Source organism: Anomaloglossus baeobatrachus, chromosome 4, assembly GCF_048569485.1.
Source record: "Anomaloglossus baeobatrachus isolate aAnoBae1 chromosome 4, aAnoBae1.hap1, whole genome shotgun sequence".
In the NCBI taxonomy this organism is placed as follows: Eukaryota; Metazoa; Chordata; class Amphibia; order Anura; family Aromobatidae; genus Anomaloglossus; species Anomaloglossus baeobatrachus.
Window position 1 is genome coordinate 16,183,261 of NC_134356.1, and position 144,179 is coordinate 16,327,439.

Consider the following 144,179-nt stretch of genomic DNA (forward strand, 5'->3'; position numbering starts at 1 on the left):
ATCGCGGGGACTAAGGAGATAACACTGAGCGCCTGAGGGCGGAGCCAGAGACCTGCTGAGTGCTGATTGGCTGAGCTGTGAATGTGAAATTCCCGCACAATGGCTAAGGGTTTCCCGCTCTGTGTGATCCGCGGGGTCAGGCGGAGGTCTCTGCTGTGCGGGAAGATCTGATCGTACATTACACCGCCACCTACAGTATACTCAGCGCTGTGCAGGGGTATACAGCGCTATATGGAGGGTGAGCGGCGCTCTGGGGTAATACAGCCATGAGGAGTATACAGAATATTATATTCACAAGGATCGGACCCGAAATCCCGGGAGCAACAGGATAAATACGAGACATTCCCGCAATTCCCGGCTCCTCTGATCTCACTCAGGTCCAAGGATCACCCGAGAACAGAAATGCTGAACCCTGTGGATACGGCCGGGAGCGACTGTCTGCAGCGCCAACAGCGGCAGGGAGCGACTGTCTGCAGCGGCCGATGGCGAATACAGGCGAGAAACATGTCACACAAGTGCTGTATACGGACAGGTCAGGGGTATATAGCGCTATATGGGAGGCGGGGATCGGATATAAGCGGAGCAGTGAGAGCGAGTGCAACTAATTATACCCACTGAGCCAACCTAATACACAGCACTAAATCCACTGCCGGGTGCGGCTCATCCTCATCCCCCCTATTATAGAGACTCCACCAAGTAACATCTGCAGAGATCACAGCAGAGATGAGCGGCGCCAGCTCCTGTGAGGACGGGGTCAGCTCCTGTGAGGACGGGGCCAGCTCCTGTGAGGACGGGGCCAGCTCCTGTGAGGACGGGGCCAGCTCCTGTGAGGACGGGGCCAGCTCCTGTGAGGACGGGGCCAGCTCCTGTGAGGACGGGGCCAGCTCCTGTGAGGACGGGGCCAGCTCCTGTGAGGACGGGGCCAGCTCCTGTGAGGACGGGGCCAGCTCCTGTGAGGACGGGGCCAGCTCCTGTGAGGACGGGGTGGTGGCTCTTAGAAGAGCCTTTGTGTTGTGGAGGATGCGGGGTCAGCGGCGTCACTTGCCCTTCTTGCTGCTCTCCGTCTTCTTGGGCAGCAGCACGGCCTGGATGTTGGGCAGGACGCCTCCCTGGGCGATGGTCACCCCACCCAGCAGCCTGTTCAGCTCCTCGTCATTGCGCACGGCCAGCTGCAGGTGCCGGGGGATGATGCGGGTCTTCTTGTTGTCCCGGGCGGCATTGCCGGCCAATTCCAGGATCTCAGCGGTCAGATACTCCAGCACAGCGGCCAGATAGACCGGAGCGCCGGCGCCCACCCTCTCGGCGTAGTTGCCCTTGCGGAGAAGCCTGTGCACTAGTGATGGGTAGTTCGTGAGTGAGTAGTTCAAAATGAACTAATCTTCAGAGTGAACTAGTTCATCTAGTTCACCATCCTGACAGAGATTAGTTCATTATGAACTAGAGTGGGAGGAGACAGAGAGTGATCCTCATACAGCTCCAGGAGGCTCCTGCTCTCACACTTGAAGGTAGTAAAACACTAGCACACATCAAATACAAATATAATAGTAATAATAATATTAATAAAAACTGAAATTGCACAGTAGACAGACACAGCTCATATGTGTGTATGAGAGAGTTTTTCTGTGTGTGGTTTATGCCCCTCACCTGTCTGTGTGATAGGATCAGCCTCCTGTAGTCTAGAAGATCAGTCTTGCTAAAAACTTTACCACTGTCTCCTGTTCTGTTCTCAAAATGGTGAATGCTGAACTGCTCCTCAGCTCCCTCATCCAATTCATTATGAGTCAGTACTCTACACTACCACATGGGGCGCTGCTGGGCTCAGTGAGATGCATCAGATTGAACTAGACTGTCCTGAGTCATTCTCAGTAGAACATTTAGTTCAGCAGCTCATCTAGTTCATCTAGTTCACAGGTCACATGATGCATTTCCTGTCAGCTCATAGGACAGGGTGGAGAGAAATACTGAACTAAACAGCAGTGTGAGGAGACAGAGAGTGATTCCTCTACAGCTCCAGGAGGCTCCTGCCCTCACACTTGCTCTTTATAGCTCCTGATGCTGGAAAAGAAGGGAGTAACACACTATACCACACATCAAATACAAATATAATAGTAATAATAATATTAATAAATACTGAAATTGCACAGTAGACAGACACAGCTCATATGTGTGTATGAGAGAGTTTTTCTGTGTGTGGTTCATGCCCCTCACCTGTCTGTGTGATAGGATCAGCCTCCTGTAGAGGATCACCCTCCTGTAGTCTAGATCAGTCTTGCTAAAATCTTTACCATTGGCTCCTGTTCTGTTCTCAAAATGGTGGCTGCTGACCTGCTTCTCAGCTCCCTCATACACATTCATTATGGGTCAGTACTCTACACTCTACACAGGGGGCGCTGCTGAGCTCAGTGAGATGCATCAGACTGAACTAGACTGTCCTGATTCATTCTCAGTAGAACATTCAGTTCAGCAGCTCATATAGTTCATTTAGTTCACAGGTCACATGATGCATTTCCTGTCAGCTCCTCAGGATAGAGTGGAGAGAAATACTGAACTAGATGAACTAAATGAGCTAATCTTTTGAACTAATCTTTTCAGTGAACTAGTTCATGGTGAACTAATCACCAAAATGAACTAGATTTCCCATCACTACTGTGCACGAAGCCTGTGCACACGACCGACCGGGAACTGCAGTCCTGCCCGGGATGAGCGGGTCTTGGCCTTAGCTCGGGTCTTCCCTCCTTGTTTGCCGCGTCCAGACATGTTTCCTGAGCGTTCAAATATCAGCAGCAGATAGTAAAATCAAATGTGAGGATTGTGCCGGCTCCGGAGGGTTTTATAAGCTGCTGCTCCGCCCTCCTCTTCTGTCATTGGCTGAATCTTAAGTCAGAAATGGAAATGAGACTCGTGGATCCACCAATGAGCTGCAGGGAGCGGTGATCTTGACGTTTTCCCTTGGTCACATGCCTTTGTCACTCAATAGAACAGCGAGGTGCCAGCAGTGCTCATTTGCATGGCCGGGCTATAAATACGGCCGCTCTGGGAGGAGCAGGATCATTATTCTCTCTCTAGTGAAGAGATCTTTCTGCTCTCATCATGCCTGTTCCCGCCAAGTCCGCCCCAGTGCCCAAGAAGGGCTCCAAGAAAGCCGTGACCAAGACTCAGAAGAAGGACGGCAAGAAGCGGAGGAAGAGCCGGAAGGAGAGCTATGCCATCTACGTGTACAAGGTGCTGAAGCAGGTGCACCCCGACACCGGCATCTCCTCCAAGGCCATGGGCATCATGAACTGCTTCGTCGGTGACATTTTCGAGCGCATCGCAGGGGAAGCCTCCCGCCTGGCGCACTACAACAAGCGCCACACCATCACCTCCCGGGAGATCCAGACCGCCGTGCGCCTGCTGCTGCCCGGAGAGCTGGCCAAGCACGCCGTGTCCGAGGGCACCAAGGCCGTCACCAAGTACACCAGCGCCAAGTGATCACCACCGCTGCTCCGCACCACAAAGGCTCTTCTAAGAGCCACCACATTGTCTAATCTGAGCTTTATACTGGATGGTCTCAGTTTCTGGCTGTGGCAGTGATTGGAGCAGATCCTCTGCGCTGCGATGGTCGCTACACATGAGGTTTGTGGCTGGAGGATTTCGGTGAGGATCGTGTATATGAGGGGGATGGAGCTGCCCGGGGACTTGTTACCTCCAGCGGCCCCCACTTTGTAGTGACCAGGAAAGGATATGGACGTATATACTGCACTGTGGGGATATATAGCGCTATATGGAGCTATGCGGTATCTGCCCGCAAAAGAGATATGTACATATCTGTAATGTAGCACATGGGGAGTGCGGGGGGATGGGGCTGCTCCGTGCAGTGACATAATCTCCTATTACTGGTTTATCTGGGGCTGTGATTTGCAGTCACTGATCTGATATCGGCTCCTACAAGGTAATATGGAAATATAAAGCGCTATATGGAGGTAGAAGGTACAATATCAGCACTATATGGGGAGGTACAGCCCTAAATGGCGGAATACAACAGACTAATGAGGGGACATGGCACAATGTTATCAGGCGGTGAGGAACCAAAGCCCAGCTCCCAGTAATGCCTGAGTGCAGCCATGTGCGGAGCACGGATAGTTACTGCCGAGACTAACTGCAAAGAGGAGAAATCAGCTCCATGGGCACAAATATATAAATCCATCCATATCGGCAATGTCTACACTGCTGCGTTTCTGGTGCATCAATCACATTTGTTCATGATATTTAAAATGGCGTCAGAGGTCAATATAAATAGTCACTAACTGAGCTCCAGTGATCTCCTGTAGATCACCACAAAGAGGAGTATATGGCGGTATACAGCACACACGTCACTATATAAAGGTATATAGTAAAATGTGTATGGGGAATATACAGCACGATATGATCGTATATATCAGTATGTGGAGACAATACAGCGCTATATGCGAATATACAGCAGTGTGTGGTGTTTGCTAATGAAGATCAGAGTTCAGTATAAATAATGACTAACAGCTCCAGGGATCTTATTCATATGGACTGCCTCAAACAGAGGTATATGGCGGTATACAGGACTGTATTTGGGGTATGCAGATCTATATGGCGGTATACAGATCTATATCGAGATTACTGTATTATATTGGGTACACAGCACTTTATAGGGCAGCACAATATAGGAAGTATAGTGCACTATATGGATGACGATTATACAGCACAATATGGTGATATCCAGCATTATACGGGACTATACAATACTATATGGCAGTGTACAGCACTAATATGGGGCTTTATGGCTCTATATGGTGGTTTTATCGTAGTATATGGAGATATTCACAATAGTATTAGAATATACAGAGCTATAGAGAGTTTACTGGAATAAAGGTTGTGTCTATATTTAACATTAACACTATAGAAGCGGGAAAATAACAGGACAATGAGCGGGAAATTCAAAAGCTCCAACAGTTCTGTGCTCAGCCAATCAGCAGAGGAGGGGCGGAGCAAAACAAGTAACATTTTCCGCCCCGTAGTCGCGTCATCTCTCCTGTTCTCTTTCTGGTCCTCCCTCGCTCTATATAAAGGAGGACTGTGCGCTCGTCAGTTATAGTCTCTGCTGACTACATAGAAGATGTCTGGACGCGGCAAAGGAGGGAAAGGTCTGGGGAAGGGCGGCGCCAAGCGGCACAGGAAGGTTCTCCGGGACAACATCCAGGGCATCACCAAGCCCGCCATCCGCCGTCTCGCCCGCAGAGGAGGCGTCAAGCGCATCTCCGGCCTCATCTATGAGGAGACTCGCGGCGTCCTGAAAGTCTTCCTGGAGAACGTGATCCGTGACGCCGTCACCTACACCGAGCACGCCAAGAGGAAGACCGTCACCGCCATGGACGTGGTGTACGCGCTCAAGCGCCAGGGCCGCACTCTCTACGGCTTCGGGGGTTAATACTTTTGCCCCCCCCACAACAAAAACACAAAGGCTCTCTTAAGAGCCACCCACAGTCTCTGAGAAAAAGCTACAGCTCCTGCTGCGGAGAGGGGCGGGAGGTCGGCGCTGCACTCGATCATTACATCTGTTATTTGGGCGTCTGGGAACACCGCCATCACTGATCACTAAAGGGTTAAAAAAGCAGCTGGGAATAAACCAGTGGATGGAGCCAGAGCCGTGCTGAGGACTGAATATGAATAGCACAATGGCTGCTAATTTATCCTTTGTTCTGTGTAACCCGCGGTGCATGGCGGGAGATCGCGTGTGGCTGGGGGTGAATGTCTGATGTATATAGAGTATATTCAGCACTATGTGGCGGTATAATGTATTTTTTATGGGTATCCAGTGTTGTGTGGTAGGTGAACATTGTATTGTTTGGATGTTTACTGCATTTTATGTGGGATACGCATACAAGTATTACACAGCACTATATGAAGGGTATACAAGACTAGAAAGCACATGGTGCATATAAAGCTCTATATGGCAGTAAGGATGAAAGATATTCAGCGCCATGTGGTGACATACATCATTATGGGCGTTTATAGCAGTGTGTGTTGGTATACTGCTCGAGTAAGGGCGCTATATGAGGGTTATATGGAGCATGGTGCCACAGTGGTTAGCACTGCAGTCTTGTGGTGGCTCAGTGGTTAGCACTGCAATCTTGTAGTGCCTCAGTGGTTAGCACTGCAGTCTTGTGGCTCGGTGGTTAGTACTGTAGTCTTGTGGCTCAGTGGTTAGCACTGCAGTGTTTTGGTGGCTCGGTGGTTAGTACTGTAGTCTTGTGGTGGCTCAGTGGTTAGCACTGCAGTGTTTTGGTGGCTCGGTGGTTAGCACTGCAGTCTTGTGGTGCCTCAGTGCTTAGCACTGCAGTGTTGTGGTGGCTCGGTGGTTAGCACTGCAGTCTTGTAATGCCTCAGTGGTTAGCACTGCAGTGTTGTGGTGGCTCGGTGGTTAGCACCGTAGTCTTGCAGCTCTGAGATCCTGTTTTCAAATCCCACAAAGGACAACATCTGCATGGAGTGTGTAATTTTTCCCCGTGTTTCTGTGCGTTTTCCCGGTTCTTCCTACACTATAATAACCGATGGGGAATTTAGATTGAGCCCCACTAGTGGCAGTGATGGTCACATCTCTAAATCTTTGACACTAAAAGCGCTATATAAGGCCTCCGACACACATCCATGCCGTCGGTACGTGTTTGGTACGTTTTTGCACGTATCGGTGGCATGGAGACACGTACACCAATGTTACCCTATGGTAACAGCCGCACACACACGTAAAAACCACACAGAACGTGTGTCCGTGTTGTTTGTATGTGTGTGCATTTTTACACACTCTCAACATGTCCGTTTTTCTTAGGCATCACGCAGGCACGGACCCGCTAAAGTGAATGGGTCCGTGTCTGCACGTATGTGACACGTAGCATGTCCGTGTTCTACCCGTCCGTGTGCTGTTTTTTTTGGTGAATTCTGGATGCGATGTCGGTCAATCTCCCTCTGTCGGTCGGTTTCTTTCGCTGTCAGATGGTCACTCTGTCTGTCCCTCTCTCTGTCCGTCGGTCGTTCTCTCCCCCTCTCGCATACTCAGGGATCCCCGATCAGGGGCGCGGCGCTGCACAGCTGTGAAAAACCTCCAGTGGCTTTTTCTTTTTTGAAAATGCCAGCTGCTCATTATTCAATCTCGTATTCACTGCTTCCTCAGCCCAGGCGCCTATGATTGATTGTAGTCGGACACGCCCCCAAGCTGAGTGACCGCTGTCTCACTGCAACCAATCACAGTCGCCGGCGGATCCATATTATGCAGTAAAATAAATACGTAAATGAACAAAATTGACGTGCGGTCCCCCCCAAATTTGATCCGTCAGGGTAAAGCCACACGGCGTAAGGCTGGTATTCTCAGGATGGGGGGGGACCACGTTATGGGCACCACGTTATGGGGAGCCAGCCAAACAAGAACAGCCAGCAGCCGCCCAGAATTGCCGCATCCATTAGATGCGACATTTCCGGGACTCTACCCAGCTCATCCAGAATTGGCCTGGTGCGGTGGCAATCGAGGTAATAATGGGTTAATCATGGCAGGCGTCTCCCCGAGATACCTTCCATGATTAACCTGTAAGTTAAAGAAAATAAACACTCACACATCAAAAAAATCCTTTATTTGGAATAATACACAAAAACAAACACCCTCTTTCACCACTTTATTAAGCCACAAATACCCATCCAGGTCCGGCGTAATCCACGGAGGTCCCACGACGCTCTTAGCTCTGCTACATGAAGGCGACAGGAGCGGGCCACATAACATGACCGCTCTCAGTCAGCTCCAGCAGCAACTGAGGGTGAGCAGCGCGATCAGGGATGACATCACTCAGGTCACTTGCGGCCACCACTGGATCCTCCAACTGTGAGAGCAAATCGCCATAGTGACAGAAGTGAGCTGAGCGATCTGCAAAAAAAGCCACAGGTGAGTTGCGTCTCAGGTGGAGCACTCCAGCTAGCTGCAAGTAACCTGAGTGACGGCAGCGATAATCACACCGCTAACTTCAGTCACTCAGGGGTTTATCGGTCACCGGTGAGTCCTTCACAGGTGACCACTAATCAGGACGCCACACACAGACAGAGCCATGGTATGACAATGAAGTCAGGTGAAGTTCATCCGAGTTCATTCTCATCGCATGTCTCTGTCTGTGTCGGCTGTCAGCGGGTATGTAGCAAAGACATTTTGCCACACACACGGATCATTTCAAACGGACACCACACGGACATTACATTGTACGTATCTCACACATACATGGACATTCCACACGCACACACGGCGAGCATACGCCGTCACACGCACTGGAGAAACGCCCATAAAAAACGGAACACGCACCGAAAAACGGAACTTAAGACACTTTTTTATGCGGAAATGTGGCAGAGGCCTAAGTGACTAAAATATGCTGCATAATGGATTTACAGCACTTTGTAGAAATACAGCAGAGTACGGCGGCTACACAGGGAGCCGGGAATACATGAGTGTATACAGCACAGAATATAAGGAGCACCAGAGAGTAATCTGCGCCATCTGGAGAGTATATTGTGCTGTATACCTGTATATTGTATTCCTCAGCATTGAGCGGGGACATGCGCAGACATCACTAAGTGACACCATCAGGTACAGGAGGAGCGAGGATCCTATAAGGAGATGGGGTCACAATAGACAGATCGTGCTGTATAATGAGGGTCCGGCCATCATTGTCATAAACATCCTCCTTCCACCCAGTAGCTCCTGATAAGAGCAATTAAATCCTGGCTGATGACGGCTCCTGCAGCTTTATAAGATAATTCCTATAAAATAGGAGAACGTGGAGACATGAAAAGAAGACAGCAGAATGTGAGGAAAGATTAGAGGGAACAGAGAAGAGTGTCAGTAAAGTGATGAGATAGGCCGAATCATATGGGGGGCTAGATATTGAACTGATCGTCCAGCATAGTGCATTCCAGAAAACTGGCTCATCACAAGAGAAGTCCTGAAGACAGAGGTTCACATTATGGAGGATGGGAGTCTCACATCAGACGTCTGTGTCTGGCAATCTGGCAGGCAGGTCACCGGAGCTCACGCTCAGGGCTCCCCACTGCCCTCAAAGCTGAAACCTCTGCCGGATTTCCGTGCGGCCGTGTCACGTAATCCGGCAGTCTGGCAGCGGGTGTCAATACATGGAGGACTTTATGCCATTTTTTCAATTATTTATTTGCTTTTACTCTCCAGTTCGGGGACCCAGACATCTAGTGTTAGGGCAGCAACCATAGAAGCCGGCACAGAGGGAGATCTAATGCGCGGACCTGGAAGTAGTGAGACAGCCACTGGAGTCTCAGTAAGGCCAGAGCCACACGTGATAATGACTCGGGGACTCGGCATCACCCGGCACGGCCACACACTCTCCGTACAGGAGCGGTCGGCTTTATGTGTTTCTATGTTGCTCAGATGCTCCTGTCCAGAGAGTGTGTGGCCGTGCCGGGTGATGCCGATGCGAGACTCGCCGTTATTAATGCCATCTGTGAATGTATTGCTGTAAAGAAAATATATGTAATAATTGTAATATAATCCTATACATGGCTATTATGCTCTGCTGCATAATCCCTGCGAGTCTGAGCATTGCATTTGCTGAGTAGAGCTGTTCTGTGTCTGATGTTGGAATAATCGGGATTGCTGCGATGGCGGCTGCAGTGTAGATACAATAATGCCGTTATATATCAGCCCCGTGTTTAGCTCCTCATTGTCATCTGCTTTGCTTGTATTGCAGGTAATTCATCTGATCTAATGCTAATGTTACAGCTAATAATAAACACATCATTATCCCCGCGGCTGATATATTGCCGTGCACCTATAGAAGTGAATGGGCTTTGTGTTATACAGATTTAGGCCGGTCTCTTCTTAATATATAGTAAATGCTGATGTTAGTGACTGCTGGTGATAAATATAATGTGATTATTATCGTCACTTACTGCTGCAGATTCTTACATTGCACTGCATGGGGTCTGTGTCCGCATAAGTAATGACTGGGAGCGACATCCATTGCCTATTGGTCGCTGGTGCTGCTTTGTGCAGCGCTATTGGCTGTGTTCGGCCGTGGTTACTGTTTGCCCGTTGCTCCGCTTTGATAGGCCGCAGTGTCCGTCATGTCATGGATCGCAGGCTAATTGCAGGACTGAAGGGAGGAAGCAGGAGCCGCTCCCCGCTGTAGCGATCATGTCGCCTACTATTGTTACATGCATCATATGTAACATCATGTAACTAGACAAGCTGCCACATACCCCTGATGAATCTGTGCAGGAATCAGAAATTCAGATAAAACGCGTAGGGCGCGTACACGATAGAGAGCACAGGCACTGGAGATAAAATGATCTACCGCTCAGTTTTATTAATCTACTCAGTCACTGACTTTAATTTTGTAATGGTCACTTGAGAATTTAATACATAATATAATTGACTATCTCTGATAGGGTTGCCATTAGTGAAAAATTATAATAATAATTTGTCCCCTCTCAGACCTTTTGATCTATCAGCATTATATGATCTGTTCAGTGACTTGTCTCCTATAATAGAGGAATCAACGCCATATGCATTCAGTCTGCTCTGTAAATAATGGCAGAATGAAATCTTGCTAAAAAGCCCATGTAATATGTATTGTGGATGGGTAGATCATATTTAGGCAGCAGTTTGCACCTTACTTTTTTCATATTCGTGATTTCCATAATTGAACATTATAGGAATGGATTTTAAATGATCAAATAAAGGTCAATTTTTATCTCCAAATTAAGGAAAACTGTGAAATATGTTTTTTTTAAGACATCTATTACACGTTTAGTAAAAGGGACGTACAGAGGGGTTAAATGCTAAATACACAAATAATTACAGGCTAGTGGAGATTGCTCATTCATCATCTTCTTCCTCTTATTCTTCATCATCCTCCTCTCTTGAACTTTTCAGGCTCAGCAGGGACCTTTTTTTGGCTCTAAGGCTAAGTTGACACATCCTGTGTTTTGCATCAGTCACAATCCGTAGCCTTGAGGAATTACGGAATCCTGCAAAATATTTTGCAGGAATCCTGTATTTCCCCATAGACTTCTATTAGTGACGGATTGCGACTGATGACCCTGCGTTGCATCCGCTGCGTCGCGGTCCGTCGTTTTTGACTGACCGCCGAGCGGGGAGCAACGCAGAATGTAACGTTTTTCGGGCCGTTGAAAACAACGTACCGCGCAGGAATCCGTCGCGATCCGCCAAGCTTGTAATGCATGTCTATGGTGCAGGATTCCGTCGTAATCAGTCTTACGACGGAATCCAGCGCTGGATTCCGTCATGCTCTACTGAGCATGCCCAGCATGTTTGGCACGCCCACTGGGCTGTCCCAAACACAGACGGATCATGACTGATCCGTCAAAAAACGGACGCACAGCGGATGTAACGGACGCAACTGATCCGTTTTTTCACAGGATTCCTGTGAAAGGAATCCTGTGAAAAACACATCAGTTGCATCAGTTGACATCTTAGGGTACTTTCACACTTGCGTTATTTTCCTTCCGTTACAATCCGCCCTTTTGGGAAACAGCGGAATCCGTTAACGGATTCCGCTGTTTCCCATAGACTTGTATGGTTGACGGATTGTACCAAAAGGAGCTGCGTTGCTTCCGCTGGGCGACGCTCCGTTGCTTCCGCCCAGCGGGAGGAACGCAGCATGTAACGTTATTTTGAGCAGCGGAATCCTCTGGATTTCACTGCGCATGCTCTTTTTTTTTTTTTTTTTTTTAAATCAAACTTTATTTTGGCTCGCGGTGGCCGAACGTTCAGCTGAGCGCCCGGCCGTCGGCAAGCGACAGCGCTCAGCTGAATGACCGGCCACCAGCATGCCCGGCTGCCGGCAAGTCACAGCGCTCAGCTGAGCGCCCGCCCGCCGGCATGCCCGGGCGCCGGCAAGTGACAGCGATCAGCTGATCACCCGGCGGCCGGCTGCAGGGAGCGATCAGCTGATCACCCGGCGGCCGGGAGCGATCAGCTGATCACCCGGCAGCCGGCTGCAGGGAGCGATCAGCTGATCACCCGGCAGCCGGGAGCGATCAGCTGATCACCCGGCGGGCGGGAGCGATCAGCTGATCACCCGGCGGCCGGCTACTGGGAGCAATCAGCTGATCACCCAGCGGCCGGCTGCAGGGAACGATCAGCTGATCGTTCACTATAGTCTGCCGCTGGTAAAACCGGGAAAAAAAAAAAAAAAAAAATCAAAACGAATTGCGTTGTTTTGCAGCATCCGTTGCATCCGTTGTGTCACTATATGCAACACATCCGTTGCATCCGTTACACAACGCAATGCAACGGATACCGTTCAACGCAAGTGTGAAAGTACCCTAAAAAACAACTGATCCGTTGCTGACGGACCTGACGGATTGAAAACAACTGAAGTGTGAACTTAGCCTAATTCGCCTTTGTACAGATACAGCGCCATGTCCTTGCACGTCTTCAGTTTGGATGTTTCTTCTCGTAATTGTTTCCTGATGAAATGCAATTCCACATCTCTCCTAATTTCTTTGCAGCGTCCCCAATGGTCAGACCTGGCTGCTGCCCCCTGATTTCAGGATGGAACTTTTCCTTCTCTGTAGCAGACATTGTCTTCCCCTGTTCCCAGCACTTACTGGAGAATAATGCAAAGTTCACAGACGCATTAGGATGATTTTCCTTCTGCTCTTCTCTGCAAGTCTGTACAAAGTAGACATAGGAGGACACTATATTGTATACACTGCTGTATATATTGTACACACTGCTAAATATACTGTACATACTTCTGTATACACTATATACTGTACTCTGTGCTCTATTATTATGGATACTTATAAAAGCCTGTTGTGCTGTGCAGTATATACAACGAAGCTCTGTGTGTGGATTCTGTATATTGTGTCTCCGCTTTTTCCTCCGTATTTCACCTTTTGCACAATAGTTGGTGTCAGATGCGTGAATTAATATTTCTGTGATCACACGGATTTTTTTCTGCTTTCTGATGGGGAGTGAGTCGCATTGTGAAGCCATCGCCCGATCACAGCTCTTCCCTCCATTACAGGCCTCAGAGATAAAAGCTTCACAGAGGATAAGACACAATCTTGTGCCGGAGATCGCACTCATCCTCCTCCGGGTGTGATCCACTAATGTGGGACGTGTCCCCCCCCAATACTCTGCACACACGGGATAGATTTATATTCCAGCTCCGGGAGGTGCAGACAGCGGAGGCCATCGCCTGTGTTACCCTTCTGGGCTGTCAGCAGCTCCAGGTCGCCCCCACATCGTACGATCCGCTTCCTGCACGATGGATATTGCAGTGAAGATCCCAGTGGTGGTGACAAGAGCCGGGAATAGGAGGACGAGCTCCCGCAGCAGGTTTATCTTCCCGGACACTCAGTGATGAGCAGATCGGGAGGACGGCGGCGCTGATCCCGGGATCCTCTCCGCTCTTTCCCGGCATCTCTGGCAGTGACGGCCACACACGCTCCGCGGAGATGATGGCGGAGGAGAAGTGATGGCGGAAGCTCCTCACCCGTCCGGCTGTAGCCGATAATATAGAGCTTTTATCCCGGGCAGGGAAGCACAAGGAGAGAGCGGAGCTTCACTGGGCTCAGCCGGGGGAAGGCGGGGCCTGTGCTCAGTGGCAGCCAATAGAAGCTCAGGAGGGTTCAGCTCAGCAGCCAATCAGTGCGCAGTAAGACGGTATATATAACAGGCGCCTCAAGCTCCGGCCTCAGTGATTTCCTCTCAGGATATTTTGGTGCTTATTTCCCGCTCACACGATGGCAGAGACCGCACCGGCCGCCGCTCCTCCTCCCGCCGAACCGGCCGCCAAAGCGAAGAAGGCGCCGAAGAAATCCGGGGCCGCCAAGCAAAGCAGCAAATCCTCCGGTCCCAGCGCCTCCGACCTGATCATGAAAGCCGTGTCCGCCTCCAAGGAGCGCAGTGGGGTGTCTCTGGCCGCCCTGAAGAAGCTTCTGTCTGCCGGAGGATACGATGTGGAGAAGAATAACAGCCGCCTGAAGCTGGCCATCAAGGCTCTGGTCAACAAGGGCTCCCTGCTCCAGGTGAAGGGCAGCGGCGCCTCCGGGTCCTTCAAGCTGAACAAGAAGCAGGAGACGAAGGACAAAGCGGCCAAGAAGAAGCCAGCAGCTGCGGCCAAGCCTAAGAAGCCGGCAGCCAAGAAAGCGGCCAAATCTCCAAAGAAGCCCAAGAAGGCTCCGGCCGCGGCCAAGAAAAGCCCGAAAAAGGCCAAGAAGCCCGCAGCAGCCGCCAAGAAAGCGGCAAAGAGCCCCAAGAAGCCGAAGGCCGCTCCAAAGCCCAAGAAGGTGACGAAGAGTCCGGCTAAGAAGGCGGCAAAACCCAAAGCTGCCAAGAGTCCGGCTAAGAAGGCGACTAAAGCCAAGAAGCCCGCGGCCAAGAAATAAGCGGGAGCCGCTCTGTCCTCCTACCACAAAGGCTCTTCTCAGAGCCACCACCTTGTCCTGCAGAGCTGTATGATCAGTGCCACCACCTTGTCCTGCAGAGCTGTATGATCAGTGTCACCACCTTGTCCTGCAGAGCTGTATGATCAGTGCCACCACCTTGTCCTGCAGAGCTGTATGATCAGTGTCACCACCTTGTCCTGCAGAGCTGTATGATCAGTGCCACCACCTTGTCCTGCAGAGCTGTATGATCAGTGTCACCACCTTGTCCTGCAGAGCTGTATGATCAGTGTCACCAGCTTGTCCTGCAGAGCTGTATGATCAGTGTCACCACCTTGTCCTGCTGAGCTGTATGATCAGTGTCACCACCTTGTCCTGCAGAGCTGTATGATCAGTGTCACCACCTTGTCCCGCAGAGCTGTATTATCAGTGCCACCACCTTGTCCTGCAGAGCTGTATGATCAGTGTCACCACCTTGTCCTGCAGAGCTGTATGATCAGTGCCACCACCTTGTCCTGCAGAGCTGTATGATCAGTGCCACCACCTTGTCCTGCAGAGCTGTATGATCAGTGCCACAACCTTGTTCTGCAGAGCTGTATGATCAGTGTCACCACCTTGTCCTACAGAGCTGTATGATCAGTGCCACCACCTTGTCCTGCAGAGCTGTTTCTGTGCCACCACCTTGTCCCCTGTGCATACACTTTGTCGCTTCCCTTTGGTCAGTGCTTGTCTATTGATTCGCGCGGTGATGTCATATACAAGGGGCGGTAGATGCCGGGAGCAGTTCTCGGGAATGTAGTGATAATGCGGGAGCTGCACTGTTCAGCGCTGTGTGCGGGGAGATGGAGCTGCAGTTACATCGGTGTCGTATGCTCCAAATCTGCGTGTAGCCTGGAGGGGATAAGAGCGGGGTTAGTGGGGGGTGGAGCTTCTAAAAATGATTGGTCACAGACATTGGATGATTTTTGGCTACATGATTTTCTTTTGTGGTAGTAGTCAATAGCGTGCAGGGGGCGTGTTTCTCACAGACCAATGAGGACGCGCACAGGAGGATAAATACTCTGCTCCGCCGCTCTTCTCATCACTTCTGTTTTCTTATATACAGAGCTATGGCCAGAACTAAGCAGACCGCCCGTAAATCCACCGGAGGGAAAGCTCCCCGCAAGCAGCTGGCCACTAAGGCCGCCAGGAAGAGCGCTCCTGCCACCGGCGGAGTGAAGAAGCCGCATCGCTACCGGCCGGGGACAGTCGCTCTCCGGGAGATCCGCCGCTACCAGAAATCCACCGAGCTGCTGATGTGTCGCCCTGGGCAAGCCAGGGGACACAGGTCACACACCACCACACCCCACACTCCAGGTAGGCACATCTGCGAACCAGAAATCCTTGTTGCCTTCCTCCAGGAGTCTGTTGATGCACACCAGGGGGTGGGCCAGGCGGTTGGCTCCGCCCACCTAGGAGCTCACAACTCTGGAGGCAGGAAGTTACCAGGCAGATTAGCCCAGGCAGGGCTTGAGTAAACATCGAGAAAGCTCAGGAAGGAGCAGGAGGCTAGAGTAAACAACAAGAAGTGAAAGTGAAGAAAAGAGAAAGAGGAGTAAAGGAGGAAAGCAAGTGAGGTGACAAGAAGAAAGGAAAGCCTGAGAGCCCAGCTTTGTGTAGGGCCAGAACAGCAAGGTCAGCGACGGCGGTGACTGTCCGGAGGGGGACCGTTTGGAAGTTCCTGGAAGGACCCCGTTGGCTGTGTGCCCGATGGTCTGGAGCAGTGTTCCGAAAGACAGTCAGCACCAGGGCAGGGGCCTCTCGGACCCCGGCAAGGCTAGGAGTCGCCAAATTTGCCGAATCCGTCAGTGACGGGGACGCAGATTCCCCCAACAACCAAGTCCCGATTGAAGGCAACAGTCCAACCTGTACAACAGAGGCACCGCCACCGCCAGGGCACCAGTCTCTGAGGGCCAGCGCCTGCGGGCAAAGTGTAGTGCTCCTCCGGCCCAGCTTGAAGCCGGGGAGCGGGTTACCGGTGGGGACCCATCGCAACCATCCGTACATACAGGTGCAAGGAAGAGGGACATCACCGTCACCTACCGGGGAAGCAAAGCAGCTGTCTGTGGGACCGTCCTACCAGCCGTTTGGTTTACCGTACAAACTGTGTCCAAGTCTCAGGCTGAGTGAGTACCATAGTGCCGCAAGGCACAGCGCTGCCCCCGCGTCACTGCGCCCACCAGGCCCTGCACCTCCCAAGCCATCACCGGGCCCCGGGATCACCAACCCCTACCCACGGAGGGGCAACACAACACCTGGCTGCTCCCCATCACCATTCCCGGGATCCCCGCATTGAGCAGCGGTGGTGCTACACATCACCACAACCGTGGGTGGCGTCACGGACATTATCCCAACACCCCAAACAACCCCCCTTTCACTCACGGGCGAGGAGTGCCGCTCGAGGAGACCCCCGGGATCCGGCCTACGGCTCGAGCCACCACTGAGCAGCCGGACCCGAGCAGAAGGGGGTGAGCGCGGTGTGCTGACACCCTCCTCCCCGCCCGTGACAACTTGGCGTCACGAACAGGATCTTACCGCTCTGCCGTCTGGTAGAGGTGCGCCTTGTGACCGCCGAAGGTATCCGGCAGAAAAATTTCAGAAGCCGCCATCTTTGGCGCGAAAAGTTCCCGCTCGAGCGTCTTCTCGAGCAGTAGAGGCGCGAAGGCCAGAACCCCGCCCCGAGAGAGGAGGGGCCGAAAAGAGCTAAGGGGGACGCGATGGCGGCTGGCCGCATGTAGCTGCGGCTATAAAAGCAGGGACGCCAGGACCCTGCAAACAGCCCGTTCCTGGAAACAAACGAACCAGCCGTCATGTGGATGCCGTCCCGCGACACCGTGCCCCCCGCGCCTGGAACCGCGGCGTGGGTAGAGATCCGGACCGCGCAGCTCTACCAACGGCTGCAGGTGAAGATGCAGCTCCTCATGGAGGAGTGGGAGGCCGACATGGCGGATGTTGTAGCCACCGTGCGGAGACGCGAGGAGGAAGCGGAGAAAGGGAGGGTGAGTGACCCACGTCCCGACGCCCTTGAGGGGCCGGTCATTGCGGCTGTGGGGCCCGGTCCAAGCCCTCTCCCTTCGCTGCCTCCCTCGCCACCCGTCCCGGAGGCCGTGACCCCGCCACTAGGCCTGCTACCACCGCAACCGGTAGCAGTACCCAGCGTCCCCGCCCAAGCGGGCCAACCTGTAGCCGGAGCCCGCAGCAAGTCCGCAGTGTTGCCGTGGAAGACTCCGAAGACCGAACCGGAGGCATCCCCTGAGAAACTCCCCGAGCCGGAGCTGATGACCCGCTCCGGGCCGAAGGCCCAGCAGCGGAAAGCCCCTAGGCCCATCCCCCACACCTCGGCTGAGGTAGCGCCGGGTTGTTGCTGCAGGGCAGCGCCCAAGGCCATGACACCGCGGGATACGCCACCCACCTTCCTGACAGTGGGTAACGTTCAGGATGTCCCGCGGGGCCCGACCCGTGCGCCGGCGCTGGCAGCAGCGCCGTACTGGGATAGGGAGCCGGTACCGCTGGGCCTGGAGATCGCCGAGAGGGAGAGGAAGAAGGCCGAGCTGGTGGCCAGAGCGATCCGGGAGAAGGAGAATCTCCGGCAAGCGACGTTCCGTGACCGGGGACCGCTGTACGAGGGACAGGTGAGGCGGTTTGATGTCCGCCGGGGCTACGGGTTCATCTATGAGCCGGGCCTGGAGGCCGAGGTGTTTGTAGCCCGGCGGGACGTGCATGCTCACCTGCCCGAAGAACATCCCGGCCGTAATCTGATGCCGGGAGATATTGTGCAGTATACCCGGCACTTTGGGGAGCGAGGCTGGTTTGCGCTGGACGTTAACCTCAGGAGGGGCCCGGAGGCCCGAGCGAGCGCAGACCTCTACCCCTTGCCAGCAACCCCAGCGCTTGAAAGACCGGAGTAGGGCAATGGAGGCCCGCAGCACCGTCCCCGTTGGGACCATCTGCTTGTTTGAAAAGTTTAAAAGTTGAAAGATGATGAAAAAAAAATGATTATCCGAGTTTTCACCTGATTGTCTGCTGTGATTGCAACCGGCTGGAGCCGGCACCGTTGTCCCCGTGGGGACCGTTTAAAGTTTAAAAATGCATGGGAACTATCCATGGACAAGCCCGTGAACTTTGCAGGGCAACCACAAACGTTAGTGGCTTGTAAATATGTTGGGTACCGTTACCGTTTTCCGCAGGCCGCCTCCGGAGAGGCAGGTTGGAGGGAGGGCCCTGAGCAGAGCAGGCCAGGGCCCAGCCACCAAAGGAACCGGTGGCTACCCTCTGGAGGGCAAGGACAGATCCCGCTCGGGTACCGTGTGCTGGACTGTGGGTCAAGGGGTGCTGCCTGGGCTTTAGGGGCAGCATCAGGGCCAGGTTACTTGGGTGGGAGAGAGCGGAAACCGTGACCGTACACCGTTGAAACGTTAAAAGTAAAATGTGCCTCCCGTCTTGGGAAGAGTTATTGAAATGTATATATGTTTAACCCTTGTTATCCCCTTTTTACAGAAAAATAAAACCGGTGTAGGACGGCAGCCCGCGGACGGTCTGCGTTTTGCTAAGGGGGAATGTGTCGCCCTGGGCAAGCCAGGGGACACAGGTCACACACCACCACACCCCACACTCCAGGTAGGCACATCTGCGAACCAGAAATCCTTGTTGCCTTCCTCCAGGAGTCTGTTGATGCACACCAGGGGGTGGGTCAGGCGGTTGGCTCCGCCCACCTAGGAGCTCACAACTCTGGAGGCAGGAAGTTACCAGGCAGATTAGCCCAGGCAGGGCTTGAGTAAACATCGAGAAAGCTCAGGGAGGAGCAGGAGGCTAGAGTAAACAACAAGAAGTGAAAGTGAAGGAAAGAGAAAGAGGAGTAAAGGAGGAAAGCAAGTGAGGTGACAAGAAGAAAGGAAAGCCTGAGAGCCCAGCTTTGTGTAGGGCCAGAACAGCAAGGTCAGCGACGGCGGTGACTGTCCGGAGGGGGACCGTTTGGAAGTTCCTGGAAGGACCCCGTTGGCTGTGTGCCCGGTGGTCTGGAGCAGTGTTCCGAAAGACAGTCAGCACCAGGGCAGGGGCCTCTCGGACCCCGGCAAGGCTAGGAGTCGCCAAATTTGCCGAATCCGTCAGTGACGGGGACGCAGATTCCCCCAACAACCAAGTCCCGATTGAAGGCAACAGTCCAACCTGTACAACAGAGGCACCGCCACCGCCAGGGCACCAGTCTCTGAGGGCCAGCGCCTGCGGGCAAAGTGTAGTGCTCTTCCGGCCCAGCTTGAAGCCGGGGAGCGGGTTACCGGTGGGGACCCATCGCAACCATCCGTACATACAGGTGCAAGGAAGAGGGACATCACCGTCACCTACCGGGGAAGCAAAGCAGCCGTCTGTGGGACCGTCCTACCAGCCGTTTGGTTTACCGTACAAACTGTGTCCAAGTCTCAGGCTGAGTGAGTACCATAGTGCCGCAAGGCACAGCGCTGCCCCCGCGTCCCTGCGCCCACCAGGCCCTGCACCTCCCAAGCCATCACCGGGCCCCGGGATCACCAACCCCTACCCACGGAGGGGCAACACAACACCTGGCTGCTCCCCATCACCATTCCCGGGATCCCCGCATTGAGCAGCGGTGGTGCTACACATCACCACAACCGTGGGTGGCGTCACGGACATTATCCCAACACCCCAAACAACCCCCCTTTCACTCACGGGCGAGGAGTGCCGCTCGAGGAGACCCCCGGGATCCGGCCTACGGCTCGAGCCACCACTGAGCAGCCGGACCCGAGCAGAAGGGGGTGAGCGCGGTGTGCTGACACCCTCCTCCCCGCCCGCGACACTGATCCGGAAGCTTCCCTTCCAGCGCCTGGTGAGAGAGATCGCCCAGGACTTCAAGACCGATCTGCGCTTCCAGAGTTCGGCCGTCATGGCCCTGCAGGAGGCCAGCGAGGCTTATCTGGTGGGGCTGTTCGAGGACACCAACCTGTGCGCCATCCACGCCAAGAGGGTCACCATCATGCCCAAAGACATCCAGCTGGCCCGCCGCATCCGCGGGGAGAGGGCGTAGATCTGTCCCGCACCCCCGAGCACAACACAAAGGCTCTTTTCAGAGCCACCACATCCTCCCTCAGACGAGCTGATTCCTTGTCTCTGATTCTCCTCATTCCCCGCAGTGTCCGGGGCGCGGTCTCTACATGTGACGGGCGGCGCTGCGGAGTCTCCTGTTCTTACTTTCCGCAGCTCTGCCTGTATCTGTAGTATCGCGCCCGCGGTTTATTTCAGTTTCTCCCCGTATTGAGAGCGGCTCATTGTGCGGTGTCTCCGGAGTCTGATGGCGACTCCTCATCTCATTCACTCAGGAGTAATCTCGGGCTTTCTGAATGGAGCTTTCTGCACTAAACTGACCCCCTCGAACCCCCCCAAACTTTATTATCCCTCTTGTCCTCCAGATGTCAGAAGCTGTGGGATCTGGAGATCTCGCAGGGGGATCCTCTCACTCCAGGTCGCTATTCTGTCTGGAGAATATCTGCAGATTGTATCGGGCTGTGATGTCGCTCTGCACATTCTTATAGTGACGCGTTTGTTATTAGTTCAGATTCTTAGACTCGTTTTTAATGAGGAGATGAAAAAAAAACAACTTCAGCGTCTGCAGATCTGTGTCGGATTGTAGAGATCTCAGCAGAACGTCCGCCCTGAGGCCGCGTGTTACACGACGGAGACAAAGCGGGAGGAGCTATCGGCCACTGAGCGGGAAGTTCAAATTAGGGATTCAGCCAATCAGCACTCTGCATAAAAACTATGGCCCCGCCCAGAAGCTCCTCACGTTACAGGCACCACGTGGTTTCTGTGCTGGAGCTTCCCCGCAGTCATCGGGGCGGACCGCACAGAGGACTGCGGCTGATGACGCTTCAGCTCCGCCTCTTCCTCTAATTCTCGTTTTCCAATCTCCGTTGTTGTTTTTGCAGCTTCTAATGTGAAATATCTGATTATGGAAGTAAAAGCCGCTGTCAGGAGAGTGAGCAGCGGCCGCTCAGCACCGAGACTCCGCTCCTGCAGTCACTGCTTCCTCCATGTTATACGGGGCATTACCGGCTACTGCAGAGCGGGGGCAGAGTGATGGGGCCCCGGGTGCACAGCGCCGTGTAGACTGCGGGGTTTATAGCGCTGTATGGAGATCTGTAGTATGGGGGAGATACAGAGGAGAGAAGTAGTGATGTGTCGTTCGTGAACGAGCCGATTCTTTGAGCCGGCTCTTTGAAGTGAACGATATGAGCCGAATCATCAAAGTGAACGAGCCATAAAGAGCCGCTTTTTTTTTTTTTTCTCTGCTTCAGGGGGAAGCAGGAGATAAGAAGAGTAAAGTAAACAAACTCTGGGCAGGAGCTGACACTTAAAGCTATACACACATAGTGGTTCTTCCTTAGTTCAGTGGGCACAATTGAGTATCAGGGAATGATGTGCTAGGGTTAAGTTTTCTGACCTCGACTGGCACATATGGTAATGTGTAGGAGGAGAGGGGCTCAGCTTGTTTGCTGATAACAATGGACCCCTGACATGTTCATTTAACCCTGTAAGGTTTTCTTTCTGGCATAAAAGAGAGAAAATTATTGATAATAAGCCATGTCTCCATTCCTTCAATGTTTAGTGGAAGCTGCTGTGTGTGTGTGTGTTTGTGTGTGTGTGTGTATTTTTTTTTGTGACCACAATTGATATTTTTTTACTAGTTTGGTGACTACATACAACATATTCATTAGCCTCTATGTGCATGTGTCTGTGGCGTTGTGGTGTCACAATTCTCGCAGTTAAGACTTTTTTTCTATTTCTGTTACAAATCCTGGCATTTTTAGATGTAAATAGATCTGACATCTGCACACATCTATAAAACACTTTTTTTGTATCGCTTCCTAATTATCAGTGGCGTAACTAGAGTCTGGTGAGCCACAGTGTGAAATGTAGACCTGGGCACTCCCCCACCTGTCACACTCCGTGCGCACACATGTTGGTGAGATCATATGTATGGGCCCCGTGTATATATGTCCCTTATCCTGGTATATATGGTGTTCCCCTCCCACCACCATAGTCATACAATTATTATAACGCATCCCCATATTCCTCCATATATCACAATGCACCCTCATAGTCATTTATATATTATAATGCATCCCATAGTCCCCCATAGTCATCCAATTATAATAATGCACCCCCATTATCCTCCATATAGTATAATACTGCCTCACAGCCCTCCATATAGTATAATGCAGCCTCACAGCCTTCCACATAGCATAATGCAGCCTCACAACTCGCCATAGACTATAATGCACCCCCCTCCTCCCCCATAATCCTCTGGCGAGCGTGTACTCATTAAAAAATAAATCTGTACTTACCTCTCCTGGTTTCCCCGCAGCCTAATGTGACTCACGATATCGCCACAGCGATGTCACTGTGGCGATATCGTGAGTGCATCGCCACGTGTGACCCGGCAAAATCGCCCCACAATTTATCGCTGGTCACAGTCGCGAAGTTTTCGGTCCGGACCGAAAACCACGCAACTGCAATCTAGCGACATCGCTGCATGTGACACCTTCACACCAGCGACGTCAGGAGCTGCACTATAGCTCCTGGAGACACTGGTGTGATGCTATGGCATCACACAGCGACATTGCAGGAGAAGTCGCAGGTGAGATCGTCACATATGACATCTCACCCGTGACGTTGATGCGGTGGGCGGGGTCACACGGTCATCAGCGACGTTGCCCACCACATTGACATGTGTGACAGGGCCCTTACTTTAATTCAGAGATGGGAAACTTCAGGTCTTGAGTGCCACACACAGTGTAGATGATTCAATTATCAACTGTGCAATACTAAAGACCCCGTCAGACAGGGAGGTATCACTGGCGATGTTGCTGCAACTTAGTAGGCATGGTCAAGTTACAATGACATCGCCAGTGTGTCGCCTCGTGTGACAGGGCAATTTCCCGCTGCCACCGCTCATCTCCTGAATTCGGAGGTTGCCTAGCACTGCTGGGAAACCTGGCGATGAGGAGCAGGCGATCTGAACACATTGCCGCGTGTGACGCAGCAATAGTGTTCTGACACATGACGGGAGCCATACAAAGTATAGCCCCCTGCCTCGCCTGGACTACAGGCATGTTCAGAGGCGATCCTCCACCAGTGTGACAGTACCATAAGGAAATCCTGGACACATGACCTGCAACCCTCCAGACCTGGAGGTCCTCACCTCTGCTTTAGTTGATCAATGTGTGATTGCTGTAGGGCAGCACCCGACACCTCGGATGATCAGCTGTTCTTAATGTTGGCCAGATTTGCTGTTATGAAGGTGCTCCATCTTGTATGTAGTGACAGCGGCTAGATACCGCACATCCGCCCTCCAGCCATCACACATTCATTACCTATAGTAAGGCCAGACCATCAATGTTAGTCAGGACAACCTCTATACATTTGTTTTATGTGCAATACTACCTCAATGACATTTATTGTCACTTAACTGTTAAAAAAGTTGGTATGTAACTAGTGTTGCATTGCCATATTGTGTTCCACTTGCTGGGATTTGTAGTGCTGTGCACCACCAGCAGAAGTTGGACCCATGCTATGTTAGCATTTAAACATTTCTGTTCCAGGTTGTGTTGTAATAAACTGATTTTGCTATTCAGTATCCTATGCTTCCATATGTTGGTGTGCGTACAGTATGTGTGTACAATGTGTGTATGTATGTGTGTCCTTTGTGTTCAGTATGTACAGTATGTGTGTACAATGTGTGTATGTATGTGTGTCCTTTGTGTTCAGTATGTACAGTATGTGTGTACAATGTGTGTATGTATGTGTGTCCTTTGTGTTCAGTATGTACAGTGTGTGTGTACAATGTGTGTATGTATGTGTGTCCTTTGTGTTCAGTATGTACAGTATGTGTGTACAATGTGTGTGTATGTGTGTCCTTTGTGTTCAGTATGTACAGTGTGTGTGTACAATGTGTGTCCTTTGTGTTCAGTATGTACAGTGTGTGTGTACAATGTGTGTATGTATGTGTGTCCTTTGTGTTCAGTATGTACAGTATGTGTGTACAATGTGTGTATGTATGTGTGTCCTTTGTGTTCAGTATGTACAGTGTGTGTGTACAATGTGTGTATGTATGTGTGTCCTTTGTGTTCAGTATGTACAGTGTGTGTGTATGTGTGTCCTTTGTGTTCAGTATGTACAGTGTGTGTGTGTTGCACATATAGTGACAGGCAGCACAGTAATTGCAACTCGCCTTTATTTTCAGGAATTATAATCTTTTGTAGGAGCGACACATATCAGAGCACTGACTAATGTAGAAAGGACATGTACAAAAAACACCACATAAAAGAGGAGCGAGGGCCCTGTCCAGAAGAGCTGACAATCTGAGGAAACGGAAACAATAATGCTAAAAACTGTTTTTACTGCTTCACTAGATACATACAAGGGTGTAGAATGAGGTTCCCAATGTACAGGTGAGGTTCTGTATCATCACAAGGTGGAGCAGAGGGGTTTTTTTTTAAAAAAGAGCCGTTTTTTGAGCCGAAAGAGCCGATTCTTTTTGGTGAGCCGAGCCGAATGAGCCGGCTCATCAAAAAGAGCCGGACTGCCCATCACTAGAGAGAAGCTGCTGATGTGACGGCAGAGAGGAGGCAACCAATGAGCTGCAGGGGGCGGAGCTGGTTCAGTTTCCCTTTGTCACCCAATAGAACAGCGATGTGACAGCAGTGCTCATTTGCATGGCCGGGCTATAAATACGGCCGCTCTGGGAGGAGCAGATCATTATTCTCTCTCCAGTGAAGAGATCTTTCTGCTCTCATCATGCCTGATCCCGCCAAGTCCGCTCCAGCGCCCAAGAAAGGCTCCAAGAAAGCCGTGACCAAGACTCAGAAGAAGGACGGCAAGAAGCGGAGGAAGAGCCGGAAGGAGAGCTATGCCATCTACGTGTACAAGGTGCTGAAGCAGGTGCACCCCGACACCGGCATCTCCTCCAAGGCCATGGGCATCATGAACTGCTTCGTCGGTGACATCTTCGAGCGCATCGCAGGGGAAGCCTCCCGCCTGGCGCACTACAACAAGCGCCACACCATCACCTCCCGGGAGATCCAGACCGCCGTGCGCCTGCTGCTGCCCGGAGAGCTGGCCAAGCACGCCGTGTCCGAGGGCACCAAGGCCGTCACCAAGTACACCAGCGCCAAGTGATCACCACCGCTGCTCCACACCACAAAGGCTCTTCTAAGAGCCACCACATTGTCTGATCTGAGCTTTATACTGGACGGTCTCAGTTTCTGGCTGTGGCAGTGATTGGAGCAGATCCTCTGCGCTGCGATGGTCGCTACAGATGAGGTTTGTGGCTGGAGGATTTCGGTGAGGATCGTGTATATAGAGTAATGGAGCTGCCCGGGGACTTGTTACCTCCAGCGACCTCCGCTCTGTAGTGACCGGTAAAGTATATGGAGGTATATACTGCACTGGGGAATATATAGCAATGTACGGGAGGATACAGCGCTATATGAAGCTATGCGGTATCTGCCCGCAAAAAAGATATGTACAGATCTGTAATGCAGCACATGGGGAGTGCGGGGGGATGAGGCTGCTCCGTGCAGTGACATAATCTTACTGGTTTATCTGGGGCTGTGATTTGCAGTCACTGATCTGATATCGGCTCCTATACGGTAATATGGAAATATAAAGCGCTATATGGAGGTAGAAGGTACAATATCAGCATTATAGAGCACTATATGGGGAGATACAGCCCTACACGTCACGGAGTAATATTAATGAGGGGACATGGCACAATGTTATCAGGCGGTGAGGAGACAAAGCCCAGCTCCCCAGTAATGCCTGAGTGCAGTCATGTGCGGAGCACGGATAGTTACTGCCGAGACTAACTGCAAAGAGGAAAAATCCGCTCCATGGACACAAAAATATTTATTGATGCATAAAAAAACCCCTCCATCCATATCGGCAATGTCTACACTGCTGCGTTTCTGGTGCATCAATCAGTTTTAGTCATGATATTTAAAATGGCGTCAGAGGTCAATATAAATAGTCACTAACTCAGCTCAAGTGATCTCCTGTAGATCAACCAAAGAGGAGTATATGGCGGTATACAGCACACATCACTAGATGAGGGTATATACGGTAGTAGTAAAGTGTGTATGGGGAATATACAGCACCATATGATCGTATACATCACTATGTGGAGACAATACAGCGCTATATGCGAATATACAGCAGTGTATGGGGTTTGCTGGATTGAAGGTCAGTATAAATAATGACTAACAGCTCCAGGGATCATATTCATATAGATTGCCTCAAACAGAAGTATATGGCGGTATACAGGACTGCATTTGGGGTATGCAGCGATATATGGCGGTATACAGATCTATATCGAGATTACTGTACTATATTGGGTATACAGCTCTGTATGGGGCAGCACAATATAGGAAGTAGAGTGCACTATATGGATGACGATTATACAGCACAATATGGTGACAGCCAGCATTATACGGGACTTTACAATACTATATAGGAGTGTACAGCACTAATATGGGGCTTTATGGCTCTATATGGTGGATTTATCGCAGTATATGGAGATATTCACAATAATATTAGAATATACAGAGCTATAGAGAGTTTATTGGAATAAAGGTTATGTCTATATTTAAAATTAACACTGTAGATGCGGGAAAATAAACGGACAATAAGCGGGAAATTCAAAATCTCCAACAGTTTTGCGCTCAGTCAATCAGCAGAGGAGGGGCGGAGTCGATAATACAAATTCTCCGCCCCTGAACGCGTCATCATTCTTGTTCTCTTCCTGGTCCTCCCTCGCTCTATATAAAGGAGGACTGTGCGCTCGTCAGTTATAGTCTTTGCTGAGTACGTGGAAGATGTCTGGACGCGGCAAAGGAGGGAAAGGTCTGGGGAAGGGCGGCGCCAAGCGGCACAGGAAGGTTCTCCGGGACAACATCCAGGGCATCACCAAGCCCGCCATCCGCCGTCTCGCCCGCAGAGGAGGCGTCAAGCGCATCTCCGGCCTCATCTATGAGGAGACTCGCGGCGTCCTGAAAGTCTTCCTGGAGAACGTGATCCGTGACGCCGTCACCTACACCGAGCACGCCAAGAGGAAGACCGTCACCGCCATGGACGTGGTGTACGCGCTCAAGCGCCAGGGCCGCACTCTCTACGGCTTCGGGGGTTAATGCTTTTGCCTCCCACAACGAAAACACAAAGGCTCTTTTAAGAGCCACCCACAGTCTCTGAGAAAAAGCTATAGATCCTGCTGCGGAGAGGGGCGGGAGATCAGCGCTGCGCTCGATCACTAGTCTGCGCTGCTTTACGGGCGGCTGGAAACATCGCGGGCACTAAGGAGTTTACGTAGACAGGCCTGCTTAGCGCTGATTGGCTGCGCATCGAATAATTCCCTGACTGGCTGCTTTTCTCTCGCTCTTTGTTCTGTGAGATCCTCGGTGTCAGGCGGGAGGGCTGCGGCTCAGAGTGAAGATTAAATATATAGGTTGTACTCAGCACTATATGGTGATTTATATTGTTAGGGGGCATCCAGCATTATATGGAGGTGCAGAGCACTTTTATGAGTAGAAAGCCCTGTATGGACGTTATACAGCGCTCTATGGCGGTGCAGAGCTCTATTGCAGCCCCGAAAAAAAAATGCGTTAAAATGCGACAGCCTAATCTCCCCGCTGTACTGTATACTCCATAATGTGCTGTAGATCTATAAATTGTTGGATCCTTCCATATAGTGGTGTATACGTCCACACAGTACAGTATAACCCGTGCAGTGCCTATACACCGTCCATAGTGCTGTATACTTCCATATACTGCTGTAAACTGTCATTCTGTTTATCATCTATAAAAAGCTTTAGATCTCTTTATAGTGCTGTGTTCTCCTTCCATACACCACTGTATACTCCATGTGGAGCCGCTTATACTTTCTCCATAGTGGTGTAAACCCTCCAGTCTTAAATTTCTATTCTGCTCTAAAGGCGGCTGGATTCATTACGGGTACTTAGGTGTTAACACTGAGCATCTGTGGAAGGAATTGTGTGGGCGGAGCCAGGATCGTACTATGCGTTGATTGGCTGAGCTCTGAATTTGAAATCCCCGCACAATGGCTGAGTTTCCCCGCTCTCTGTCCTCTGCGCCCCGCGGTGTCAGGGGGGGTCTGGGGCTGAGTGACTGTCTCTTCTGTAGGTTTATATTCAGCGTTATATGGAGGCTTATAATGGGGTCTGTGCAGCATAAAGAGAACTGAGCAGCGACTCCGCATACAGCAAATGTGAACACGTCCAATCCCCGCAGAATCCACAGAAGAATCCAGCGCCTCTGGAAGAGCCAAGATGTCTGCAAACCCCGAGTGTATGAAGTGTGAGCGGCGCCGCTGCTGTATGGAGAGAGGAGGTCAGGGCAGCGCAGGAGGCGGCTTGTCGCGGCTGATGGGAGCTCAGGAATCCACAAGCGTCTCCATTATTATCCCGTATATTCCATACAGCAGTGACGCCGCTCACATCTCATGTGCTCAGTGTTTAGATGCAGTAATGGGATTTCCTATCACACATTGTCTGCAGTGATTGTATATAGATCCAGTGTGAGCGGCAGTGTCCGTGCGCCACACTGCACATGGGTAATGAGGTCATCAGGAGCCGCTGGCAGAGGAGCAGCATCTGCCCACATTATACCCATCTAATGCCCGACACCCATCACCGGCCCCAACTCCCCGGAGAAAGGCCAGAACAGCGACTGACTCAGCGCCTCCCACTACAGATATGAAGGGTGGGGGAGGGGATCGTGTATAAAGGACCGGAGCAGAGAAACCCATATTATAAACATTAGTGCCACCTATACCCACTGTTCCACCCTTCTCATACACAGTACACCGCCTGTTACTATATTCCTGCCTAAACTCCAGCATTATCCAGACACAATAGATGAGCGGCGCCAGCTCCTGTGAGGACGGGGCCAGCTCCTGTGAGGACGGGGTCAGCTCCTGTGAGGACGGGGTCAGCTCCTGTGAGGACGGGGGTCAGCTCCTGTGAGGACGGGGCCAGCTCCTGTGAGGACGGGGCCAGCTCCTGTGAGGACGGGGTCAGCTCCTGTGAGGACGGGGCCAGCTCCTGTGAGGACGGGGCCAGCTCCTGTGAGGACGGGGTGGTGGCTCTTAGAAGAGCCTTTGTGTTGTGGAGGATGCGGGGTCAGCGGCGTCACTTGCCCTTCTTGCTGCTCTCCGTCTTCTTGGGCAGCAGCACGGCCTGGATGTTGGGCAGGACGCCTCCCTGGGCGATGGTCACCCCACCCAGCAGCCTGTTCAGCTCCTCGTCATTGCGCACGGCCAGCTGCAGGTGCCGGGGGATGATGCGGGTCTTCTTGTTGTCCCGGGCGGCATTGCCGGCCAATTCCAGGATCTCAGCGGTCAGATACTCCAGCACAGCGGCCAGATAGACCGGAGCGCCGGCGCCCACCCTCTCGGCGTAGTTGCCCTTGCGGAGAAGCCTGTGCACACGACCGACCGGGAACTGCAGGCCTGCCCGGGATGAGCGGGTCTTGGCCTTAGCTCGGGTCTTCCCTCCTTGTTTGCCGCGTCCAGACATAATTGTTCCAGATAAGAAAGCAACTAATGACGAGAACAGCTACTACTGACATATATAGGCTGATGCTCCGCCCTCCTCTCCTGTCATTGCACAGATCTGAAGCGGGCAATGGAAATCAGACTTGTGGAAACACCAATGAGCTGCAGGGGGCGGAGCTTATTACGGCTCTATTGGTTACATGACTTTCTCAACTAAATAGAACGATGTCTGTTTGAATCACTTATAACCTCATATAACGCTGTATCCTCGCCATATAGTGCTGCATACGCCATATAGTGCTGCATACGCCATATAGTGCTGCATACGCCATATAGTGCTGCATACGCCATATAGTGCTGCATGTTGTGTAATTTTCTGCTATAAATAGGTTGGCAAAGAGGCAATAAAAAACAGTGCTATATACCGCCATGTAGTGCTGTATATTCACATATAATGCTATAGACCTTTAGGCTAGTGCTGTATATTCACATATAGTGCTATTAACCCAATATAGGGAAGAATCCCTCCCTATAGTCCTGTGCACCCTATACAGTACAGAATCCCTCCATATAGTGCTGTACATTCTTTATAGTGCAGAATCCCTTCCTATAGCGCTGTGCATCCTATGCAGTATAGAATCCCTCCATATAGTGCTGTGCATCCTATGCAGTATAGAATCCCTCCATATATTGCTGTGCACGCTATATAGTGCAAAATACTAATGATGGTGCATCACAGCGCCCATGCTGCAAGGCGAAGCCCCCAAGGCTCCAGGCATCACCACCCCTCTGACACAACACCACCACAACAGCGACCAGCGCACAGTGAGAGGAGCTGCACTCACCTCCCACTGGCTCCCATATGTGAACTGGGAGCAAAAAAAAGGCTGACCCCTCTTGCAGTCTCCTGCTGATTAAAATCACCTGTGCCAAATGGCTGGAGTGCAGATCCAAGAAAAAAGCAGAGGGGGATAGAATATTGTATAACAAACTATGACATACTATGCTGTTGCTGCAGCAGTGGTTAGTGCACAGTGCCGCACTAACGTGTGTTATACAGCATTTTATCCCCCTTTGTTTTTTGCTTGGATCTGCAGTCCCCCCATTTGGCACAGGTGTTTTTAATCAGCAGGAGACTGCAAGAGGGGTCAGCCTTTTTTTTTGCTCCCAGTTCACATATGGGAGCCAGTGGGAGGTGAGTGCGCAGCTTCTCTCACTGTCTGTTGGTACTGTGTATTGGCCGCTGTGGTTGTGGTGTCGTGTCAGTGGGGCGGTGCGGCCTGGAGTCTTGGGGGCTTCGCCTTGCAGCTTAGGTGCTGTGAGGCACCAGGTCGCCTGCCCTGCTGGCGCTTTGTTGCTGCAGCGGTGGTCAGTGCACAGTGCCGCACTACAAATTTTAGAATAGGGACCCACTCAAGAGGTTCACCGTGACGTGGCAGTGGGCTTAATACAATCTGAGCAGAATGGTAACAAAGAACCTCATGTTCTCTTTAATTTTTTGCCTAGCGGCTTTAGATCATTGTATTTTTTGGGATGTGCGATCCATGTCTTCTTCTTCATAGTGTGTTAATGGCAAGATTCAAGACAGCTTCAAAGGCAGTTTGCAGTAAGTCTTATTCAAGAGAAGAACTTACAATAGTGAGGAGCACATCGCTGCTACTGAAAGGGCCGGCATACTTCCAGCTTCAGGATGGGGAGACACACCTCACACATATATCTTATTAATAAGGCGATGTGCGTATCAGCCCCAAATAAATAATTCGCTGAGGGAAGCACACAGACCCATGAGGGTTCAAAGCTATAGATAGATCAAATCATAATTGGGAATATGATGGTCTTATCTTCTGCGTGGGACATTCAGAGGCGGAGATATAGGGAATACTGACAATTCATAACTTTCTGGAAACTGAAGGCACAGCCAATGTCCAGACAAGTCATAAGTCACAAATGGAGCGGTAAATGGGAGGTACAAGTCCGCCCCAGCGCCTAAGAAGGGCTCCAAGAAAGCCGTGACCAAGACTCAGAAGAAGGACGGCAAGAAGCGGAGGAAGAGCCGGAAGGAGAGCTATGCCATCTCTGTGTACAAGGTGCTGAAGCAGGTGCACCCCGACACCGGCATCTCCTCCAAGGCCATGGGCATCATGAACTGCTTCGTCGGTGACATCTTCGAGCGCATCGCAGGGGAAGCCTCCCGCCTGGCGCACTACAACAAGCGCCACACCATCACCTCCCGGGAGATCCAGACCGCCGTGCGCCTGCTGCTGCCCGGAGAGCTGGCCAAGCACGCCGTGTCCGAGGGCACCAAGGCCGTCACCAAGTACACCAGCTCCAAGTGATCACCACCGCTGCTCCACACCACAAAGGCTCTTCTAAAGGGGGCTTTACACGGTAGCGATATCGCTAGCAATTTCTAGCGATAGCGTCTGTGTAAGTACCCGCCCCCGTCGCGCATGCGATTGTTTGTGATCGCTGCCGTAGCGAACATTATCACTACGCAGCGTCACACATACTTACCTGGTCGGCGTTGTCGCTGTGACTGCCGAACAATCCCTCCTTCAAGGGGGAGGGACGTTCGGCATCACAGCGACGTCCCCGCAACGTCACAAAGCGGCCGGTTAATCAAAGCACAGGGGCGGAGATGAGCAGGACGTAACATCCCGCCCACCTCCTTCCTTCGTCATTGGGGCCGGCGGCAGTTAAGGAGACGTTCCTCGCTCCTGCGGTGTCACACACAGCGATGTATGCTGCCGCATGAGCGATGAACCACAACGCTAAACAACCCTTACCGATTTTTGACTTTGGGACGACCTCTCCATGGTGAACGATTTTCACCATTTTTGAGGTCGCCTAAGGTCGCTGGTCAGTGTCACACGCTGCGATATCGTTAATGACGCCGGATATGCGTCACTAACAACTTGACCCCGACGACCAAACATTAACGATATCGTAGCGTGTAAAGCCCCCTTAAGTGCCGCCACATTGTCTACAGCAGGGCTTTATACTGGAGTAACTGGGTATACAGCACAATAGCGCGGTATTTAGTGTTAGTTAGAATATACACTTTTTATATAGATGTGTAGCACAATATTGCGGTATACAGTATTGGATTAGGAATATACTGCACTATACAGAGCTATGGCGTTATATGGCTGTCAGTATACAGAACTATTTGGAGATATATGGCGGTATATGCAGCAGCATATGGAGACTACAGTACTATATGGGGATATATAGCAGTATATGGACGTATACAGTATTATGAGGCTATAAAGCAGTCTACAGTACTATATGGAAGTATTATATATCCGTATATTGGGGTTTACTAGAAAATAACCGGACAATGAGCTGGAGATTTAAAATCATTAACAGTTCTGCGCTCAGCCAATCAGCAGAGGAGGGGCGGAGCTGATAATGTAAATTTCTTTACATCCCTTAAACCCGGAGTCGCTTCATCTCTGTTGTTCTCTTTCCACAATTGCTCTGTGTAATAACACTGCAGTCGTCATACAGACAGAGGCGCTCGGTCACTGCAGTCTGTGCTGCTCTAGAGGCGGCTGGGAACATCGCGGGCACTAAGGGGTTAACACAGCGTCTGTGGGAGGAGCCAGAGCAATACTGAGTGCTGATTGGATGAAAATGAATTCCCCGCCCTATGGCTGAGAGTTTCCGCTCTTTGTTGTCGGTAACACGCGGTGATTCGGGGTGATCTGCTCTTCTCAGGCCGGGAGTGATTGATATAATAATAATTAATAATAATTTATTCATTTATATAGCACTATTAATTCCACAGCGCTTTACATACATTGGCAACACTGTCCCCATTGGGGCTCACAATCTATTGTCCCTATCTGTATGTTTTTGCAGTGTGGGAGGAAACCGGAGTACCCGGAGGAAACCCACGAAAACACTGGGAGAACATACAAACTCCTTGCAGATGGTGTCCTTGGTAGGATTTGAACCCAGGACCCCAGTGCTGCAAGAGTGCAGTGCTAACCACTGATCCACCGTGCCGCCCTGTATTCACACTATATTGCTGTATACAGCGCTGTATGGACTCTTCATATTATACTAATACTGGGCTGTTTGGAGTAACACTGAATATTACTGTGCCACTCCATTCACAACATTAACATCAGCCAACTGCTCACCCGCACGACACCGTACACACAGTCCGCCATCTGCCCTGTACAGGGAAAGCCGGGATTCAGCCGTGACGAGAAAACTCCAATCTGATAGACGCCATCTAATGTGAATATATGTCCATTCACTTCGGTTATAACGATGATCTGCAGTCAGGTGGAGGGAGGAGACTCTGATGAGGACGATGATCTGCAGTCAGGTGGAGGGAGGAGACCCTGATGAGGACGATGATCTGCAGTCAAGTGGAGGGAGGAGACCCTGATGAGGGCGATGATCTGCAGTCAGGTGGAGGGAGGAGACCCTGATGAGGGCGATGATCTGCAGTCAGGTGGAGGGAGGAGACCCTGATGAGGACGATGATCTGCAGTCAGGTGGAGGGAGGAGACCCTGATGAGGGCGATGATCTGCAGTCAGGTGGAGGGAGGAGACCTTGATGAGGAGGATAATCTACAGTCAGGTGGAGGCAGGAGACCCTGATGAGGACGATGATCTGCAGTCAGGTGGAGAGAGGAGACCCTGATGAGGACGATGATCTGCAGTCAGGTGGAGGGAGGAGACCCTGATGAGGACGATGATCTGCAGTCAGGTGGAGGGAGGAGACCATGATGAGGACGATGATCTGCAGTCAGGTGGAGGGAGGAGACCCTGATGAGGACGATGATCTGCAGTCAGGTGGAGGGAGGAGACCCTGATGAGGACGATGATCTGCAGTCAGGTGGAGGGAGGAGACCCTGATGAGGACGATGATCTGCAGTCAGGTGGAGGGAGGAGACCCTGATGAGGACGATGATCTGCAGTCAGGTGGAGGGAGGAGACCCTGATGAGGACGATGATCTGCAGTCAGGTGGAGGGAGGAGGCCCTGATGAGGACGATGATCTGCAGTCAGGTGGAGGGAGGAGGCCCTGATGAGGACGATGATCTGCAGTCAGGTGGAGGGAGGAGACCCTGATGAGGACGATGATCTGCAGTCAGGTGGAGGGAGGAGACCCTGATGAGGACGATGATCTGCAGTCAGGTGGAGGGAGGAGGCCCTGATGAGGACGATGATCTGCAGTCAGGTGGAGGGAGGAGGCCCTGATGAAGACGATGATCTGCAGTCAGGTGGAGGGAGGAGACCCTGATGAGGACGATGATCTGCAGTCAGGTGAAGGGAGGAGACCCTGATGAGGACGATGATCTGCAGTCAGGTGGAGGGAGGAGACCCTGATGAGGACAATGATCTGCAGTCAGGTGGAGGGAGGAGACCCTGATGAGGACGATGATCTGCAGTCAGGTGGAGGGAGGAGGCCCTGATGAGGGCGATGATCTGCAGTCAGGTGGAGGGAGGAGACCCTGATGAGGACGATGATCTGCAGTCAGGTGGAGGGAGGAGACCCTGATGAGGACGATGATCTGCAGATGAGCTTCTCTGAGAGGGTTTCCAACAGATTGTGCAGAAATCCTTTCTTTATGCAGCGATTGTTGTTGCTGGTGATGGGAGAACCACTATTCAAACTTGTTCAAATATCCTTGGAGCGCGGGCGCCATGTTATGGTTCTGCTCCGAGATCCCCAGATATTTCCTATCCTGGTCCCCATATCTGTTCCATCCTTGTATTCCTATGTCTTGTCTTCTGTTCCCCATATGTTTTCCATACTGGTCCTGATATGTTTTACTGGTGACCATTTGTCTCCCATCCAATTCCCCATATGTGTTCCATCTTTGTACTCATAATTCATCCTGGTCCTCCTATGTTTCCTATTCTGGTCACCCTATGCCTTACTTCCTGGTCCCCATTTGTCTGCCATTAAAGTCCCTATATACATTCCTTCCTGGTCACCATACCTGCTGGATTCTGGTTCACACATTTCTTTCATTCCGTTCCACATGGGTGTTTAATCCTGGTCCCCAACTGTCATCCTTGTTCCATACTGGTCCCCATTTGTCTTAGATCCTTTTCCACATATGTGTTCCATTCAGATGTTCATGTGTCTACCTTCCAGGTCCTTATATGTCATTCTGATTTAATCCTGGTCCTATATGTGTTAGATTCTGGTCACCATGAGGCATTCTCATCCCCCCGTCATCCAAATTCCCAATATATGTTCCATCCTGGTCCCCATGTGTCTTACTGGTTTCATCCTGGTTTCCATATGTGTAAATACTGGTCCCCATGTGAGGAATTTTGTGAGGACTATGGCATTCATACATGCCAGTCACCTGCCACTTCTCATACTTACACATGTCCTGCAGCAAGAAGAAATCACCCAGATCTGGGGAAAAATGGCAGGTGACAAAAGCCAATTTAAAATGTGTATGTTCTCCCCGTGTTTGTGGATTTCCTCCGGGTTCTCCTGTTTCCTCCCACACTCCAGAGACATACAGTTGTAGGGAATTTGGATTGTGAGCCCCAATAGGGACAATGATGGTCAGTGGCGTAACTAGAGTTTGATGGGCCCCGGTGCAAAGTTCAGACCTGCCCCCCCCTCCACGTACACTGACACTTGGGGTATGGGAAAACGACACTGACACGACATGGGAAAGCTGGGTGACGAGAAAAGATGTATAGCATAACATGGAAAAGCTGGATGCTGATGGAAAGAGCCTTTTTCACTCAGCACAAAACATTGCCACCCCTGCTTGTATCTTTGTTCCCCCCTTGCACCCTTGCATATAGTTCTCCAAATACTATAATGGCCCCCACATAGTCTTTCATATAGTATAAAGGCTCCAACATAACCCTTCATATATTATAATGCACCCCCATAGTCCTCCATATATTATAATGCATTTCCCATAGTCCTCCATGTATTATACGGCACCACATAGTCCTCCATATATTATAATGCACCCCCATAGTCCTCCATATATTATAATGCATCCCCATAGTCCTCCATGTATAAAGTAGCCCTCATAGCCCTTCAATTATTATAATGCATTTCTCATACTTCTTCATATATTATTCTTCACCACATAGGCCTCAATGTTTTATAATGCACCCCCATAGTCCATGTATAAGGTTAGCTCCATAGTCCTCCATACATTATAATGTAGCCCCATAGTCCTATATGTATTATAACTAGGGATGATCGAATACCTGAAATATTCTGCTACGCCCACCCATATTCGGCGAATAGGTTGCCGCTATTTGAAAAAAATCGATGTGCAATGTAAGTCTGTGGGAAACCCGAATAGTTGTCGAATGGCAACTATTCAGACTTCCCATAGACTTACATTGTGCATCTAATATTCACATAGCGGCGACCTATTCGGTGAATATTCGCAAAGCCAAATATTTGTGATATTCGATCATCCCTAATTATAACGCAACCCCATAAAACTTCATTTTGTATTAGGCATCCCCATTCTCCTCCATGTATAATGCACCCCTATATTCCATGTATAAGGTGTCTTTCATGTTTAAGGCCTAAAACACACTTCCGCAAAAAAAAGTATGTGTCTCACGGTCCGTTTTTCAGGTCCGTGTTCCGTTTTTTAGGGGCGTTTCTCCGTTACGTATGGCATCCGTGTGATGGCGTATGCGAGCCGTGTGTGCGTGTGGAATGTCCGTATTGACATAAAATCCGTCCGTGTGCTGCCCGTTTTTAAAGGTCCGCATTCTTACCCAATTAACGTTGTTAATCATTCATCATGAGATCCTGGTGTTGTTGTTTGCTTTCAATTGACCTGATAGATTGGAAACAAGTGATGCAGATTTTGTGATAAAAAACGGACACGGGACGATACGTACTGAACACAGACATACTCCGTGTGCAGTCCATGCAGGCACGGACCCATAGACTAAAGCGGGTCCGTGCCTGCCGGCCAAAAACGGACATGTCGTCTGTGTAGAAAAGCGCACAGACGTACTTACCACACGGACACACGTTCCGTGTGATTTTACGTCTGTGCCATCTACCATTGAATAACATGGGTCTCTGTGTCTCTGTGTCTCCGGTACGTGCAATTATGTACCGCACACGTACAAAAAAAACGGATGTGTGTTGCGGGTCTAATATGCAGCCCCATAGATCTCCATGTATAATAATGCAGCCAGCCTCCCCAGGCCTCCATGTGTAATGCAGCCAGCCTCCCCAGGCCTCCATGTTTAATAATGCAACCAACCTCCCCAGGCCTCCATGTATAATACACCCCTATAGTCCATGTATAAAGTGTCTTTCATGTTTATTATGTAGCCCCATAGATCTCCGTATATAATGGAGCCCCCCAGACCTCCATGTATAATAATGTAGCCAGCCTCCTTAGGCCTCCATGTATAATAATTCAACCAGCCTCCCCAGGCCTCCATGTATAATGCAGCCAGTTTCTCCAGGCCTCCATGTATAATGCAGCCAGCCTCTCCAGGCCTCCATGTATAATGCAGCCAGCCTCCCCAGGCCTCTAGTCACCTTGCACTCACTATTTTATATAAAAAAACAACAAGTACTCACCTCTATCCTCGTTCCTTCACTGCTCCGTCCTCACCTCTATTCTCCTTCTACCTCTGCTCCATCCTCACCTCTCCTTGTTCCCCCGCTGTTCCGGTCGGCGTCCTCCTGTCCTGCGCTCTTGTGCTCTCAGCACAGCAGTCACTCAGGAGTGACGTCACCGCGCAGGCACAGGGGGAAAATGATTGTTACGAACCGGCGCCGCCATAGCCGCAAGCAGCCTGCTGCGGTTCCTGTTGCGCCCAGGCGCCGGCTGCCGTTCTTGGCCGTGCCTCGGGTGGTCCAGTTGGCTGTTCCTTCCACCACGTCTAAGTGTGGAGAGGTGGCTAGTGCGCATGCGTGCGCCGATTTACCCCAGCAAGAGTTTAAGCCCGGTGTTTTGCCTAGTGAGCATGCTCAGCCTGTTTGTGTTATGTCTGAGACTAAGTCCTCAGTTCAGGCTACTGAGCATGCTCAAACTGATAGTCTGCTTTCTAAGCCTGTGGCTCAGGCTACTGAGCATGCTCAGGCACTTAGTGCATCAGAGGCTAGGTCCGGTAAGGACCTCACTGAGCATGTCCGTGAGGTGGCAGGTCCTGATAGGGCAGAGGGTGTCAGGTGTCCTGATGACGTGGCAACTCCGGACTGGCTCACAGAGGCCCGCCCCTATGATCTGGCACCTCAGACAACATGGAGGTGCGCAGTCTTCACATTTGCTCAGTCAGAGCACACCTCCATGTTAGAGCCTCATTGCGGCATAAGCCTATGTTGGGAAGCGGTAGGTAGGGTTAGGCGAACGGTGCCTGTCACGCCAAGATTCGTGGCTCGGCACATCAGGGTCAGGCACCGTGCTTCCCGCCTGCCGTTCCAGTCTTGCTATAGCAGCCCAGTGGCGTTAACTGGGCTACGGCTGCTGTGCTTCCTGTCCGATTGTGCCCCCTACGCACACGGACAACGCACCTGCTGCGCCACCTGTCTGATTGTGCCCCCTACGCACACGGACAACGCACCTGCTGCGCCACCTGTCCGATTGTGCCCCCTACGCACACGGACAATGCACCTGCTGCGCCACCTGTCCGGTTGTGCCCCCTACGCGCACGGACAGCGTACTCCAGGAAACCTGTGGAGTTAACAGGGTGTTCCTTATTTTCCTCGGCTTCCCGGTCAACGCTACTGGTGTACCCATCTTGCCTGACGTGTCCTACACACACGTGGCCAGTCGAGAGGTGGCCAGAAACGCTAATCGGAGGACCGCTCGGCCTGACGTGTCCTACACACGTGGCCGACAGGGCGCTTTCGTGGCGGTCTTCCGGTCAACACTACCTGGTTACCACCCGGCCTGACGTGTTTCCTGCACACGTGGTTGGTGTAGCGCTAGGTGCACCAAAACGCTAATCGGGTTGTCGTCCGGTCTGACGTGTCCCAACACACGTGACCGGTTCCCAAAGTTCCTGGGTTATCTCAGAGCCATCCAGCTCTATAGTCTCCGCCTAACCCTCAGGTGCCAGCAGCTCCATTGTCATCTGGAGCACGGTGGGCCCTGACGTGCGATTAGGATATATACCCCCTGGTCCTAATCTGCCGGTCCCCCCGTAACAATGATGATGCATAGAGCGGTGCCGGCCACTCTATGCTTCATCATTGCTGTGCGCGATGATGGGGAACGGGGGCCCTGTGCTGCCACCGCTGACACTTGGGGTGAGGTCGGTGGCGGCATCGGGTCATATAGCAGCCGCGTGGTCTGCAACAGATCGTTGCAGCTCCTCTCTCACTGAAAGAGCTGGCTGCTGATCTGCCGGGCGGCCGCGGGCCCCAAACCTACCGGGCCAGGTCGCAATGGCGACCACTGCGACTGTGGTAGTTACGCCCCTGATGATGATGTATCTAAAGCGCTTCGAAATATGTTAGTGCTATATATAAGTAGAGTGAGGTGCTGAGCCGGTGAGGTGCTGAGCCGGAGGTTGCACTGCCTGCTCGGTCTCCCTCCCCGTGACACCTTTGTGTCTGCATGGACAGGGTTGTTAGTGTTACTCTGCGCCAAGCAGACCTAACATAGTCCTTGGGGGCATGGAACATCGCGTGTTGCTGGAAGTGACGAGGTTGCGTGGCTCCGACGTATTAGAGACGTCAGGGTGGGGCTGTGAGGTGCGGTGTTATCACAAATTGACAGGTCAACCAATAAACGGTGGGCTGTCTTCATGACTCCCTGGCTTGTTCATGATACCCCATATGTTTTACATCAAGGTCCCTATTAGTGATGAGCGAGTACTAAAAAGCTCGGGTGCTCGAAGCTCGGGCCGAGCATCCCAAGATACTCGTGTACTCGGGCCGAGCAACGAGCCCAATGTTATCCTATGGGAGACCCGAGTATTTTTGTGAAATGACCCCCCGGCAGCATGGAGAAACCCTAAAAATGTCACAAAAGTCTCAGAAGAGTGCTCAAATGACATGGCAACAGCATGGGGAAGACCCCTTGAAGCATTTATCACTCAAAAGTCACAGCTGTGAACAATTTTGTCCGCGTTTCACGCCATTTTTACGGACTCACCAGAAAACCTTCCAAAATGACCCCAAAATGATTTTTCATGGCAGAAATGTTAAGGGCACATACCCAATAGTGAGATAGAGCTGGTGTATGTTACTTTTTGAGATTAATACATGAAAGATTTTACGTGAAAACATTGTGTGGCACTCCGATGTCCCTGAGAAGAGACGTACATGAAGGCCTCTTGAGTCTAATGTGCCCATTTTGAGGAAGTGAGTCTTTGTAGTATTTTCCTTTGCCAGGGCAGTCCAAAATTGTGAGGTTCACCAATGCCGCTGCATACAGACGTGCATGAGGGCCTGTAAACCTGAAGTGCCCATTGTAAGGAAGTGGGTCTATTGTAGTATAGCCCTTTGGCAGGGCAGCCAAAAATTGAGAGGCTCCACATTGTCCCTGGATAGAGACGTGCATGAGGGCCTGTAAACTTGAAGTGCCCATTGTAAGGAAGTGGGTGTATTATAGTATAGCCCTTTGGCAGGGCAGCCAAAAATTGAGAGGCTCCACATTGTCCCTGGATAGAGACGTGCATGAGGGCCTGTAAACTTGAAGTGCCCATTGTAAGGAAGTGGGTGTATTATAGTATAGCCCTTTGGCAGGGCAGCCAAAAATTGGGAGGCTCCACGTTGTCCCTGGGTAGAGACGTGCATGAGGGCCTCAAAACATTAAGTGTCCATTGTCAGGAAGTGGGTGTATTATAGTATAGCCCTTAGGCAGGGCAGCCAAAAATTGGGAGGCTCCACGTTGTCCCTGGGTAGAGACGTGCATGAGGGCCTCAAAACATTAAGTGTCCATTGTCAGGAAGTGGGTGTATTATAGTATAGCCCTTAGGCAGGGCAGCCAAAAATTGGGAGGCTCCACGTTGTCCCTGGGTAGAGACGTGCATGAGGGCCTCAAAACATTAAGTGTCCATTGTCAGGAAGTGGGTGTATTATAGTATAGCCCTTAGGCAGGGCAGCCAAAAATTGGGAGGCTCCACGTTGTCCCTGGATAGAGACGTGCATGAGGGCCTCAAAACATTAAGTGTCCATTGTCAGGAAGTGGGTGTATTATAGTATAGCCCTTAGGCAGGGCAGCCAAAAATTGGGAGGCTCCACGTTGTCCCTGGGTAGAGACGTGCATGAGGGCCTCAAAACATTGTTCCCATTGCAAAGGAGCGGGTCTCCTGTCGTTGTAATGTCCATTCTGCAAAGAATGGGCGAAAAAATTTACCACTGGGGGTATACCTGAAACAAAGGCCTTAGTATTGCAATTTGTAACGGTCATCATGGTGGCGCATGAGGAGAAGGAGGAGCAGTCCAGCGATTATCCAAAGTCCAGAAGTGTGTACCCATGGGTGAGTGGAGGTACATGGCAAACTTTAAATTCCGCTCTCATTTGCTGGTGGTGTGGTGAAGTCTGGCCCAATCCAACCCTTGTTCATCTTGATCAGAGTCAGCCTGTCAGCATTTTCAGTTGACAGGCGGGTGCGTTTATCTGTAATGATTCCACCTGCGGCACTAAAAACACGCTCTGACAAAACGCTAGCGGCAGGGCAGGCCAGGACTTCCAAGGCGTAGAGAGCCAATTCATGCCACGTGTCCAGCTTGGATACCCAATAATTGTAAGGCACAGAGGAATGTCGGAGTACAGTTGTTCGATCTGCAAGGTACTCCTTCAGCATCTGGGCAAACTTAGGATTTCTTGTGGCACTACCCCGCACCTCAGGGGCTGTGGTACGTGAGGGGCTGAGAAAATTGTCCCACATCTTAAAGACTGTTCCCCTACCTCTGGCGGATTGGACAAGTGCCTCTCTCGGCTGTACGCCTCGGTTGTCCACTGATTCCTGACCTATGCCGCTAGCGTTTTGTGAGGGGAATGCTTTGCCTACTTCCGTGACTATGGCCTTCCGGAACTGCTGCATTTTGGTTGACCTCTCCTCCACGGGAATAAGAGACAAAAAGTTCTCCTTGTAGCGTGGGTCTAACAGTGTTACCAACCAGTAATGATTGTCGGCCAAGATGTTCTTAACGCGAGGGTCACGAGACAGGCAGCTTACCATAAAGTCAGCCATGTGCGCCAGACTCTTAACAGCCAGGACTTCAGTAGCCTGACCAACAAGATGACTGAACATGCTGTCCTCCTCCTCCTCCTCCTCCTCCTCCTCATCTACCCTGTCCTCTGGCCAGCCACGCTGAACCGAGGATATGACTGGTGTGCATGTCATATCCTCAATTTGGCCGGAGAGTTGCTCCATGTCTTCATCCTCCTCCTCGTCATAGTCCTCCACTGCACGTTGTGATGAGACGAGGCTGGGCTGTGTGTTATCACCCACACCCACTACTGTTTCTTGCTGCAACTCATCGCGCTCCGCCTGCAATGCATCATGTTTGTTTTTCAGCAGAGACCGTTTTAGAAGGCGGAGTAGCGTTATTGTTACGGGGGGACCGGCAGATTAGGACCAGGTGGTATATATCCTAATCGCCAGTCGGGGCCCACCGTGCTCCAGATGACAATGGAGCTGCTGGCTCCTGAGGGTTAGGCGGAGACTATAGAGCTGGATGGCTCTGAGATAACCCAGGAACTCTGGGAACTGGTCACGTGTGTTGGGACACGTCAGACCGGACGACAACCCGATTAGCGTTTTGGTGCACCTAGCGCTACACCAACCACGTGTGCAGGAAACACGTCAGGCTGGGTGGTAACCAGGTAGCGTTGACCGGAAGACCGCCACGAAATCGCCCTGTCGGCCACGTGTGTAGGACACGTCAGGCCGAGCGGTCCTCCGATTAGCGTTTCTGGCCACCTCTCGACTGGCCACGTGTGTGTAGGACACGTCAGGCCAGATGGGTACACCAGTAGCGTTGACCGGGAAGCCGAGGAAAATAAGGAACACCCTGTTAACTCCACAGGGGTCCTGGAGTACGCTGTCCGTGCGCGTAGGGGGCACAACCGGACAGGTGGCGCAGCAGGTGCGTTGTCCGTGTGCGTAGGGGACACAATCGGACAGGTGGCGCAGCAGGTGCGTTGTCCGTGTGCGTAGGGGGCACAATCGGACAGGTGGCGCAGCAGGTGCGTAGTCCGTGTGCGTAGGGGGCACAATCAGACAGGAAGCAAAGCAGCCGCAGCCCAGTTAACGCCACTGGGCTGCTATAGCAAGACTGGAACGGCAGGAGGGAAGCACGGCGCCTGACCCTGATGTGCCGAGCCACGAATCTTGGCGTGACAGGCACCGTTCGCCTAACCCTACCTACCGCTTCCCAACATAGGCTTATGCCGCAATGAGGCTCTAACATGGAGGTGTGCTCTGACTGAGCAAAAGTGAAGACTGCGCCCCTCCATGTTGTCTCCAGCCCCTTTTATAACCTGGGTCCGCCTCAAACCCAGGGTGGAACCACCAAGGTCCAATAGCAGAGTGCCATGTCATCAGTGACGTCACATGCGACCTATCCGGAACCGCCACATCATTGATGACCTTATGGCAACCACGCCCCAAACACTTCACCAGTCATCGTCTGACGACCAATACTGAGGTGCCAGATCATAGGAGCGGGCCTCTGCGAGCCAGTCCGGAGTTGCCACGTCATCAGGACACCTGACACCCTCTGCCCTATCAGGGCCTGCCACCTCACGGACATGCTCAATGAGGTCCTTACCGGACCTAGCCTCTGGTGCACTAAGTGGCTGAGCATGCCCAGTAGCCTGAGCAACAGGCTTACAAAGCAGACTATCAGTTTGAGCATGCTCAGTAGGCACATCCCAGAACTTAGACACAGCACGAAGTCCAAGTACCTGTGCAAAGAGGCTGTTGGGGTTAATGGTGGGAGCATGCTCAGTAGCCTGAACTGAGGACTTAGTCTCAGACATAACACAATCAGGCTGAGCATGCTCACTAGGCAAAACACCGGGCTTAAACTCTGGCTGGGGTAAATCGGCGCACGCATGCGCACTAGCCGCCTCTCCACACTTAGACGTGGTGGAAGGAACAGCCAACTGGACGACCCGAGGCACGGCCAAGAACGGCAGCCGGCGCCTGGGCGCAACAGGAACCGCAGCAGGCTGCTTGCGGCTATGGCGGCGCCGGTTCGTAACAGGTATGGTGACGCTAATAATGGCGTCATCACCAGTCACCATCTTGGTGGAGTCCTCAAAGTTTTGGAGGATGGTACATAGGTCTGACATCCATCTCCACTCCTCAGGTGTTATGTGTGGAGTTTGACCCATTTCCCGACGGCTTAGGTGATGCAGGTACTCAACAACTGCCCTCTTCTGCTCACATATCCTGACCAACATGTGCAGAGTTGAATTCCAACGCGTGGGGACATCACACACCAGTCTGTGAGCCGGAAGATGCAAACGGCGCTGAAAGCCGGCAAGGCCGGCTGAAGCAGTAGGTGACTTTCGAAAATGTGCAGACAGGCGGCGAACTTTTACCAGCAGATCAGACAGCTCTGGGTATGACTTTATAAACCGCTGAACCACGAGGTTGAGCACATGGGCCACGCATGGAACATGTGTCAGCTGGCCTCGCCTCAAAGCCGCCACCAGGTTCCGGCCATTGTCACACACGACCTTTCCTGGCTTTAGGTTCAGAGGTGTGAGCCAGTGATCTGCCTGCTGTTTCAGAGCTGTCCACACCTCTTCTGCATTGTGGGGTTTGTCACCGATGCAGATTAGCTTCAGCACAGCCTGTTGCCGCTTCGCCGAGGCAGTGCTGCAGTGCTTCCAGCTTGGGACTGGTGTGGAGGGTACAGTGGATGAGGATGCGCAGGAGGAAGAGGAGGCTGAAGAGCATGACATTCCGGAGCTGTAGAGTGTGGGTGAAACACTGACTGAGGTAGGGCCTGCAAACCTTGGTGTGGGAAGGACGTGTTCCGTCCCTCGCTCAGACTGGGTCCCAGCTTCCACAATAATAACCCAGTGTGCCGTCAACGAGATGTAGCGGCCTTGCCCACAAGCACTTGTCCACGTGTCTGTGGTTAGGTGGACCTTGGGTGAAACAGCGTTGTTCAGGGCACGTGTGATGTTTTGTGACACGTGGTTATGCAACGCGGGGACGGCACACCGGGAGAAATAGTGGCGGCTGGGGACCGAGTAACGTGGGACAGCTGCCGCCATCAGGTCGCGGAATGCTTCTGTCTCCACCAGCCTAAAAGGCAACATTTCCAGCGCAAGCAGTCGCGAAATGTTAGCATTTAGAACTGTGGCATGTGGGGTGTTGGCAGTGTATTTGCACCTGCGTTCAAAGGTTTGCTGAATGGATAACTGAACGCTGCGCTGGGACAAGGACGTGCTTGATGATGGTGTTCTTTCTGCGTAGGCAACTGCAGGTGCAGGAGTGGAGGAGGCTTGTTCGCAGGCAGCATGGACAGGGGATTGGCTCGCATGCACAACCAGCGAAGACGTAGCAGTGACATCAGCAAGCACTGCTCCTCGACTCTGTTGTACTTCCCACAAAGTCGGGTGCTTGGCTGACATGTGCCTGATCATGCTGGTGGTGGTCAGGCTGCTAGTTTTGGTACCCCTGCTGATGCTGGCACGGCAGGTGTTGCAAATGGCCTTTTTAGAATCATCTGGAGCCAACTTAAAAAACTGCCAGACTCGGGAAGACCTAACATTTGTACAGGCACCTTGTGTCGTCGTGTTGTTCCGGGGAACGGTTGCCTGACTTCTGCCTGGGGCCACCACCCTGCTTCTTACTGCCTGTTGTGATGCTACGCCTCCCTCCCCTTGTGCACTGCTGTCCTCGCTCTGCATATCCTCCTGCCAGGTTGGGTCAGTTACTGGATCATCCACCACGTCGTCTTCGTCTTCCGCACCCTGCTCCTCCTCCTGACTTCCTGACAATTGTGTCTCATCATCGTCCACCCCTTGTTGAGACACGTTGCCAACTTCGTGAGAACGTGGCTGCTCAAATATTTGGCCATCTGTACAGACGATCTCCTCATGACCCACTTCAATATGAGCTGGCGAGAGGCCAGAATGTGTGAATGGAAACGTGAACAGCTCTTCCGAGTGTCCAAGTGTGGGATCATTAATGTCCGAGGAGGACGTGTACTCAGCCTGGTGGTAGGAAGGAGGATCAGGTTCAGAAATGTGCGGTGCAGTATCACGGCTACTGACACTTGACCGTGTGGAAGACAGAGTGTTTGTGGTGGTGCCAATCTGACTGGAAGCATTATCCGCTATCCAACTAACAACCTGTTGACACTGGTCTTGGTTCAAGAGCGGTGTACTGCTGCGGTCCCCAAGAATTTGGGACAGGACGTGCGAGCGACTAGATGTGGCCCTTTGTTGTGGCGAAATTAGAGCTTGCCCACGACCTCGGCCTCTGCCTGCACCACCATCACGTCCACTTCCTTGTTCCTTGCCAATGCCCTTGCGCATTTTGCAATGCTGTGCTGACGTGTATTCACTACTTGTGCGTTATATCAAAGTTTGTGGAAATTGCACACAAGTGCACCTGTACGCTGCCACCGACAGGCACACACGTGCGGTTTTAAAAACCAAGCACGGACGCACTAAGAACCTAACAGGTTTTTTTGGGGAGCGACAATTACAGACAAGTCAGACACTATCTGGACTGTTTTAGACTGTGTACACCAGCCCCAGATATGATGAAGGCTGGTATACGGTCACCACTAGGAATGGCTATATATACCCTGCCTGCCTGCCTGCCTGTATACTGGTACAATAGTCCTGACAAGGACTCTTCTGGTCACTAGCCTGTATTCAGACCTGGCTATACCCTGCCTGTATATAGCAACAATAGTCCTGAGAAGGACTCTGCTACTGTACTCCGACCTGGCTATACCCTGCCTGCCTGTATACAACTAGAATAGTCCTGAGAAGGACTTTTGGTCACACTGTTTGCAGCCCTGCAACTGAAAAAGCTATAAAGGGCCGCAAAGCTTTCCCTGAATCAGCGACACTCTCCCTGCACTGACTGTCTGGATAGCTGTGAGCAGAGCACAGCGCGCCCGCCGTTATAAAGGCTCGGTCACGCTGTGCAGGCCGGCCAATCACTGCAATTCCACAACTAACAGGGCTGTGGCATTGCAGTGGTCTGCCAGCCAATCCCTGCATGAGGGCTGGCTCTCAAAAGAGCGCCAACATGCAGAAATGAAGACCACGAGTACAGCACGAGTATCGCGAGATTACTCGGTCCCCGCCGAGCAGCCCGAGTACAGCGATACTCGTGCGAGTACCGAGTAGTGACAAGCATGCTCGCTCATCACTAGTCCCTATATGTCTCCCTTCCTGGTCCTCATACTGTCTTTCCTCATCCTCATATGACTCCCATGATGGTCTAAATATGTGTTCCATTCTCATCCGTATATGTAATCCTAAACCTCGTTTGTCTTAGAAACCTTGTCCCAATATGTCTCCTGTCCTTGTTCCCTTATGTATCCCATCCTGGTCCCCATATATCACCCTGATCCCATCTCAGTAACCATGTGTTTCCCTTTCTGGCCCCCGTATGACTTACATCCTTTTCACCATATGTGAAGCATTCTTGTCCCCATGTGTCTCCCATATATGTAACATCCTCATCATTATGTCATCCTGCTCCTATTCTGGTCCTCATGTTTCATGTAATGGTCCCTGTCTTGAATAGCCGGGGGAGTCACTCAGATATCCCGCAGCTGTTCGCTGATTTGTCACAAACACGGCTACTCTCTAGCGCCCCTCTTGGCGGCTGGCCATTTTTGGTACTGCAGGACAATGAACAGAATGAGGCTGCTGAGCTAATAAAGCCAAATATTGGAGGTCTCACAGCAAGGGTAAATGTATAAATCACCTATTCCCGCTAATGGAATATATATCTCTCTAATATATAAAGCTGAATATGTGTGTATGTCCGTGATTGGCATCTGCACCGTCGCAGCTACAGCCACAAAATTTTGCACACTCACACGTCTGGACCCCGAGAGCGTCAAAGGCTATGTTTTGAGAGGAAATTTTAACGCCACACTTTACAGTTATTCGCCAAAAAACCTGCCTCCATTAAAGCGAATGGAGCTAGGAGCCACAATTCAGCCAGAACTTTAGAAGAATGCGCAGCCACGCCCCTATATGAAATGTTGGTGTGTCACAATGCAGCCAGGGAAAGAGACAGACACAGACAGGGAAAGAAACAGACATAGACAGGGTAAGAGACAGACACAGACAAAGAGACAGACTGACAGGGAAAAAGACAGACACAGACAAAGAGACAGAGACAGACACAGGGAAAAAGACAGACAGGGAAAGAGACAGACAAAGACAGGTAAAGAAACAGACAATGAGACAGACACAGGGAAAGAGACAGAGGGAAAGAGACAGACAGGGAACGCGAGTGAAAGAGACAGACAGGGTAAGAGACAGACAAAGACAGATAAAGAGACAGACAAAGAGACAAACATAGGGAAAGAGACAGAGGGAAAGAGACAGACAGGGAAAGAGACAGAGATAGATAGACAGAGAGGGAAAGAGATAGATAGACAGACAGTGAAAGAGATTGAGACAGACGGAGAAAGACAGAGACAGTCAGAGACAGACAGGGAAAGAGACAGACAGACAAAGAGATAGAGAGACAGAGAGATATATACAGAGGGGGAGACAAACAAAGAATGGGAGAGAAACAGAGAGACAGCTACTATCCCGAGAATGTTAATACATTCTATTTTGTTAACAACAGTTATTAACCCGGGTAGTACAGCTAGTATATTTACCGTATTTTTCACTTTATAAGTTGCACTTTTCCTCCCAAAAATTTGGGAGGAAAATGGGGGGTGCGTCTTATAAAGCGGTACCTGGGGTGGGGGGGGTCCTGTCTGAGGCGATCGGGCGGCCGGGTGCCTGTGGCTGCATGCAAGCGGCCGGGTACCTGTGCTTGCGTGCGGTGGCAGCCGGGTACCCGTGGCTGTGTGCGGGCGGCAGCCGGGTGTTGTGTGCGAGCGGCAGTCGGGTGCCCGTGCGGGCGGCAGCCGGCTGCCGCCCTCACACAGGCACCCAGGTGCCGCCCGCACACAGCACCCGGCTGCCACCCGCACACAGCCATGGGTACCCGGCTGCCACCAAACGCAAGCACAGGTACCCGGCGGCTTGCACGCAGGGTGGGCGGGCAGCCTGCTGGCTGCCATTCTGTGCATGCGGGGCGGGCGGCTGTGCAGCATGTTACCAGTTGTCCGCGGTCCCACTTTCAAATAATGGCGCCGGTGGAGCTCTTGAATGAGAGCTCCATCTGCGCACGCGCTGCTCCGGGAGTCAGCGCGTGCGCAGATGGAGCCCTTGGATGAGAGCTCCATCTGCGCATGCGTCACTCCGGGCGCCATTACTTGAATCGGGACCGCAGACACACTGGGAAAACACCGCATCCGTCTGCTCCACCACTGAGCAGCCCCTGCCACCACTGAGCAGTCCCCGTCGCTGCCACCACTGAGCAGTCCCCGCCACTGCCACCACTGAGCAGTTCCCGCCGCTGCCACCACTGAGCAGTCGCCGCCGTCGCTGCCACCACTGAGCAGTTGCCGCCGTTGCCACAAATGAGCAGCCGCCGCCGCTCCCACCACTGAGCCGTCGCCGCCGCTGCCACCACTGAGCCGGGACCGCGGACACTCACTGCACCGGCCTGCTGCACAGCTCACCCGCCACGGCTGCTGCCGCCACCACGGACCCCACGGCTCCTGCCACTGCGGACGCCACCGCACCTGCAACCACGGACGCCACTGCACCTGCAACCACGGACCCCGCTGCCACTTACCCGCCGCGCCTGCCAGCACAACCTGTGCCTCCTGTGACCCCGCTTCACCACCACTGCTGCCCCCCTCCGGTAAGAGAACACCGGAGTATAAGACGGACCCCATTTTTCTTTTTTTAATTTTTTTTTATGTCTAAGTTTGGGGTGCGTCTTATATTCCAGTGCATCTTATAAAGCGAAAAATACGGTGTATATATATATATCGATACCCTTAATGATAGCACCCCAATATTTCTATGCAATAATAATTATGCTGCCACCACCGGACGTTTCACAGGCAGTCCGGGCACCCGTTACAGATAGCATATTCTTATATAAAGCATGAGGAAAGAATCTATTAAATTTTATATATTTTATCCAAAATAGAACGAAGCGTTTATAATAATATATAAGAATTTACAAAAGCGAACAATACAAATACAGTATAGACAGTTACATAAAAATAAAAGGTATAACCGTGAGACTTACTAAACTCGTGCCATAGATGTGATGTCCGAATTTAGGGAGTGAAGGTCTCCAAGAGAAGAAGATGGTAGAACAACGGCCAGCATCACTACTTACTGATGCCCTCCAGTACTGACTCCCCCCATCAAGGAGCTAATTGCTCTTATACCCTCACGTAACCCCCCTCTCTGTGACCTCATTTTACGGTCTGTTGTGGGCTGTGCCAAGAGTGTCACAAAGTTCTTTAATTCTAGCTTTTCACATATCTTTACCCCTGGGCCACACAGGTGAAAGTTATTAGCGTCATATTTTATATCTCGATTTTACATTTACATAGATACCAAACTCAACGCATCTAGCATGATTTTACTGGCCAATACTAATTTGTTGTGACACCAGCGATCTCCCAGTCAAGCTAAAGGGTGCGCTGAGTTCAGCGCTCCACAGGGATTCTGGCAATATGTTTTCATTTTTGTAGCATTAAAGGACCACATAAAAAACTGTATTAGGAGTTTTCCCTCCAACAGAACAAATGATTGTCTTTTCTGTACATCTATTGGCTGTAGCTCTACCATCACCCAAAGTCATAAATACCTAAACTTTCAGGCCGATCAGATATTCGTCATGACGATCTGTGGCGGATGGTGGGAAGGGGAGTAAGGACCCTTCAAGAGTTTTACATGACAGTCCCCATTTGTGTTATATCCTGATCCCCATAAATGTGCTCTCCATGTACCCATTTGTGAACGATTAAGGTCCCTACTTGTGCTCCATCCTCGTCCACATATGTCATTCTGGTCTCCATATGTCTCCCAACCTGATCCCCATAAGCTTTCTACTCTTGTCTCTATACATACTGCATCCTTGTCCCCATATGTTATCCTGTTTCCCATATGAGCTCCATCTGTGTCCCCATATGTGTTCCATTTTGATAGTCATATTTCTACCATCCGACTCCCTGTATGTCATCCTGTTTCCATCATGGTAGTACCTATATATTTCACATCCTGGTACCATGTGTCTCCAATTGCGTTCACCCTATACCTTCAATGCTGGTCCTCATATGTGCTTTATCCTTGGCCACATATGTCACTGTGCTCTCCATATGTCATCCATTCTTATCCCGATAATCTCTAAAGCCTGGCTTTTATACACACTCATTCCTTGACCCCATATGTCATCTGGTTTCCCATATATGCTCCCTCCTTGTCCCGATCTGTTTCCCATCCTGCATATGTATTCCAGGCTGGGTCTGTTGTGTCATCCTGGTCACATCCTTGTGCCCATAAGTTTCCCATCCTAGTCCCTATATCTCTTCCATCCTAGTCCCTATAGGTCATCCTGTTTCCATCCCGGTCCCTTTATGTTTCCTACATATCTTCCTTTGTTTTCCCCATATATCTCCTGGTCACCATATGTGCATCTTACTGGGCCACATATGTCATCCTGGTACCTATATGTCTCCCATCCTGATTAAAATATGTGCTCCATTCTTCTCTTTATATGTCTCCCATTCTGGTCCACCTATTTGTCCCATCCTAGTTCCAATTTGTCTCTGATCCTGATATCTCTTCCTGATAGCCATATGTCTCCATTCAAGGATCACATATATCATCCTGGTCTCCATATGTGTTCCATTCATGTACCCATCTGTCTCCCATACTCGCCCCATAATTTTGCAAGCCTGGTCCCCATATGTCACCATCTTGGTCCCAACATATCTTCCATCCTTGTCACCATATTTTCACCTTCCCGGTCCACAGAAGTCTCCTATTCTGGTCAGGATATGATATTAGCTCCATCTTGGTCCCCATATGTCTCCCATCCTGGAGTCTATATGTGTTATATGCCAGTCCCCATATGTTAATCTCGTCTCCATATGTCAGCTCTTTTTTACAAAAAGCAAAATAACGATTAGAGTTGCGTGATGTTTGAGTTTCGAGGTTCGCCAATTTCATATTCGAGTGATTTTGGGGGGTGTTCGAGTCGTTCAACAAACTCATACAATTTGCTAAAAGCTCGGAAGTTCGAGTTACGTTCGAGAACGGTTCGATCAACAAAAAGCCTATCTAGTTACTAGCTGGCTTTTCACTGGTAATAGTTTGAGTCACTGTGAATCACGCTATTATCAAAATTTAGCGTATAGTGTGCGGGGGGACGGGGTTTAGATCACTGCTGCTGCTGCTGCTTTGTGCACACCTCCATGCACTGGGTTCATTTGTGGCCATAACGACTAGTTCTGGAAGCGGTAGGTAAGGTTAGGCGAACGGTGCCTGTCATGCCAAAATTCGTGGCTAAGCACATCAGGGTCAGGCACCATGCTTTCCTCCTGCCATTCCAGTCTTGCTGCAGCAGCACAGTGGCGTTAACTGGGCTGCGATTGCTGCCCAACCTGGCCGGTTGTGCCTCCTGCGCGCACAGACAGCATACCCCAGGAGTACTGTGGCGTTAACAGGGAGTTCCTGGGCTGGGTGTGTTGACCCTGTTATCCTCTTCGGCTTCCCAGTCAATGCTACCGGTGTGACCACCTGGTCTGACGTGTCCTTCACACGCATGACCAGTCGAGAGAGGACCATAAACGCTAATCGGAGGACCTCTCAGCCTGACGTGTCCTACACACGTGGCCGACAGGGCGTTTAGTGGCGGTCTTCTGGTCAACTCTACCTGGTCACCACCCGGCCTGATGTGTTCCCTGCACATGTGGTCGGTGTAGCGCCAGGTACACCAAAACGTTAACTGGTTTGTCGTCCAGTCTGACGTGTCCCTACACATGTGACCGGTTCCCAGGTCTCCACTGAGCCACCCAGCTCTGTATTCTCTGCCTAACCTTCGGATTGCCAGCAGCTCCTTTGTCATCTGGAGCACGGTGGGCCCCGACAGGCGATTGGGATATTTACCACCTTATCCTGATCTGCCAGTCTTCCCGTAACACAAGTGTACTGTTGGAACGTGTGTTTAGCACAACATGGGATGTGATGACAGACAGACGCATCCATCTGTCCATAGCCAACATGGACAAGCTCACATTCATTAAAATGAACCAGGTGTTAGTCCCACAGGACTTGTCCATATCTCTTGAGTGAGTTTATACACACGGCCCCTCCGGCAGTGGTGCTCAAGTAGGATCCAAAACCATAAAACCATCTTATGTAGAAACTTGGCACTCAAGATAAATGTGAATCAGTGTGCGTGCAGAGGGTCCTCAGAATGTATAACAACTTGGCAAACAGCATAGCCGAGTATGATGCGGTGTCCACCGCTGTCAATGAGGACCTTCTGCACGCACACTGATGAAGGTTTTTGACCGAAACGTCTGTACTTGTGCTGGTCCTACAAATTCTCAATAAAAGACCACTATTCACATTTATCTTGAGTGCCATCTACTTGTCCATATCTCTGGCTGATTAGAGAAGTATACCATCCACACCCAGCCATTGTTATACTTCACCCCAATTCATTCATTCATTCATTCATTCATTCATTCATTCATTCTATTTACCATTACCAATATTTTGGGGCCTCCTCAAATATAAAAAACAAACAAAAAAGCAGTGTTGGCTACCTCCTCCTCTTCCACCTAACCGCCAAGTCCACCTCCACCGTCTTCACTTGGACCTCGCCTCCTGGTTCAAGATTACTATTTTTATTTTATGGTATTTTTTTTCTCTATGTGTTGTTTTGTCATTTCCCTATTCACATTTGTTTGCTGGGCAATTGCCCTGCTCTTACCACCATTTTCCTTCCTTTTGTAGCCTCCTAGCCCTTACTACGCCCATATTACAGCACTAGAGTTCGGGTCTTCATTGAGTTTTATGGGGTTTGGCTACGGAACCGAATTTTTGACTATAGTTTGGCTGAACTTGGCGAACTCGAACATCCACTAGTCCGCTCATCCATACTCCTATTTATAATGGGGCAACACATCACCATACTCCACCTCCACATACCAGTAATGTTGCCATAATGTGAATCTGTTGTTGCTCATCACTTGATAACAATCCTGTAAACCAGCAGTTGCTGGTTGTATTCTACATCAACCTCTGTTGGGGGTGACTCTGCTTTTACTTCTTCTTTCTGAACCTATTTTTTAAAATATAAATACATTTTGTGACATTTGTGAGAGATATTACAGCACCCTTTCTTTCTTCAGATTATTTACATGTTGTGCACGCCTGGTGTAAAACCATGCCTATCCAATAGTCATCCCTATACTTGATGGTAACATTACGCCAGCAATCCCACAACATACCTCACCATGCTTTCCAGCACAACCAAGGTCCCCAATGCTGGTTAATTTTCATGACCCAACTGTGACAGCTTGTTGTAATAACCAGCATTATTGTCATCTTGAATTGTAGTTTGTCAGTCTCATTACCTGATCCAACTTTCACTTCTACCTGCTGCTGATCCTCAATTGCTTGCTCCAAATCCTGCAGCATGTAACATGAATCTTGAGGGTCCCCAACAGAAAGAGTATAATGAACATATGCAAGTAGCTGTTCTTTCTCCACCCCACTTGCATTCTGATGAATGTTTTTTCCAGGAAAAATAAGGAGATAATATAATTAGTTCTACAGTTATTTCTACTAATAATTGTAGTAGTCTTGAAAGGCCTTGACAAACTTATGCACGGTCCAAGATTTACAGTGTTGAATTCCCGTGGGTTGTGATGTCACAAATCTGGCTGCACCCTGGCAAACTGTTGTGTTTTTGCAAACACAGGTCTTTTGTCTTCAATGCTTTCAAGCCGTAAAACTCTTTGGCAGCACTTACCTTGCTTAAATAAAAAGAGTAAGGGCAGTGTGTGGAATCAATGCTATGCACTGTGCCCGTTGGAGATGAGGTCAAGCCTGTCGAGCAGAATCTGGAGGTGATAGACATGTGACACCTGAATTGGGAGCGATTTATAGAGTTCCACCCACATTCACCTCTACAGATGCTGTTGTGCCGCCCCTGACCTAGTCAGGCGCCACTGAGTACTGCACCCAGGCTGAGTGAGTGCAAACAGGTAATCCAAAAGGCTGAATAGTGTGTGTACGCACAGACACATAGCTACTAGGTCTCCCGCACACTAAAGGGGACCCTTGGGCAGACCCTAGAGGGGGCGTTCCTCCACATCTCAGCTAGTGGTGTTAGGGAGGAGCTGGAAGCTAAGGTTATAGTGGCAGTCAGGAAAAGGAGCTGGAGGTAGCCGAGTCTGAAGTGGAGACGCAAGAGAGCGGACACGCTAGTCACGTGTACTGGCCGTTGGCGGGAGAGAGCGGTTGCCACACAGTCAGCCTGAAAGACTCTTGCAGAAGAGAAAGGACAGGCAGTTGAGAACGGGGACTACTGGTAATCCGGCACGCACGGGGTACAGGTCCCTAGAGCCAGACATACATTTTGTGGTCTGCTAAACCTGCAGGTGGAGGGGACTAGAGGTCCCTCACCAACCAAACAGAGTCCGAGCATCAGCAGCAACGAGGGGGCCCATAAGGAGGATCGAGCCTGGAGCCAACTTCCTTGGTCCACGCTGCCAGCAAACGGGCCAGAAAGGGGAAAAAAGGCAGTTGCGACTTCCCTGGATGAATCCCACAGTACTTTAAGTCAGGGGTTTTCAAAACAAGAAGTGCTAGGAAGGCAAGTTAACCATCACCCTGATTTCAGCCTGAAGGATACCTGGTTCCACCTGGTCCATCTCAGTATTGCCCGGGTTGCCTCGCTCTACCACCAGAAAGTGAGTAAATCCAGAAAGTGAGTAAATAAACTGAAAGACATTTCTGCCTGAGACTTAGTTATTTTGCGACCTGTGGTTCCACACACACACCCGAGGCCCTTGGCCAGCCTCACTCTCGAGAGGCCACACCACCCGACTGCAGACTCCATCAGCCCCAGATGCTCGTTAAAACTGCAGTGGCGGTCACCCATAACCCTGACCGCGAACCGAGAGTGGCGTCACGACTCAGAAGTAAATAAGCTGCCATACCTGTCGCCTGAAGAGATCCAGCAAAGACCCTGCGGTGTCCCTGATGGTGGAGCGGCGTCCCTGGGCCGGCTGCTGCTGGCGGGAGGCATACTGTTACTTTGGTTGAACTGCAGGAAACTACAATACCCAAGGTACGTTGATTCAAGAACTAACAATGGCAGAAACACTGGGCACTACAGTCCATCGCTTTTGTTTCAGCCGCTTACCTGCGGCAAAATATAGAGCTTGTTAGCACTATATGGCAGTAGATTTTAGAGCCCCGTATGTGGTGCTCATGTCAAACAGTCCAGATCCATAGCCATTTTAAACTAGAAGAAAATGAAAGGCACTCACTGGTCTTGCATTGAAAAAGGAATTTATTCCGACATAAAAATGCGGGTGCAGGTAGTGAGGGAGGGTGTTACGGTTGCTGCGAGCGCTGGAGACTATGTCCAGATTTCTTGCTACTGCACATGTGCGAGCGCTGGAGACTAAGTCCAGATTTCTTGCTACTGCACATGTGCGAGCGCCGGAGACTAAGTCCTATCTTGGAGCCATTGCACATGTGCGGGTGACATCATCGCTGACACGAGGTCACATGTCTCTGACACCTTCTATGCCGATTGGTCGCTGGTCATGTGCTTGTGACGCCTTGCTCGGTGATAGGCCAGCATGACGTCACTCCTGTCGTTCTGGCAGCGGATTGGCTCTGGTCTCCTCCATCTTGGATGAGGCACAGAGTCTATATAAGACCCTGACACACGCCGCATGGCGCTCAGTCCTCTTGGTTCATACATAAGAGTAGACGCTCTGTGCGCGTTCCTCTAGGCATTCCTCTGTCTATGCTAAGTGAGCGCTACCGGCAGGGTAGCGTTCTTATACCTTACAGCTTCGGCTGCAGTCCGTATCCTTACCTCTTAGAGGAGCGGACATAGGCAGGTGCCTGAGGCACATGGTCTGGCTGGGCCTTGTGATTCGACTCGTAGGTGGACGTTGCCGCTAGGGTAACGTTCCTTATACTGCGTCTGGCAGTTGTTCGTATCCTCGCACACTAGGGAAGCGAACAGAGGTAGGAGCTTTGTGCGGCTTACGCTGCTGTTCGTCTCTTTTGCACCACTAGAAGAGCGGACCTAGGTAGGTGCCATTTCGCACACATTGCCTTTGTCTCTGTGATTATTAACAGAGATCATTCCACACACCCTCCAAGTAAGGGAGGAATTGCTTTACTTACTTATTATATCCTTCTGTGAGTTAACAGAGGTATTGCACTCTGCCATAGTCTGCAGCAGAGTCTTTGCACGGTGGACCCTGACTGTCTGATACTCCTTTAGGTTATTATCAGACAGCCCCCCGTAACAGAGGGGGAGCATACAACACGCTGGACGACAGCTGGACTCATAGAAGCGTCTGTGTGGGACGCGAAACAGCTGTCGTCCAGCGTGTTGTGTGCTCCCCCTCCCTCACTACCTGCACCCACATTTTTATGTTGGAATAAATTCCTTTTTCAATGCAAGACTGGTGAGTGCCATTCATTTTCTTCAAGTTTAAAATACAATTCCCAAAGTACCTTGCAAATCTAGCGGAGGTGGGAACAGGACTGGGGGGTGGAGGGAGGTTCAGCCATCTTGGCAAGCTGAAGCTACCACTCCTTGTGAGAGGAGACTGAGTTCTACATCTCCAGGACATACTACAAATAGGAACTGCCGTCCTCCGGGACTCTCACTCACACGAAGGCTTTTGCCTGACTTTCCCACTCGTTCCAAACAGTTGGACTCTGAAGCTCCAGTGTGGAATAGTCTAAGAGAAGAAACCGGCTACAGTCAGAAGTGAGTAGGACATTGCTGGGACTTGTAGTTCTACAGTCTGAGAAGAGTGCTGGAGCAAATTACAAGGGCATTGCTGGGGCTTGTAGTTGTACTGGAGAAGTGTACTGGAGCTTTTCATAAGGGAGTGTACCTGGGACATGTAGTTCTACAGTCTGAGAAGTGTGCTGAAGCTAATTACAAAGCCGTGCTAAAGGGGACTTTTGATTGCACTAATTGGGAGTTTGTATAGGACCAGCTGTGGGAGAATATTGCCTTCATTATTTTAAGTGCACCAACGTACAGCAAGCGCGCCAACCATCCGCGGCAACTGCGCCAACGTCCTCGGCAACTGGGGCCCCAATTTGGGACTGTGTCATTTGTGAGGCTGCAGCGGTTAGTTGGTAAATTGTAATTAATCAGCAGAGCGTGTGGTGTAGGTTAAAGAGGAAGCTTTACCCCGAACCTTCAGGTCTAGTACAAACAGCCCCTCCTGTATTTTTGTAGAATTGTAGAATACTGCATAACATTTCCTGTTGTTCACTGTTATTTGCTTTCCCCCTGCAATTGCCGGTTTTCATCCTCCTGCTAATAAACCTGTTAAGATTTCTAACCTCAGTTATTGTGAGTGTGTATGGAGCGTGGGCAGGAGTTTCCCGAGTCGACCCCTAGCAGAAGACAAAGACCCTTCTACATTCCCCTAGAGCTCCTAGCAAGATTTGGGTGGAGGCACTGCGTCATATCAAGGTGAGAACTACTGAGCACCCTGCCCCAGCTGCAGATTAAAGGGGTGTTACAACTGAATACCCAATGCAAGGTCTGTGCAATTTGTCTGGCTTCTTCCGAAGCGCGTTTCGTTGCCTGACTTCCTCAGGGAGAGATAGTGTAATGGTACTTTCACACTTGCGTTGTGCGGCATCCGTTGCATTCAGCCTTGAAGAATTACGGTAACCGTTGCAGGAAGCCATTTATTCCTCATAGGTATCTATTAAGGGGCGGATTGCAACGGATTGTGTTGCGTTGCATCTTCCCCGTGGCACATCAGCTGTTTTGTCAGTGACTGTCGGGCGGAAGGAACGCTAAATGTAGCGTTTTTTGTTGCTGTAAAAAAAACGCACTCCGCAGGATTCCGTCGGGATCCGGTAATGGATGTCTATGGTACTGGATTCCGTCGCCATGCATTTTGCGACGGATTCCAGTGCAGGATTCCATCAAGTTCTACTGAGCATGCTCAGCATGTCCAGCAGAACGTTCTAAATCGTTTAAAATCACTCCTGGTCTCTCTCTCTGTTGGTCTGTTAGTCGGTCTCTCACTCGGTCTCTATCTGTCTCTGTCGTTCACACCCTCTCTCATACTCACCGATTACTGGCGCGGCGCTGCACGGCTGTCACACTGCTCCGGCGGCCTTTCCTCTCTTGAATGTGCCGGCCGCTCATTACTCCATCTCATATTCACTGCTTTCCCCGCCTACCGGCGACTATGATTGGTTGCAGTCAGACACGCCCACACGCTGTGTAACAGCTGTCTCACTAAAACCAATAACAGCCGCCGGTGGGCGGGTGTTTATCGTGCAGTAAAATAAATAAATAATTAGCAAAAAACAATGTGCGGTCCCCCCCAATTTTGATACCAGCCAAGGTAAAGCTACACGGCTGAAGGCTGCTATTCTCAGGATGGGGTGCTCCACGTTATGGGGAGCCCTCCAGCCTAACAATATCAGCCAGCAGCAGCCCGGAATTGCCACATCCATTAATAGGAGCCCATAGCTGCCACTATGTCCTAGGTTAATCATGGCAGGCGACTATGAGACACTCACAATGATTAACCTGTAAGTGAAACTAAAACACATACACCCGAAAAAATACATTATTTGAAATAAAAGACAAGAAAACACCCTCTTTCACCACTTTATTAATCCCCAAATACCCCTCCAGGTCCGACGTAATCCACATGAGGTTCCATGACGCTTTAGCTCTGCTACATGAAGCTGACAGGAGCGGCAGTAGAACACCGCCGCTCTCTGTCAGCTCCACGCAGCAACTGAAGTGAATCACGCTGTCAGCGGGGACGTAACTGAGGTAGTGCCGGGGTGTGTGTGGTGATGATGGGGGCGGTAGTGTCGGGGTGTGTGAGGTGATGATGGGGGCTCTCTCTCGGCTAAAGAAAACTGCAACATGTTATTTCACAGGAATCCGTTGCCTTTATTATCACACTATTTACAATGCATTGTGACGGATGCCAAACGACGAAAGTGTGAAAGTAGCCTTAAGAATGATATATACGTTATATGTGGAGACTATACAACGTTATATGTGGAGACTATACAGCGCTATATGGGAATACACAGGAGTGTATGGTGTTTACTGGAATGAAGGTTGTGACTATTTAACATCATCGCTGTATTCTGAATGGAATTAGAGGTCATTATAAATAATCACTACCGTAACAGCTCCAGGGATGTAATTAATTTACATTGCCTTAAGACGTATATGGTGGTATACAGGACTGTATTGTGGGTATACAGCGAAATATGGAGGTATACAGCACTTTATGGGGCAGAGAAATATAGGAAGTATAGTGCACAATATGGATGAAGATTATACAGCACAATATGGCGGTATGCAATAGTATTTGGAGATATACAGCATTATATGGGGACCATACAATATTATATGGGAACCATACAATATTATATGGGGGTATAGATCAATGTGTTGTATGTATATGGCACTTCAAACAAGTACACAGCACCATATGGGAGTACAGTACTAATATGGGGCTTAATGTCACTATATGGGGGTTATATAACAGTATATGAAGATATTCAGAATAATATTGGAATATACAGCACTATATGGGGTTTACTGGAGTGAAGGTTGTGTCTATATTTAACATAATCGCAGTAAAAACGGGAAAATAACGGGACAATGAGCGGGAAATTCAAAATAACTAACAGTTTTGCGCTCAGCCAATCATCAGAGGAGAGGCGGAGCCGATTGTACAAATTCTCCGCCCCGGAAATGCATCTCTCCCCAGCTCTCTTTCCGGTCCTCCCTCGCTCTATATAAAAGAGGACTGTGCGCTCGACAGTCATGGAAGATGTCTGGACACGGCAAAGGAGGGAAAGGTCTGGGGAAGGGCGGCGCCAAGCGGCACAGGAAGGTTCTCCGGGACAACATCCAGGGCATCACCAAGCCCGCCATCCGCCGTCTCGCCCGCAGAGGAGGCGTCAAGCGCATCTCCAGCCTCATCTATGAGGAGACTCGCGGCGTCCTGAAAGTCTTCCTGGAGAACGTGATCCGTGACGCCGTCACCTACACCGAGCACGCCAAGAGGAAGACCGTCACCGCCATGGACGTGGTGTACGCGCTCAAGCGCCAGGGCCGCACTCTCTACGGCTTCGGGGGTTAATGCTTTTGCCTCCCACAATGAAAACAACACAAAGGCTCTTTTAACCTTATAACGACGGCCGTACGACTTAAAGCGGCGGCAAAACAGGGTACTTATTCTGTTCCGCCGCTTTAAAGCGGCGGCCCGAAAAAACCCTGTAGCGCCCCCCAGCGACCGAAAATCTCAGGGGTTTCAGCTACCGGGGGTAGCTGAGACCCCCCAGATTATGAATCGGGGTGTTTTTTCTGGACCCCGTTAATGCGATCGCCGGTATACACCGTATACCGGCGACAACATTAAAAAAAAATAAATGGCCGGTAAAATTGATTTATTTCTCATCTGACGTGATCAAACATGTCAGATGAGAAATAAATATGAGCCCTTAGTGCCCCCAAAGCCCCCGGTACCGGAGAAATCTATCCAACACCCCCCCCTCCGGAAAATCCAAGATGGCGCCGACGCGCGCTGAAAACTCCCGCCGCCGCCGCCTCTGCATTCGTTTCCCTCCGATCTGAAATGATCAAACATTTCAGATCGGAGGGAAATGTCCTCCCCCTGACCCCTCCTCCGGTACACCGGAGATCTCTGGTCCCCGGAGCCCCCTCCGGTTCTCCAGAGCAGATGCGGCAGAAAGTTGTCCCCAGGTCCCGCCGTCACCCCCCGTAACCCCCCCCAGCCCCCGGTCTTACGTTACCTGGCTGCTGGTGCTCCGTCCCCGCGATCACGCCGCCTCCTTCTTGAAAGCTGGCGGCGCATGCGCAGACAGCGGCTGTCAGCTGGATCCCTGCAAGCAGGAACGCTGACGTCGCTGCTGCACAGGCTGCTGCACTGTGGACCGGGGGAGGGTGAGTGCGGTAATCTGCAGCCACACTCCTCACATGGAGAGACTGCTGTTCTAGAAAATGGGGGGTACGTTCTGTGAGCGTACCCCTCATATTCTAGAATGAGGTTACTGCAGGTCACTCGGCCCTAGGTTGGACCGGGGCAGTGTGAGTGCAGTATTCTCAGATTACTGCACCCACACTGCTCATGGAGAGCTTGCTCTTCCAGAAAATGGGGGATACATTCCCTGAACGTGCCCCCCATATTCTAGAAGGTCCAGAGTCGCCGAGGGACCTCCAAAATGGATTACAGCGACCGAAATGTATTTATTTTCAATAAATTGGTAAAAGAGGAATGTTTCGGGGAGTTTTTTTTTCAAATAAAATTTGTTTTTTGTCTTTATTTTTTTCTATTACTGACTGGGTTAGTGATGTCGGGTATCTGTTTAGATGCCGTGACATCACTAACCCCAGGGCTTGATGCCAGGTGACATTACAGCTGGTATCAACCCCGTATATTACCCCGTTTGCCACCGCACCAGGGCGCGGGATGAGCTGGAGCGAAGCGCCAGGATTGGCGCATCTAATGGATGCGCCACTTCTGGGGCGGCTGCGGCCTGCTATTTTTAGGCTGGGAAGAGTCCAATAACCATGGCTCTTCCCACCCTGAGGATACCAGACCCCAGCTGTCCGCTTCACCTTGGCTGGTGATCTAATTTGGGGGGGACCCCACGTTTTTTTTTTAAAATTTGGAGGGCTCCCCAGGCGTTTTATCACCAGCCAAGGTGAAGCTGTCAGCTGTGGTTTGCAGGCTACAGCTGTCTGCTTTACCCTAGCTGGCTATCAAAAATAGGGGGGACCCCACGTCGTTTATTTTAATTATTAATTTTTTTGGGGGCTAAATACAAGGCTAGGAACCCTTTAGTGCCACATGAAAGGCACTAAAGGGCGCCAGCTTAGAATATGCAGGGGGGTGGGACGTTATATATGTTTGACATCTATCCATTCATCCATTGTAGCATTTTAGGCTGTGTGCCCACAATCGGGGTTTGCAGCGTTTTGGGTGCATAGTGTTTTCCCTGCGTCCATAGCGCTGTGTTGTGCAGTAGAAGCACAGTGGAAGGATTTTTAGAAATCACATTCCCACTGTGCTTCTTTTCTCCGCAGCATACACCGACCTGTGGTGCAGCTTCCCGAGCCTCAGCATGTCAATTTATGCTGCGAAGATGAGTGTTCTCTGCAGGTAGCATAGAGCTCCACAGCAGCCTGAGCCCAAATCGTGGGCATGGGCAGCTGCGTTCTCCTGTGGACAACACTCACATCTCTGCAGGAGGCTGACACTGTGTACTGGACACCGTGTCACTGGATCATGGCCACATAGCCTAAAAGTGAGACATTTGTTGCTACAGCAACATTTTTGTGAAGTACCTGTGGATTAAAAATGCTTACTATACTCCTGAATAAAATCCAGTTTCCAACATGGGGTCACTTGTGGGGGGGTTTCTGCCGTATAGGGACCCAAGGGGCCCTGCAAATGTGACATGGTGTGCGCAATTTATTTCAACTTTTCCAGAATACAAATGATGCTCCTTCCATTCCAAGCCCTCCCATTTATCCAAACAGAGGTTTTTGGCCACATGTGGGGTATCCCTGTGCTTATAAGACATTGGATAACAATCTGTGGGGTCCACGGTTTGTTGTTGTCTCTTGAACAAGTAAGAAATTTGATGCTGAAGCAACATTTTTGTGAAAAAAATGAAAATTTTCAATATGGCAACCTAAGCTTATCAAATTCTGTGAAGTACTCTTGGATTCAAACTGCTCAATATACACCTAGATAAAAGCCTTGAGGTGTCTTGTTTCCAGAATGGGGTCATTTGTGGGGGACCTCCACTGTTTAGGAACCTCAGGGGCTCTCCAAATGCAACATGGCGTCCGCTATTGATTCCAGCCAATTTTGCAGTCAAATGGCGCTCCTTCCCTTCCGAGCCCTGCCATGCGCTCAAACAGTTGATTTCCACCACATATAAGGTATCGCCAAACTCAGGAGAAATTGCATAATAAATGTTATGCTGAATTTTTTCCTTTTACTCTTGTAAAAAAAAAGCTACCTGGTTGAAATAACAATTTTGTGGTAATTTTTTTTTTTTTTTTCATGGCTCAACGTTATAAAATTCTGTGAAGCACCTGGGGGTTCAGGGTACTCACCAAAGTTCTAGATAAATTCCTTGAGGGGCCTAGTTTCCAAAATGGGGTCACTTGTGCGGGGTTTCTGCTGTTTAGGTACCTTAGGGGTCCTCCAAATGCGACATGGTGCCCGCAATCTTTTTCAGGTAAAATTTCCTTTCCAAAATTCAAATATTGTTCCTTCCGTTCCAAGCCCTCCCATTTGTCCAAACAAAGGTTTCAGACCACATGTGAGGTATCACCGCACTCATAAAAAAGTGGTTAACAAACCTTGAGGTCAAATTTTTGGTATTACCTCTTAAAAAAGTGAAAAAATGAATGCTAAAGCAACATTTTTGAGAAAATTATTAAAATTTTCAATATGACAACGTAACGATAACAAAATCTGTGAAGTACCTGTGGATCCAAAATGCTCACTATACCCCTAGATAGAAGCCTTGAGGGGTCTAGTTTCCAAAATGGTGTCACTTGTGAGGGATTTCTTCTGTTTAGGTACCTTAGCGGACCTGTAAATGCAACATGGTGCCCGCAATCTATTTCAGCCAAATTTGCTTTCCAAAATTCAAATATTGCTCCTTCTGTTCCGAGCCCTCCCATTTGTCCAAACAGAGGTTTCTGACCACATGTGGGGTATCGGCGCGCTCATAAGAAAGTGGGGAACAAGTTTTGGGGTCCATTTTGTTGTGTTATTTCTTCTAAAAGTGAATAAATTTGGGTTAGAGCAACATTTTTAGGTAAAATTTAATTTTTGCTTTTTTCATTCCATATTGCTTTTGTTCATGTGAAGCACCTGAAGGGTTAATAAACTTCTTGAATGTGGTTTTGAGTACTTTGGGGGGTGCAGTTTTTAGAATGGGGTCACTTTTGGGTTTTTTCTGTCACCTCGGCCCCTCAAAGTCACTTCAAATGTGATGTGGTCCCTAAAAAAATGGTTTTGTAAATTTTGATGTAAAAATGAGAAATCGCTGATAAACTTTGAACTCTTCTAACTTCCTAACAAAAAAAAATGTTGTTTCCAAAATTGTGCTGATGTAAAGTAGACAAGTGGGAAATGTTATTTATTAACTATTTTGTGTCACAGAAATCTCTGGTTTAACGGTATAAAAATTCAAAAGTTGAAAATTGCTAAATTTTCAAAATTTTTGCCAAAATTCAATTTTTTTCATAAATAAACGCAAAAAAATATTGTCCTAAATTTGGTACTAACATGAAGTCCAATATGTGACGAAAAAACAATCTCAGAATCACCGGGATCCGTTGAAGCGTTCCAGAGTTATAACCTCATGAAGTGACACTGGTCAGAATTGCAAAATTTGGTCTGGTCATTAAGGTGAAAATTAGCTCCGTCACTAAGGGGTTAAGAGCCACCCACAGTCTGAGAAAAAGCTATAGCTGCTGCGGAGAGGGGCGGGAGATCAGCGCTGATTGGCTGCGCATCGAATAATTCCCTGACTGGCTGCTTTTCTGTCGCTCTTTGTTCTGTGAGATCCTCGGTGTCAGGCGGGAGGGCTCCGGCTCAGAGTGAAGACTTTATATATAGGTTGTATTCAGCACTATATGGTGATTTATACTGTTAGGGGGCATCCAGCATTATATGGAGGTGCAGAGCACTTTTATGAGGAGTAGAAAGCCCTGTATGGACGTTATACAGCGCTCTATGGCGGTGCAGAGCTCTATTGCGGCCCCGAAAAAAAATGCGTTAACATGTGACAGCCTAATAATCTCCCCGCTGTACTGTATACTCCATAATGTGCTGTAGATCTATAAAGTGTTGGATCTTTCCATATAGTGGTGTATACGTCCACACAGTACAGTATAACCCGTGCAGTGCTTATACACCGTCCATAGTGCTGTATACTTCCATATACTGCTGTAAACTGTCATTCTGTTTATCATCTATAAAAAGCTTTATATCTATATAGTGCTGTGTTCTCCTTCCATACACCACTGTATACTCCATGTGGAGCCGCTTATACTTTCTCCATAGTGGTGTAATCCCTCCAGTCTTACATTTCTATTCTGCTCTAAAGGCGGCTGGATTCATCACAGGTACTTAGGTGTTAACACCGAGCATCTGTGGGCGGAGCCAGTATCGTACTATGCGCTGATTGGCTGAGCTTTGAATTTGAAATTCCCGCACAATGGCTGAGTTTCCCGCTCTCTGTCCTCTGCGCCCCGCGGTGTCAAGGGGGGTCTGGGGCTGAGTGACTGCCTCTTCTGTAGGTTTATATTCAGCGCTATATGGGGGCTTATAATGGGGTCTGTGCAGCATAAAGAGAACTGAGCAGCGACTCCGCATACAGCAAATGTGAACACGTCCAATCCCCGCAGAATAGAACACTGGAGATACAGGGATGGGATTTCCTGTCACACATTGTCTGCAGGGATTGTATATAGATCCAGTGTGAGCGGCAGTGTCCGTGCGCCACACTGCACATGGGTAATGAGGTCATCAGGAGCCGCTGGCAGAGGAGCAGCATCTGCCCACATTATACCCTTCTAATGCCCGACACCCATCACCGGCCCCAGGTACCCGGAGAAAGACCAGAACAGCGACTGACTCAGCGCCTCCCACTACAGATATGAAGGGTGGGGGAGGGAATCGTGTATAAAGGACCGGAGCAGAGAAACCCATATTATAAACATTAGTGCCACCTATACCCACTGTTCCACCCTTCTCATACACAGTACACCGCCTGTAACTATATTCCTGCCTAAACTCCAGCATTATCCAGACACAATAGATGAGCGGCGCCAGCTCCTGTGAGGACGGGGCCAGCTCCTGTGAGGACGGGGCCAGCTCCTGTGAGGACGGGGTCAGCTCCTGTGAGGACGGGGTCAGCTCCTGTGAGGACGGGGCCAGCTCCTGTGAGGACGGGGCCAGCTCCTGTGAGGACGGGGCCAGCTCCTGTGAGGACGGGGCCAGCTCCTGTGAGGACGGGGTCAGCTCCTGTGAGGACGGGGTCAGCTCCTGTGAGGACGGGGCCAGCTCCTGTGAGGACGGGGTCAGCTCCTGTGAGGACGGGGGTCAGCTCCTGTGAGGACGGGGGTCAGCTCCTGTGAGGACGGGGGTCAGCTCCTGTGAGGACGGGGTCAGCTCCTGTGAGGACGGGGTCAGCTCCTGTGAGGACGGGGTCAGCTCCTGTGAGGACGGGGTCAGCTCCTGTGAGGACGGGGTCAGCTCCTGTGAGGACGGGGTCAGCTCCTGTGAGGACGGGGTCAGCTCCTGTGAGGACGGGGTCAGCTCCTGTGAGGACGGGGCCAGCTCCTGTGAGGACGGGGCCAGCTCCTGTGAGGACGGCGCCAGCTCCTGTGAGGACGGGGTGGTGGCTCTTAGAAGAGCCTTTGTGTTGTGGAGGATGCGGGGTCAGCGGCGTCACTTGCCCTTCTTGCTGCTCTCCGTCTTCTTGGGCAGCAGCACGGCCTGGATGTTGGGCAGGACGCCTCCCTGGGCGATGGTCACCCCACCCAGCAGCCTGTTCAGCTCCTCGTCATTGCGCACGGCCAGCTGCAGGTGCCGGGGGATGATGCGGGTCTTCTTGTTGTCCCGGGCGGCATTGCCGGCCAATTCCAGGATCTCAGCGGTCAGATACTCCAGCACAGCGGCCAGATAGACCGGAGCGCCGGCGCCCACCCTCTCGGCGTAGTTGCCCTTGCGGAGAAGCCTGTGCACACGACCGACCGGGAACTGCAGTCCTGCCCGGGATGAGCGGGTCTTGGCCTTAGCTCGGGTCTTCCCTCCTTGTTTGCCGCGTCCAGACATGTTACCCTGAGCGTTCAAATATCAGCAGATAGAAAAATCAGATGTGAGGATTGTGCCGGCTCCGGAGGGTTTTATAAGCTGCTGCTCCGCCCTCCTCTCCTGTCATTGACTGAATCTGAAGTCACCCATGGAGATGAGACTTGTGGATCCACCAATGAGCTGCAGAGAGCCTACGTCACATTGCTCACATGCCTTTGTCACCCAATAGAACAGCGATGTGACAGCAGTGTCATTTGCATGGCCGGGCTATAAATACGGCCGCTCTGGGAGGAGCAGGATCATTATTCTCTCTCCAGTGAAGAGATCTTGCTGCTCTCATCATGCCTGATCCCGCCAAGTCCGCCCCAGCGCCCAAGAAGGGCTCCAAGAAAGCCGTGACCAAGACTCAGAAGAAGGACGGCAAGAAGCGGAGGAAGAGCCGGAGGGAGAGCTATGCCATCTACGTGTACAAGGTGCTGAAGCAGGTGCACCCCGACACCGGCATCTCCTCCAAGGCCATGGGCATCATGAACTGCTTCGTCGGTGACATCTTCGAGCGCATCGCAGGGGAAGCCTCCCGCCTGGCGCACTACAACAAGCGCCACACCATCACCTCCCGGGAGATCCAGACCGCCGTGCGCCTGCTGCTGCCCGGAGAGCTGGCCAAGCACGCCGTGTCCGAGGGCACCAAGGCCGTCACCAAGTACACCAGCGCCAAGTGATCAGCACCGCTGCCCCACACCACAAAGGCTCTTCTAAGAGCCACCACATTGTCTGATCTGAGCTTTATACCTGTCAGTTTCTGGCTGTGGCAGTGATTGGAGCAGATCCTCTGCGCTGCGATGGTCGCTACAGATGAGGTTTGTGGCTGGAGGATTTCGGTGAGGATCGTGTATATGGGGGGATGGAGCTGCCCGGGGACTTGTTACCTCCAGCGGCCTCCGCTCTGAGTGACCAGGAAAGGATATGGAGGTATATACTGCACTGGGGATATATAGCAATGTACAGGAGGATACAGCGCTATATGGAGCTATGCGGTATCTGCCCGCAAAGGAGATATGTACAGATCTGTAATGCAGCACATGGGGAGTGCGGGGGGATGAGGCTGCTCCGTGCAGTGACATAATCTCCTATTACTGGTTTATCTGGGGCTGTGATTTGCTGTCACTGATCTGATATCGGCTCCTATACGGTAATATGGAAATATAAAGCGCTATATGGAGGTAGAAGGTACAATATCAGCACTATATGGGGAGATACAGCCCTACACGGAGGAATATTAATGAGGGGACGTGGCACAATGTTATCAGGCGTGTTATCACCACAAAGGCTCTTCTAAGAGCCACCACCCATTCATCACTGGAGCTGGCGCCGCTGATCTCTCCTTACATTTCTAATGTACATGGGACGTGCGGGGATGGGGCTGATCCGTGCAGCTGAGATCCTCTTCCCTGTTTCTGGGGCTGTGACAATAGTATGAGATATAAAGCTGTGTAAACGTACATCACTGTTAGATTTATAGAACAATAAGGGGCGATGCAGCGCTACATGCAGGAGTACAAGACACTGAGGATAAATTGCACAATGTGGGTGTATGCATCCATATGATCTATTTGGTGAACGTGTAGCACTATATGGCGGTAATGAGGACAGAGGTCCAGCTCATGAGTCATGTGCGGAGCACGGATAGTGTCTGCCTAAATGAAATGCAGTGAGGAGAAATCCAGCTCCATGGATATAAAGATATTTTTTGGTGCGTGTAAAACAAAAAAACACATCCATACCGGCAATGTCTACACTGATGCGTTTCTGGTGCACACACCACTAGCTAAGGCTGTATAGCAGTATTAAGTGTGTAAGGGGATATACAACACATTATGATGGTGTACATCAGTATGTGGAGACTATACAGCGCTATATGCGAATATACAGCAGTGTATGGTGTTTACTGGAAAGAAGGACGTGACTATTTCTTAAAGGAATCAGAGGTCATTATAAATAGTCGCTAATTGATCTCCAGGGATCGAATTCATTGAGATGATCTCAATCAGAACTATATGGCGGTATACAGGACTGTATTTAGGTGTATACAGAGATATTTGGGGCAGCACAATATAGGAAGTACAGTGCACTATATGGATGACGATTATACAGCACAATATTATGGCACTATAAATATTCACAATTATATTGGAATACGCAGCACTATATGGGGTTTACTGGAATAAAGGTTGTGTCAATATTTAACATTAGCACTGTAGGAGCGGGAAAATAACCGGACAATGAGCGGGAAATTCAAAATCTCCAACAGTTCTGCGCTCAGCCAATCAGCAGAGGAGGGGCGGGGCTGATAATGTAACTTCCCCGCCCCGGAAGTGCGTCTGCTCCGGCCTCGCGGCGTCCTGAAAGTCTTCCTGGAGAACGTGATCCGTGACGCCGTCACCTACACCGAGCACGCCAAGAGGAAGACCGTCACCGCCATGGACGTGGTGTACGCGCTCCAGCGCCAGGGCCGCACTCTCTACGGCTTCGGGGGTTAATTCTCCTCTATCCTGACAACACAAAGGCTCTTCAGAGCCGCGCACATCTTCCTGGAAGGCTGCACTGTCCTGCGCTGCGGCGGGAGCTGAGGCCGATCTGCTCTGGTGACTGCTGCTCACTCACTGACCTATCATGTGGCTGATAATACAGATAACACCGGGGTGTAAGGTCCGGTACCGATATTCTCCAATCGGATTTACTCCTTAGTGGCCGAGTCTCGGAGGCTTCCGCTCCGTGTTTATACGTTTTCTTACAGATACGGCCAGTTTCACCACCCTCCCTCACCCCAAACCCCGGCAGCGCCCACATCCTGGTAGAACATATGAGATGATCGGGCAGATCTACACTTTATCCACAGATCCGGCTGTGACTCTATTAGCGAGAAAGTTCGTGATTTCTATGAAACTGCTCGTTACTATCAGTGTTATATGAAAACCCGGCCTCTGCCCTCACGGAAAAGACAAATTCACGCCGCAGAAGGACAAGAACCTCCATCTCCTGTATATACAGGGCGGTGCTGTTTCCACTATAGAATTGTGTAGACCGAAATTCAACCGCTGCGCCATCTCGATTTTAGCTCTGGAGCAGATCCGACCATTAATTTCACGCCTTGAATATCTCTGTAGGAAACATAGCACAGGAGCGCAAATCGTACAAATATCTGAACATCGCCTGGTGCTCCTGTTATATCAGACAGTCAGATAACTCCGTACATCGGCCGATATTAGCGGCCCTAGCCCTGATGAGAAGGATGTGGTGACTCTTAGAAGATCCTTTGGTTGTAAGAACAGATGTCGGATCAGCGGCGTCACTTGCCCTTCTTGCTGCTCTCCGTCTTCTTGGGCAGCAGCACGGCCTGGATGTTGGTCACCCCACCCAGCAGCCTGTTCAGTAGCTCATAGAAAACACAATTCTCGTATGATGTCGGATCTGTCTCCTCATTCGCTTTTATCAGGTGCTGCCCCGTCCTCCCTTCTTCTCATTAGTTGGATCTGAAGCCTCCAGTCGAGCTCCGACTTGTGGGAACACCAATGAGATGCAGCCTATGACGTTCCAGATGTCGCACGACTTTCTCGCCCAGTAGAAGTGCGGCAGACAGCATTGCTCATTTACATGTGCGGCTATAAATCCCGCTGAGCTGGAGGAGCAATGCAGGCCTCACTGATCGCTGAATCTCCTGTGTATCAGACTGATTTTCTTTGCTGGAGATTCCCCCCTAGGTTCTCCAGGTCACCGGTGGGTGATTTGGACGTCGGATATCTGTGGTATTTCCCAGAGGTCGCCATCATTTTTTCCGTATTAGCCATTTGGCAGCATACAGTGCTGGCCAAAAGTATTGGCACCCCTGCAATTCTGTCAGATAATACTCAGTTTCTTCCTGAAAATGATTGCAATCACATATTCTTTGGTATTATCTTCATTTAATTTGTCTTCAATGAAAAAAAAATAAAAAAATTGTTATAAAGCCAAATTGGATAAAATTCCACACCAAACATAAAAAGGGGGTGGACAAAAGTATTGGCACTGTTTGAAAAATCCTTTGATGCTTCTCTAATTTGTGTAATTAACAGTTCCTGTAACTTACCTGTGGCACCTAACAGGTGCTGGCAATAACTAAATCACACTTGCAGCCAGTTGACATGGATTAAAGTTGACTGAACCTGTGTCTTTGTGTGCACCACATTCAGCATGGAGAAAAGAAAGAAGACCAAAGAACTGACTGAGGACTTGAGAATCCAAATTGTGAGGAAGCATGAGCAATCTCAAGGCTACAAGTCCATCTCCAAAGACTTGAAAGTTCCTGTGTCTACGGTGCGCAGTGTCATCAAGAAGTGTAAAGCCCATGGCACTGTGACTAACCTCCCTAGATGTGGAAGGAAAAGAAAAATTGACAAGAGATTTCAACGCAAGAGTGTGCAGATGGTGGATAAAGAACCTCGACTAACATCCAAACAAGTGCAAGCTGCCTTGCAGTCCAAAAGGTACAACAGTGTTAACCCGTACTATCTGTCGTCTGAATGAAAAGGGACTGTATGGTAGGATACCCAGGAAGACCCCACTTCTTACCCTGAGACATAAAAAAGCCAGGCTGGAGTTTGCCAAAACTTACCTGAGAAAGCCTAAAACGTTTTGGAAGAATGTTCTCTGGATAGATGAGACAAAAGTAGAGCTTTTTGGGAAAAGCCATCAACATAGAGTTTATAAGAAAAAAAAAAAGAGGCTTTCAACGAAAAGAACATGGTCCCTACAGTCAAACATGGCGGAGGTTCCCTGATAATTTGGCGTTTCTTTGCTTCCTCTGGCACTGGACTGCTTGGCCATGTGCATGGCATTATGAAGTCTGAAGACCACTAACAAAATTTGCAGCATAATGTAGGGCCCAGTGTGAGAAAGCTGGGTCTCCCTCAGAGGTCATGGGTCTTCCAGCAGGAAAATGACCCAAAACACACTTTAAAAAGCACTAGAAAATGGTTTGAGAGATAGCACTGGAGACTACTAAAGTGGCCGGCAATGAGTCCAGACCTGAACCCCATAGAAGACCTGTGGAGAGATCTCACAATGGCAGTTTGGAGAAGGCCCCCTTCACATCTCAGGGACCTGGAGCAGTTTGCCAAAGAAGAATGGTCTAAAATTCCAGCAGAGCATTGTAAGAAACTCATTGATGGTTACCGGAAGCGGTTGTTGGCAGTTATTTTGGCTAAACGTTGTGCAACCAAGTATTCGGCTAAGGGAGCCAATACTTTTGTCTTACCCATTTTTGGAGTTTTGTGTGAAATGATCAATGATTTGATTTTTGTTTCATTCTCTTTTGTGTTTTTTCATTGCAAGCAAAATAAATAAAGATAATAATACCAAAGAATGTGTGATTGCAATCATTTTCAAGAAGAAACTGAGTATTATCTGACAGAATTGCAGGGGTGCCAATACTTTTGTCCAGCACTGTATTTATCTATGCATATGGTTATGCAAATCTCTTTCTACTTTTTCCTCACCTCCTTTTTTTTCCTGGTCCACATTATAAGCTCAGCTTTTTTTCCCCATTGCTGCACGATGTACGGGTATTGATGGGAATCTGCAGTCCGCATTCTGCTCCTATGACGTCTAGTATGGGGATTAGAGCAGATGCAATATCCCCAGCAGAGCAGGTCGTGCAATGAAGATGTTCGGGTTTAGGAGCTTTCATCTTAATCTTTCTGCCCAGAACAAGGACATTTGTGCAAAGAAATGTTGAGTTGATTCATATGATTCATATCAATTCCACCTCAAAAACATCAAGAATTCGACCTTTTCTTACCATTGACTCTGCAAAAACTCTTACTGTCGCTCTCATTCATTCTCGCCTGGATTATTGCAATTCTTTACTAATTGTTCTCCCTGTTACTAAACTCTCCCCTCTCCAATCATTCTGAATGCCGCAGCCAGGATAATTTTCCTCTGCAACCGCTTCACTAATGCCTCTGCTCTGTGCCAGTCATTGCACTGGTTGCCTATCCATACAGAATCCAATATAAACTTATCACTCTCACTCACAAAGCTCTCCACGGTTCCGCACCACCCTACATCTCCTCCCTCATCTCTGTCTGTCACCTACCCGTCCTCTCCACGGTTCAGCACCCCCTACATCTCCTCCCTCATCTCTGTCTATCACCCCACCTGTGCCCTCCGCTCTGCTAATGACCTAAGACTAAAATCCTCGGCAATTCGCACCTCCCACTCCCGTCTTCAAGATTTCTCATGAGCTGGTACACACTACCAAGATAATCCGATTAATTCCCAACATCCACACCTTTTAAGCGGTCCCTAAAAACGCATTTCTTTAGACTAGCCTATCACCTCTCACTGCCCTGATCTAATTTTAGATCTAATCTAGTCCCTTTCTGCCATTCAAAAAAATGTACTTCCAGTTCTTGTCCCCTGTATCTGTATAAATTCTCACTGACGGGTTCATGCAGCTGCTTTTGAATCCCCTATTAAATCGATGGCCGGACCATATATGACAAGCTTTTCTCCCCCCCATTCACCTTTTGTGTCTCCCCTATTTCCTCTTAGACTGTAGCTTACGAGCAGGGCCCTCACTCCTCCTGGAATCTTAATTTTGTTATTTTGTATTGTCTCATATTGTCTGTACATGTCCCCTCTGAACTGTAAAGCGCTGCGGAATATGTTGGCGCTATAGAAATAAAACTTATTATTATTATATGTGAGTGTACTATTGTAAAGAAAAGAAGATATTTAATTCAAGAATCAGCAAAAACATTAGTGCATGCCCTCATCATCTCCCGCCTCGACTACTGCGACCTCCTGCTCTCTGGCCTCCCTTCCAACACTCTTGCACCCTCCAATCTATCCTAAACTCTGCTGCCCGCTTAATCCACCTCTCCTCTCGCTATTCCCCAGCCTCGCCACTCTGCCAATCCCTTCACTGGCTTCCCATCGCCCAACGACTCCAGTTCAAAACATTAACCATGACATACAAAGCCACCCACAACCTGTCTCCTCCCTACATCTGTGACCTAGTCTCCTGGTACCTACCTGCACGCAACCTCAGATCCTCACAAGATCTCCTTCTCTGCTCCTCTCTTATCTCCTCTTCCAACAATCGCATCCAAGATTTCTCCCGTGCCTCCCCCATAGTCTGGAACGCTCTACCTCAGCATATCAGACTCTCCCTACCGTGGACAGCTTCAAGAGGAACCTCAAGACCATCTCTTCCAACAAGCTTACAATAACCCTCAGTCCAGTAGACCACTGCGCTGTCCTCACCTATTGTACCATCACCCATTTCCTGTAGACTGTGAGCCCTGGCGGGCAGGGTCCTCTCTCCTCCTGTACCAGTCTGCTTTGTACTGTTAATGATTGTTGTACGTATACCGTCTTTCACTTTTAAAGCGCCATGGAATAAATGGCATTATAATAAATATTAATCCTAATAATAATCTATGTAATAATTGTAATATAACTATAATCCTATACATGGCTATTATGCTCTGCTGCATAATCCCTGCGAGGCTGAGCATTGCATTTGCTGAGTAGAGCTGATCTGTGTCTGATATTGGAATAATCGGGATTGCTGCGATGGCGGCTGCAGTGTAGATACAATAATGGCGCTATGTATTAGCCCCGTGTTTCATAATGCCTTATGCATTCAGTCTGCTCTGTAAATACTGGCAGAGGGAGTGCTTGATAATAAAGCCCTTGTATTATTATATTAATAATTATTATATTATGGATTGTGGGTGGGTAGATCATGTTTAGGCAGCAGTTTGCAGTTCCCTTTTTTTCATATTAGTGATTTCCATAATTGGACATTAACTTTTATTTCATATTTAAAATAAATTACTTTAATTTAAATTCTAAAATAAGGAAATCTGTGAAACAATTTAATAATTCTTTGTAGAGGACAACATTTATTACACATTCAGTGAATGGGACGTACAGGGGGTAAATGCTATATAGACAAATAAAAACAGACTGATGGATATTGCTCATTCATCCTCCCCTTCTTCATCCTCCTTCGCTCTCTATCACTTTTCAGGCTCAGCAAGGATTTATTGGCTTTATCTAGTTTGTCTTCGGATTGATACAGCGCCATATCCTTGCACGTCTTCAGTTTGGATGTTTTCTTCTCATAAGACGCCTTGTTCCCTGATGAATTATTATTCCACATCTCTCCTCATTTCTTTGCCTCGTCCCCAATGGTCAGACCTGGCTGCTGCCCTCTGATTTCAGGACGGAAGTTGGAGCAAAACAAGAAGAAAACAGAGGGAACATTTGGCTCCTTAAACTTCTTTACTCTTTCTCCTTTGGTGGCATGTAAGCTTTCATTTCACTTCCATAACGAAACTTGTCAACTTTTTCTATGTTAAACTTTTCCTTCTCTGTAGCAGCCATGGCCTTCCCCTGTTCCCAGCACTTACTGGAGAATTCTGCAAAGTTCACAAATGCATCAGGATGATTTCCCTTCTGCTCTTTTCTGCAAGTCTGTATAACGTAAACATAGGACACTAAATTGTACACGCTGCTGTATATACTGTACACCTTTACCTATTATTATAGACACTTATAATGCTGTTGATCAGTGCTGTGCTGATTGTGCAGTCTGTGCAGTATATACAGCGGAGCTCTGTGTGTGGATTCTGCATTTTGTGTCTCCGCTTTTTCCTCAGTATTTCACCTTTTGCACAATAGTTGGTGTCACTTGCGTGAATTAATATTTCTGTGATCACACGGATTTTTTCTGCTTTCTGATGGGGAGTGAGTCGCATTGTGAAGCCATCGCCCGATCACAGCTCTTCCCTCCATTACAGGCCTCAGAGATAAAAGCTTCACAGAGGACAAGACACAATATTGTGCCGGAGATCGCACTCATCCTCCTCCGGGTGTGATCCACTAATGTGGGACGTGTCCTCCCCCAATACTCTGCACACACGGGATAGATTTATATTCCAGCTCCGGGAGGTGCAGGCAGCGGAGGCCATGGCCTGTGTTACCCTTCTGGGCTGTCAGCAGCTCCAGGTCGCCCCCACATCGTACAATCCGCTTCCTGCACGATGGATATTGTAGTGAAGATCCCTGTGGTGGTGACAAGAGCCGGGAATAGGAGGACGAGCTCCCGCAGCAGGTTTATCTTCCCGGACACTCAGTGATGAGCAGATCGGGAGGACGGCGGCGCTGATCCCGGGATCCTCTGCGCTCTTTCCCAGCATCTCTGGCAGTGACGGCCACACACGCTCCGCGGAGATGATGGCGGAGGAGAAGTGATGGCGGAAGCTCCTCACCCGTCCGGCTGTAGCCGATAATATAGAGCTTTTATCCCGGGCAGGGAAGCACAAGAGGAGAGCGGAGCTTCACTGGGCTCAGCCGGGAGAAGGCGGGGCCTGTGCTCAGTGGCAGCCAATAGAAGCTCAAGACGGGTCAGCTCAGCAGCCAATCAGTGCGCAGTAAGATTGTATATATAACAGGCGCCTCCCGCTCCGGCCTCAGTATTTTTCTCTCAGGAGATTTCTGTGCTTATTTCCCGATCACACGATGGCAGAGACCGCACCGGCCGCCGCTCCTCCCGCCGAACCGGCCGCCAAATCTAAGAAGGCGCCGAAGAAATCTGGGGCCGCCAAGAAAAGCAGCAAATCCTCCGGTCCCAGCGCCTCCGACCTGCTCATGAAAGCCGTGTCTGCCTCCAAGGAGCGCAGTGGGGTGTCTCTGGCCGCCCTGAAGAAGCTTCTGTCTGCCGGAGGATACGATGTGGAGAGGAATAACAGCCGCCTGAAGCTGGCCATCAAGGCTCTGGTCAACAAGGGCTCCCTGCTCCAGGTGAAGGGCAGCGGCGCCTCCGGGTCCTTCAAGCTGAACAAGAAGCAGGAGACGAAGGACAAGGCGGCCAAGAAGAAGCCAGCAGCTGCGGCCAAGCCTAAGAAGCCGGCAGCCAAGAAAGCGGCCAAATCTCCGAAGAAGCCCAAGAAGGCTCCGGCCGCGACCAAGAAAAGCCCGAAAAAGGCCAAGAAGCCCGCAGCAGCCGCCAAGAAAGCGGCAAAGAGCCCCAAGAAGCCGAAGGCCGCTCCAAAGCCCAAGAAGGTGACGAAGAGTCCGGCTAAGAAGGCGGCAAAACCCAAAGCTGCCAAGAGTCCGGCTAAGAAGGCGACTAAAGCCAAGAAGCCCGCGGCCAAGAAATAAGCGGATCCGCTCTATCCTCCTACCACAAAGGCTCTTCTCAGAGCCACCACCTTGTCCTGCAGAGCTGTATGATCAGTGCCACCACCTTGTCCTGCAGAGCTGTATGATCAGTGCCACCACCTTGTCCTGCAGAGCTGTATGATCAGTGCCCCCACCTTGTCCTGCAGAGCTGTATGATCAGTGCCCCCACCTTGTCCTGCAGAGCTGTATGATCAGTGCCCCCACCTTGTCCTGCAGAGCTGTATGATCAGTGCCACCACCTTATCCTGCAGAGCTGTATGATCAGTGCCATTCTTGTCCTGCAGAGCTGTATGATCAGTGCCACCACCTTGTCCTGCAGAGCTGTATGATCAGTGCCACCACCTTGTCCTGCAGATCTGTATGATCAGAGCCACCACCTTGTCCTGCAGAGCTGTATGATCAGTGCCCCCACCTTGTCCTGCAGAGCTGTATGATCAGTGCCCCCACCTTGTCCTGCAGAGCTGTATGATCAGTGCCACCACCTTGTCCTGCAGAGCTGTATGATCAGTGCCCCCACCTTGTCCTGCAGAGCTGTATGATCAGTGCCCCCACCTTGTCCTGCAGAGCTGTATGATCAGTGCCCCCACCTTGTCCTGCAGAGCTGTATGATCAGTGCCCCCACCTTGTCCTGCAGAGCTGTATGATCAGTGCCCCCACCTTGTCCTGCAGAGCTGTATGATCAGTGCCCCCACCTTGTCCTGCAGAGCTGTATGATCAGTGCCACCACCTTATCCTGCAGAGCTGTATGATCAGTGCCATTCTTGTCCTGCAGAGCAGTGTGATCAGTGCCATTCTTGTCCCCCTATGATCAGTGTTGTATTTCTCGCTATGTAGATCTCCGCGGTGATCTCGTGTACAGGGGACAGGAGATGGTTGTTGCCGGGGGATGTAGTGATTATGCGGGAGCTGCACTGTACAGCGCTGTGTGCGGGGAGATGGAGCTGCAGTTACATCCTGAGCCGTGAGTAGCCGGGATGTGACATCTGTGTATGAGCGGCGGTAAATGTGAGCTGCTGAGCGCATCATGGGAGGTGACAAGTGCAGGAGTGCTGAGGGGGAGGGACACAGGCAGGGTTACAACAGGGGCGGGGTTACCGAGGGCTATTCTGAAGGGCGGAGCTTCTTCTGAAGAATGATTAGTCAGAGACATAGGATAATTATTGGCTGTATAACTTTCTTTTGTGTGACGTAACCAATAGGGTGTAGGGGGCGTGTTTCTCACAGACCAATGAGGACGCGCACAGGAGGATAAATACTCTGCTCCCGGTACGGCTCTCATCATTTCTGTTCTCCTTTGCTCAGAATCATGGCCAGAACTAAGCAGACCGCCCGTAAATCCACCGGAGGGAAAGCTCCCCGCAAGCAGCTGGCCACTAAGGCCGCCAGGAAGAGCGCTCCCGCCACCGGCGGAGTGAAGAAGCCGCATCGCTACCGGCCGGGGACAGTCGCTCTCCGGGAGATCCGTCGCTACCAGAAATCCACCGAGCTGCTGATCCGGAAGCTTCCCTTCCAGCGCCTGGTGAGAGAGATCGCCCAGGACTTCAAGACTGATCTGCGCTTCCAGAGCTCGGCCGTCATGGCCCTGCAGGAGGCCAGCGAGGCATATCTGGTGGGGCTGTTCGAGGACACCAACCTGTGCGCCATCCACGCCAAGAGGGTCACCATCATGCCCAAAGACATCCAGCTGGCCCGCCGGATCCGCGGGGAGAGGGCGTAGATCTGTCCCGCACAACACAAAGGCTCTTTTCAGAGCCACCACATCCTCCCTCAGACGAGCTGATTCCCGGCTTCTGATTCTGCTTTAAGCGCGGTCTCTGCTGAGTTTCCTGTTGCTTATTTTCTCTGCTCCGTCAGCACAAGCCGCAGTGTCCGCCTGGATCTGGATTATCGCACCGGGCGGCATTGCCGGCCAATTCCAGGATCTCAGCGGTCAGATACTCCAGCACAGCGGCCAGATAGACCGGAGCGCCGGCGCCCACCCTCTCGGCGTAGTTGCCCTTGCGGAGAAGCCTGTGCACACGACCGACCGGGAACTGCAGTCCTGCCCGGGATGAGCGGGTCTTGGCCTTAGCTCGGGTCTTCCCTCCTTGTTTGCCGCGTCCAGACATGTTACCCTGAGCGTTCAAATATCAGCAGATAGAAAAATCAGATGTGAGGATTGTGCCGGCTCCGGAGGGTTTTATAAGCTGCTGCTCCGCCCTCCTCTCCTGTCATTGACTGAATCTGAAGTCACCCATGGAGATGAGACTTGTGGATCCACCAATGAGCTGCAGAGAGCCTACGTCACATTGCTCACATGCCTTTGTCACCCAATAGAACAGCGATGTGACAGCAGTGTCATTTGCATGGCCGGGCTATAAATACGGCCGCTCTGGGAGGAGCAGGATCATTATTCTCTCTCCAGTGAAGAGATCTTGCTGCTCTCATCATGCCTGATCCCGCCAAGTCCGCCCCAGCGCCCAAGAAGGGCTCCAAGAAAGCCGTGACCAAGACTCAGAAGAAGGACGGCAAGAAGCGGAGGAAGAGCCGGAGGGAGAGCTATGCCATCTACGTGTACAAGGTGCTGAAGCAGGTGCACCCCGACACCGGCATCTCCTCCAAGGCCATGGGCATCATGAACTGCTTCGTCGGTGACATCTTCGAGCGCATCGCAGGGGAAGCCTCCCGCCTGGCGCACTACAACAAGCGCCACACCATCACCTCCCGGGAGATCCAGACCGCCGTGCGCCTGCTGCTGCCCGGAGAGCTGGCCAAGCACGCCGTGTCCGAGGGCACCAAGGCCGTCACCAAGTACACCAGCGCCAAGTGATCAGCACCGCTGCCCCACACCACAAAGGCTCTTCTAAGAGCCACCACATTGTCTGATCTGAGCTTTATACCTGTCAGTTTCTGGCTGTGGCAGTGATTGGAGCAGATCCTCTGCGCTGCGATGGTCGCTACAGATGAGGTTTGTGGCTGGAGGATTTCGGTGAGGATCGTGTATATGGGGGGATGGAGCTGCCCGGGGACTTGTTACCTCCAGCGGCCTCCGCTCTGAGTGACCAGGAAAGGATATGGAGGTATATACTGCACTGGGGATATATAGCAATGTACAGGAGGATACAGCGCTATATGGAGCTATGCGGTATCTGCCCGCAAAGGAGATATGTACAGATCTGTAATGCAGCACATGGGGAGTGCGGGGGGATGAGGCTGCTCCGTGCAGTGACATAATCTCCTATTACTGGTTTATCTGGGGCTGTGATTTGCTGTCACTGATCTGATATCGGCTCCTATACGGTAATATGGAAATATAAAGCGCTATATGGAGGTAGAAGGTACAATATCAGCACTATATGGGGAGATACAGCCCTACACGGAGGAATATTAATGAGGGGACGTGGCACAATGTTATCAGGCGTGTTATCACCACAAAGGCTCTTCTAAGAGCCACCACCCATTCATCACTGGAGCTGGCGCCGCTGATCTCTCCTTACATTTCTAATGTACATGGGACGTGCGGGGATGGGGCTGATCCGTGCAGCTGAGATCCTCTTCCCTGTTTCTGGGGCTGTGACAATAGTATGAGATATAAAGCTGTGTAAACGTACATCACTGTTAGATTTATAGAACAATAAGGGGCGATGCAGCGCTACATGCAGGAGTACAAGACACTGAGGATAAATTGCACAATGTGGGTGTATGCATCCATATGATCTATTTGGTGAACGTGTAGCACTATATGGCGGTAATGAGGACAGAGGTCCAGCTCATGAGTCATGTGCGGAGCACGGATAGTGTCTGCCTAAATGAAATGCAGTGAGGAGAAATCCAGCTCCATGGATATAAAGATATTTTTTGGTGCGTGTAAAACAAAAAAACACATCCATACCGGCAATGTCTACACTGATGCGTTTCTGGTGCACACACCACTAGCTAAGGCTGTATAGCAGTATTAAGTGTGTAAGGGGATATACAACACATTATGATGGTGTACATCAGTATGTGGAGACTATACAGCGCTATATGCGAATATACAGCAGTGTATGGTGTTTACTGGAAAGAAGGACGTGACTATTTCTTAAAGGAATCAGAGGTCATTATAAATAGTCGCTAATTGATCTCCAGGGATCGAATTCATTGAGATGATCTCAATCAGAACTATATGGCGGTATACAGGACTGTATTTAGGTGTATACAGAGATATTTGGGGCAGCACAATATAGGAAGTACAGTGCACTATATGGATGACGATTATACAGCACAATATTATGGCACTATAAATATTCACAATTATATTGGAATACGCAGCACTATATGGGGTTTACTGGAATAAAGGTTGTGTCAATATTTAACATTAGCACTGTAGGAGCGGGAAAATAACCGGACAATGAGCGGGAAATTCAAAATCTCCAACAGTTCTGCGCTCAGCCAATCAGCAGAGGAGGGGCGGGGCTGATAATGTAACTTCCCCGCCCCGGAAGTGCGTCTGCTCCGGCCTCGCGGCGTCCTGAAAGTCTTCCTGGAGAACGTGATCCGTGACGCCGTCACCTACACCGAGCACGCCAAGAGGAAGACCGTCACCGCCATGGACGTGGTGTACGCGCTCCAGCGCCAGGGCCGCACTCTCTACGGCTTCGGGGGTTAATTCTCCTCTATCCTGACAACACAAAGGCTCTTCAGAGCCGCGCACATCTTCCTGGAAGGCTGCACTGTCCTGCGCTGCGGCGGGAGCTGAGGCCGATCTGCTCTGGTGACTGCTGCTCACTCACTGACCTATCATGTGGCTGATAATACAGATAACACCGGGGTGTAAGGTCCGGTACCGATATTCTCCAATCGGATTTACTCCTTAGTGGCCGAGTCTCGGAGGCTTCCGCTCCGTGTTTATACGTTTTCTTACAGATACGGCCAGTTTCACCACCCTCCCTCACCCCAAACCCCGGCAGCGCCCACATCCTGGTAGAACATATGAGATGATCGGGCAGATCTACACTTTATCCACAGATCCGGCTGTGACTCTATTAGCGAGAAAGTTCGTGATTTCTATGAAACTGCTCGTTACTATCAGTGTTATATGAAAACCCGGCCTCTGCCCTCACGGAAAAGACAAATTCACGCCGCAGAAGGACAAGAACCTCCATCTCCTGTATATACAGGGCGGTGCTGTTTCCACTATAGAATTGTGTAGACCGAAATTCAACCGCTGCGCCATCTCGATTTTAGCTCTGGAGCAGATCCGACCATTAATTTCACGCCTTGAATATCTCTGTAGGAAACATAGCACAGGAGCGCAAATCGTACAAATATCTGAACATCGCCTGGTGCTCCTGTTATATCAGACAGTCAGATAACTCCGTACATCGGCCGATATTAGCGGCCCTAGCCCTGATGAGAAGGATGTGGTGACTCTTAGAAGATCCTTTGGTTGTAAGAACAGATGTCGGATCAGCGGCGTCACTTGCCCTTCTTGCTGCTCTCCGTCTTCTTGGGCAGCAGCACGGCCTGGATGTTGGTCACCCCACCCAGCAGCCTGTTCAGTAGCTCATAGAAAACACAATTCTCGTATGATGTCGGATCTGTCTCCTCATTCGCTTTTATCAGGTGCTGCCCCGTCCTCCCTTCTTCTCATTAGTTGGATCTGAAGCCTCCAGTCGAGCTCCGACTTGTGGGAACACCAATGAGATGCAGCCTATGACGTTCCAGATGTCGCACGACTTTCTCGCCCAGTAGAAGTGCGGCAGACAGCATTGCTCATTTACATGTGCGGCTATAAATCCCGCTGAGCTGGAGGAGCAATGCAGGCCTCACTGATCGCTGAATCTCCTGTGTATCAGACTGATTTTCTTTGCTGGAGATTCCCCCCTAGGTTCTCCAGGTCACCGGTGGGTGATTTGGACGTCGGATATCTGTGGTATTTCCCAGAGGTCGCCATCATTTTTTCCGTATTAGCCATTTGGCAGCATACAGTGCTGGCCAAAAGTATTGGCACCCCTGCAATTCTGTCAGATAATACTCAGTTTCTTCCTGAAAATGATTGCAATCACATATTCTTTGGTATTATCTTCATTTAATTTGTCTTCAATGAAAAAAAAATAAAAAAATTGTTATAAAGCCAAATTGGATAAAATTCCACACCAAACATAAAAAGGGGGTGGACAAAAGTATTGGCACTGTTTGAAAAATCCTTTGATGCTTCTCTAATTTGTGTAATTAACAGTTCCTGTAACTTACCTGTGGCACCTAACAGGTGCTGGCAATAACTAAATCACACTTGCAGCCAGTTGACATGGATTAAAGTTGACTGAACCTGTGTCTTTGTGTGCACCACATTCAGCATGGAGAAAAGAAAGAAGACCAAAGAACTGACTGAGGACTTGAGAATCCAAATTGTGAGGAAGCATGAGCAATCTCAAGGCTACAAGTCCATCTCCAAAGACTTGAAAGTTCCTGTGTCTACGGTGCGCAGTGTCATCAAGAAGTGTAAAGCCCATGGCACTGTGACTAACCTCCCTAGATGTGGAAGGAAAAGAAAAATTGACAAGAGATTTCAACGCAAGAGTGTGCAGATGGTGGATAAAGAACCTCGACTAACATCCAAACAAGTGCAAGCTGCCTTGCAGTCCAAAAGGTACAACAGTGTTAACCCGTACTATCTGTCGTCTGAATGAAAAGGGACTGTATGGTAGGATACCCAGGAAGACCCCACTTCTTACCCTGAGACATAAAAAAGCCAGGCTGGAGTTTGCCAAAACTTACCTGAGAAAGCCTAAAACGTTTTGGAAGAATGTTCTCTGGATAGATGAGACAAAAGTAGAGCTTTTTGGGAAAAGCCATCAACATAGAGTTTATAAGAAAAAAAAAAAGAGGCTTTCAACGAAAAGAACATGGTCCCTACAGTCAAACATGGCGGAGGTTCCCTGATAATTTGGCGTTTCTTTGCTTCCTCTGGCACTGGACTGCTTGGCCATGTGCATGGCATTATGAAGTCTGAAGACCACTAACAAAATTTGCAGCATAATGTAGGGCCCAGTGTGAGAAAGCTGGGTCTCCCTCAGAGGTCATGGGTCTTCCAGCAGGAAAATGACCCAAAACACACTTTAAAAAGCACTAGAAAATGGTTTGAGAGATAGCACTGGAGACTACTAAAGTGGCCGGCAATGAGTCCAGACCTGAACCCCATAGAAGACCTGTGGAGAGATCTCACAATGGCAGTTTGGAGAAGGCCCCCTTCACATCTCAGGGACCTGGAGCAGTTTGCCAAAGAAGAATGGTCTAAAATTCCAGCAGAGCATTGTAAGAAACTCATTGATGGTTACCGGAAGCGGTTGTTGGCAGTTATTTTGGCTAAACGTTGTGCAACCAAGTATTCGGCTAAGGGAGCCAATACTTTTGTCTTACCCATTTTTGGAGTTTTGTGTGAAATGATCAATGATTTGATTTTTGTTTCATTCTCTTTTGTGTTTTTTCATTGCAAGCAAAATAAATAAAGATAATAATACCAAAGAATGTGTGATTGCAATCATTTTCAAGAAGAAACTGAGTATTATCTGACAGAATTGCAGGGGTGCCAATACTTTTGTCCAGCACTGTATTTATCTATGCATATGGTTATGCAAATCTCTTTCTACTTTTTCCTCACCTCCTTTTTTTTCCTGGTCCACATTATAAGCTCAGCTTTTTTTCCCCATTGCTGCACGATGTACGGGTATTGATGGGAATCTGCAGTCCGCATTCTGCTCCTATGACGTCTAGTATGGGGATTAGAGCAGATGCAATATCCCCAGCAGAGCAGGTCGTGCAATGAAGATGTTCGGGTTTAGGAGCTTTCATCTTAATCTTTCTGCCCAGAACAAGGACATTTGTGCAAAGAAATGTTGAGTTGATTCATATGATTCATATCAATTCCACCTCAAAAACATCAAGAATTCGACCTTTTCTTACCATTGACTCTGCAAAAACTCTTACTGTCGCTCTCATTCATTCTCGCCTGGATTATTGCAATTCTTTACTAATTGTTCTCCCTGTTACTAAACTCTCCCCTCTCCAATCATTCTGAATGCCGCAGCCAGGATAATTTTCCTCTGCAACCGCTTCACTAATGCCTCTGCTCTGTGCCAGTCATTGCACTGGTTGCCTATCCATACAGAATCCAATATAAACTTATCACTCTCACTCACAAAGCTCTCCACGGTTCCGCACCACCCTACATCTCCTCCCTCATCTCTGTCTGTCACCTACCCGTCCTCTCCACGGTTCAGCACCCCCTACATCTCCTCCCTCATCTCTGTCTATCACCCCACCTGTGCCCTCCGCTCTGCTAATGACCTAAGACTAAAATCCTCGGCAATTCGCACCTCCCACTCCCGTCTTCAAGATTTCTCATGAGCTGGTACACACTACCAAGATAATCCGATTAATTCCCAACATCCACACCTTTTAAGCGGTCCCTAAAAACGCATTTCTTTAGACTAGCCTATCACCTCTCACTGCCCTGATCTAATTTTAGATCTAATCTAGTCCCTTTCTGCCATTCAAAAAAATGTACTTCCAGTTCTTGTCCCCTGTATCTGTATAAATTCTCACTGACGGGTTCATGCAGCTGCTTTTGAATCCCCTATTAAATCGATGGCCGGACCATATATGACAAGCTTTTCTCCCCCCCATTCACCTTTTGTGTCTCCCCTATTTCCTCTTAGACTGTAGCTTACGAGCAGGGCCCTCACTCCTCCTGGAATCTTAATTTTGTTATTTTGTATTGTCTCATATTGTCTGTACATGTCCCCTCTGAACTGTAAAGCGCTGCGGAATATGTTGGCGCTATAGAAATAAAACTTATTATTATTATATGTGAGTGTACTATTGTAAAGAAAAGAAGATATTTAATTCAAGAATCAGCAAAAACATTAGTGCATGCCCTCATCATCTCCCGCCTCGACTACTGCGACCTCCTGCTCTCTGGCCTCCCTTCCAACACTCTTGCACCCTCCAATCTATCCTAAACTCTGCTGCCCGCTTAATCCACCTCTCCTCTCGCTATTCCCCAGCCTCGCCACTCTGCCAATCCCTTCACTGGCTTCCCATCGCCCAACGACTCCAGTTCAAAACATTAACCATGACATACAAAGCCACCCACAACCTGTCTCCTCCCTACATCTGTGACCTAGTCTCCTGGTACCTACCTGCACGCAACCTCAGATCCTCACAAGATCTCCTTCTCTGCTCCTCTCTTATCTCCTCTTCCAACAATCGCATCCAAGATTTCTCCCGTGCCTCCCCCATAGTCTGGAACGCTCTACCTCAGCATATCAGACTCTCCCTACCGTGGACAGCTTCAAGAGGAACCTCAAGACCATCTCTTCCAACAAGCTTACAATAACCCTCAGTCCAGTAGACCACTGCGCTGTCCTCACCTATTGTACCATCACCCATTTCCTGTAGACTGTGAGCCCTGGCGGGCAGGGTCCTCTCTCCTCCTGTACCAGTCTGCTTTGTACTGTTAATGATTGTTGTACGTATACCGTCTTTCACTTTTAAAGCGCCATGGAATAAATGGCATTATAATAAATATTAATCCTAATAATAATCTATGTAATAATTGTAATATAACTATAATCCTATACATGGCTATTATGCTCTGCTGCATAATCCCTGCGAGGCTGAGCATTGCATTTGCTGAGTAGAGCTGATCTGTGTCTGATATTGGAATAATCGGGATTGCTGCGATGGCGGCTGCAGTGTAGATACAATAATGGCGCTATGTATTAGCCCCGTGTTTCATAATGCCTTATGCATTCAGTCTGCTCTGTAAATACTGGCAGAGGGAGTGCTTGATAATAAAGCCCTTGTATTATTATATTAATAATTATTATATTATGGATTGTGGGTGGGTAGATCATGTTTAGGCAGCAGTTTGCAGTTCCCTTTTTTTCATATTAGTGATTTCCATAATTGGACATTAACTTTTATTTCATATTTAAAATAAATTACTTTAATTTAAATTCTAAAATAAGGAAATCTGTGAAACAATTTAATAATTCTTTGTAGAGGACAACATTTATTACACATTCAGTGAATGGGACGTACAGGGGGTAAATGCTATATAGACAAATAAAAACAGACTGATGGATATTGCTCATTCATCCTCCCCTTCTTCATCCTCCTTCGCTCTCTATCACTTTTCAGGCTCAGCAAGGATTTATTGGCTTTATCTAGTTTGTCTTCGGATTGATACAGCGCCATATCCTTGCACGTCTTCAGTTTGGATGTTTTCTTCTCATAAGACGCCTTGTTCCCTGATGAATTATTATTCCACATCTCTCCTCATTTCTTTGCCTCGTCCCCAATGGTCAGACCTGGCTGCTGCCCTCTGATTTCAGGACGGAAGTTGGAGCAAAACAAGAAGAAAACAGAGGGAACATTTGGCTCCTTAAACTTCTTTACTCTTTCTCCTTTGGTGGCATGTAAGCTTTCATTTCACTTCCATAACGAAACTTGTCAACTTTTTCTATGTTAAACTTTTCCTTCTCTGTAGCAGCCATGGCCTTCCCCTGTTCCCAGCACTTACTGGAGAATTCTGCAAAGTTCACAAATGCATCAGGATGATTTCCCTTCTGCTCTTTTCTGCAAGTCTGTATAACGTAAACATAGGACACTAAATTGTACACGCTGCTGTATATACTGTACACCTTTACCTATTATTATAGACACTTATAATGCTGTTGATCAGTGCTGTGCTGATTGTGCAGTCTGTGCAGTATATACAGCGGAGCTCTGTGTGTGGATTCTGCATTTTGTGTCTCCGCTTTTTCCTCAGTATTTCACCTTTTGCACAATAGTTGGTGTCACTTGCGTGAATTAATATTTCTGTGATCACACGGATTTTTTCTGCTTTCTGATGGGGAGTGAGTCGCATTGTGAAGCCATCGCCCGATCACAGCTCTTCCCTCCATTACAGGCCTCAGAGATAAAAGCTTCACAGAGGACAAGACACAATATTGTGCCGGAGATCGCACTCATCCTCCTCCGGGTGTGATCCACTAATGTGGGACGTGTCCTCCCCCAATACTCTGCACACACGGGATAGATTTATATTCCAGCTCCGGGAGGTGCAGGCAGCGGAGGCCATGGCCTGTGTTACCCTTCTGGGCTGTCAGCAGCTCCAGGTCGCCCCCACATCGTACAATCCGCTTCCTGCACGATGGATATTGTAGTGAAGATCCCTGTGGTGGTGACAAGAGCCGGGAATAGGAGGACGAGCTCCCGCAGCAGGTTTATCTTCCCGGACACTCAGTGATGAGCAGATCGGGAGGACGGCGGCGCTGATCCCGGGATCCTCTGCGCTCTTTCCCAGCATCTCTGGCAGTGACGGCCACACACGCTCCGCGGAGATGATGGCGGAGGAGAAGTGATGGCGGAAGCTCCTCACCCGTCCGGCTGTAGCCGATAATATAGAGCTTTTATCCCGGGCAGGGAAGCACAAGAGGAGAGCGGAGCTTCACTGGGCTCAGCCGGGAGAAGGCGGGGCCTGTGCTCAGTGGCAGCCAATAGAAGCTCAAGACGGGTCAGCTCAGCAGCCAATCAGTGCGCAGTAAGATTGTATATATAACAGGCGCCTCCCGCTCCGGCCTCAGTATTTTTCTCTCAGGAGATTTCTGTGCTTATTTCCCGATCACACGATGGCAGAGACCGCACCGGCCGCCGCTCCTCCCGCCGAACCGGCCGCCAAATCTAAGAAGGCGCCGAAGAAATCTGGGGCCGCCAAGAAAAGCAGCAAATCCTCCGGTCCCAGCGCCTCCGACCTGCTCATGAAAGCCGTGTCTGCCTCCAAGGAGCGCAGTGGGGTGTCTCTGGCCGCCCTGAAGAAGCTTCTGTCTGCCGGAGGATACGATGTGGAGAGGAATAACAGCCGCCTGAAGCTGGCCATCAAGGCTCTGGTCAACAAGGGCTCCCTGCTCCAGGTGAAGGGCAGCGGCGCCTCCGGGTCCTTCAAGCTGAACAAGAAGCAGGAGACGAAGGACAAGGCGGCCAAGAAGAAGCCAGCAGCTGCGGCCAAGCCTAAGAAGCCGGCAGCCAAGAAAGCGGCCAAATCTCCGAAGAAGCCCAAGAAGGCTCCGGCCGCGACCAAGAAAAGCCCGAAAAAGGCCAAGAAGCCCGCAGCAGCCGCCAAGAAAGCGGCAAAGAGCCCCAAGAAGCCGAAGGCCGCTCCAAAGCCCAAGAAGGTGACGAAGAGTCCGGCTAAGAAGGCGGCAAAACCCAAAGCTGCCAAGAGTCCGGCTAAGAAGGCGACTAAAGCCAAGAAGCCCGCGGCCAAGAAATAAGCGGATCCGCTCTATCCTCCTACCACAAAGGCTCTTCTCAGAGCCACCACCTTGTCCTGCAGAGCTGTATGATCAGTGCCACCACCTTGTCCTGCAGAGCTGTATGATCAGTGCCACCACCTTGTCCTGCAGAGCTGTATGATCAGTGCCCCCACCTTGTCCTGCAGAGCTGTATGATCAGTGCCCCCACCTTGTCCTGCAGAGCTGTATGATCAGTGCCCCCACCTTGTCCTGCAGAGCTGTATGATCAGTGCCACCACCTTATCCTGCAGAGCTGTATGATCAGTGCCATTCTTGTCCTGCAGAGCTGTATGATCAGTGCCACCACCTTGTCCTGCAGAGCTGTATGATCAGTGCCACCACCTTGTCCTGCAGATCTGTATGATCAGAGCCACCACCTTGTCCTGCAGAGCTGTATGATCAGTGCCCCCACCTTGTCCTGCAGAGCTGTATGATCAGTGCCCCCACCTTGTCCTGCAGAGCTGTATGATCAGTGCCACCACCTTGTCCTGCAGAGCTGTATGATCAGTGCCCCCACCTTGTCCTGCAGAGCTGTATGATCAGTGCCCCCACCTTGTCCTGCAGAGCTGTATGATCAGTGCCCCCACCTTGTCCTGCAGAGCTGTATGATCAGTGCCCCCACCTTGTCCTGCAGAGCTGTATGATCAGTGCCCCCACCTTGTCCTGCAGAGCTGTATGATCAGTGCCCCCACCTTGTCCTGCAGAGCTGTATGATCAGTGCCACCACCTTATCCTGCAGAGCTGTATGATCAGTGCCATTCTTGTCCTGCAGAGCAGTGTGATCAGTGCCATTCTTGTCCCCCTATGATCAGTGTTGTATTTCTCGCTATGTAGATCTCCGCGGTGATCTCGTGTACAGGGGACAGGAGATGGTTGTTGCCGGGGGATGTAGTGATTATGCGGGAGCTGCACTGTACAGCGCTGTGTGCGGGGAGATGGAGCTGCAGTTACATCCTGAGCCGTGAGTAGCCGGGATGTGACATCTGTGTATGAGCGGCGGTAAATGTGAGCTGCTGAGCGCATCATGGGAGGTGACAAGTGCAGGAGTGCTGAGGGGGAGGGACACAGGCAGGGTTACAACAGGGGCGGGGTTACCGAGGGCTATTCTGAAGGGCGGAGCTTCTTCTGAAGAATGATTAGTCAGAGACATAGGATAATTATTGGCTGTATAACTTTCTTTTGTGTGACGTAACCAATAGGGTGTAGGGGGCGTGTTTCTCACAGACCAATGAGGACGCGCACAGGAGGATAAATACTCTGCTCCCGGTACGGCTCTCATCATTTCTGTTCTCCTTTGCTCAGAATCATGGCCAGAACTAAGCAGACCGCCCGTAAATCCACCGGAGGGAAAGCTCCCCGCAAGCAGCTGGCCACTAAGGCCGCCAGGAAGAGCGCTCCCGCCACCGGCGGAGTGAAGAAGCCGCATCGCTACCGGCCGGGGACAGTCGCTCTCCGGGAGATCCGTCGCTACCAGAAATCCACCGAGCTGCTGATCCGGAAGCTTCCCTTCCAGCGCCTGGTGAGAGAGATCGCCCAGGACTTCAAGACTGATCTGCGCTTCCAGAGCTCGGCCGTCATGGCCCTGCAGGAGGCCAGCGAGGCATATCTGGTGGGGCTGTTCGAGGACACCAACCTGTGCGCCATCCACGCCAAGAGGGTCACCATCATGCCCAAAGACATCCAGCTGGCCCGCCGGATCCGCGGGGAGAGGGCGTAGATCTGTCCCGCACAACACAAAGGCTCTTTTCAGAGCCACCACATCCTCCCTCAGACGAGCTGATTCCCGGCTTCTGATTCTGCTTTAAGCGCGGTCTCTGCTGAGTTTCCTGTTGCTTATTTTCTCTGCTCCGTCAGCACAAGCCGCAGTGTCCGCCTGGATCTGGATTATCGCACCGGTGGGTTTTTTTTACTATCTGTCCTCTTACTTGGAGCGGCTCATTGTGTGGCGCCCCCTTATTGTGAGGGGTGTTGGAGCTTTATTTCATGCCCATAGGCTCCATTGTTCTTATCCTCGAGATCGATCTATTCTTACACTGGTTCTTCTCAGGCGCCACTGATCCTGGAGACGCTACAATCCCTGCTGTGTCGGGTGCAGTGATCGCATTGTGTGACGCTGGAGCAGGAGATGCTGTGGTTACTTCTTGCGGCTCCGGTCCCGTCAGGATCATAGCGATCAGTGACGGACGGAGGAAGTTTCCGCTGCGATGTTCATGCGCCTTGTGATGCGGTTATTGGGATCCGGTGTCTGATGTCGGGAGCTGTGAGATCTGAAGATGTCGCAGGGGGATCCTCACTCCAGGGCGCTGTTCTGTTTGGAGAATATCTGCAGGTTGTGCGGAGATTGTATCGGGCTGTGATTTCGCTCTGCTCAAATAGTGCCGTGTTTGTAATTAGTTAAGACTCGTGAGAAAGATAAAGCACAAACTTCATCCTCTGCAGATCGCACAGATCTGTGTCGGGTGCTGGAAATCGGCGGATTGTAGAAATCTCAGCAGAACGTCCCCCCTGAGGCTGCGTGTTACACGATGGAGACAAAGAGCGGGAGGAGCTATCGGGCACTGAGCGGGAACTTCAAAATTCGGTTTTCAGCCAATCACTTTGCAGCAAGTTTCTTGCCCCGCTCACAGGCTGCTCCGAGTTACAGGCACCACGTGGTCTGTCTTATTAACCCTTCAGTGTCCGGTGTTTCTCGCCATCGTTTTCAGTTACCACAATCATTTCCTATTTCCTCAGAAGTGAGAACTGATCCGAGACTCCGCTCCTGCAGTCACTGCTTCCTCCATGTTATACGGGGCATTACCGGCCACTGCAGAGCGGGGGCAGAAAGACGGGGCCCGGTGCGACAGCAGTGCTCATTTGCATGGCCGGGCTATAAATACGGCCGCTCTGGGAGGAGCAGGATCATTATTCTCTCTCCAATAGAGAGATCTCTCTGCTCTCATCATGCCTGATCCCGCCAAGTCCGCCCCAGCGCCCAAGAAGGGCTCCAAGAAAGCCGTGACCAAGACTCCGAAGAAGGACGGCAAGAAGCGGAGGAAGAGCCGGAAGGAGAGCTATGCCATCTACGTGTACAAGGTGCTGAAGCAGGTGCACCCCGACACCGGCATCTCCTCCAAGGCCATGGGCATCATGAACTGCTTCGTCGGTGACATCTTCGAGCGCATCGCAGGGGAAGCCTCCCGCCTGGCGCACTACAACAAGCGCCACACCATCACCTCCCGTGAGATCCAGACCGCCGTGCGCCTGCTGCTGCCCGGAGAGCTGGCCAAGCACGCCGTGTCCGAGGGCACCAAGGCCGTCACCAAGTACACCAGCGCCAAGTGATCACCACCGCTGCTCCACACCACAAAGGCTCTTCTAAGAGCCACCACATTGTCTAATCTGAGCTTTATACTGGACGGTCTCAGTTTCTGGCTGTGGCAGTGATTGGAGCAGATCCTCTGCGCTGCGATGGTCGCTACAGATGAGGTATGGAGCTATGCGGTATCTATATGGAGCTATGCGGTGTCTGCCCGCAAAGGAGATATGTACAGATCTGTAATGCAGCACATGGGGAGTGCGGGGGGATGAGGCTGCTCCGTGCAGTGACATAATCTTACTGGTTTATCTGGGGCTGTGATTTGCAGTCACTGATCTGATATCGGCTGCTACACGGTAATATGGAAATATAAAGCGCTATATGGAGGTAGAAGGTACAATATCAGCATTATAGAGCACTATATGGGGAGATACAGCCCTACACGTCACGGAGTAATATTAATGAGGGGACATGGCACAATGTTATCAGGCGGTGAGGAGACAAAGCCCAGCTCCCCAGTAATGCCTGAGTGCAGTCATGTGCGGAGCACGGATAGTTACTGCCGAGACTAACTGCAAAGAGGAGAAATCCGCTCCATGGACACAAAAATATTTATTGATGCATAAAAAAACCCCTCCATCCATATCGGCAATGTCTACACTGCTGCGTTTCTGGTGCATCAATCAGTTTTAGTCATGATATTTAAAATGGCGTCAGAGGTCAATATAAATAGTCAGTAACTCAGCTCAAGTGATCTCCTGTAGATCAACCAAAGAGGAGTATATGGCGGTATACAGCACACGTCACTAGATGAGGGTATATAATAGTAAAGTGTGTATGGGGAATATACAGCACCATATGATCGTATACATCACTATGTGGAGACAATACAGCGCTATATGCGAATATACAGCAGTTTATGGAGTTTGCTGGATTGAAGGTCAGAGGTCAGTATAAATAATGACTAACAGCTCCAGGGATCTTATTCATATAGATTGCCTCAAACATAAGTATATGGCGGTATACAGGACTGTATTTGGGGTATGCAGCGATATATGGCGGTATACAGCTCTATATCGAGATTACTGTACTATATTGGGTACACAGCACTTTATAGGGCAGCACAATATAGGAAGTATAGTGCACTATATGGATGACGATTATACAGCACAATATGGTGACATCCAGCATTATACGGGACTATACAATACTATATGGCAGTGTACAGCACTAATATGGGGCTTTATGGCTCTATATGGTGGATTTATCGCAGTATATGGAGATATTCACAATAATATTAGAATATACAGAGCTATAGAGAGTTTATTGGAATAAAGGTTATGTCTATATTTAACATTAACACTGTAGATGCGGGAAAATAAACGGACAATGAGCGGGAAATTCAAAATCTCCAACAGTTTTGCGCTCAGTCAATCAGCAGAGGAGGGGCGGAGTCGATAATACAAATTCTCCGCCCCTGAACGCGTCATCATTCTTGTTCTCTTTCTGGTCCTCCCTCGCTCTATATAAAGGAGGACTGTGCGCTCGTCAGTTATAGTCTCTGCTAATTACGTGGAAGATGTCTGGACGCGGCAAAGGAGGGAAAGGTCTGGGGAAGGGCGGCGCCAAGCGGCACAGGAAGGTTCTCCGGGACAACATCCAGGGCATCACCAAGCCCGCCATCCGCCGTCTCGCCCGCAGAGGAGGCGTCAAGCGCATCTCCGGCCTCATCTATGAGGAGACTCGCGGCGTCCTGAAAGTCTTCCTGGAGAACGTGATCCGTGACGCCGTCACCTACACCGAGCACGCCAAGAGGAAGACCGTCACCGCCATGGACGTGGTGTACGCGCTCAAGCGCCAGGGCCGCACTCTCTACGGCTTCGGGGGTTAATGGTTTTGCCTCCCACTACGAAAACACAAAGGCTCTTTTAAGAGCCACCCACAGTCTCTGAGAAAAAGCTATAGATCCTGCTGCGGAGAGGGGCGGGAGATCAGCGCTGCGGTCGATCACTGTAGGCTGCGCTGCTTTAGGGGCGGCTGGAAACATCGCGGGCACTAAGGAGTTGACGTAGACAGGCCTGCTTAGCGCTGATTGGCTGCGCATCGAATAATTCCCTGACTGGCTGCTTTTCTCTCGCTCTTTGTTCTGTGAGATCCTCGGTGTCAGGCGGGAGGGCTCCGGCTCAGAGTGAAGATTATATAGATTGTATTCAGCACTATATGGTGATTTATATTGTTAGGGGGCATCCAGCATTATATGGAGGTGCAGAGCACTTTTATGATGAGTAGAAAGCCCTGTATGGACGTTATACAGCGCTCTATGGAGGTGCAGAGCTCTATTGCAGCCCCGAAAAAAAATGCGTTAAAATGCGACAGCCTAATCTCTCCGCTGTACTGTATACTCCATAATGTGCTGTATATCTATAAAGTGTTGGATCCTTCCATATAGTGGTGTATACGTCCACACAGTACAGTATAACCCGTGCAGTGCCTATACACCGTCCATAGTGCTGTATACTTCCATATACTGCTGTAAACTGTCATATTGTGCTGTTTATCATCTATAACAAGCTTTATATCTCTATATAGTGCTGTATTCTCCTTCCATACACCACTGTATACTCCATGTGGAGCCGCTTATACTTTCTCCATAGTGGTGTAAACCCTCCAGTCTTAAATTTCTATTCTGCTCTAAAGGCGGCTGGATTCATCACGGGTACTTAGGTGTTAACACTGAGCATCTGTGGAAGGACTTGTGTGGGCGGAGCCAGGATCGTACTATGCGTTGATTGGCTGAGCTCTGAATTTGAAATCCCCGCACAATGGCTGAGTCATATTACAAAGGATTGTTGAAAATCCACTTGTGACTTTTAGGATCGCTACTTCCAATAGGTGGCGCTGTGCTAGAGTTTGTCTCCTACTGGAGAGACAATTTGAGTTTTCCCGCTCTCTGTCCTCTGCGCCCCGCGGTGTCAGGGGGGGTCTGGGGCTGAGTGACTGTCTCTTCTGTAGGTTTATATTCAGCGTTATATGGAGGCTTATAATGGGGTCTGTGCAGCATAAAGAGAACGGAGCAGCGACTCCGAATACAGCAAATGTGAACACGTCCAATCCCCGCAGAATCCACAGAAGAATCCAGCGCCTCTGGAAGAGCCAAGATGTCTGCAAACCCCGAGTGTATGAAGTGTGAGCGGCGCCGCTGCTGTATGGAGAGAGGAGGTCAGGGCAGCGCAGGAGGCGGCTTGTCGCGGCTGATGGGAGCTCAGGAATCCACAAGCGTCTCCATTATTATCCCGTATATTCCATACAGCAGTGACGCCGCTCACATCTCATGTGCTCAGTGTTTAGATGCAGTAATGGGATTTCCTATCACACATTGTCTGCAGGGATTGTATATAGATCCAGTGTGAGCGGCAGTGTCCGTGCGCCACACTGCACATGGGTAATGAGGTCATCAGGACCCACATTATACCCATCTAATGGCCGACACCCATCACCGGCCCCAACTACCCGGAGAAAGACCATAACAGCGGCTGACTCAGCGCCTCCCACTACAGATATGAAGGGTGGGGGAGGGAATCGTGTATAAAGGACCGAAGCAGAGAAACCCATATTATAAACATTAGTGTCACCTATACCCACTGTTCCACCCTTCTCATACACAGTGCACCGCCTGTAACTATATTCCTGCCTAAACTCCAGCATTATCCAGACAATAGATGAGGGGCGCCAGCTCCTGTGAGGACGGGGCCAGCTCCTGTGAGGACGGGGCCAGCTCCTGTGAGGACGGGGCCAGCTCCTGTGAGGACGGGGCCAGCTCCTGTGAGGACGGGGCCAGCTCCTGTGAGGACGGGGCCAGCTCCTGTGAGGACGGGGTCAGCTCCTGTGAGGACGGGGCCAGCTCCTGTGAGGACGGGGCCAGCTCCTGTGAGGACGGGGCCAGCTCCTGTGAGGACGGGGCCAGCTCCTGTGAGGACGGGGGCCAGCTCCTGTGAGGACGGGGTCAGCTCCTGTGAGGACGGGGCCAGCTCCTGTGAGGACGGGGCCAGCTCCTGTGAGGACGGGGTCAGCTCCTGTGAGGACGGGGCCAGCTCCTGTGAGGACGGGGCCAGCTCCTGTGAGGACGGGGCCAGCTCCTGTGAGGACGGGGCCAGCTCCTGTGAGGACGGGGTCAGCTCCTGTGAGGACGGGGCCAGCTCCTGTGAGGACGGGGCCAGCTCCTGTGAGGACGGGGCCAGCTCCTGTGAGGACGGGGCCAGCTCCTGTGAGGACGGGGCCAGCTCCTGTGAGGACGGGGCCAGCTCCTGTGAGGACGGGGCCAGCTCCTGTGAGGACGGGGCCAGCTCCTGTGAGGACGGGGTCAGCTCCTGTGAGGACGGGGCCAGCTCCTGTGAGGACGGGGCCAGCTCCTGTGAGGACGGGGCCAGCTCCTGTGAGGACGGGGCCAGCTCCTGTGAGGACGGGGCCAGCTCCTGTGAGGACGGGGCCAGCTCCTGTGAGGACGGGGCCAGCTCCTGTGAGGACGGGGCCAGCTCCTGTGAGGACGGGGTGGCGGCTCTTAGAAGAGCCTTTGTGTTGTGGAGGATGCGGGGTCAGCGGCGTCACTTGCCCTTCTTGCTGCTCTCCGTCTTCTTGGGCAGCAGCACGGCCTGGATGTTGGGCAGGACGCCTCCCTGGGCGATGGTCACCCCACCCAGCAGCCTGTTCAGCTCCTCGTCATTGCGCACGGCCAGCTGCAGGTGCCGGGGGATGATGCGGGTCTTCTTGTTGTCCCGGGCGGCATTGCCGGCCAATTCCAGGATCTCAGCGGTCAGATACTCCAGCACAGCAGCCAGATAGACCGGAGCGCCGGCGCCCACCCTCTCGGCGTAGTTGCCCTTGCGGAGAAGCCTGTGCACACGACCGACCGGGAACTGCAGTCCTGCCCGGGATGAGCGGGTCTTGGCCTTAGCTCGGGTCTTCCCTCCTTGTTTGCCGCGTCCAGACATAATTGTTCCAGATAAGAAAGCAACTAATGACGAGAACAGCTACTACTGACATATATAGGCTGATGCTCCGCCCTCCTCTCCTGTCATTGCACAGATCTGAAGCGGGCAATGGAAATCAGACTTGTGGAAACACCAATGAGCTGCAGGGGGCGGAGCTTATTACGGCTCTATTGGTTACATGACTTTCTCAGCTAAATAGAACGATGTCTGTTTGAATCACTTATAACCTCATATAACGCTGTATCCTCGCCATATAGTGCTGCATACGCCATATAGTGCTGCATGCGCCATATAGTGCTGCATGCGCCATATAGTGCTGCATGCGCCATATAGTGCTGCATGCGCCATATAGTGCTGCATGTTGTGTAATTTTCTGCTATAAATAGGTTGGCAAAGAGGCAATAAAAATCAGTGCTATATACCGCCATGTAGTGCTGTATACCTAAATATAGTGTTGTATATTCACATATAATGCTATAGACCTTTAGGCTAGTGCTGTATATTGACATATAGTGCTATTAACCCAATATAGGGAAGAATCCCTCCCTATAGTCCTGTGCACCCTATACAGTACAGAATCCCTCCATATAGTGCTGTACATTCTTTATAGTGCAGAATCCCTTCCTATAGCGCTGTGCACCCGATATAATAGTACAGAATCCCTCCATATAGTGCTGTGCATCCTATGCAGTATAGAATCCCTTCCTATAGCGCTGTGCACCCTATATAGTACAGAATCCCTCCATATATTGCTGTGCACGCTATATAGTGCAAAATACTAGTGATGGTGCATCACAGCGCCCATGCTGCAAGGCGAAGCCCCCAAGGCTCCAGGCAGCACCGCACCTCTGACACAACACCACCACAACAGCGACCAGCACACAGTGAGAGGAGCTGCACTCACCTCCCACTGGCTCCCATATGTGAACTGGGAGCAAAAAAAAAAAAGGCTGACCCCTCTTGCAGTCTCCTGCTGATTAAAATCACCTGTGCCAAATGGCTGGAGTGCAGATCCAAGAAAAAAGCAGAGGGGGATAGAATATTGTATAACAAACTATGACATACTATGCTGTTGCTGCAGCAGTGGTTAGTGCACAGTGCCGCACTAACGTGTGTTATACAGCATTTTATCTCCCTTTGTTTTTTGCTTGGATCTGCAGTCCCCCCATTTGGCACAGGTGTTTTTAATCAGCAGGAGACTGCAAGAGGGGTCAGCCTTTTTTTTTGCTCCCAGTTCACATATGGGAGCCAGTGGGAGGTGAGTGCGCAGCTTCTCTCACTGTCTGTTGGTACTGTGTATTGACCGCTGTTGTGGTGTTGTCATTTCAGTGGGGCGGTGCGGCCTGGAGTCTTGGGGGCTTCGCCTTGCAGCTTAGGTGCTGTGAGGCACCAGGTCGCCTGCCCTGCTGGCGCTTTGTTGCTGCAGCGGTGGTCAGTGCACAGTGCCGCACTACAAATTTTAGAATAGGGACCCACTCAAGAGGTTCACCGTGACGTGGCAGTGGGCTTAATACAATCTGAGCAGAATGGTAACAAAGAACCTCATGTTCTCTTTAATTTTTTGCCTAGCGGCTTTAGATCATTGTATTTTTGAGATGTGCGATCCATGTCTTCTTCTTCATAGTGTGTTAATGGCAAGATTCAAGACAGCTTCAAAGGCAGTTTGCAGTAAGTCTTATTCAAGAGAAGAACTTACAATAGTGAGGAGCACATCGCTGCTACTGAAAGGGCCGGCATACTTCCAGCTTCATGATGGGGAGACACACCTCACACATATATTTTATTAATAAGGCGATGTGCGTATCAGCCCCAAATAAATAATTCGCTGAGGGAAGCACACAGACCCATGAGGGTTCAAAGCTATAGATAGATCAAATCATAATTGGGAATATGATGGTCTTATCTTCTGCGTGGGACATTCAGAGGCGGAGATATAGGGAATACTGACAATTCATAACTTTCTGGAAACTGAAGGCACAGCCAATGTCCAGACAAGTCATAAGTCACAAATGGAGCGGTAAATGGGAGGTACAAGTCCGCCCCAGCGCCTAAGAAGGGCTCCAAGAAAGCCGTGACCAAGACTCAGAAGAAGGACGGCAAGAAGCGGAGGAAGAGCCGGAAGGAGAGCTATGCCATCTACGTGTACAAGGTGCTGAAGCAGGTGCACCCCGACACCGGCATCTCCTCCAAGGCCATGGGCATCATGAACTGCTTCGTCGGTGACATCTTCGAGCGCATCGCAGGGGAAGCCTCCCGCCTGGCGCACTACAACAAGCGCCACACCATCACCTCCCGGGAGATCCAGACCGCCGTGCGCCTGCTGCTGCCCGGAGAGCTGGCCAAGCACGCCGTGTCCGAGGGCACCAAGGCCGTCACCAAGTACACCAGCGCCAAGTGACCACCACCGCTGCTCCGCACCACAAAGGCTCTTCTAAGAGCCACCACATTGTCTAATCTGAGCTTTATACTGGAGTAACTGGGTATACAGCACAATAGCGCGGTATTTAGTGTTAGTTAGAATATACAGCACTTTTTATATAGATGTGTGGCACAATATTGTGGTATACAGTATTGGATTAGGAATATACTGCACTATACAGAGCTATGGGGTTATATGGCTGTCAGTATATAGAAGTATTTGGAGATATATGGCGGTATATGCAGCAGCATATGGAGACTACAGTACTATATGGGGATATATAGCAGTATATGGACGTGTACAGTACTATGAGGCTATAAAGCAGTATACAGTACTATATGGAATTATATATCCGTATGTTGGGGTTTACTAGAAAATAACCGGACAATGAGCTGGAGATTTAAAATCATTAACAGTTCTGCGCTCAGCCAATCAGCAGAGGAGGGGCGGAGCTGATAATGTAAATTTCTTTATATCCCCTAAACCCAGATTCGCGTCCTCTGTTCTCTTTCCACAATTGTTCTATGTAATAACACTGCAGTCGTCATACAGACAGAGGCGCTCGGTCACTGCAGTCTGTGCTGCTCTAGAGGCGGCTGGGAACATTGCGGGCACTAAGGGCTTAACACAGCGTCTGTGGGCGGAGCCAGAGCAATACTGAGTGCTGATTGGCTGAAAATGAATTCCCCGCCCTATGGCTGAGAGTTTCCGCTCTTTGTTGTCGGTAACACGCGGTGATTTGGGTGATCTGCTCTTCTCAGGCCGGGAGTGATTGATATAATAATAATAATATAATTAATAATTAATTTATTCATATAGCGCTATTAATTTCACAGCGCTTTACATACATTGGCAACACTGTCCCCATTGGGGCTCACAATCTATAGTCCCTATCTGTATGTTTTTGGAGTGTGGGAGGAAACCGGAGAACCCGGAGGAAACCCACGAAAACACTGGGAGAACATACAAACTCCTTGCAGATGGTGTCCTTGGTGGGATTTGAACCCAGGACCCCAGCGCTGCAAGACTGCAGTGCTAACCACTGAGCCACCGTGCCGCCCTGTATTCACACTATATTGCTATATACAGCGCTGTATGGACTCTTCATATTATACTAATACTGAGCTGTTTGGAGTAACACTGAATATTACTATGCCACTCCATTCACAACATTAACATCAACCAACTGCTCACCCACACGACGCCGTACACACAGTCCGCCATCTGCCCTGTACAGGGAAAGCCGGGATTCAGCCGTGACGAGAAAACTCCAACCTGATAGACGCCATCTAATGTGAGGATTCATCCATTCACTTCAGTTACAGCGATGATCTGCAGTCAGGTGGAGGCAGGAGACCCTGATGAGGACGATGATCTGCAGTCAGGTGGAGGGAAGAGACCCTGATGAGGACGATGATCTGCAGTCAGGTGGAGGGAGGAGACCCTGATGAGGACGATGATCTGCAGTCAGGTGGAGAGAAGAGACCCTGATGAGGACGATGAGCTGCAGTCAGGTGGAGGGAGGAGACCCTGATGAGGACGATGATCTGCAGTCAGGTGGAGGCAGGAGACCCTGATGAGGACGATGATCTGCAGTCAGGTGGAGGCAGGAGACCCTGATGAGGACGATGATCTGCAGTCAGGTGGAGGGAGGAGACCCTGATGAGGACGATGATCTGCAGTCAGGTGGAGGGAGGAGACCCTGATGAGGACGATGATCTGCAGTCAGGTGGAGGGAGGAGACCCTGATGAGGACGATGATCTGCAGTCAGGTGGAGGGAGGAGATACTGATGAGGACGATGATCTGCAGTCAGGTGGAGGCAGGAGACCCTGATGAGGACGATGATCTGCAGTCAGGTGGAGGGAGGAGACCCTGATGAGGACGATGATCTGCAGTCAGGTGGAGGGAGGAGACCTTGATGAGGACGATGATCTGCAGTCAGGTGGACGGAGGAGGCCCTGATGAGGACGATGATCTGCAGTCAGGTGGAGGGAGGAGACCCTGATGAGGACGATGATCTGCAGTCAGGTGGAGAGAAGAGACCCTGATGAGGACGATGATCTGCAGTCAGGTGGAGGGAGGAGACCATGATGAGGACGATGATCTGCAGTCAGGTGGAGGGAGGAGACCCTGATGAGGGCAATGATCTGCAGTCAGGTGGAGGGAGGAGACCCTGATGAGTACGATGATCTGCAGTCAGGTGGAGGGAGGAGACCCTGATGAGGACGATGATCTGCAGTCAGGTGGAGGCAGGAGACCCTGATGAGGACGATGATCTGCAGTCAGGTGGAGAGAAGAGACCCTGATGAGGACGATGATCTGCAGTCAGGTGGAGGGAGGAGACCCTGATGAGGACGATGATCTGCAGTCAGGTGGAGGGAGGAGACCCTGATGAGGACGATGATCTGCAGTCAGGTGGAGAGAAGAGACCCTGATGAGGACGATGATCTGTAGTCAGGTGGAGGGAGGAGACCCTGATGAGGACGATGATCTGCAGTCAGGTGGAGGCAGGAGACCCTGATGAGGACGATGATCTGCAGTCAGGTGGAGAGAAGAGACCCTGATGAGGACGATGATCTGCAGTCAGGTGGAGGGAGGAGACCCTGATGAGGACGATGATCTGCAGTCAGGTGGAGGGAGGAGGCCCTGATGAGGACGATGATCTGCAGTCAGGTGGAGGGAGGAGACCCTGATGAGGACGATGATCTGCAGTCAGGTGGAGGGAGGATACCCTGATGAGGACGATGATCTGCAGTCAGGTGGAGGGAGGAGATACTGATGAGGGCAATGATCTGCAGTCAGGTGGAGGGAGGAGATACTGATGAGGGCAATGATCTGCAGTCAGGTGGAGGGAGGAGACCATGATGAGGACGATGATTTGCAGTCAGGTGGAGGGAGGAGACCATGATGGGGACGATGAGCTGCAGATGAGCTTCTCTGAGAGGGTTTCCAACAGATTATGCAGAAATCTTTTGTTTATGCACAGTATGTTTTGTTGTAGCTGGTGATGGGAGAACCACTATTCAAACTCGTTCAAATATCCTTGGAGCGCGGGCGCCATGTTACAGTTCTGCTCCGAGATCCCCAGATATTTCCTATCCTGGTCCCCATATCTGTTCCATCCTTGTATTCCTATGTCTTGTCTTCTGTTCCTCATATGTTTTCCATACTGGTCCTGATATGTTTTACTGGTGACCATTTGTCTCCCATCCAATTCCCCATATGTGTTCCATCTTTGTACTCATAATTCATCCTGGTCCCCCTATGTTTCCTATTCTGGTCACCATATGCCTTACTTCCTGGTCCCCATTTGTCTGCCATTCAAGTCCCTATATACATTCCTTGCTGGTCCCCATTTGTCTTAGATCCTTGTCCTCATATGTGTTCCATTCAGATGCTCATATGTCTACCATCCTGGTCCTTATTTGTCATTCTGATTTAATCCTGGTCCTATATGTGTTAGATTCTGGTCACCATGAGGCATTCTCATCCCACCGTCATCCAAATTCCCAATATATGTTCCATCCTGGTCCTCATGTGTCTTACTGGTTTCATCCTGGTTTCCATATGTGTAAATTCTGGTCCCCATGTGAGGAATTTTGTGAGGACTTTTGCATGCATGCATGCCAGTCACCTGCCACTTCTCATACTTACACATGTCCTGCAGCAAGAAGAAATCACCCAGATCTGGGGACCAAATGGCAGGTGACAAGAACCAATTTAAAATGTGTATGTTCTCCCCGTGTTTGTGGATTTCCTTTGGGTTCTCCTGTTTCCTCCCACACTCCAGAGACATACAGTTATAGGGAATTTGGATTGTGAGTCCTAATAGGGACAATGTTGATCAGTGGCGTAACTAGAGTTTGAGGGGCCCCGGTGCAAAGATCAGACCTGCCATCCCCACCCCCCCTTCCACATACGCTGACACTTGGGGTATGGGAAAATGACACTGACACGACATGGGAAAGCTGAGTGACGAGAAAAGATGTATAGCAGAGCATGGGAAAGCTGGGTGCTGAGGGAAAGAGCCTTTTTCCATCAGCACAAAACATTTACATCCCCTGCTTGTATCTTTGCCCCCCCCTTGTATATAGTTGTCCAAATACTATAATGGCCCCCACATAGTCTTCCATATAGTATAAAGGGTCCAACATAACCCTTCATATTTTAAAATGCACCTCCATAGCCCTCCATGTATTATAATGCATTTCCCATAGTTCTCCATGCATTATTCTGCACCCCATAGTCCTCCATATATTATAATGCACCCCATAGTCCTCCATGTTTTATAATGCACCCCCATAGTCCATGTATAATGTAGGCTCCACAGTCCTCAATACATTATAATGTAGCCCCCATAGTCCTATATGTATTATAACTAGGGATGATCAAATACCTCAAAAATTCCGCTACGCCCATATTCGACGAATAGGTCACCGCTATTTGACAATATTCGATGTGCAATGTAAGTCTGTGGGAAACCCGAATAGTTGCCGAATAGCAACTATTTGGACTTCCCATAGACTTACATTGCGCATTTAATATTCACATAGCGGCGACCTATTCGGTGAATATTCGCGAAGCCGAATGTTTGTGATATTCGATCATTCCTAATTATAACGCAACCCCATAAAACTTAATTTTGTATTAGCCATCCCCATTCTCCTCCATGTATAATGCACCCCTATATTCCATGTATAAGGTGTCTTTCATGTTGTATAATGCATCCCCATAGACCTACATGTATAATACACCCCTATAGCCCATGTATTAGGTGTCTTTCATGTTTATTATGCAGCCCCCCAGACCTCCATGTATAATAATGCAGCCAGCCTCCCCAGGCCTCCATGTATAATGCAGCCAGCCTCCCCAGGCCTCCATGTATAATGCAGCCAGCCTCCCCAGGCCTCCATGTATAATGCAGCCAGCCTCCCCAGGCCTCCATGTATAATGCTGCCAGCCTCCCCAGGCCTCCATGTATAATGCAGCCAGCCTCCCCAGGCATCCATGTATAATAATGCAGCCAGCCTCCCCAGGCCTCCATGTTTAATAATGCAGCCAGCCTCCCAAGGCCTCTGATCACCTCTCACTCACTATTTTATATAAAAAAAACAACAAGTACTCACCTCTCTCCTCGTTCCTTCACTGCTCCGTCCTCACCTCTCTTCTCCTTCCACCTCTGCTCCGTCCTCACCTCTCCTTGTTCCTTCACTGCTCCGTCCTCACCTCTCTCCTCCTTCCTTCACTGCTCCGTCCTCACCTCTCTTCTCCTTCCACCTCTGCTCCATCCTCACCTCTCCTTGTTCCCCCGCTGATCTGGTCGGCGTCCTCCTGTCCTGCGCTCTTGTGCTTTCAGCACAGCAGTCACTCAGGAGTGACGTCACCGCGCAGGCACAGGGGGATAATGATGATGCATAGAGCGGTGCCGGTCGCTCTATGCTTCATGATTGCTGTCCGCGATGATGGAGAACGGGGGCCCTGTGCTGCCACCGCTGACACCGGGGGTCGGTAGCAGCACCAGGTCATATAGCAGCCGCGTGGTCTGCAACATATCGGTGTAGCTCCTCTCTCACTGAAAGGAGCTGGCTGCTGATCTGCTGGGCGGCCGCGGGCCCCTAACCTACCGGTCCAGGTCGCAATGGCGACCACTGCAACTGCGGTAGTTATGCCCCTGATGATGATGATGTATCTAAAGCGCTTCGGAATATGTTAGCGCTATATAAATAGAGTGAGATGCTGAGCCGGAGGTTGCGCAGCCTGTTCGGTCTCCCTCCCCGTGACACCTTTGTGTCCGCATGGACAGGGGTTGTTAGTTTTATTCTGCACCAAGCGGAATTAATATACTGCTTGGGGGCATGGAACATCGCGTGTTGCTGGAAGTGAAGAGGTTGCGTGGCTCCGACGTATTAGACACGTCGGGTTAGGGCTGTGAGGTGCGGTTTCATCACAGATTGACAGGTCAACCAACAAACGGTGGGCTGTCTTGGTGACTCCCTGGCTGGTTCATGGTTCCCCATATGTTTTACATCAAGGTCCCTATATGTCTCCATTCCTGGTCCTCATACTATCCTATGTCTATCCTCATCCTTATATGACTCCCATGATGGTCCAAATATGTTTCATCGTCATCCGTATATGTAATCCTAAACCTCATTTGTCTTAGAAACCTTGTCCCAATATGTCTCCCGTCCTTGTCCCCATATATCACCCTGATCCCATCTCGGTAACCATATGTTTCCCTTTCTGGCCCCCGTATGACTTACATCCTGTTCACCATATGTGAAGCATTCTTGTCCCCATGTATCTCCCATATATGTAACATCCTCATCCTTATGACATCCTGCTCCTATTCTGGTCCTCATGTTTCATATAATGGTCCCTGTCATGAACAGCCGGGGGAGTCACTCAGACATGGAGATGGTGTTACGGTTGCTGTGGCACTGGAGACTATGTTCGGATTTCTTGCTACTGCACATGTGCAAGCGCTGGAGACTAAGTCCTATCTTGGAGCCATTGCACATGTGCGGGTGACATCATCGCTGACACGAGGTCACATGTCTCTGACACCTTCTAAGCTGATTGGCCGCTGGTCATGTGCTTGTGACACGTGATCACATGTCTCTGACACCTTCTATGCCGATTGGTCGCTGGTCATGTGCTTGTGACGCTTTGCTCGGTGATAGGCCAGCGCGACGTCATTGCTGTCGTTCTAGCAGCGGATTGGCTCTGGTGTCCTCCATCTTGGATGAGGCACAGAGTCTATATAAGACCCTGACGCACGCCGCCCGGCGCTCAGTCCTCTTGGTTCATGCATGAGAGTAGACGCTCTGTGCACGTCCCTCTAGGCATCTCTCTGTCTATGTTAGGTGAGCGCTACCGGCAGGGTAGCATTCTTGTACCTTACAGCTTCGGCTGCTGTCCGTATCCTTACCTCTTAGGGGAGCGGACATAGGCAGGTGCCTGAGGCACATTGTCCGGCTGGGCCTTGTGATTCTACTCGCAGGTGGACGTTGCCGCTAAGGTAACGTTCCTTATACTGCGTCTGGCAGTTGTTCGTATCCTCGCACACTAGGGGAGCGAACATAGGTAGGAGCTTTGTGCGGCTTATGCTGCTGTCCGTCTCTTTTGCACCACTAGTGGAGCGGACCTAGGCAGGTGCCATATCTAGTGGTTCGTGTCCTCGCACACTAGTGGAGCGAACGCAGGTAGGAGCTTTGTGTGGCTTACGCTGCTGTCCGTCTCCTGGGACCACTAAAGGAACGGACCTAGGCAGGTGCCATTTCACACTCACTGCTTTTGTCTCTGTGACCATTAACAGAGATCATTCCACACACCCTCCAAGTAAGGGAGGAATCGCCTTATTTACTAATTCTATTCCTCTGTGAGTTTAACAGAGGTATTGCACTCTGCACTTGTGCTATTACTATTTACAGTGGCACGCTTATATACCCCTTATCCTCTGCCGTAGTCTGCAGCAGAGTCTTTGCACGGTGGACCCTGACTGTCTGATACTCCTTTAGGTTATTATCAGACAGCCCCCCGTAACATTAGGACTGAGCCTAGGGTCTGGCAGTTATGGCAGAATATCAGCAGTTACACCGTTACATACAAGTACTTGAGTCGCGGCTCAAGAGTATTGAGGATAAACCTCAGACCATGGTGACATCTGCACAGGATCCTCGACTTGCTCTGCCAAACAGGTTTTCTGGCGATGCCAGATCATGTCGTGGTTTCATTAGTCAGTGTCAGATACACCTAGAGGTCAACTCTTCTCGCTTCTCTACGGAGAGGTCCAGAGTAGGCTTTATCATATCCTTACTTCAGGACAAAGCCTTAGAATGGGCGACTCCCTTATGGGAGCGCTCTGATGTGGTTACTCTGAGACATCGAGACTTTCTTGAAGCTCTTAAAGCGGTATTCATGGTTCCGAAGGTTACCCATGATGCGGCCCTGAGACTGTTAGATCTATCTCAGGGTTCGTTATCCACTAAGGAACGTAGACTCGAGGTCTCTTCCTCACGCCCTAAGCATCGGGCTATTCCAGTTGTTGAGGGTCCACTACCATCTTCCTCAGCATCTGAGACATCTCCCACTCCTATGGAGTTAGGTCATATGTCCTCCAGACTACGCAGGTCTGGTCCTCCTATATGTTACGTATGTCGTCAGGCTGGGCACTATGCCAACAAGTGTTCTAGTCGTCAGGGAAACTCCCTGGCCTAGTAACCATTAGAGGGGGGTTACTAGAGACGTCTTCTGCACCCTCTAAGTGTAGTATCCCAGGTCAGCTCTCGTTATCTGAGAATACATGGCCTATTATGGCTTTTGTGGATTCCGGAGCTGACGGGACTTTTGTGTCCTCAGGATTTGCAAAGAGACACCATATTCCCTCTATCATGTTAGAGGCGCCTATTCCTGTCCGTGTTGTTAATGGGACTATGTTGTCTGACTCCATTACATTGAGGACAGTTCCCTTGCGCCTTTCCCTGCCTCAGGGTCACATAGAGGAGATTTCTTTTCTTGTTTTGCCTGAGGGTATAGACGACGTACTTCTGGGACTCCCATGGCTTCGGACCCATGCTCCTCTAATTGACTGGGAGTCCGACAGCATTATTAGTTGGGGTTCGAAATGTCAGTCCCGATGTCTTCCCTTACCACCTAAGGTCGTTGCGGTTGCATCAACTGATCTCTCTCCAATAACTACACCCTATTTGGATTTCGCTGACGTGTTCTCCAAACAGGGTGCTGAGGTTCTTCCACCCCATAGGCCGTATGACTGTGCCATAGACCTTATCCCAGGTTCGGTTCCACCTAAGGGCAGGGTTTACCCCCTGTCAATACCTGAGTCGGAGGCCATGTCGACCTATTTAAGAGAGAGTTTAGAGAAGGGGTTCATTCGTAAGTCTGTCTCTCCCGCGGGAGCTGGGTTTTTCTTTGTTCGGAAGAAAGAGGGTGATTTGCGTCCCTGCATAGATTACAGGGGTCTCAACGGAATCACAATAAAGAACAAGTACCCGTTACCTTTAATTTCGGAGCTCTTTGACAGACTGAGGGGAGCTCAGGTTTTTAACGAAGTTGGATCTGCGGGGTGCGTATAACTTGGTACGAATTCGAGAGGGTGATGAATGGAAGACCGCTTTTAACACCCGAGATGGTCACTATGAATACCTCATCATGCCTTTTGGTTTATGTAATGCACCCGCAGTATTTCAGGACTTCGTAAACGATGTGTTCAGGGATTTACTGTTATCCTCCGTCGTGGTGTATCTGGACGACATTGTTACGAACCGGCGCCGCCATAGCCGCAAGCAGCCTGCTGCGCTTCCTGTTGCGTCCAGGCGCCGGCTGCCGTTCTTGGCCGTGCCTCGGGTCGACCAGTTGGCTGTTCCTTTCACCACGTCTAAGTGTGGAGAGGCGGCTAGTGCGCATGCGTGCGCCGATTTTCCCCAGCCAAAGTTTAAGCCCGGTGTTTTGCCTAGTGAGCATGCTCAGCCTGATTGTGTTATGTCTGAGACTAAAGGCCCTGTCACACACAGAGATAAATCTGCGGCAGATCTGTGGTTGCAGTGAAATTGTGGACAATCAGTGCCAGGTTTGTGGCTGTGTACAAATGGAACAATATGTCCATGATTTCACTGCAACATCAGATCTGCCAAAGATTTATCTCTGTGTGTGACGGGGCCTTTAGTCCTCAGTTCAGGCTACTGAGCATGCTCCCACAATTAACCCTAACAGCCTCTTTGCACAGGTACTTGGACTTCGTGCTGTGTCTAAGTTCTGGGATGTGCCTACTGAGCATGCTCAAACTGATAGTCTGCTTTCTGAGCCTGTTGCTCAGGCTACTGGGCATGCTCAAGCACTTAGTGCACCAGAGGCTAGGTCTGGTAAGGACCTCACTGAGCATGTCCGTGAGGTGGCAGGCCCTGATAGGGCAGAGGGTGTCAGGTGTCCTGATGACATGGCAACTCCGGACTGGCTCGCAGAGGCCCGCCCCTATGATCTGGCACCTCAGTATTGGTCGTCAGACGATGACTGGTGAAGTGTTTGGGGCGTGGCTGCCATGAGGTCATCAATGACGTGGCGGTTCCGGATAGGTCGCATGTGACGTCACTGATGACATGGCACTCTGCTATTGGACCTTGGTGGTTCCACCCTGGGTTTGGGGCGGACCCAGGATATAAAAGGGGCTGGAGACAACATGGAGGTGCGCAGTCTTCACTTTTGTTCAGTCAGAGCACACCTCCATGTTAGAGCCTCATTGCGGCATAAGCCTATGTTGGGAAGCGGTAGGTAGGGTTAGGCGAACGGTGCCTGTCATGCCAAGATTCGTGGCTCGGCACATCAGGGTCAGGCGCCGTGCTTCCCTCCTGCCGTTCCAGTCTTGCTATAGCAGCCCAGTGGCGTTAACTGGGCTGCGGCTGCTGTGCTTCCTGTCCGAGTGTGCCCCCTACGCACACGGACAAGGCACCTGCTGCGCCACCTGTCCGATTGTGCCTCCTACGCACACGGACAACGCACCTGCTGCGCCACCTGTCCGATTGTGCCCCCTACGCACACGGACAACGCACCTGCTGCGCCAACTGTCCGGTTGTGCCCCCTACGCGCACGGACAGCGTACCCCAGGACCCCTGTGGAGTTAACAGGGTGTTCCTTATCCTCCTCGGCTTCCCGGTCAACGCTACTGGTGTACCCATCTGGCCTGACGTACCCTACACACACGTGGCCAGTCGAGAGGTGTCCAGAAACGCTAATCGGAGGACCGTTCGGCCTGACGTGTCCTACACACGTGGCCAACAGGGCGCTTTCGTGGCGGTCTTCCGGTCAATGCTACCTGGTTACCACCCGGCCTGACGTGTTTCCTGCACACGTGGTTGGTGTTGTGCTAGGTGCACCAAAACGCTAATCGGGTTGTCGTCCGGTCTGACATGTCCCAACACACGTGACCGTTTCCCAGAGTTCCTGGGGTATCTCAGAGCCATCCAGCTCTATAGTCTCCGCCTAACACTCAGGTGCCAGCAGCTTCTTTGTCATCTGGAGCACGGTGGGCCCCGACTGGCGATTAGGATATATACCCCCTGGTCCTAATCTGCCGGTCCCCCCGTAACAGACATCCTGATTTTTTCTCCTGTTCTGGAGACTCATCGTCAGGATGTCGTTCATGTCCTTTCCCGTTTAAGGGAGCACTCTTGGTTCGCTAAACTCAAAAAGTGTGTATTCGAGCAGTCATTCTTGCCTTTTTTGGGTTACATTATCTCAGAAGAGAGTTTGGCTATGGATCCTGCGAAGCTCTCTGCTGTCCTGGAATGGTCCAAACCTCATTCCTTGAAGGCGGTGCAACGCGTCTTAGGATTCATTAATTATTACCGGCAGTTCATACCCCATTTCTCCACTTTGGTGGCCCCTTTGGTGGCCTTGACTAAGAAAGGTGCTAATCCAAAAGTCTGGTCTACTGAGACATCCCAGGCTTTTGAGGCAGTAAAAAGACACTTTTCAACTGCTCCCGTTCTTCAAAGACCCAATGAGAATAAGCCCTTCCTCTTGGAGGTTGATGCCTCTTCAGTCGGTGCTGGTGCGGTCTTGTATCAAAAGAACGGTGTAGGTAGAAAAAGGCCGTGTTTCTTCTTTGCTAAAACCTTTTCACCAGCAGAGAGAAGCTATACCATTGGGGATAGGAAACTGCTCGCCCTGAGACTAGCCTTGGAGGAGTGGCGTCACTTGGTAGAAGGAGCGAAACATCCTTTCCAGGTCTATATAGACCATAAGAAACTGACGTACTTACAAACCGCTCAGCGTCTGAATCCTCGTCAAGCCCGCTGGTCCTTGTTTTTCTCCCGCTTTCACTTCTCCATCAACTATCTGTCTGGGAGTAAGAATAACAAGGCAGGCGCCCTGTCTCGTTCTATGGTTTCTACCCAGGAAGAGATTGACAAACCTCGTCTTATCCTTCCCTCCAGGGTTTTTCATACGCTCTCCCCTGTGATGTTAGACTAAATCCCACCGGGCAAGACCTTTGTGCCGCCTGATCGACAGAATGATATACTGTCGCGTGCCCACACCTCAAAGGTAGGTGGGCATTTTGGTATTAGACAGACACGAGAGTTACTCGAGAGGTGGTATTGGTGGCCACACTTAGCCAGCCACGTCAAGAGATATGTCGGTTCCTGCTACTCGTGTGCTCGCAACCGTCCGTTACGGCAGAGACCGGCTGGGCTCTTGCATCCTTTACCAGTGGCAGATAGACCATGGGAGGTGGTAGGCATGGACTTTGTGGGTGATCTTCCGTGTTCACAGGGACATCGATTTGTGTGGGTCATTACGGACTATTTCTCTCAGATGGTTCATCTCGTACCGTTATCAAGAATCCCATCTTCCAGGGTACTAGCCATATTATTCCTCAAGCATGTCTTTAGGCTTCACGGGATGCCAGATCGTATGATTTGTGATAGAGGTCCGCAATTTGCTTCCAGTTTCTGGCGAGATTTTGTAGCCTTCTGCAAATTGAGTTGAATCTCTCATCGGCATACCATCCGGAGACCAATGGTTTGGTTAAGTGTACCAATCAATCCATGATTAAATACCTTCGACACTTTGTTGTTGAGAACCACGATAATTGGTCCTCCCTCCTACCCTGGGCAGAATTTGCCCTTAACAATTCTCAGGCTGAGGCCACTGGGCAGACACCGTTCGTACTCAATAATGGGCAACACCCTACGGTACCGATACCGTTTCCTGCTGCTGCACCTCCTCCTCTTGTGGCCGACTGGGCAACTAATGCCAGAAAGGTTTGGGATCGGACTCAAGAGTCGATCCAAGCAGCTAAGGACCGTATGAAGACGGTGTCCGATCGGTTTCGTCGCCCGGCTCCTGTCTTTTCTCCTGGGGACTTGGTGTGGCTCTCTGCAAAACACGTGAGACTTAGAGTGAGCTCTGTCAAATTTGCTCCTCGCTTCCTGGGTCCTTATGAGGTTCTTCGACAGGTAAATCCTGTAGTCTACCAATTGAAGATAGCCGTCCATCTTAGGATCCATGACAAATTCCATGTTTCACTGTTAAAGCCGGCTATTTTACCTCCCGCTCGTGAAGTGCACTCTCCTGCCACTGATTCCTCTCGCTCTAGCTATGAGGTACGAGCCATAGTTGGTTCTAAGATGGTTCGAGGGCGCAGGTTCTTCTTGATAGATTGGGAGGGCTACGGTCCGGAACATCGCTCTTGGGAGCCTGAGAAAGCTGTCCATGCTCCCGACTTAGTTGCCGATTACCTGCATCGCCGGGAGGGGGGCCCTTTAGGGGGAGGTACTGTTACGGTTGCTGTGGCCCTGGAGACTATGTTCGGATTTCTTGCTACTGCACATGTGCGAGCACTGGAGACTATGTTCGGATTTCTTGCTACTGCACATGTGCAAGCGCTGGAGACTAAGTCCTATCTTGGAACCATTGCACATGTGCGGGTGACATCATCGCTGACACGAGGTCACATGTCTCTGACACCTTCTAAGCTGATTGGTCGCTGGTCATGTGCTTGTGACGCTTTGCTCAGTGATAGGCCAGCGTGACGTCATTGCTGTCGTTCTGGCAGCGGATTGGCTCTGGTGTGCTCCATCTTGGATGAGGCACAGAGTCTATATAAGACCCTGACACACGCCGCCCGGCGCTCAGTCCTCTTGGTTCATGCATGAGAGTAGACGCCCTGTGCACGTCCCTCTAGGCATCTCTCTGTCTATGTTAGGTGAGCGCTACCGGCAGGGTAGCGTTCTTATACCTTACAGCTTCAGCTGCGGTCCGTATCCTTACCTCTTAGTGGAGCGGACATAGGCAGGTGCCTGAGGCACATGGTCCGGCTGGGCCTTGTGATTCTACTCGTAGGTGGACGTTGCCGCTAGGGTAACGTTCCTTATACTGCGTCTGGCAGTTGTTCGTATCCTCGCACACTAGGGGAGCGAACATAGGTAGGAGCTTTGTGCGGCTTGTGCTACTGTCCGTCTCTTTTGCACCACTAGTGGAGCGGACCTAGGCAGGTGCCATATCTAGTGGTTCATGTCCTCACACACTAGTGGAGCGAACGCAGGTAGGAGCTTTGTGCGGCTTACGCTGCTGTCCGTCTCCTGGCACCGCTAGAGGAACGGACCTAGGTAAGTGCCATTTCACACTCACTGCTTTTGTTTCTGTGACCATTAACAGAGACCATACCACACACCCTCCAAGTAAGGGAGGAATTGCTTTATTTCCTAATTCTATTCCTCTGTGAGTTTAACAGAGGTATTGCATTCTGCTCTTGTGCTATTACTATTTACAGTGGCACACTTATATACCCCTTATCCTCTGCCATAGTCTGCAGCAGAGTCTTTGCACGGTGGACCCTGACTGTCTGATATTCCTTTTTGTTTTTTTATCAGACAGCCCCCCGTAACAGATGGAGACAGCATGGCGGTGAGCAGTCTTCTTATGTCATTGCTTTGTGCACACCTCCATGCACTGGGTTCATTTGCAGCCATAACGACTGCTTCTGGAAGCGGTAGGTAGGGTTAGGCGAACGGTGCCTGTCATGCCAAAATTCGTGGCTCAGCACATCAGGGTCAGGCGCCGTGCCGCGCTCCTGCCATTCCAGTCTTGCTGCAGCAGCACAGTGGCGTTAACTGGGCTGCGATTGCTGCTCCACCTGTCCGGTTGTGCCTCCTGCGCGCACAGACAGCATACGCCAGGAGTACTGTGGCGTTAACAGGGAGTTCCTGGGCTGAGTGTGTGGACCCTGTTATCCTCTTCGGCTTCCCAGTCAACGCTGCCGGTGTGGCCACTTGGTCTGACGTGTCCTTCACACACGTGGCCAGTCGAGAGGGGACCATAAATGCTAATCGGAGGACCGCTCAGCCTGACGTGTCCTACACACGTGGCAAACAGGGCGTTTAGTGGCGGTCTTCTGGTCAACGCTACCTGGTCACCACCCGCCCTGATGTGTTCCCTGCACATGTAGCGCCAGGTACACCAAAACGTTAACTGGGTTGTTGTCCAGTCTAACGTGTCCCTACACACGTGACCGGTTCCCAGGTCTCCATTGAGCCACCCAGCTCTGTATTATCTGCCTAACCTTCGGGTTGCCAGCAGCTCCTTTGTCATCTGGAGCACGGTGGGCCCCGACTGGCGATTGTGATATTTACCACCTTATCCTGATCTGCCAGTCCCCCCCATAACACAAGTGTACTGTCGGAACGTGTGTTTAGCACAACATGGGATGTGATGACAGACAGACGCATCCATTTGTCCATAGCCAACATGGACAAGCTCACATTCATGAAAATGAACCAGATGTGGGTCCAACAGGTCTTGTCCATATCTCTTGAGTGAGTTTATACACACGGCCCCTCCGGCAGTGGTGCTCAAGTAGGATCCAAAATCATAAAACCATCTCAAGTAGATGTAGAAACTTGGCACTCAAGATAAATGTGAATCAGTGTGCGTGCAGAGGGTCCTCAGAATGTATAACAACTTGGCAAATGGCATAGCCGAGTATGATGCGGTGTCCACCGCTGTCTATGAGGACCCTCTGCACGCACACTGATGAAGGTTTTTGACCGAAACGTCTGTGCTTGAGCTGGTCTTACAAGTTCTCAATAAAAGACCACTATTCACATTTATCTTGAGTGCCATCTACTTGTCCATATCTCTGGCTGATTAGAGAAGTATACCATCCACACCCAGCCATTGTTATACTTCACCCCAATTCATTCATTCATTCATTCATTCATTCATTCATTCATTCATACATTCATTCATTCATTCATTTTATTTACCATTACCAATATTTTGGGGCCTCCTCAAATATAAAAAAACAAACAAAAAAGCAGTGTTGGCTACCTCCTCCTCTTCCTCTTCCACCTAACCGCCAAGTCCACCTCCACCGCTTTCACTTGGACCTCGCCTCCTGGTTCAAGATTACTATTTTTATTTTATGTTATTTTTTTTCTCTGTGTTTTTTTGTCATTTCCCTATTTACATTTGTTTGCTGGGCAATTGCCCTGCTCTTACCACCATTTTCCTTCCTTTTGTAGCCTCCTAGCCCTTACTACGCCCATATTACAGCACTAGAGTTCGGGTCTTCATTGAGTTTTATGGGGTTTGGCTACGGAACCGAACTTTTGACTATAGTTTGGCTAAAGTTGGCGAACTCGAACATCCACTAGTCCGCTCATCCATACTCCTATTTATAATGGGGCAACACATCACCATACTCCACCTCCACATACCAGTAATGTTGCCATAATGTGAATCTGTTGTTGCTCATCACTTGATAACAATCCTGTAAACCAGCAGTTGCTGGTTGTATTCTACATCAACCTCTGTTGGGGGTGACTCTGCTTTTACTTCTTCTTTCTGAACCTATTTTTTAAAATATAAATACATTTTGTGACATTTGTGAGAGATATTACAGCACCCTTTCTTTCTTCAGATTATTTACATGTTGTGCACGCCTGGTGTAAAACCATGCCTATCCAATAGTCATCCCTATACTTGATGGTAACATTACGCCAGCAATCCCACAACATACCTCACCATGCTTTCCAGCACAACCAAGGTCCCCAATGCTGGTTAATTTTCATCACCCAACTGTGACAGCTTGTTGTAATAGCCAGCATTATTGTCATCTTGAATTGTAGTTTGTCAGTCTCATTACCTGATCCAACTTTCACTTCTACCTGCTGCTGATCCTCAATTGCTTGCTCCAAATCCTGCAGCATGTAACATGAATCTTGAGGGTCCCCAACAGAAAGAGTATAATGAACATATGCAAGTAGCTGTTCTTTCTCCACCCCACTTGCATTCTGATGAATGTTTTTTCCAGGAAAAATAAGGAGATAATATAATTAGTTCTACAGTTATTTCTACTAATAATTGTAGTAGTCTTGAAAGGCCTTGACACACTTATGCACGGTCCAAGATTTACAGTGTTGAATTCCCGTGGGTTGTGATGTCACAAATCTGGCTGCACCCTGGCAAACTGTTGTGTTTTTGCAAACACAGGTCTTTTGTCTTCAATGCTTTCAAGCCGTAAAACTCTTTGGCAGCACTTACCTTGCTTAAATAAAAAGAGTAAGGGCAGTGTGTGGAATCAATGCTATGCACTGTGCCCGTTGGAGATGAGGTCAAGCCTGTCGAGCAGAATCTGGAGGTGATAGACATGTGACACCTGAATTGGGAGCGATCTATAGAGCTCCACCCACATTCACCTCTACAGATGCTGTTGTGGCGCCCATGACCTAGTCAGGCGCCACTGAGTACTGCACCCAGGCTGAGTGAGTGCAAACAGGTAATCCAAAAGGCTGAATAGTGTGTGTACGCACAGACACATAGCTACTAGGTCTCCCACACACTAAAGGGGACCCTTGGGCAGACCCTAGAGGGGGCGTTCCTCCACATCTCAGCTAGTGGTGTTAGGGAGGAGCTGGAAGCTAAGGTTATAGTGGCAGTCAGGAAAAGGAGCTGGAGGTAGCCGAGTCTGAAGTGGAGACGCAAGAGAGCGGACACGCTAGTCACGTGTACTGGCCGTTGGCGGGAGAGAGCGGTTGCCGCACAGTCAGCCTGAAAGACTCTTGCAGAAGAGAAAGGACAGGCAGTTGAGAACGGGGACTACTGGTAATCCGGCACGCACGGGGTACAGGTCCCTAGAGCCAGACATACATTTTGTGGTCTGCTAAACTTGCAGGTGGAGGGGACTAGAGGTCCCTCACCAACCAAACAGAGTCCGAGCATCAGCAGCAACGAGGGGGCCCATAAGGAGGATCGAGCCTGGAGCCAACTTCCTTGGTCCACGCTGCCAGCAAACGGGCCAGAAAGGGGAAAAAAGGCAGTTGCGACTTCCCTGGATGAATCCCACAGTACTTTAAGTCAGGGGTTTTCCAAAACAAGAAGTGCTAGGAAGGCAAGTTAACCATCACCCTGATTTCAGCCTGAAGGATACCTGGTTCCACCTGGTCCATCTCAGTATTGCCCGGGTTGCCTCGCTCTACCAGCAGAAAGTGAGTAAACAAACTGAAAGACATTTCTGCCTGAGACTTAGTTATTTTGCGACCTGTGGTTCCACACACACACCCGAGGCCCTTGGCCAGCCTCACTCTCGAGAGGCCACACCACCCGACTGCAGACCCCATCAGCCCCAGATGGTCATTAAAACTGCAGTGGCGGTCACCCATAACCCTGACCGCGAACCGAGAGTGGCGTCACGACTCAGAAGTAAATAAGCTGCCATACCTGTCGCCTGAGAAGAGGCTGTGGAAAGAAAGCGCAAATAGGGTCTTACCCCAAAAAATATAGGGAGGGGAGGGGGGAGTCACACTCACCAGATTTAGTTGTGAGAGTCACAACTACTATAACAGCATGTAATCTCGATCCACGGCTGCAGCCACCAAACGGCAGATAACAGAGAGTAGAGGAGAGATGGTGTTTACTTGCCGCGCCAACGGATCACTTAGACAGATGTTTGGATTAATGTCACTTTTATTTTCATATAGGTCGACGCGTTTCTGGAGCTTCTGCCCCCTTCATCAGGACCATCAGATACCAAATAACATCAAATCTGCCCCATTGGGACGATACGAGCAATATATAATCACATTGACGTCATCCGACCATCCCTCAAAAGAAAAAAACCGGCGGGAACCGGCGCCACGTTGTCAAGTGTGACGTACTTTATATCATTATTAAAAAAATAATAAAGAGAGCAAAAAACATAGAACAGAGAATGAATTATGATACAAAACATTATACAGTAAAACAAAATGAAAAATAAATAAAAACAATTGTACATATAATACATACAACCCACTGTAATAAAAATGTGAACAAAAACTTCTTTATCCTTTCAGTTCCAATCATATGTGTATGACCGCATAGCCACATGTTGTGCATACGTGAATCAACCATGTATAACCAAGTGTCAAAGATGGGAGAAGAACTCTCCTTCTTGTGCGGGCTGATCGAGTGAATGTGTACATTTATACTCGGCATCTATCAATGCCGCCACTATAGACATGTGTATCGCTGATCTCGTGAAGATAAAACAAAACCAGCTAAGGAGATTAACTCGCATTGCACGCGAGCCCCATCGGGAAGCCGCTATTCAATGATGAACTTTTTAGACGTTACCATCTCGCATACTGGTAACTCCCTCCTTACAAAAACCTTCTTTAAGAAGGTAGACAGCAATGGTTACATCAATTTTGATAGTAACCATTATAAAAAATGGCTGATTAACATCCCCAAAAATCAATACCAAAGGATTAGGAGGAACTGCACGTTAGATAAGGATTTCAAAGACCAGGCGGGGATCCTGAAAGAAAGATTCCTAGAAAAAAATTATCCCCCAACGATTATTAGGAAAGCGTACCAAGATGTGAGACATCAGGAACAAAAAGATTACTCTCCTTTAGGGGACATGGTGGTTGATAGACCAGCATCAAATAATGGCTTTACCTCCAATTTCCTAACCACCTATAGCTGTGATGGAGAAGCTATTAAGGGAATATTAAGGAAGCATTGGTCCATTCTACAGAATGACACATACCTTAAGGGAGTTCTTCCCTCCCAACCTGGTGTCACTTTTCGCAGGGCCACTAACCTGAAAAATCAGCTGGCCCCTAGTAGACTAAGGGGTCCCCCTAATAGGATAGAGATCAATAAGCCTATGGGGGCATACAGATGTCTCACTAAGAATTGCCTGTGTTGTAAATCCATCCAGAATGGAAGAGTTGCTTTTGGATCTGTCCCTGATATGGGGGAATTTGTGATACGAGGACATCTGACATGCCAGTCAGACTACGTTATTTATTTAATCGAATGTGATTGTAATAAACGGTATATAGGGAAAACCATTCAGGCTCTGCATAATAGAATCAATTCCCACAGGCATAATATCAAGGTGGGGTACATGATGCATGGACTTTCCCGACACACGACTATTTATCATGACAAAAAAATCAGACTTAATGTGACCCCTATCGAGCAAATACCCCCATATATTCCCAATAGGTTGAGTATTTTAAATAAGAAAGAAACTTATTGGATATACAAGTTAAATACTCTAAAACCTCATGGTCTTAATGAAATCACTGATTTATTTAATTAATATGGGATTTAGTACCTTTTTTATTGATTCACCGTGTTTTTATGTTTTTTTACACTTTTTAATAAATATTCACTTTTTTATAATAGGTCGTTTTTTATATATATTATTCAAAATATATATTTTTTATGTGCTTTTAGACTGTTGGTCCGGTCCTTTTTAGTAAAAGTTTGTATAGTTTTTCTAATATTCATGTGTTTCTATTAATGTATGGTTTTTACACGTTTATTTATTTATTTATTTTTCCTCCATTGTGTCTAAACATATGTATATACATGTTATACATATATACTTATTATTGGGTTGTATGTATTATATGTACAATTGTTTTTATTTATTTTTCATTTTGTTTTACTGTATAATGTTTTGTATCATAATTCATTCTCTGTTCTATGTTTTTTGCTCTCTTTATTATTTTTTTAATAATGATATAAAGTACGTCACACTTGACAACGTGGCGCCGGTTCCCGCCGGTTTTTTTCTTTTGAGGGATGGTCGGATGACGTCAATGTGATTATATATTGCTTGTATCGTCCCAATGGGGCAGATTTGATGTTATTTGGTATCTGATGGTCCTGATGAAGGAAGCAGAAGCTCCAGAAACGCGTCGACCTATATGAAAATAAAAGTGACATTAATCCAAACATCTGTCTAAGTGATCCGTTGGCGCGGCAAGTAAACACCATCTCTCCTCTACTCTCTGATACCTGTCGCCTGAAGAGATCCAGCAAAGACCCTGCGGTGTCCCTGATGGTGGAGCGGCGTCCCTGGGCCGGCTGCTGCTGGCAGGCGGCACACTGTTACTTTGGTTGAACTGCAGGAAACTACAATACCCAAGGTACGTTGATTCAAGAACTAACAATGGCAGAAACACTGGGCACTACAGTCCATCGCTTTTGTTTCAGCCGCTTACCTGCGGCAAAATATAGAGCTTGTTAGCACTATATGGCAGTAGATTTTAGAGCCCCGTATGTGGTGCTCATTTCAAACAGTCCAATCCATATCCATTTTAAACTAGAAGAAAATGAAAGGCACTCACTGGTCTTGCATTGAAAAAGGAATTTATTCAGACATAAAAATGCGGGTGCAGGTAGTGAGGGAGGGTGTTACGGTTGCTGCGAGCGCTGGAGACTAAGTCCAGATTTCTTGCTATTGCACATGTGCGAGCGCCGGAGACTAAGTCCAGATTTCTTGCTATTGCACATGTGCGAGCGCCGGAGACTAAGTCCTATCTTGGAGCCATTGCACATGTGCGGGTGACATCATCGCTGACACGAGGTCACATGTCTCTGACACCTTCTATGCCGATTGGTCGCTGGTCATGTGCTTGTGACGCCTTGCTCGGTGATAGGCCAGCGCGACGTCATTGCTGTCGTTCTGGCAGCAGATTGTCTCTGGTGTCCTCCATCTTGGATGAGGCACAGAGTCTATATAAGACCCTGACACACGCCGCATGGCGCTCAGTCCTCTTGGTTCATGCACAAGAGTAGACGCTCTGTGCGCGTTCCTCTAGGCATTCCTCTGTCGATGCTAAGTGAGCGCTACCGGCAGGGTAGCGTTCTTATACCTTACAGCTTCGGCTGCTGTCCGTATCCTTACCTCTTAGAGGAGCGGACATAGGCAGGTGCCTGAGGCACATGGTCTGGCTGGGCCTTGTGATTCGACTCGTAGGTGGACGTTGCCGCTAGGGTAACGTTCCTTATACTGCGTCTGGCAGTTGTTCGTATCCTCGCACACTAGGGGAGCGAACAGAGGTAGGAGCTTTGTGCGGCTTACGCTGCTGTTCGTCTCTTTTGCACCACTAGAAGAGCGGACCTAGGCAGGTGCCATATCTAGTGGTTCGTGTCCTCGCACACTAGTGGAGCGAACGCAGGTAGGAGCTTTGTGCGGCTTACGCTGCTGTTCGTCTCTTTTGCACCACTAGAAGAGCGGACCTAGGTAGGTGCCATTTCGCACACATTGCCTTTGTCTCTGTGATTATTAACAGAGATCATTCCACACACCCTCCAAGTAAGGGAGGAATTGCTTTACTTACTTATTATATCCTTCTGTGAGTTAACAGAGGTATTGCACTCTGCCATAGTCTGCAGCAGAGTCTTTGCACGGTGGACCCTGACTGTCTGATACTCCTTTAGGTTATTATCAGACAGCCCCCCGTAACAGAGGGGGAGCATACAACACGCTGGACGACAGCTGGACTCGTAGAAGCGTCTGTGTGGGACACGAAACAGCTGTCGTCCAGCGTGTTGTGTGCTCCCCCTCCCTCACTACCTGCACCCACATTTTTATGTTGGAATAAATTCCTTTTTCAATGCAAGACTGGTGAGTGCCATTCATTTTCTTCAAGTTTAAAATACAATTCCCAAAGTACCTTGCAAATCTAGCGGAGGTGGGAACAGGACTGGGGGGTGGAGGGAGGTTCAGCCATCTTGGCAAGCTGAAGCTACCACTCCTTGTGAGAGGAGACTGAGTTCTACATCTCCAGGACATACTACAAATAGGAACTGCCGTCCTCCGGGACTCTCACTCACACGAAGGCTTTTGCCTGACTTTCCCACTCGTTCCAAACAGTTGGACTCTGAAGCTCCAGTGTGGAATAGTCTAAGAGAAGAAACCGGCTACAGTCAGAAGTGAGTAGGACATTGCTGGGACTTGTAGTTCTACAGTCTGAGAAGAGTGCTGGAGCAAATTACAAGGGCATTGCTGGGACTTGTAGTTGTACTGGAGAAGTGTACTGGAGCTTTTCATAAGGGAGTGTACCTGGGACATGTAGTTCTACAGTCTGAGAAGTGTGCTGAAGCTAATTACAAAGCCGTGCTAAAGGGGACTTTTGATTGCACTAATTGGGAGTTTGTATAGGACCAGCTGTGGGAGAATACTGCCTTCATTATTTTAAGCGCACCAACGTGCAGCAAGCGCGCCAACCATCCGCGGCAACTGCGCCAACGTCCTCGGCAACTGGGGCCCCAATTTGGGACTGTGTCATTTGTGAGGCTGCAGCGGTTAGTTGGTAAATTGTAATTAATCAGCAGAGCGTGTGGTGTAGGTTAAAGAGGAAGCTTTACCCCGAACCTTCAGGTCTAGTACAAACAGCCCCTCCTGTATTTTTGTAGAATTGTAGAATACTGCATAACATTACCTGTTGTTCACTGTTACTTGCTTTCCTCTGCAATTGCCGGTTTTCATCCTCCTGCAAATAAACCTGTTAAGATTTCTAACCTCAGTTATTGTGAGTGTGTACGGAGCGTGGGCAGGGGTTTCCCGAGTCGACCCCTAGCAGAAGACAAAGACCCTTCTACATTCCCCTAGAGCTCCTAGCAAGATTTGGGTGGAGGCACTGCGTCATATCAAGGTGAGAACTACCGAGCACCCTGCCCCAGCTGCAGATTAAAGGGGTGTTACAACTGAATACCCAATGCAAGGTCTGTGCAATTTGTCTGGCTTCTTCCGAAGCGCGTTTCGTCGTCTGACTTCCTCAGGGAGAGATAGTGTAATGGTACTTTCACACTTGCGTTGTGCGGCATCCGTTGCATTCAGCCTTGAAGAATTACGGTAACCGTTGCAGGAAGCCATTTATTCCTCATAGGTATCTATTAAGGGGCGGATTGCAACGGATTGTATTGCGTTGCATCTTCCCCGTGGCACATCAGCTGTTTTGTCAGTGACCGTCGGGCGGAAGGAACGCTAAATGTAGCGGTTTTTGTTGCTGTAAAAAAAACGCACTCCGCAGGATTCCGTCGGGATCCGGTAATGGATGTCTATGGTACTGGATTCCGTCGCCATGCATTTTGCGACGGATTCCAGTGCAGGATTCCATCAAGTTCTACTGAGCATGCTCAGCATGTCCAGCAGAACGTTCTAAATCGTTTAAAATCACTCCTGGTCTCTCTCTCTGTTGGTCTGTTAGTCGGTCTCTCACTCGGTCTCTATCTGTCTCTGTCGTTCACACCCTCTCTCATACTCACCGATTACTGGCGCGGCGCTGCACGGCTGTCACACTGCTCCGGCGGCCTTTCCTCTCTTGAATGTGCCGGCCGCTCATTACTCCATCTCATATTCACTGCTTTCCCCGCCTACCGGCAACTATGATTGGTTGCAGTCAGACACGCCCACACGCTGTGTAACAGCTGTCTCACTAAAACCAATAACAGCCGCCGGTGGGCGGGTGTTTATCGTGCAGTAAAATAAATAAATAATTGGCAAAAAACAATGTGCTCCCCCCCCCAATTTTGATACCAGCCAAGGTAAAGCTACACGACTGAAGGCTGCTATTCTCAGGATGGGGTGCTCCACGTTATGGGGAGCCCTCCAGCCTAACAATATCAGCCAGCAGCAGCCCGGAATTGCCGCATCCATTAATAGGAGCCCATAGCTGCCACTATGTCCTAGGTTAATCATGGCAGGCGACTATGAGACACTCACAATGATTAACCTGTAAGTGAAACTAAAACACATACACCCGAAAAAATACATTATTTGAAATAAAAGACAAGAAAACACCCTCTTTCACCACTTTATTAATCCCCAAATACCCCTCCAGGTCCGACGTAATCCACATGAGGTTCCATGACGCTTTAGCTCTGCTACATGAAGCTGACTGTTACGAACCGGCGCCGCCATAGCCGCAAGCAGCCTGCTGAGGTTCCTGTTGCGCCCAGGCGCCGGCTGCCGTTCTTGGCCGTGCCTCGGGTCGTCCAGTTGGCTGTTCCTTCCACCACGTCTAAGTGTGGAGAGGTGGCTAGTGCGCATGCGTGCGCCGATTTACCCCAGCCAGAGTTTAAGCCCGGTGTTTTGCCTAGTGAGCATGCTCAGCCTGATTGTGTTATGTCTGAGACTAAGTCCTCAGTTCAGGCTACTGAGCATGCTCCCACAATTAACCCTAACAGCCTCTTTGCACAGGTACTTGGACTTTGTGCTGTTTCTAAGTGCTGGGATGTGCCTAATGAGCATGCTCAAACTGATAGTCTGCTTTCTGAGCCTGTTGCTCAGGCTACTGGGCATGCTCAGGCACTTAGTGCACCAGAGGCTAGGTCTGGTAAGGACCTCACTGAGCATGTCCGTGAGGTGGCAGGCCCTGATAGGGCAGAGGGTGTCAGGTGTCCTGATGACGTGGCAACTCCGGACTGGCTCGCAGAGGCCCGCTCCTATGATCTGGCATCTCAGTATTGGTCGTCAGACGATGACTGGTAAAGTGTTTGGGGCGTGGCTGCCATGAGGTCATCAATGACATGGCAGTTCTGGATAGGTCGAATGTGACGTCACTGATGACATGGCACTCTGCTATTGGACCTTGGTGGTTCACCCTGGGTTTGCGGCGGACCCAGGTTATAAAAGGGGCTGGAGACAACATGGAGAGGCGCAGTCTTCACTTTTGCTCAGTCAGAGCACACCTCCATGTTAGAGCCTCATTGCGGCATAAGCCTATGTTGGGAAGCGGTAGGTAGGGTTAGGCGAACGGTGCCTGTCATGCCAAGATTTGTGGCTCGGCACATCAGGGTCAGGCGCCGTGCTTCCCTCCTGCCGTTCCAGTCTTGCTATACCAGCCCAGTGGCGTTAACTGGGCTGCGGCTGCTGTGCTTCCTGTCCGATTGTGCCCCCTACGCACACGGACAACGCACCTGCTGCGCCACCTGTCTGATTGTGCCTCCTACGCACACGGACAACGCACCTGCAGCGCCACCTGTCCGATTGTGCCCCCTACGCACACGGACAACGCACCTGCTGCGCCACCTGTCCGGTTGTGCCCCCTACGCGCACGGACAGCGTACCCCAGGACCCCTGTGGAGTTAACAGGGTGTTCCTTATCCTCCTCGGCTTCCCGGTCAATGCTACTGGTGTACCCATCTGGCCTGACGTGTCCTACACACACGTGGCCAGTCAAGAGGTGGCCAGAAACGCTAATCGGAGGACCGCTCGGCCTGACGTGTCCTACACACGTGGCCGACAGGGCGCTTTCGTGGCGGTCTTCCGGTCAACGCTACCTGGTTACCACCCGGCCTGATGTGTTTCCTGCACATGTGGTTGGTGTAGCGCTAGGTGCACCAAAACGCTAATCGGGTTGTCGTCCGGTCTCACGTGTCCCAACACACGTGACCGGTTCCCAGAGTTCCTGGGTTATCTCAGAGCCATCCAGCTCTATAGTCTCCGCCTAACCCTCAGGTGCCAGCAGCTCCTTTGTCATCTGGAGCACGGTGGGCCCCGACTGGCGATTAGGATATATACCCCCTGGTCCTAATCTGCCGGTCCCCCCGTAACACTGACAGGAGCGGCAGTAGAACACCGCCGCTCTCTGTCAGCTCCACGCAGCAACTGAAGTGAATCACGCTGTCAGCGGGGACGTAACTGAGGTAGTGCCGGGGCGTGTGTGGTGATGATGGCGGCGGTAGTGCCGGGGTGTGTGTGGTGATGATGGCGGCGGTAGTGCCGGGGTGTGTGTGGTGATGATGGGGGCGGTAGTGCCGGGGTGTGTGAGGAGATGATGGGGGCTCTCTCTCGGCTAAAGAAAACTGCAACATGTTATTTCACAGGAATCCGTTGCCTTTATTATCACACTATTTACAATGCATTGTGACGGATGCCAAACGACGAAAGTGTGAAAGTAGCCTTAAGAATGATATATACGTTATATGTGGTGGAGACTATACAGCGCTATATGGGAATATACAGGAGTGTATGGTGTTTACTGGAATGAAGGTTGTGACTATTTAACATCATCGCTGTATTTTGAATGGAATCAGAGGTCATTATAAATAATCACTACCGTAACAGCTCCAGGGATGTAATTAATTTACATTGCCTTAAGACGTATATGGTGGTATACAGGACAGTATTGTGGGTATACAGCGAAATATGGAGGTATACAGCACTTTATGGGGCAGAGAAATATAGGAAGTATAGTGCATTATATGGATGAAGATTATACAGCACAATATGGCGGTATGCAATAGTATTTGGAGATATACAGCATTATATGGGGACCATACAATATTATGTGGCGCCCCTGACCTGGTCAGGCACCACTGAGTACTGCACCCATGCTGGGGACAGTACAATACAGGTAATCCAGAAGGCTGACCGGGGTGTGGAACACAGGCGCATAGTGATCAGGTCTCACACATGTACCCATGAGAGGACCCCTGGGGATCCCAGGAGGGGGAAAAGCCTTCACCTTCACTGGAATAGTGGAGGGGGCCAAAAGCCTCCATCTCCTCTCAAGGGGTGTGGTAAGAGAGTCTGGTTGCTAGGTGGCGTAGGCAGGCACAAAGGGAAAAGAGAAGGAGGAGTTAGAGTCTGAAGCAGAGTGGGGAGGAGTGAGGAGCATGAAGTGGAGCTCTGACAGGAGCAGGAGTGCAGGTCCCTCAAGTGAGCCGGTTTAGTGTGCAGCTCAGGGAGAGCAGAAGCAGCCCCTGGAGCTGTTGCAGTCTAACAGCGTCCGCGAAGTGACTACCGACGGGGGAGAACGGTCACCTGGGAGTGCTGCCCGAACTCCACACACAGCTAGAGAGAGAGCAACGTAGTGGAAAGTACGGAGACTGTCAGGGAGTACCAGGCCCAAACGGGCGGTAGATCCCGGTGCGGGGATAGATCCACCTTTCCTTGCTAAACCTGCCGGTGTGGGGCTCTCAAAGCCCACGCCACAACACCCCAAAGGCCGCAGCCACGTAGCCACAGTTAGGGCCCATAGTTCACAGGAGGCAAGCAGCTGGAGTGATCTGGTCCAGGCGACAAGCAAACGGCAAACAAACGAGGGGAGCAGTTACTTCCCTGGGTGACCCCCATAGGGACTAAAAGTCGGGGTTACCACAAACCACAGAAGGGCTAAGGAAGGCGAGTCGGTAGTCACCCTCATCAGTCAGCCTGAAGGACACCTGGTTCCAGCCTGGTTCATCCCAGCTACGCCCGGGTTACTCACCCTGCCACCTTCTGTGAGTAAAACCCCTGAAAGACATTCTGCTTGTGTGGAGTTATTCTGCGCCTTGTGGTTCTACACACCTACACAGGGCCCTGGGGCTTGCCTCACTCTCAGGAGGCTATTACAACTGACTGCACCCACCATCAGCCCCAGGCATCCCTTAATCTGCAGTGGCGGTCCCCACTGACCGCAATACTGAGAGTGGCGTCACGACAAATAGAAGATCTCCTACCTGTGACAAGATCCAGCCGAGTGGAGTCCCTGAAGGTAATGCACCGACACTACACCTGTGGGGCTTCACATCTGGCGTCACGAACAGGATAAGGACTAGACCTGTCCAGACAGGTGACCATGTGCCTGGGCGGTCCGCTTGAAAAATTGGAAGCGCCGCCATATTGCCACCATGAAAAGCGCGCTGAAAAACAACAGCAGCCCGCGCTGGGAGAAGTTACCGCCCACGAAGAGGTGTGGCTACCCAGAGATCCCCTGCAGAGTTCTGACCTCGCTTGTGAAGAGAGCGGAAGCGTCCAGAGACGTCGGGACAGAAAGGGAGCCAGAAGCCTGCTGCTGGGAGAGGAGCTGCTGAAAGAGGCAGAGCGGAAACTGAACAGCTTGCTACTAGAGGCAACGGCGAGTCCACTGCTGGGAAATCGTGCAGAAGAGGGCGCAGAAGAAATGGCGTCTGACCGCAGAAACCCAGAACCGGGCTCCGCTGCCTGGTGGTATCGGGAGCTGGCCCAGTTCTGCGACCGACTGGAGACCCGGGTCGTGGAGCAGATCAGGGAAGAACGCATGGAACTTCTGGAGATGGCTGCCGCGGTTCAGGCCTATGAGAGGGGAACCGCACGACGAGTGCCAGACCGGACGGCGACGACTCAGACCCCGATGCTGCCACCGATGGGTGAGTCCAGTATTACCCCTGCCGGTGTGGATGCCCCGACCCCTGCTGCCACGCCCGCGGTCCCTGAAGAGGCGCCCGGCGCGGCGACGCTGAGCCAGGCCGCAGCCACGCCAGGTGCGGCCCACCAAGCCCAGGCCGCCGCAGCGATGCCCTGCTCGGCCCGCCAAGCCCCGGCCGCCGCAGCGATGCCCTGCTCGGCCCGCCAAGACCCGGCCGCCGCAGCGATGCCCTGCTCGGCCCGCCAAGACCCGGCCGCCGCAGCGATGCCCTGCTCGGCCCGCCAAGCCCCGGCCGCCGCAGCGATGCCCTGCTCGGCCCGCCAAGACCCGGCCGCCGCAGCGATGCCCTGCTCGGCCCGCCAAGACCCGGCCGCCGCAGCGATGCCCTGCTCGGCCCGCCAAGACCCGGCCGCCGCAGCGATGCCCTGCTCGGCCCGCCAAGACCCGGCCGCCGCAGCGATGCCCTGCTCGGCCCGCCAAGCCCCGGCCGCCGCAGCGATGCCCTGCTCGGCCCACCAAGACCCGGTCCCTGCAGCGACGCCCAGCCCAGCCTGCACAGATCCCATCGCAGCTGCGACGCCGATCCAGGCCGCCGCCATACAGGGCGCGGCCCGCCAAGACCAGGCCGCCGCCATACAAGGCGCGGCCCGCCAAGACCAGGCCGCCGCCATACAGGGCGCGGCCCGCCAAGACCAGGCCGCCGCCATACAGGGCGCGGCCCGCCAAGACCAGGCCGCCACCATGCCAGGCGCGGCCCGGCAAGAGATTGCATCACCATTTACCCCGGCCTGCAAGGCCAGAGCAGACACCGCTCCCCAGCCTAAGGAAGTCCCTACTAGGAAATCCCTGATAGGTGAAGACTCCGCATACTGGCAGCTGAAGGCTGACCTGGAGGCCAAGTTCCCACAGGAGATGGTGGACCGATACATGCTCCCTCCGCACACCCCTAAGGCAACCCCTGCAGCAACCACGCTGAAGAGTCCACCGCCTGGGCCAGCTGAGGAACACTCATCCCCAGCGCTGCCACGACCAGAGTGCAGCGAAGAACTAAGGGGGAGAGGAGGCCAGGAAGTTGAGGAGTTCACCCCGGAGATACCAGCAGTGGATCCATGCCCAGAGCCGGAGATGTTACCCTATTCCCGCTGGGATGAAGAAGATCTGACACCGTCTGCTGAGGAAGATCTGCCCCAAAGCCTCACCTGGGAGCTTGTAAGCTGCACCTCGCAGAATCCAGTCCGCAAGACACAGCGCCGTAGCAGAACTCAGTTTTCCCCTGCACCGCCATCCCCAGAGCAGAGAGATGACATCACGGCCAGAGACCTACAAGAAAAAAGGTTCCTGAGAAGAGCCAAAGCACAGGTCCGAGGACCCCTTTGCAGAGGAGTAGTGGAGGACTTCAGCCTCAAGTCAGGATACGGGTTCATCGTAGCACCTGGTATCAAAGAAGGCATTTTTGTTAATAGGAGAGACGTCAGAGCTAATCTGCCCAGAGGACACCCTGGCAGAAACTTAAAGATGGGAGACTCCGTACAGTTTACCCTGCATCAAGGTGAAAGAGGCTGGTACGCGCTAGATGTAGTGCCATGTCCCAAAGAAGAAAGGAAAGACAGCCATAAAGAAAGAAAAGACCAAAGACCTAATGAAGAGACAACTACAGATGAGGAAAAAGGTCAAGAAAGCAACAGGTGCCGCAGCCCTACAGGCCCAAGCCCTGGTGAAGAGGAATCTGCCTAAGTTTAAGTAAAGTACAGCAAGTTTTGACCAGTTTGGAAAGTTTGTTTTGCAACGTTTTAAAGTTCAAGAATGTGCCCACAAAAACTATTGTGAGAAATAAACCTTAAGGCTATGAACTGGCTATAGCCACAAACTCTCGCAGTGTAAATAGTTACACCAAAGGGCACCACCACCGCCAGAGTCAGCCTGTTTAGGGGCTTGGCTCGTCTGCAACCAGGAGGAGCCCGTCCGTATATAGGGCCTTGGCTCACCTGCGACCAGAGAGCATGCCTGTTTATGGGGCCTGGCTCTCCACCACAAAGAGGGTACCTGGTCAGCACCAACTGTGGAGGCCGCCTCTGCATCCTGCCAGAAGAGGCTGAAGGCGCGGATCCACCAGGCCAGGTATACCCTGAAGACCACCAGACCATGAAAGCCGCCTCTACATCCTGCCAGAAGTGGCTGAAGCCGCGGCCAACGGGAGAGGCAGATTGGAGGAAAGGTCTGGGGAAGTAGATGGCCCAGATCTGGTTACCAAAAGGACCGGTGACCTGCCTCCTGAAAGGGTTTGGGTGGGTTAACGGACTTGTGGGTGGAGGGTGGTGATGTATGGTACCTGGTGCTTTTAAAAATGTTTTACATGTTTTAATGTTTTATGCATTTTAAAAATGTTGTCTTGCAGCCCGAGGACGTGCTGGTGATAACTAAGGGGGAATGTGGCGCCCCTGACCTGGTCAGGCACCACTGAGTACTGCACCCATGCTGGGGACAGTACAATACAGGTAATCCAGAAGGCTGACCGGGGTGTGGAACACAGGCGCATAGTGATCAGGTCTCACACATGTACCCATGAGAGGACCCCTGGGGATCCCAGGAGGGGGAAAAGCCTTCACCTTCACTGGAATAGTGGAGGGGGCCAAAAGCCTCCATCTCCTCTCAAGGGGTGTGGTAAGAGAGTCTGGTTGCTAGGTGGCGTAGGCAGGCACAAAAGGGAAAAGAGAAGGAGGAGTAAACAGTCTAGAGTCTGAAGCAGAGTGTGGAGGAGTGAGGAGCAGGAAAGTGAAGCTCTGACAGGAGCAGCAGTGAAGGTCCCAGATGTGAGCCGGTTCAGAGCAGAGTCCAGGGAGCTCCGAGGAGAGCTGACCCCTTCCCCTGGGCTGCTGTAGTCTGACAGCGTACGCGCAGTGGCTACCGACGGGGGAGAACGGTCAACTAGGAGTGCTACCCGAAATCCATCTTCAGCTAGAGAGAGAGCAACGGAGTGGGAAGTAAGGAGACTGCTAGAGAGTACCAGGCCCAAACGGGCGGCAGATCCCGAAGCGGAGATAGATCCAGCTTTCTTTTGCTAAACCTGCCGGTGTGGGGCTCTCCAAGCCCACGCCACAACACCACAAAAGCCGCAGCCACGTAGCCACAGTTAGGGCCCATAGGTCACAGGAGGCAAGCAGCTGGAGTGGCCTGGTCCAGGCGACAAGCAAACGGCAAACGAAGGGGAGAGAGGCTTCAGCATCTTCCCTGGGTGACCCCCATAGGGACTCAAAGTCGGGGTTACCCCAAACCACCAAGGGCTAAGGAAGGCGAGTTAGTAGTCACCCTCACAAGTCAGCCTGAAGGACACCTGGTTCCCACTTGGATCATCCCAGCTACGCCCGGGTCACTCACCCTGCCATCAACTGTGAGTAAAAACCCTGAAAGACATCCTGCCTGTGTTGAGTCATTCTGCGCCTTGTGGTTCCACGCACCTACACAGGGCCCTGGGGCTTGCCTCACTCTCAGGAGGCTATTCCAACTAACTGCACTCACCATCAGCCCCAGGCGTCCCTCAACCTGCAGTGGCGGTCCCCACTGACCGCAATACTGAGAGTGGCGTCACGACAAATAGAAGATCTCCTACCTGTGACAAGATCCAGCCGAGTGGAGTCCCTGAAGGTAATGCACCGACACTACACCTGTGGGGCTTCACAATTATATGGGAACCATACAATATTATATGGGGGTATAGATCAATATGTTGTATGTATATGGCACTTCAAACAAGTACACAGCACCATATGGGAGTACAGTACTAATATGGGGCTTAATGTCACTATATGGGGGTTATATAACAGTATATGAAGATATTCAGAATAATATTGGAATATACAGCACTATATGGGGTTTACTGGAGTGAAAGTTGTGTCTATATTTAACATAATCGCGGTAAAAACGGGAAAATAACGGGACAATGAGCGGGAAATTCAAAATAACTAACAGTTTTGCGCTCAGCCAATCATCAGAGGAGAGGCGGAGCCGATTGTACAATTTCTCCGCCCCGGAAATGCATCTCTCCCCTGCTCTCTTTCCGGTCCTCCCTCGCTCTGTATAAAAGAGGACTGTGCGCTCGACAGTCATGGAAGATGTCTGGACGCGGCAAAGGAGGGAAAGGTCTGGGGAAGGGCGGCACCAAGCGGCACAGGAAGGTTCTCCGGGACAACATCCAGGGCATCACCAAGCCCGCCATCCGCCGTCTCGCCCGCAGAGGAGGCGTCAAGCGCATCTCCGGCCTCATCTATGAGGAGACTCGCGGCGTCCTGAAAGTCTTCCTGGAGAACGTGATCCGTGACGCCGTCACCTACACCGAGCACGCCAAGAGGAAGACCGTCACCGCCATGGACGTGGTGTACGCGCTCAAGCGCCAGGGCCGCACTCTCTACGGCTTCGGGGGTTAATGCTTTTGCCTCCCACAATGAAAACAACACAAAGGCTCTTTTAACCTTATAACGACGGCCGTACGACTTAAAGCGGCGGCAAAACAGGGTACTTATTCTGTTCCGCCGCTTTAAAGCGGCGGCCCGAAAAAACCCTGTAGCGCCCCCCAGCGACCGAAAATCTCGGGGGTTTCAGCTACCGGGGGTAGCTGAGACCCCCCAGATTATGAATCGGGGTGTTTTTTCTGGACCCCGTTAATGCGATCGCCGGTATACACCGTATACCGGCGACAACATTAAAAAAAAATAAATGGCCGGTAAAATTGATTTATTTCTCATCTGACGTGATCAAACATGTCAGATGAGAAATAAATATGAGCCCTTAGTGCCCCCAAAGCCCCCGGTACCGGAGAAATCTATCCAACACCCCCCCTCCAAAAAATCCAAGATGGCGCCGACGCGCGCTGAAAACTCCCGCCGCCGCCGGCTCTGCATTCGTTTCCCTCCGATCTGAAATGATCAAACATTTCAGATCGGAGGGAAATGTCCTCCCCCTGACCCCTCCTCCGGTACACCGGAGATCTCTGGTCCCCAGAGCCCTTTCCGGTTCTCCAGAGCAGATGCGGCAGAAAGTTGTCCCCAGGTCCCGCCGTCACCCCCCGTAACCCCCCCCAGCCCCCGGTCTTACGTTACCTGGCTGCTGGTGCTCCGTCCCCGCGATCACGCCGCCTCCTTCTTGAAAGCTGGTGGCGCATGCGCAGACAGCGGCTGTCAGCTGGATCCCTGCAAGCAGGGACGCTGACGTCGCTGCTGCACAGGCTGCTGCACTGTGGACCGGGGGAGGGTGAGTGCGGTAATCTGCAGCCACACTCCTCACATGGAGAGACTGCTGTTCTAGAAAATGGGGGGTACGTTCTGTGAGCGTACCCCTCATATTCTAGAATGAGGTTACTGCAGGTCACTCTGCCCTAGGTTGGACCGGGGCAGTGTGAGTGCAGTATTCTCAGATTACTGCACCCACACTGCTCATGGAGAGCTTGCTCTTCCAGAAAATGGGGGATACATTCCCTGAACGTGCCCCCCATATTCTAGAAGGTCCAGAGTCGCCGAGGGACCTCCAAAATGGATTACAGCGACCGAAATGTATTTATTTTCAATAAATTGGTAAAAGAGGAATGTTTCGGGGAGTTTTTTTTTTCAAATAAAATTTGTTTTTTGTCTTTATTTTTTTCTATTACTGACTGGGTTAGTGATGTCTGGTATCTGTTCAGATGCCGTGACATCACTAACCCCAGGGCTTGATGCCAGGTGACATTACAGCTGGTATCAACCCCGTATATTACCCCGTTTGCCACCGCACCAGGGCGCGGGATGAGCTGAAGCGAAGCGCCAGGATTGGCGCATCTAATGGATGCGCCACTTCTGGGGCGGCTGCGGCCTGCTATTTTTAGGCTGGGAAGAGTCCAATAACCATGGCTCTTCCCACCCTGAGAATACCAGACCCCAGCTGTCCGCTTCACCTTGGCTGGTGATCTAATTTGGGGGGTACCCCATGTTTTTTTTTTTTTTTTAAAAAAACGCCTGGGGAGCCCTCCAAATTGATCACCAGCCAAGGTGAAGCTGTCAGCTGTGGTTTGCAGGCTACAGCTGTCTGCTTTACCCTAGCTGGCTATCAAAAATAGGGGGGACCCCACGTCGTTTATTTTAATTATTAATTTTTTGGGGGGCTAAATACAAGGCTAGGAACCCTTTAGTGCCACATGAAAGGCACTAAAGGGCGCCAGCTTAGAATATGCAGGGGGGGGTGGCACGTTATATATGTTTGACATCTATCCATTCATCCATTGTAGCATTTTAGGCTGTGTGCCCACAATCGGGGTTTGCAGCGTTTTGGGTGCAGAGTGTTTTCCCTGCGTCCATAGCGCTGTGTTGTGCAGTAGAAGCACAGTGGAAGGATTTTTAGAAATCCCATGCCCACTGTGCTTCTTTTCTCCGCAGCATACACCGACCTGTGGTGCAGCTTCCCGAGCCTCAGCATGTCAATTTATGCTGCGGAGATGAGTGTTCTCTGCAGGTAGCATAGAGCTCCACAGCGGCCTGAACCCAAATCGTGGGCATGGGCAGCTGCGTTCTCCCGTGGACAGCACTCACATCTCTGCAGGAAGGCTGACACTGTGTACTAGACGCCGTATCACTGGATCATGGCCACATAGCCTAAAAGTGAGACATTTGTTGCTACAGTAACATTTTTGTGAAGTACCTGTGGATTCAAAATGCTTACTATACTCCTGAATAAAATCCAGTTTCCAATATGGGGTCACTTGTGGGGGGGTTTCTGCCGTATAGGGACCCAAGGGGCCCTGCAAATGTGACATGGTGTGCGCAATTTATTTCAACTTTTCCAGAATTCAAATGGTGCTCCTTCCATTCCAAGCCCTCCCATTTATCCAAACAGAGGTTTTTGGCCACATGTGGGGTATCCCTGTGCTTATAAGACATTGGATAACAATCTGTGGGGTCCACGGTTTGTTGTTGTCTCTTGAAAAAGTAAGAAATTTGATGCTGAAGCAACATTTTTGTGAAAAAAATGAAAATTTTCAATATGGCAACCTAAGCTTATCAAATTCTGTAAAGTACTCTTGGATTCAAACTGCTCAATATACACCTAGATAAAAGCCTTGAGGTGTCTTGTTTCCAGAATGGGGTCATTTGTGGGGGACCTCCACTGTTTAGGAACCTCAGGGGCTCTCCAAATGCAACATGGCGTCCGCTATTGATTCCAGCCAATTTTGCAGTCAAATGGCGCTCCTTCCCTTCCGAGCCCTGCCATGCGCCCAAACAGTTGATTTCCACCACATATAAGGTATCGCCAAACTCAGGAGAAATTGCATAATAAATGTTATGCTGAATTTTTTCCTTTTACTCTTGTAAAAAAAAAAGCTACCTGGTTGAAATAACAATTTTGTGGTAATTTTTTTTTTTTTTTTTCATGGCTCAACGTTATAAAATTCTGTGAAGCACCTGGGGGTTCAGGGTACTCACCAAAGTTCTAGATAAATTCCTTGAGGGGCCTAGTTTCCAAAATGGGGTCACTTGTGCGGGGTTTCTGCTGTTTATCTACCTTAGGGGACCTCCAAATGCGACATGGTGCCCGCAATCTTTTTCAGCCAAATTTCCTTTCCAAAATTCAAATATTGTTCCTTCCGTTCCAAGCCCTCCCATTTGTCCAAACAAAGGTTTCAGACCACATGTGAGGTATCACCGCGCTCATAAAAAAGTGGGTAACAAACCTTGAGGTCAAATTTTTGGTATTACCTCTTAAAAAAGTGAAAAAATGAATGCTAAAGCAACATTTTTGAGAAAATTATTAAAATTTTCAATATGACAACGTAACGATAACAAAATCTGTGAAGTACCTGTGGATCTAAAATGCTTACTATACCCCTAGATAGAAGCCTTGAGGGGTCTAGTTTCCAAAATGGCGTCACTTGTGAGGGGTTTCTTCTGTTTAGGTACCTTAGCGGACCTGTAAATGCAACATGGTGCCCGCAATCTATTTCAGCCAAATTTGCTTTCCAAAATTCAAATATTGCTCCTTCTGTTCCAAGCTCTCCCATTTGTCCAAACAGAGGTTTCTGACCACATGTGGGGTATTGGCGCGTTCATAAGAAAGTGGGTAACAAGTTTTGGGGTCCATTTTGTTGTGTTATTTCTTCTAAAAGTGAATAAATTTGGGTTAGAGCAACATTTTTAGGTAAAATTTAATTTTTGCTTTTTTTCATTCCACATTGCTTTTGTTCATGTGAAGCACCTGAAGGGTTAATAAACTTCTTGAATGTGGTTTTGAGTACTTTGGGGGGTGCAATTTTTAGAATGGGGTCACTTTTGGGTTTTTTCTGTCACCTCGGCCCCTCAAAGTCACTTCAAATGTGATGTGGTCCCTAAAAAAAATGGTTTTGTAAATTTTGATGTAAAAATGAGAAATCGCTGATAAACTTTGAACTCTTCTAACTTCCTAACAAAAAAAAAATTGTTTCCAAAATTGTGCTGATGTAAAGTAGACAAGTTGGAAATGTTATTTATTAACTATTTTGTGTCACAGAAATCTCTGGTTTAACGGTATAAAAATTCAAAAGTTGAAAATTGCTAAATTTTCAAATTTTTTGCCAAAATTCAATTTTTTTCATAAATAAACGCAAAAAATATTGTCCTAAATTTGGTACTAACATGAAGTCCAATATGTGACGAAAAAATCTCAAAATCACCAGGATCCGTTGAAGCGTTCCAGAGTTATAACATCATGAAGTGACACTGGTCAGAATTGCAAAATTTGGTCTGGTCATTAACCCCTTCACGACCTTGGACGGATCTATCCGTCCAGGATCGTGTCCCGTTAAGCCCCGCCCCCTGCCGCGGGCAGGCGGCGTGGATCGGCACACATATCAGCTGTTTTCAACAGCTGACATGTGTGCCTGCTAGCCGCGGGTGGAATCGCTTCCACCCGCGGCCATTAACCCCTTAAATCTTGCTGCCAAAGTCTGGCAGCAAGATTTAAATGCGCGCGGCCATGTTTGTTACTTACCGCCGCCCCCACCGGAAGTCACATGTGTTATCACGTGAGTATCGGTGGTTGCCATCGTAGCACAGGGTCATGTGATGACGCCTGCTGCTATGATCTTTCACTTTCATTTTCCCTCGGCCGAGAGCAGAGGGAAAACCAAAGTGAGTGAATCTGCTGATTACAGCGGTATTGCTGTGATCAGCAGATAGCGATCAGCGATCGGATTGCTGATTGCTATAGCCCCCTAGGGGGACTAGTAAAATAAAAAAAAAAAGTAAAAAAAAAGTTTTAAAAAATAAAAAAAAAAAAAAAAAACCTAAAAGTTCAAATCACCCCCCTTTCCCCCCATTGAAAATTAAAGGGTTAAAAAATAAATAAATATACACATATTTGGTATCGCCGCGTTCAGAAATGCCCGATTTATCAAAATATCAAATCAATTATTCTGATTGGTAAACGGCGTAGTGGCAAAAAAATTCCAAACGCCAAAATTACGTTTTTTGGTCGCCGCAAGTTTTGCGCAAAATGCAATAACAGGCGATCAAAACGTAGCATCTGCGCAAAAATGGTACCATTATAAACGTCAGCTCGAGACGCAAAAATAAGCCATCACTGAGCCATAGATCCCAAAAAGTAAGAACTCTACGTGTTTCGGAAAATGGCGCAAAACGTGCGCCACTTTTATTGGACAAACTTGTGAATTTTTTTTAACCCCTTAGATACAAGTAAACCTATACATGTTTGGTGTCTACAAACTCGCACCGACCTGAGGCATCACACCCAGACATCAGTTTTACCATATAGTGAACACCGTGAATAAAATATCCCAAAAACTATTGTACGATCACACTTTTTTTGCAATTTTTCCGCACTTGGAATTTTTTTGCCGTTTTCCAGTACACCATATGGTAAAACTTATGATTTCATTTAAAAGTACAACTCGTCCCGCAAAAAACAAGCCCTCATATCGCAAGATTGACGGAATAATAAAAAAGTTACGGCTCTTGGAAGAAAAGGAGCAAAAAACAAAAACGCAAAAACGAAAAGTGCCCGGGGGCTGAAGGGGTTAAGGTGAAAATTAGCTCCGTCACTAAAGGGTTAAGAGCCACCCACAGTCTGAGAAAAAGCTATAGCTGCTGCGGAGAGGGGCGGGAGATCAGCGCTGATTGGCTGCGCATCGCATAATTCCCTGACTGGCTGCTTTTCTCTCGCTCTTTGTTCTGTGAGATCCTCGGTGTCAGGCGGGAGGGCTCCGGCTCAGAGTGAAGACTTTATATATAGGTTGTATCCAGCACTATATGGTGATTTATACTGTTAGGGGGCATCCAGCATTATATGGAGGTGCAGAGCACTTTTATGAGGAGTATAAAGCCCTGTATGGACGTTATACAGCGCTCTATGGCGGTGCAGAGCTCTATTGCAGCCCAGAAAAAAAATGCGTTAACATGCGACAGCCTAATAATGTCACCGCTGTACTGTATACTCCATAATGTGCTGTAGATCTATAAAGTGTTGGATCCTTCCATATAGTGGTGTATACGTCCACAAAGTACAGTATAACCCGTGCAGTGCCTATACACCGTCCATAGTGCTGTATACTTCCATATACTGCTGTAAACTGTCATATTGTTCTGTTTATCATCTATACAAAGCTTTATATCTCTTTATAGTGCCGTGTTCTCCTTCCATACACCACTGTATACTCCATGTGGAGCCGCTTATACTTTCTCCATAGTGGTGTAAACCCTCCAGTCTTAAATTTCAGTACACCGCCTGTAACTATATTCCTGCCTAAACTCCAGCATTATCCAGACAATAGATGAGCGGCGCCAGCTCCTGTGAGGACGGGGCCAGCTCCTGTGAGGACGGGGCCAGCTCCTGTGAGGACGGGGTCAGCTCCTGTGAGGACGGGGCCAGCTCCTGTGAGGACGGGGCCAGCTCCTGTGAGGACGGGGCCAGCTCCTGTGAGGACGGGGCCAGCTCCTGTGAGGACGGGGCCAGCTCCTGTGAGGACGGGGTGGTGGCTCTTAGAAGAGCCTTTGTGTTGTGGAGGATGCGGGGTCAGCGGCGTCACTTGCCCTTCTTGCTGCTCTCCGTCTTCTTGGGCAGCAGCACGGCCTGGATGTTGGGCAGGACGCCTCCCTGGGCGATGGTCACCCCACCCAGCAGCCTGTTCAGCTCCTCGTCATTGCGCACGGCCAGCTGCAGGTGCCGGGGGATGATGCGGGTCTTCTTGTTGTCCCGGGCGGCATTGCCGGCCAATTCCAGGATCTCAGCGGTCAGATACTCCAGCACAGCGGCCAGATAGACCGGAGCGCCGGCGCCCACCCTCTCGGCGTAGTTGCCCTTGCGGAGAAGCCTGTGCACACGACCGACCGGGAACTGCAGTCCTGCCCGGGATGAGCGGGTCTTGGCCTTAGCTCGGGTCTTCCCTCCTTGTTTGCCGCGTCCAGACATAATTGTTCCAGATAAGAAAGCAACTAATGACGAGAACAGCTACTACCGACATATATAGGCTGATGCTCCGCCCTCCTCTCCTGTCATTGCACAGATCTGAAGCGGGCAATGGAAATCAGACTTGTGGAAACACCAATGAGCTGCAGGGGGCGGAGCTTATTATGGATTTATTGGTTACATGACTTTCTCAACTAAATAGAACGATGTCTGTTTGAATCACTTATAACCTCATATAACGCTGTATCCTCGCCATATAGTGCTGCATACGCCATATAGTGCTGCATACGCCATATAGTGCTGCATACGCCATATAGTGCTGCATGTTGTGTAATTTTCTGCTATAAATAGGTTGGCAAAGAGGCAATAAAAATCAGTGCTATATACCGCCATGTAGTGCTGTATACCTAAATATAGTGCTGCATATTCACATATAATGCTATAGACCTTTCGGCTAGTGCTGTATATTCACATATAGTGCTATTAACCCAATATAGGGAAGAATCCCTCCCTATAGTCCTGTGCACCCTATACAGTACAGAATCCCTCTATATAGTGCTGTACATTCTTTATAGTGCAGAATCCCTTCCTATAGCGCTGTGCACCCTATATAATAGTACAGAATCCCTCCATATAGTGCTGTGCATCCTATGCAGTATAGAATCCCTCCATATATTGCTGTGCACGCTATATAGTGCAAAATACTAGTGATAGTGCATCACAGCACCCATGCTGCAAGGCGAAGCCCCCAAGGCTCCAGGCAGCACCGCCCCTCTGACACAACACCACCACAACAGCGACCAGCACACAGTGAGAGGAGCTGCACTCACCTCCCACTGGCTCCCATATGTGAACTGGGAGCAAAAAAAAAGGCTGACCCCTCTTGCAGTCTCCTGCTGATTAAAATCACCAGTGCCAAATGGCTGGAGTGCAGATCCAAGAAAAAAGCAGAGGGGGATAGACTGTTGTATAACAAACTATGACATACTATGCTGTTGCTGCAGCAGTGGTTAGTGCACAGTGCCGCACTAACGTGTGTTATACAGCATTTTATCCCCCTTTGTTTTTTGCTTGGATCTGCACTCCCCCCCATTTGGCACAGGTGTTTTTAATCAGCAGGAGACTGCAAGAGGGGTCAGCCTTTTTTTTTGCTCCCAGTTCACATATGGGAGCCAGTGGGAGATGAGTGCACTGCGCCTCTCACTGTCTATTGGTACTGTGTATTGGCCGCTGTTGTGGTGTTGTCATTTCAGTGGGGCGGTGCGGCCTGGAGTCTTGGGGGCTTCGCCTTGCAGCTTAGGTGCTGTGAGGCACCAGGTCGCCTGCCCTGCTGGCGCTTTGTTGCTGCAGCGGTGGTCAGTGCACAGTGCCGCACTACAAATTTTAGAGAATAATGATCCTGCT

At 50.3% G+C, this 144,179-nt stretch overlaps 6 protein-coding genes and 2 pseudogenes across 6 annotated transcripts; 6 read left to right on the plus strand and 2 right to left on the minus strand.

Moving 5' to 3' along the window:
* Positions 1–13,785: 13,785 nt before the first annotated feature.
* Positions 13,786–14,430, plus strand: LOC142300988 (histone H1.01-like). The gene has a single exon (XM_075342010.1). It carries the CDS (start codon positions 13,786–13,788, stop codon positions 14,428–14,430), a length of 645 nt encoding a protein of 214 aa, XP_075198125.1.
* An 839-nt stretch (positions 14,431–15,269) lies between these two features.
* Positions 15,270–20,503, plus strand: LOC142302233 (histone H3-like). The gene is made up of 3 exons (XM_075343316.1): positions 15,270–15,294; positions 15,421–15,718; positions 20,275–20,503. Exons 1-3 carry the CDS (start codon positions 15,270–15,272, stop codon positions 20,501–20,503), a joined length of 552 nt encoding a protein of 183 aa, XP_075199431.1.
* A 752-nt stretch (positions 20,504–21,255) lies between these two features.
* LOC142302234 (uncharacterized) lies at positions 21,256–77,988 on the minus strand (annotated as a pseudogene).
* A 763-nt stretch (positions 77,989–78,751) lies between these two features.
* LOC142300990 (histone H1.01-like) lies at positions 78,752–79,393 on the plus strand. Its single transcript, XM_075342011.1, has one exon. It carries the CDS (start codon positions 78,752–78,754, stop codon positions 79,391–79,393), a length of 642 nt encoding a protein of 213 aa, XP_075198126.1.
* A 1,327-nt stretch (positions 79,394–80,720) lies between these two features.
* Positions 80,721–81,131, plus strand: LOC142300991 (histone H3). Its single transcript, XM_075342012.1, has one exon. It carries the CDS (start codon positions 80,721–80,723, stop codon positions 81,129–81,131), a length of 411 nt encoding a protein of 136 aa, XP_075198127.1.
* An 8,360-nt stretch (positions 81,132–89,491) lies between these two features.
* On the minus strand, positions 89,492–90,308 carry LOC142302235 (high mobility group protein B1 pseudogene; annotated as a pseudogene).
* Positions 90,309–91,071: 763 nt separating this feature from the next.
* On the plus strand, positions 91,072–91,713 carry LOC142300992 (histone H1.01-like). The gene has a single exon (XM_075342013.1). It carries the CDS (start codon positions 91,072–91,074, stop codon positions 91,711–91,713), a length of 642 nt encoding a protein of 213 aa, XP_075198128.1.
* A 1,327-nt stretch (positions 91,714–93,040) lies between these two features.
* On the plus strand, positions 93,041–93,451 carry LOC142300993 (histone H3). Its single transcript, XM_075342014.1, has one exon. It carries the CDS (start codon positions 93,041–93,043, stop codon positions 93,449–93,451), a length of 411 nt encoding a protein of 136 aa, XP_075198129.1.
* Positions 93,452–144,179: the final 50,728 nt, after the last annotated feature.

Bases quoted from the DNA above. Each gene is read 5' to 3' on its own strand.
- LOC142300991 (XM_075342012.1), top strand. From the start codon at position 80,721: ATGGCCAGAACTAAGCAGACCGCCCGTAAATCCACCGGAGGGAAAGCT.
- LOC142300990 (XM_075342011.1), top strand. From the start codon at position 78,752: ATGGCAGAGACCGCACCGGCCGCCGCTCCTCCCGCCGAACCGGCCGCC.
- LOC142300992 (XM_075342013.1), top strand. From the start codon at position 91,072: ATGGCAGAGACCGCACCGGCCGCCGCTCCTCCCGCCGAACCGGCCGCC.
- LOC142300993 (XM_075342014.1), top strand. From the start codon at position 93,041: ATGGCCAGAACTAAGCAGACCGCCCGTAAATCCACCGGAGGGAAAGCT.
- LOC142302233 (XM_075343316.1), top strand. From the start codon at position 15,270: ATGGAGCTGCAGTTACATCGGTGTC. The intron at 15,295-15,420 runs GTATGCTCCAAA...CTTTTGTGGTAG, and splicing joins GCTGCAGTTACATCGGTGTC to TAGTCAATAGCGTGCAGGGG. The intron at 15,719-20,274 runs GCTGATGTGTCG...CCCGCCCGCGAC, and splicing joins TACCAGAAATCCACCGAGCT to ACTGATCCGGAAGCTTCCCT.
- LOC142300988 (XM_075342010.1), top strand. From the start codon at position 13,786: ATGGCAGAGACCGCACCGGCCGCCGCTCCTCCTCCCGCCGAACCGGCC.